The sequence below is a fragment of the Somniosus microcephalus genome, chromosome 15, assembly GCF_052327205.1.
Source record: "Somniosus microcephalus isolate GS21.2 chromosome 15, FLI_Smic_1.0, whole genome shotgun sequence".
Lineage (NCBI taxonomy): Eukaryota > Metazoa > Chordata > Chondrichthyes > Squaliformes > Somniosidae > Somniosus > Somniosus microcephalus.
In genome coordinates this window covers 35,708,647-35,852,825 of record NC_141001.1, presented here as the reverse complement: position 1 = coordinate 35,852,825, position 144,179 = coordinate 35,708,647, and the positions used below count along the sequence as shown (strand labels likewise).

Genomic DNA, 144,179 nt, shown 5'->3' with positions numbered 1-144,179 from the left:
TCATTGATCACCCTATGGAGAAGTGGAATCACCGATCACCCTATGGAGAAGTGGAATCATCGATCACCCTATGGCGAAGTGGAGTCATTGATCACCCTATGGAGAAGTGGAATCACCGATCACCCTATGGTGAAGTGGAATCACCGATCACCCTATGGAGCAGTGGAATCACTGATCACCCTATGGAGAATTGGAATCATTGATCACTCTATGGAGAACTGGAATCACTGATCAAGCTATGGAGAAGTGGAATCAATGATCACCCTATGGAGAAGTGGAATCACCGATCACACTATGGAGAAGTGGAATCATCGATAACCCTATGGAGAAGTGGAATCTTTGATCACCCTGTGGAGAAGTGGAATCACCGATCACCCTATGAAGAAGTGGAATCACCTTTCACCCTATGGAGAAGTGGAATCACTGATCATCATATGGAGGAGAGGAATCACTGATCACCCTATGCAGATGTGGAATCATTGATCACCCTGTGGAGAGTGGAATCACCGATCACCCTATGGAGAAGTGGAATCACTGACCACCCTATGGAGAAGTGGAATCACTGATCATCATATGGAGGAGAGGAATCACTGATCACCCTATGGAGAAGTGGAATCATTGATCACCCTATGGAGAAGTGAAATCACAGATCACTCTATGGAGAAGTGGAATCACTGACCACCCTATGGAGAAGTGGAATCACCGATCACCCTATGGAGAAGTGGAATCATTGATCACTCTTTGGAGAAGTGGAATCATTGATCAACCTATGGAGAAGTGGAATCACCGATCACCCTATGGAGAAGTGGAATCACGGATCACCTCTGGAGAAGTTGATTCATCGATCACCCTATGGAGAAGTGTAATCACTGATCACCCTATGGAGAACGGGAATCACCGATCACCCTATATAGAGATGGAATCATGGATCACCCTATGGAGAAGTGAAATCACAGATCACTCTATGGAGAAGTGGAATCACTGACCACCCTATGGAGAAGTGAAATCACCGATCACCCTATGGAGAAGTGGAATCTATGATCACCCTTTGGAGAAATTGAATCACTGATCACCCTATGGAGAATTGGAATCATCGATCACCCTCTGGAGAAATTAAATCATTGTTCACCCTATGGAGAAGTGGAATCATCGATCACCCTATGCAGAAATTGAATCATTGATCACCCTATGGAGAAGTGGAATCATTGATCACCCTTTGGAGAAGTGGAATCATTGATCAACCTATGGAGAAGTGGAATCACCGATCACCCTATGGAGAAGTGGAATCATTGATCACCCTTTGGAGAAGTGGAATCATTGATCAACCTATGGAGAAGTGGAATCACCGATCACCCTATGGAGAAGTGGAATCATCGATCACCCTATGGCGAAGTGGAGTCATTGATCACCCTATGGAGAAGTGGAATCACCGATCACCCTATGGTGAAGTGGAATCACCGATCACCCTATGGAGCAGTGGAATCACTGATCATACTATGGAGAATTGAAATCATTGATCACCCTATGGAGAACTGGAATCACTGATCAAGCTATGGAGAAGTGGAATCAATGATCACCCTATGGAGAAGTGGAATCACCGATCACACTATGGAGAAGTGGAATCATTGATAACCCTATGGAGAAGTGGAATCTTTGATCACCCTGTGGAGAAATGGAATCACCGATCACCCTATGGAGAAGTGGAATCACCTTTCACCCTATGGAGAAGTGGAATCACTGATCATCATATGGAGGAGAGGAATCACTGATCACCCTATGCAGATGTGGAATCATTGATCACCCTGTGGAGAGTGGAATCACCGATCACCCTATGGAGAAGTGGAATCACTGATCACCCTATGGAGAAGTGGAATCACTGATCATCATATGGAGGAGAGGAATCACTGATCACCCTATGGAGAAGTGGAATCATTGATCACCCTATGGAGAAGTGGATTCACTTATCACCCTTTGGAGAAGTGGAATCACTGATCATCCCATGGAGAAGTGGAATCACTGTTCACCCTATGGAGAAATGGAATCACCGATAACCCTATGGAGAAGTGGAATCATCGATCACCCTATGGAAAAGTGGAATCACTGATCACCCTATGGAGAAGTAGAATCACGGATCACCTATGGAGAAGTTGATTCATCGATCACCCTATGGAGAAGTGTAATCACTGATCACCCTATGGAGAACGGGAATCACCGATCACCCTACAGAGAAGTGGAATCATGGATCACCCTATGGAGAAGTGAAATCACCGATCACCCTATGGATAAGTGGAATCTATGATCACCCTTTGGAGAAAATGAATCACTGATCACCCTATGGAGAATTGGAATCATCGATCACCCTATGGAGAAATTGAATCATTGATCACCCTATGGAGAAGTGGAATCATCGATCACCCTATGGAGAAATTGAATCATTGATCACCCTATGGAGAAGTGGAATCATTGATCAACCTATGGAGAAGTGGAATCACCGATCACCCTATGGAGAAGTGGAATCATTGATCACCCTATGGAGACGTGGAAGCACCGATCACCCTATGGAGCAATGGAATCATTGATCACCCAATGGAGAAGTGGAATCACCAATCAACCCATTGAGAAGTGTAATCAATGATCACACTATGGAGAAGTAGCATCACTGATCACCCTATGGAGAAGTGGAATCACTAATCACCCTATGGAGAACTGAAGACATTGATCACCCGATGGAAAAGTGGAATCACCGATCACCCTATGGAGAAGTGGAATCACCAATCACCTTTGGAGAAGTGGAATCACCGACCACCCTATGGAGAAGTGGAATCACTGATCACCCTATAGAGAAGTGGAATCACTGATCAACCTATGGAGAAGTGGAATCACCGATCACCCTATGGAGAAGTGGAATCACTGAGCACCCTATGGAGAAGTGGAATCACCCGTCACCCTATGCAGAAGTGGAATCACCGATCACCCTATGGAGAAGTGGAATCACTGATCACGCTATGCAGAAGTGTAATCACCGATCACCCTATGGAGAAGTTGATTCACCGATCACCCTATGGAGAAGTGGAATCACCGATCACCCTGTGGAAAAGTGAAATCACAGATCACCCTATGGAGAAGTGGAATCACTGATCACCCTATGGAGAAGTGGAATCACCGGACACCCTATGGAGAAGTGGAATGACTGACCATCCTATGGAGAAGTGGAATCACTGACCATCCTATGGAGAAGTGGAATCACCGATCACCCTATGAAGAAGTGGAATCACCGATCACCCTATGGAGAATTGGAATCATTGATCACCCTATGGAGAAGTGGAATCACCAATCAGCCAATGCAGAAGTGGAATCATTGATCACCCTACGGAGAAGTAGAATCATTGACCACCCAATGGCGAAGTGGAATCAACAGTCACCCTATGGAGAAGTGTAATCATCGATCACCCTATGGAGAAGTGGTATCATCGATCAGCCAATGCAGAAGTGGAATCACAGATCACCCTATGGAGAAGTGGAATCACTGATCACCCTATGGAGAAGTGGATTCACCGATCGCCCTATGGAGAAGTGGAATCATCGATCACCCTATGGATAATTTGAATCACTGATCACCCTATGGAGAAGTGGAATCATCGATCACCCTATGGGGAAGTGGAATCACTGATCACCCTATGGAGAAGTGGAATCACCGGTCACCCTATGGAGAAGTGGAATCACTGACCATCCTATGGAGAAGTGGAATCATTGACCATACTATGGAGAAGTGGAATCACTTATCACCCTATGGAGAAGTGGAATCACTGAACACCCTATGGAGAAGTGGAATCATTGATCACCCTATGGAGAAGTGGAATCATTGACCACCCTGTGCAGAAGTGAAATCACCAATCACCCTTTGGAGAAGTGGAATCATTGATCACCCTATGAAGAAGTGGAATCACTGATCACCCAATGTAGAAGTGGAATCATCGACCACCCTATGGAGAAGTGGAATCATTGATCATCCTATGGAGAAGTGCAATCACCAATCACCCTATGGAGAAGTGGAATCACTGATCACACTATGGAGAAGTGGAATCATCGATCACCCTGTGGAGAAGTGGATTCACCCTTCACCCTATGGAGAATTGGAATAGTTGATCACCCTATGGAGAAGTTGAATCACTGATCACCATATGGAGAAGTGGAATCACTGACCACCCTATGGAGAAGTGGAATCATTGACCACCCTATGGAGAAGTGGAATCACCGATCACCCTATGGAGAGGTGGAATCACTGATCACCCTAAGGAGATGTGGAATCACTGATAACCCTATGGAGAAGTGGAATCAATGATCACCCTATGGAGAACTGGAATCACTGATCACCCTAGGGAGAATTGGAATCACCGATCACCCTATGGAGAATGGGCATCACCGATCACCCTATGGAGAATTGGAACCATCAATCACCCTATGGAGAAGTGGAATCACCGATCACCCTATGGAGAAGTGGAATCACTGACCATCGTATGGAGATGTGGAATCACTGACCATCCTATGGAGAGGTGGAATCACTGATCACCCTATGGAGAAGTGGAATCACCGATCACCCTATGGAGAAGTGGAATCAACGATCACCCTATGGAGATGTGGAATCATTGATCACCCTATGGAGAAGTGGAATCACCGATCACCCTATGCAGAAGTGGAATCATTGATCACCCTTTGGAGAAGTGGAATCATTGATCACCCTACGGAGAAGTAGAATGATTGACCACCCTATGGAGAAGTGGAATCAACAATCACCCTATGGAGAAGTGGAATCATCGATCAACCTATGGAGAAGTGGTATCATCGACCACCCTATGGAGAAGTGGAATCACAGATCACCCTATGGAGAAGTGGAATCACTGATCACCCTTTGGAGAAGTGGATTCACCGATCACCCTATGTAGAAGTGGAATCATCGATCACCCTATGGATAATTGGAATCACTGATCATGGAGAAATGGAACCACCGATCACCCTATGGAGAAGTGGAATCATTGATCACCTTATGGAGAAGTTAATTCACTGATCACTCGATGGAGAAGTGGAATCATCGATCACCGGATGGAGAAAATGAATCATTGATCACCCTATGCAGAAGTGGAATCATCGATCACCCTACGGAGAAGTAGAATCATTGACCACCCTATGGAGAAGTGGAATCAACAATCACCCTATGGAGAAGTGGAATCACGGATCACCCTATGGAGAAGTGGAATCACTGATCACCCTATGGAGAGGTGGAATCATCGATCACCCTATGGAGAAATTGAATCATTGATCACCCTATGGAGAAGTGGAATCATTGATCACCCTGTGTAGAAGTGGAATCATTAATCACCCTAAGCAGAAGTGGAATCATCGATCACGCTAAGGAGAAATTGAATCATTGATCACCGTATGGAGAAGTGCAATCGTTGATCGCCCTGTGGAGCAGTGGATCTTAGCTCACCCTATGGAGAAGTGGAATCACCGATCATCCTATGGAGAAGTGGAATCATCGATCACCCTCTGGAGAAGTGGAATCATTGATCACCCTATGGAGAAGTGAAAGCACCGATCACCCTATGGAGAAGTGGAATCATCGATCACCCTATGGAGAAATTGAATCCTTGATCACCCAATGGAGAAGTGGAATCATTGATCACCCTATGGAGAAGTGGAATCACTGATCATACTATGGAGAAGTGGAATCATCGATCACCCTATGGAGAAGTGGAATCATTGACCAACCTATGGAGAATTTAATAGCACCGATCGCCCTATGGAGAAATTGAATCATTGATCACCCTATGGAGAAGAGGAATCATTGATCACCCTGTGTAGAAGTGGAATCATTAATCACCCTATGGAGAAGTGGAATCACCGATCACCCTATGGAGAAGTGGAATCGTCGATCACCCTATGGAGAAGTGGAATCATTGATCACCCTATGGAGACGTGGAAGCACCGATCAACCTATGGAGGTGTAATCATTAATCACGCTATGGAGAAGTGGAATCATTGTTCACCCTATGGAGAAGTGGAATCACCGATCACCCGATGGAAAAGTGGAATCATTGATCACCCTATGGAAAAGTGGAATCACTGATCACCCTATGGAGAAGTGAAATCATTGATCACCCTATGGAGAAGTGGAATCGCTGATCATCCTATGGAGAAGTGGAATCACCGATCACCCTATGGAGATGTGAAATCACCGATCACCCTATGGAGAAGTGGAATCACTGATCACCCTTTGCAGAAGTGGAATCATCGATCACGCTAAGGAGAAATTGAATCATTGATCACCCTATGGAGAAGTGCAATCGTTGATCGCCCTGTGGAGCAGTGGAATCACCGATCACCCTATGGAGAAGTGGAATCACTGATCACCCTATGGAGAAGTGGAGTCATTGATCACCCGATGGAGAAGTGGAATCACTGATCACCCTATGGAGAAGTGGAATCACTGATCATCATATGGGGAAGTGGAATCACTGATCACCTTATGGAAAAGTGGAATCATCGATGAACCTATGGAGAAGTAGAATCACTGATCACCCGATGGAGAAATGGAATCATCGATCACCCTATGGAGAAGTGGAATCACCGAACACACTATGGAGAAGTAGAATCACCGATCAGCCTATGGAGAAGTGAAATCATTGAGCACCCTATGGAGACGTGCAATCATTGATCACCCTATGCAGAAGTGGAATCACCGATCACCCTATGGAGAAGTGGAATCATCGATCACCCTGTGGAGAAGTAGAATCACCGATCACACTATGGAGAAGTGGAATCACTGATCACCCTATGGAGAAGTGGTATCACTGATCACCCTACGGAGAATTGGAATCACCGATCACCCTATGGAGAACCGGAATCACTGATCACCCTAAGGAGAAGTGGAATCATCGATCACCCTATGGAGAGGTGGAATCATTGATCACCCTATGGAGAAGTGGAATCATCGATCACCCTATGGAGAAGTGAAATCAACGATCACCCCATGCAGAAGTAGAATCATTGATTACCCTATTGAGAAGTGGGATCACCAATCACCCTATGGAGAAGTGGAATCACCAATCACCTATGGAGAAGTGGAATCATCGATCACCCTCTGGAGAAGTGGAATCATTGATCACCCGATGGAGAAGTGGAATCATCGATCACCCTATGGAGAACTGGAATCATTGATCACCCTATGGAGAAGTGGATTCATCGGTCACCCTGTACAGAAGTGAAATCACCGATCATCCTATGGAGAAGTTGTATCATTGATCACCCTATGGAGAAGTGGAATCACTGATCACCCAATGGAGAAGTGGAATCATCGATCACACTATGGAGAAGTGGAATCATTGATCATTCTATGGAGAAGTGCAATCACCGATCACCCTATGGAGAACTGGATTCACCGATCACACTATGTAGAAGTGGAATCATCGATCACCCTATTGAGTAGTGGAATCACTGATCACCCTATGGAGAAGTGGAATCACTGATCGCCCTATGGAGAAGTGGAATCACCGATCACCCTATGGAGAAGCAGAATCACTGATGACTCTATGGAGAAGTGGAATCATCGATCACCCTATGGAGAAGTGGAATCATTGATCACCCTATGGAGAAGTGGAATCATCGATCACCCGATGGAGAAGTGAAATCAACGATCACCCTATACAGAAGTGGAATCATTGATCACCCGATTGAGAAGTGGGATCACAAATCACCCTATGGAGAAGTGGAATCACCAATCACCTATGGAGAAGTGGAATCATCGATCACCTATGGAGAAGTGGAATCATCGATCACCCTCTGGAGAAGTGGAATCATTGATCACCCGATGGAGAAGTGGAATCATCGATCACCCTATGGAGAACTGGAATCATTGATCACCCTATGGAGAAGTGGATTCATCGGTCACCCTGTACAGAAGTGAAATCACCGATCATCCTATGGAGAAGTTGTATCATTGATCACCCTATGGAGAAGTGGAATCACTGATCACCCAATGGAGAAGTGGAATCATCGATCACACTATGGAGAAGTGGAATCATTGATCATTCTATGGAGAAGTGCAATCACCGATCACCCTATGGAGAACTGGATTCACTGATCACACTATGTAGAAGTGGAATCATCGATCACCCTATTGAGTAGTGGAATCACTGATCACCCTATGGAGAAGTGGAATCACTGATCGCCCTATGGAGAGGTGGAATCACCGATCACCCTATGGAGAAGCAGAATCACTGATGACTCGATGGAGAAGTGGAATCATCGATCACCCTATGGAGAAGAGGAATCATTGATCACCCTATGGAGAAGTGGAATCATCGATCACCCGATGGAGAAGTGAAATCAACGATCACCCTATACAGAAGTGGAATCATTGATCACCCGATTGAGAAGTGGGATCACAAATCACCCTATGGAGAAGTGGAATCACCAATCACCTATGGAGAAGTGGAATCATCGATCACCCTCTGGAGAAGTGGAATCATTGATCACCCTATGGAGAAGTGGAATCATCGATCACCCTATGGAGAAGTGGAATCATCGATCACCCTATGGAGAAGTGGAATCATCGATCACCCTATGGAGAAGTGGATTCATTGATCACCCTGTGCAGAAGTGAAATCACCGATCACCCTATGGAGAAGTGGAATCATTGATCATCCTTTGGAGAAGTGCAATCACCAATCACCCTAAGGAGAAGTGGAATCACTGATCACACTATGGAGAAGTGGAATCATCGATCACCCTATCGAGAACTGGATTCACACGTCACCCTATGGAGAATTGGAATCGTTGATCACCCTATGGAGAAGTTGAATAACTGATCACCATATGGAGAAGTGGAATCACTGACCACCCTATGGAGAAGTGGACTCATTGACCACCCTATGGAGAAGTGGAATCACCGATCACCCTTTGGGGAAGTGGAATCACTGATCACCCTATGGAGAAGTGGAATCACCGATATCCCTATCGAGAAGTGGAATCAATGATCACCCTATGGAGAACTGGAATCACTGATCACCCTAGGGAGAATTGGAATCACCGATCACCCTATGGAGAATGGGCATCTACGATCACCCTATGGAGAAGTGGAATCATCAATCACCCTATGGAGAAGTGGAATCACCGATCACCCTATGGAGAGGTGGAATCACCGATCACCCTATGGAGAATTGGAATCATTGATCACCCTATGGAGAAGTGGAATCATTGATCACCCTATGGAGAAGTAGAATCAATGATCACCCTACGGAGAAGTAGAATCATTGATCACCCTATGGAGAAGTGGAATCACCGATCACCCTATGGAGAAGTGGAATCACCGATCACCCTATGGAGAACTGGAATCATCGATCACCCTATGGCGAAGTGGAATCACCGATCACCCTATGAAAAAGTGGAATCTTCGATCACCCTATGGAAAAGTGGAATCATCGATCACCCTATCGAGAAGTGGAATCATTGATCCCCCTGTGGAAAAGTGAAATCACCGATCACCCTTTGGAGAAGTGGAATCATCGATCACCCTATGGAGAAGTGGAATCACCGATCACCCTATGGAGAAATAAGTTCACCGATCACCCTAAGGAGAACTGGAATCACAGACCATGCTATGGAGAAGTGGAATCACTGATCACCCGAGGAGATGTGGAATCACCGATCACCCTATTGAGAAGCGGAATCACTGATCATCCTATGGAGAAGTGGAATCACTGATCACCCTATGTAGAAGTGGAATCACCGATCACACTTTGGAGAAGTGGAATCACTGATCACCCTATGGAGAAGTGGAATCACCGATCACACTATTGAGAATTGGAATCACCGATCACCCTATGGAGAAGTGGAATCACTAATCACCCTATGGAGAAGTGGAATCATTGATCACCCTTTGGAGAAGTGGAATCATTGATCAACCTATGGAGAAGTGGAATCACCGATCACCCTATGGAGAAGTGGAATCATTGATCACCCTTTGGAGAAGTGGAATCATTGATCAACCTATGGAGAAGTGGAATCACCGATCACCCTATGGAGAAGTGGAATCATCGATCACCCTATGGCGAAGTGGAGTCATTGATCACCCTATGGAGAAGTGGAATCACCGATCACCCTATGGTGAAGTGGAATCACCGATCACCCTATGGAGCAGTGGAATCACTGATCATACTATGGAGAATTGGAATCATTGATCACCCTATGGAGAACTGGAATCACTGATCAAGCTATGGAGAAGTGGAATCAATGATCACCCGATGGAGAAGTGGAATCACCGATCACACTATGGAGAAGTGGAATCATTGATAACCCTATGGAGAAGTGGAACCTTTGATCACCCTGTGGAGAAATGGAATCACCGATCACCCTATGGAGAAGTGGAATCACCTTTCACCCTATGGAGAAGTGGAATCACTGATCATCATATGGAGGAGAGGAATCACTGATCACCCTATGCAGATGTGGAATCATTGATCACCCTGTGGAGAGTGGAATCACCGATCACCCTATGGAGAAGTGGAATCACTGATCACCCTATGGAGAAGTGGAATCACTGATCATCATATGGAGGAGAGGAATCACTGATCACCCTATGGAGAAGTGGAATCATTGATCACCCTATGGAGAAGTGGATTCACTTATCACCCTATGGAGAAGTGGAATCACTGATCATCCTATGGAGAAGTGGAATCACTGTTCACCCTATGGAGAAATGGAATCACCGATAACCCTATGGAGAAGTGGAATCATCGATCACCCTATGGAAAAGTGGAATCACTGATCACCCTATGGAGAAGTAGAATCACGGATCACCTATGGAGAAGTTGATTCATCGATCACCCTATGGAGAAGTGTAATCACTGATCACCCTATGGAGAACGGGAATCACCGATCACCCTATAGAGAAGTGGAATCATGGATCACCCTATGGAGAAGTGAAATCACCGATCACCCTATGGATAAGTGGAATCTATGATCACCCTTTGGAGAAAATGAATCACTGATCACCCTATGGAGAATTGGAATCATCGATCACCCTATGGAGAAATTGAATCATTGATCACCCTATGGAGAAGTGGAATCATCGATCACCCTATGGAGAAATTGAATCATTGATCACCCTATGGAGAAGTGGAATCATTGATCACCCTTTGGAGAAGTGGAATCATTGATCAACCTATGGAGAAGTGGAATCACCGATCACCCTATGGAGAAGTGGAATCATTGATCACCCTATGGAGACGTGGAAGCACCGATCACCCTATGGAGCAGTGGAATCATTGATCACCCAATGGAGAAGTGGAATCACCAATCAACCCATTGAGACGTGTAATCAATGATCACACTATGGAGAAGTAGCATCACTGATCTCCCTATGGAGAAGTGGAATCACTAATCACCCTATGGAGAACTGAAGACATTGATCACCCTATGGAAAAGTGGAATCACCGATCACCCTATGGAGAAGTGGAATCACCAATCACCTTTGGAGAAGTGGAATCACCGACCACCCTATGGAGAAGTGGAATCACTGATCACCCTATAGAGAAGTGGAATCACTGATCAACCTATGGAGAAGTGGAATCACCGATCACCCTATGGAGAAGTGGAATCACTGAGCACCCTATGGAGAAGTGGAATCACCCGTCACCCTATGCAGAAGTGGAATCACCGATCACCCTATGGAGAAGTGGAATCACTGATCACGCTATGGAGAAATGGAATCACCGATCACCCTATGGAGAAGTTGATTCACCGATCACCCTATGGAGAAGTGGAATCACCGATCACCCTGTGGAAAAGTGAAATCACAGATCACCCTATGGAGAAGTGGAATCACTGATCACCCAATGGAGAAGTGGAATCACCGGACACCCTATGGAGAAGTGGAATGACTGACCATCCTATGGAGAAGTGGAATCACTGACCATCCTATGGAGAAGTGGAATCACTGATCACCCTATGGAGAAGTGGAATCACCGATCACCCTATGAAGAAGTGGAATCACCGATCACCCTATGGAGAAATTGAATCCTTGATCACCCTATGGATAAGTGGAATCATTGATCACCCTATGGAGAAGTGGAATCACCGATCATACTATGGAGAAGTGGAATCATCGATCACCCTATGGAGAAGTGGAATCATTGACCAACCTATGGGGAATTTAATAGCACCGATCACCCTATGGAGAAATTGAATCATTGATCACCCTATGGAGAAGTGGAATCATTGATCACCCTGTGTAGAAGTGGAATCATTAATCAGCCTATGGAGAAGTGGAATCACCGATCACCCTATGGAGAAGTGGAATCATCGATCACCCTATGGAGAAGTGGAATCATTGATCACCCTATGGAGATGTGGAAGCACCGATCAACCTATGGAGGTGTAATCATTAATCACGCTATGGAGAAGTGGAATCATTGTTCACCCTATGGAGAAGTGGAATCACCGATCACCCGATGGAAAAGTGGAATCATTGATCACCCTATGGAAAAGTGGAATCACTGATCACCCTATGGAGAAGTGAAATCATTGATCACCCTATGGAGAAGTGGAATCGCTGATCATCCTTTGGAGAAGTGGAATCACCGATCACCCTATGGAGATGTGAAATCACCGATCACCCTATGGAGAAGTGGAATCACTGATCACCCTTTGCAGAAGTGGAATCATCGATCACGCTAAGGAGAAATTGAATCATTGATCACCCTATGGAGAAGTGCAATCGTTGATCGCCCTGTGGAGCAGTGGAATCACCGATCACCCTATGGAGAAGTGGAATCACTGATCACCCTATGGAGAAGTGGAATCACTGATCATCATATGGGGAAGTGGAATCACTGATCACCTTATGGAAAAGTGGAATCATCGATGAACCTATGGAGAAGTAGAATCACTGATCACCCTATGGAGAAATGGAATCATCGATCACCCTATGGAGAAGTGGAATCACCGAACACACTATGGAGAAGTAGAATCACCGATCAGCCTATGGAGAAGTGAAATCATTGAGCACCCTATGGAGACGTGCAATCATTGATCACCCTATGCAGAAGTGGAATCACCGATCACCCTATGGAGAAGTGGAATCATCGATCACCCTGTGGAGAAGTAGAATCACCGATCACACTATGGAGAAGTGGAATCACTGATCACCCTATGGAGAAGTGGAATCACTGATCACCCTACGGAGAATTGGAATCACCGATCACCCTATGGAGAACCGGAATCACTGATCACCCTAAGGAGAAGTTCAATCATCGATCACCCTATGGAGAAGTGGAATCATTGATCACCCTATGGAGAAGTGGAATCATCGATCACCCTATGGAGAAGTGAAATCAACGATCACCCCATGCAGAAGTAGAATCATTGATCACCCTATTGAGAAGTGGGATCACCAATCACCCTATGGAGAAGTGGAATCACCAATCACCTATGGAGAAGTGGAATCATCGATCACCCTCTGGAGAAGTGGAATCATTGATCACCCGATGGAGAAGTGGAATCATCGATCACCCTATGGAGAACTGGAATCATTGATCACCCTATGGAGAAGTGGATTCATCGGTCACCCTGTACCGAAGTGAAATCACCGATCATCCTATGGAGAAGTTGTATCATTGATCACCCTATGGAGAAGTGGAATCACTGATCACCCAATGGAGAAGTGGAATCATCAATCACACTATGGAGAAGTGGAATCATTGATCATTCTATGGAGAAGTGCAATCACCGATCACCCTATGGAGAACTGGATTCACTGATCACACTATGTAGAAGTGGAATCATCGATCACCCTATTGAGTAGTGGAATCACTGATCACCCTATGGAGAAGTGGAATCACTGATCGCCCTATGGAGAAGTGGAATCGCCGATCACCCTATGGAGAAGCAGAATCACTGATCACTCTATGGAGAAGTGGAATCATCGATCACCCTATGGAGAAGTGGAATCATTGATCACCCTATGGAGAAGTGGAATCATCGATCACCCTATGGAGAAGTGAAATCAACGATCACCCCATACAGAAGTGGAATCATTGATCACCCTATTGAGAAGTGGGATCACAAATCACCCTATGGAGAAGTGGAATCACCAATCACCTATGGAGAAGTGGAATCATCGATCAACCTCTGGAGAAGTGGAATCATTGATCACCCTATGGAGAAGTGGAATCATCGATCACCCTATGGAGAAGTGGAATCATCGATCACCCTATGGAGAAGTGGATTCATTGATCACCCTGTGCAGAAGTGAAATCACCGATCACCCTATGGAGAAGTGGAATCATTGATCATCCTATGGAGAAGTGCAATCACCAATCACCCTATGGAGAAGTGGAATCACTGATCACACTATGGAGAAGTGGAATCATCGATCACCCTATCGAGAACTGGATTCACACGTCACCCTATGGAGAATTGGAATCGTTGATCACCCTATGGAGAAGTTGAATAACTGATCACCATATGGAGAAGTGGAATCACTGACCACCCTATGGAGAAGTGGAATCATTGACCACCCTATGGAGAAGTGGAATCACCGATCACCCTTTGGGGAAGTGGAATCACTGATCACCCTATGGAGAAGTGGAATCACCGATAACCCTATCGAGAAGTGGAATCAATGATCACCCTATGGAGAACTGGAATCACTGATCACCCTAGGGAGAATTGGAATCACCGATCACCCTATGGAGAATGGGCATCTACGATCACCCTATGGAGAAGTGGAATCATCAATCACCCTATGGAGAAGTGGAATCACCGATCACCCTATGGAGAGGTGGAATCACCGATCACCCTATGGAGAATTGGAATCATTGATCACCCTATGGAGAAGTGGAATCATTGATCACCCTATGGAGAAGTAGAATCAATGATCACCCTACGGAGAATTAGAATCATTGATCACCCTATGGAGAAGTGGAATCACCGATCACCCTATGGAGAAGTGGAATCACCGATCACCCTATGGAGAACTGGAATCATCGATCACCCTATGGCGAAGTGGAATCACCGATCACCCGATGAAAAAGTGGAATCTTCGATCACCCTATGGAAAAGTGGAATCATCGATCACCCTATCGAGAAGTGGAATCATTGATCCCCCTGTGGAAAAGTGAAATCACCGATCACCCTTTGGAGAAGTGGAATCATCGATCACCCTATGGAGAAGTGGAATCACCGATCACCCTATGGAGAAATAAGTTCACCGATCACCCTAAGGAGAACTGGAATCACAGACCATGCTATGGAGAAGTGGAATCACTGATCACCCTAGGAGATGTGGAATCACCGATCACCCTATTGAGAAGTGGAATCACTGATCATCCTATGGAGAAGTGGAATCACTGATCACCCTAAGTAGAAGTGGAATCACCGATCACCCTTTGGAGAAGTGGAATCACCGATCACCCTATGGAGAAGTGGAATCATCGATCACCCTATGGAGAAGTGGAATCACTGATCACCCTATGGAGAAGTGGAATCACCGATCACACTATTGAGAATTGGAATCACCGATCACCCTATGGAGAAGTGGAATCACTAATCACCATATGTAGATGTGGAATCATTGATCACCCTTTGGAGAAGTGGAATCATTGATCACCTTATGTAGAAGTGGAATCATTGATCACCCTATGGAGAATTGGAATCACTGATCACCCTATGGAGAAGGGGAATCACCATTCACCCTATGGAGAAGTGGAATCATCGATCACCCTATGGAGAAGTGGAATCATTGTTCACTATACGGAAAAGTGGAATCATTGATCACCCTATGGAGAAGTGGAATCACCGATCACCCTATGGAGAAGTGGAATCATTGATCACCCTATGGAGAAGTAGAATCATTGATCACCCGATGGAGAAGTGGAATCACCGATCACCCTAAGGAGAAGTGTAATCATCGCTCACCCTATGGAAAAGCGGAATCATCGATCACCCTATGGAGAAGTGGAATCATTGATCGCCCTGTGGAAACGTGAAATCACCGATCACCCTTTGAGAAGTGGAATCACCGATCACCCTATAAAGAAGTGGAATCACCGATCACCCCATGGAGAAATAAAATCACCGATCACCCTATGGAGAAGTGGAATCACTGACCATCCTATGGAGAAGTGGAATCACTGACCATCCTATGGAGAAGTGCAATTGCTGATCATTCTATGGAGAAGTGGAATCACTGATCACCCTGTGGAGAAGTGGAATCACTGATCATCATATGGAGAAGTGGAATCACTGATAATCCTATGGAGATGTGGAATCATTGATCCCCCTATGGAGAAGTGGAATCACTGATCACCCTATGGAGAAGTGGAATCACCGATCACCCTATGGAGTAGTGGAATCATCGATCACCCTATGGAAAAGTGGAATCACCGATCACCCTATGCAGCAGTGGAATCACTGATCACCCTATGGAGAAGTGGAATCATCGATCACCCTGTGGAGAAGTGGAATCACCGATCACACTATGGAGAAGTGGTATCACTGATCACCCTATGGAGAAGTGGAATCACTGATCACCCTACGGAGAATTGGAATCACCGATCACCCTATGGAGAACCAGAATCACTGATCACCCTAAGGAGAAGTGGAATCATCGATCACCCTATGGAGAAGTGGAATCATTGATCACCCTATGGAGAAGTGGAATCATCGATCACCCTATGGAGAAGTGAAATCAACGATCACCACATGCAGAAGTAGAATCATTGACCAGCCTATTGAGAAGTGGGATCACCAATCACCCTATGGAGAAGTGGAATCACCAATCACCTATGTAGAAGTGGAATCATCGATCACCCTCTGGAGAAGTGGAATCATTGATCACCCGATGGAGAAGTGGAATCATCGATCACCCTGTGGAGAACTGGAATCATTGATCACCCTATGGAGAAGTGGATTCATCGGTCACCCTGTACAGAAGTGAAATCACCGATCATCCTATGGAGAAGTGGAATCATTGATCACCCTATGGAGAAGTGGAATCACTGATCACCCAATGGAGAAGTGGTATCATCAATCACACTATGGAGAAGTGGAATCATTGATCATTCTGTGGAGAAGTGCAATCACCGATCACCCTATGGAGTAGTGGATTCACTGATCACACTATGTAGAAGTGGAATTATCGATCACCCTATGGATAAGTGGAATCATCGATCATCCTATGGAGAAGTGGAATCACCGATCACCCTATGCAGAAGTGGAATCATCGATCACCCTATGGTGAAGTGGAATCATCGATCACCCTATGGAGAAGTGGAATCATTGATCACCCTATGGAGAAGTGGAATCATCGATCACCCTATGGAGAAGTGAAATCAACGATCACCCTTTGCAGAAGTGGAATCATTGATCACCCTATTGAGAAGTGGGATCACAAATCACCCTATGGAGAAGTGGAATCACCAATCACCTATGGAGAAGTGGAATCATCGATCACCCTCTGGTGAAGTGGAATCATTGATCACCCTATGGAGAAGTGGAATCATCGATCAGCCTATGGAGAAGTGGAGTCATTGATAACCCTATGGAGAAGTGGATTCATTGATCACCCTGTGCAGAAGTGAAATCACCGATCACCCTATGGAGAAGTGGAATCATTGATCATCCTATGGAGAAGTGCAATCACCAATCACCCTATGGAGAAGTGGAATCACTGATCACACTATGGAGAAGTGGAATCATCGATCACCCTATCGAGAACTGGATTCACACGTCACCCTATGGAGAATTGGAATCGTTGATCACCCTATGGAGAAGTTGAATAACTGATCACCATATGGAGAAGTGGAATCACTGACCACCCTATGGAGAAGTGGAATCATTGACCACCCTATGGAGAAGTGGAATCACCGATCACCCTTTGGGGAAGTGGAATCACTGATCACCCTATGGAGAAGTGGAATCACCGATAACCCTATCGAGAAGTGGAATCAATGATCACCCTATGGAGAACTGGAATCACTGATCACCCTAGGGAGAATTGGAATCACCGATCACCCTATGGAGAATGGGCATCTACGATCACCCTATGGAGAAGTGGAATCATCAATCACCCTATGGAGAAGTGGAATCACCGATCACCCTATGGAGAGGTGGAATCACCGATCACCCTATGGAGAATTGGAATCATTGATCACCCTATGGAGAAGTGGAATCATTGATCACCCTATGGAGAAGTAGAATCAATGATCACCCTACGGAGAATTAGAATCATTGATCACCCTATGGAGAAGTGGAATCACCGATCACCCTATGGAGAAGTGGAATCACCGATCACCCTATGGAGAACTGGAATCATCGATCACCCTATGGCGAAGTGGAATCACCGATCACCCGATGAAAAAGTGGAATCTTCGATCACCCTATGGAAAAGTGGAATCATCGATCACCCTATCGAGAAGTGGAATCATTGATCCCCCTGTGGAAAAGTGAAATCACCGATCACCCTTTGGAGAAGTGGAATCATCGATCACCCTATGGAGAAGTGGAATCACCGATCACCCTATGGAGAAATAAGTTCACCGATCACCCTAAGGAGAACTGGAATCACAGACCATGCTATGGAGAAGTGGAATCACTGATCACCCTAGGAGATGTGGAATCACCGATCACCCTATTGAGAAGTGGAATCACTGATCATCCTATGGAGAAGTGGAATCACTGATCACCCTAAGTAGAAGTGGAATCACCGATCACCCTTTGGAGAAGTGGAATCACCGATCACCCTATGGAGAAGTGGAATCATCGATCACCCTATGGAGAAGTGGAATCACTGATCACCCTATGGAGAAGTGGAATCACCGATCACACTATTGAGAATTGGAATCACCGATCACCCTATGGAGAAGTGGAATCACTAATCACCATATGTAGATGTGGAATCATTGATCACCCTTTGGAGAAGTGGAATCATTGATCACCTTATGTAGAAGTGGAATCATTGATCACCCTATGGAGAATTGGAATCACTGATCACCCTATGGAGAAGGGGAATCACCATTCACCCTATGGAGAAGTGGAATCATCGATCACCCTATGGAGAAGTGGAATCATTGTTCACTATACGGAAAAGTGGAATCATTGATCACCCTATGGAGAAGTGGAATCACCGATCACCCTATGGAGAAGTGGAATCATTGATCACCCTATGGAGAAGTAGAATCATTGATCACCCGATGGAGAAGTGGAATCACCGATCACCCTAAGGAGAAGTGTAATCATCGCTCACCCTATGGAAAAGCGGAATCATCGATCACCCTATGGAGAAGTGGAATCATTGATCGCCCTGTGGAAACGTGAAATCACCGATCACCCTTTGAGAAGTGGAATCACCGATCACCCTATAAAGAAGTGGAATCACCGATCACCCCATGGAGAAATAAAATCACCGATCACCCTATGGAGAAGTGGAATCACTGACCATCCTATGGAGAAGTGGAATCACTGACCATCCTATGGAGAAGTGCAATTGCTGATCATTCTATGGAGAAGTGGAATCACTGATCACCCTGTGGAGAAGTGGAATCACTGATCATCATATGGAGAAGTGGAATCACTGATAATCCTATGGAGATGTGGAATCATTGATCCCCCTATGGAGAAGTGGAATCACTGATCACCCTATGGAGAAGTGGAATCACTGATCACCCTATGGAGTAGTGGAATCATCGATCACCCTATGGAAAAGTGGAATCACCGATCACCCTATGCAGCAGTGGAATCACTGATCACCCTATGGAGAAGTGGAATCATCGATCACCCTGTGGAGAAGTGGAATCACCGATCACACTATGGAGAAGTGGTATCACTGATCACCCTATGGAGAAGTGGAATCACTGATCACCCTACGGAGAATTGGAATCACCGATCACCCTATGGAGAACCAGAATCACTGATCACCCTAAGGAGAAGTGGAATCATCGATCACCCTATGGAGAAGTGGAATCATTGATCACCCTATGGAGAAGTGGAATCATCGATCACCCTATGGAGAAGTGAAATCAACGATCACCACATGCAGAAGTAGAATCATTGACCAGCCTATTGAGAAGTGGGATCACCAATCACCCTATGGAGAAGTGGAATCACCAATCACCTATGTAGAAGTGGAATCATCGATCACCCTCTGGAGAAGTGGAATCATTGATCACCCGATGGAGAAGTGGAATCATCGATCACCCTGTGGAGAACTGGAATCATTGATCACCCTATGGAGAAGTGGATTCATCGGTCACCCTGTACAGAAGTGAAATCACCGATCATCCTATGGAGAAGTGGAATCATTGATCACCCTATGGAGAAGTGGAATCACTGATCACCCAATGGAGAAGTGGTATCATCAATCACACTATGGAGAAGTGGAATCATTGATCATTCTGTGGAGAAGTGCAATCACCGATCACCCTATGGAGTAGTGGATTCACTGATCACACTATGTAGAAGTGGAATTATCGATCACCCTATGGATAAGTGGAATCATCGATCATCCTATGGAGAAGTGGAATCACCGATCACCCTATGCAGAAGTGGAATCATCGATCACCCTATGGTGAAGTGGAATCATCGATCACCCTATGGAGAAGTGGAATCATTGATCACCCTATGGAGAAGTGGAATCATCGATCACCCTATGGAGAAGTGAAATCAACGATCACCCTTTGCAGAAGTGGAATCATTGATCACCCTATTGAGAAGTGGGATCACAAATCACCCTATGGAGAAGTGGAATCACCAATCACCTATGGAGAAGTGGAATCATCGATCACCCTCTGGTGAAGTGGAATCATTGATCACCCTATGGAGAAGTGGAATCATCGATCAGCCTATGGAGAAGTGGAGTCATTGATAACCCTATGGAGAAGTGGATTCATTGATCACCCTGTGCAGAAGTGAAATCACCGATCACCCTATGGAGAAGTGGAATCATTGATCATCCTATGGAGAAGTGCAATCACCAATCACCCTATGGAGAAGTGGAATCACTGATCACACTATGGAGAAGTGGAATCATCGATCACCCTATCGAGAACTGGATTCACGCGTCACCCTATGGAGAATTGGAATCGTTGATCACCCTATGGAGGAGTTGAGTAACTGATCACCATATGGAGAAGTGCAATCACTGACCACCCTATGGAGAAGTGGAATCATTGACCACCCTATGGAGAAGTGGAATCACCGATCACCCTTTGGGGAAGTGGAATCACTGATCACCCTATGGAGAAGTGGAATCACCGATAACCTTATCGAGAAGTGGAATCAATCATCACCCTATGGAGAACTGGAATCACTGATCACCCTAGGGAGAATTGGAATCACCGATCACCCTATGGAGAATGGGCATCAACGATCACCCTATGGAGAAGTGGAATCACCGATCACCCTATGGAGAGGTGGAACCACCGATCACCCTATGGAGAATTGGAATCATTGATCACCCTATGGAGAAGTGGAATCAATGATCACCCTACGGAGAAGTAGAATCATTGATCACCCTATGGAGAAGTGGAATCACCGATCACCCTATGGAGAAGTGGAATCACCGATCACCCTATGGAGAAGTGGAATCATCGATCACCCTATGGCGAAGTGGAATCACCAATCACCCTATGAAAAAGTGGAATCATCGATCACCCTATGGAAAAGTGGAATCATCGATCACCCTATGGAGAAGTGGAATCATTGATCCCCCTGTGTAAAATTGAAATCACCGATCACCCTTTGGAGAAGTGGAATCATCGATCACCCTATGGAGAAGTGGAATCACCGATCACCCTATGGAGAAATAAGTTCACCGATCACCCTAAGGAGAACTGGAATCACAGACCATGCTATGGAGAAGTGGAATCACTGATCACCCTATGGAGAAGTGGAATCATTGATCATCCTATGGAGAAGTGCAATCACCAATCACCCTATGGAGAAGTGGAATCACTGATCACACTATGGAGAAGTGGAATCATCGATCACCCTATCGAGAACTGTATTCACGCGTCACCCTATGGAGAATTGGAATCATTGATCACCCTATGGAGAAGTTGAATAACTGATCACCATATGGAGAAGTGGAATCACTGACCACCCTATGGAGAAGTGGACTCATTGACCACCCTATGGAGAAGTGGAATCACCGATCACCCTTTGGGGAAGTGGAATCACTGATCACCCTATGGAGAAGTGGAATCACCGATAACCCTATCGAGAAGTGGAATCAATGATCACCCTATGGAGAACTGGAATCACTGATCACCCTAGGGAGAATTGGAATCACCGATCACCCTATGTAGAATGGGCATCAACGATCACCCTATGGAGAAGTGGAATCATCAATCACCCTATGGAGAAGTGGAATCACCGATCACCCTATGGAGAGGTGGAATCACCGCTCACCCTATGGAGAATTGGAATCATTGATCACCCTATGCAGAAGTGGAATCATTGATCACCCTATGGAGAAGTAGAATCAATGATCACCCTATGGAGAAGTGGAATCACCGATCACCCTATGGAGAAGTGGAATTACCGATCACCCTATGGAAAAGTGGAATCACCGATCATCCTATGGAGAAGTGGAATCATTGACCCCCTGTGGAAAATTGAAATCACCGATCACCCTTTGGAGAAGTGAAATCGTCGATCACCCTATGGAGAAATGGAATCACCGATCACCCTATGGAGAAATAAGTTCACCGATCACCCTAAGGAGAACTGGAATCACAGACTATGCTATGGAGAAGTGGAATGACTGATCACCCTAGGAGAAGTGGAATCACCGATCACCCTATTGAGAAGTGGAATCACTGATCATCCTATGGAGAAGTGGAATCACTGTTCACCCTATGTAGAAGTGGAATCACCGATCACCCTTTGGAGAAGTGGAATCACCGATCACCCTATGGAGAGGTGGAATCATCGATCACCCTATGGAGAAGTGGAATCACTGATCACCCTATGGAGAAGTGGAATCACCGATCACACTATTGAGAATTGGAATCACCGATCACCCTATGGAGAAGTGGAATCACTAATCACCATATGTAGATGTGGAATCATTGATCACCCTTTGGAGAAGTGGAATCACTGATCACCTTATGTAGAAGTGGAATCATTGATCTCCCTGTGGAGAATTGGAATCACTGGTCACCCTATGGAGAAGGGGAATCACCGTTCACCCTATGGAGAAGTGGAATCATCGATCACCCTATGGAGAAGTGGAATCATTGATCACTATACGGAAAAGTGGAATCATTCATCACCCTATGGAGAAGTGGAATCACCGATCACCCTATGGAGAAGTGGAATCATTGATCACCCTATGGAGAAGTAGAATCATTGATCACCCGATGGAGAAGTGGAATCACCGATCACCCTATGGAGAAGTGTAATCATCGCTCACCCTATGGAAAAGTGGAATCATCGATCACCCTATGGAGAAGTGGAATCATTGATCCCCCTGTGGAAACGTGAAATCACCGATCACCCTTTGGAGAAGTGGAATCACCGATCACCCTATAAAGAAGTGGAATCACCGATCACCCCATGGAGAAATAAAATCACCGATCACCCTATGGAGAAGTGGAATCACTGACCATCCTATGGAGAAGTGGAATCACTGATCACCCTTTGGAGAAGTGGAATCACCGATCACCCTATGGAGAAGTGGAATCACAGATCACCCTATGGGGAAGTGGAATCACCGATCACCCTATGGAGAAGTGGAATCAATGACCATCCTACGGAGAAGAGGAATCGCTGATCACCCTATGGAGAAGTGGAGTCACTGACCATCCTATGGAGAAGTGGAATTGCTGATCATTATATGGAGAAGTGGAATCACTGATCACCCTGTGGAGAAGTGGAATCACTGATCATCATATGGAGAAGTGGAATCACCGATCACCCTATGGAGAAGTGGAATCATCGATCACTCTATGGAAAAGTGGAATCACCGATCACCCTATGCAGCAGGGGAATCACTGATCACCCTATGGAGAAGTGGAATCATCGATCACCCTATGGAGAAGTGGAATCACCGATCACACTATGGAGACGTGGAATCACCGCTCACCCTATGGAGAAGTGGAATCACGGATCACCCTATGGAGAAGTGGGATCACGGATCACCCTATGGAGAATTGGAATCATCGATCACCCTATGGAGAATTGAATCATTGATCACCCTGTGTAGAAGTGGAATCATTAATCACCCTATGCAGAAGTGGAATCATCGATCACGCTAAGGAGAATTTGAATCATTGATCACCCTATGGAGAAGTGCAATCGTTGATCGCCCTGTGGAGCAGTGGAATCTTTGCTCACCCTATGGAGAAGTGGAATCACCGATCATCCTATGGAGAAGTGGAATCATCGATCACCCTATGGAGAAGTGGAATGATTGATCACCCTATGGAGAAGTGAAAGCACCGATCACCCTATGGAGAAGTGGAATCATCGATCATCCTATGGAGAAATTCAATCATTGATCACCCTATGGAGAAGTGGAATCATTGATCACCCTATGGAGAAGTGGAATCACCGATCATCCTATGGAGAAGTGGAATCATCGATCACCCTATGGAGAAGTGGAATCATTGATCACCCTATGGAGAAGTGAAAGCACCGATCACCCTATGGAGAAGTGGAATCATCGATCGCCCTATGGAGAAATTGAGTCGTTGATCACCCTATGGAGAAGTGGAATCATTGATCACCCTGTGTAGAAGTGGAATCATTAATCACCCTATGGAGAAGTGGAATCACCGAACACCCTATGGAGAAGTGGAATCATCGATCACCCTATGGAAAAGTGGAGTCACTGATCACCCTATGGAGAAGTGAAATCATTGATCACCCTATGGAGAAGTGGAATCACTGATCACCCTATGGAGAAGTGGAATCACCGATCACCCTATGGAGATGTGGAATCACCGCTCAACCTATGGAGAAGTGGAATCATTGATCACCCTATGGAGAAGTTGAATCACTGATCACCCTATGGAGAAGTGGAATCACTGATCACCATATGGGGAAGTGGAATCACTGATGACCTTATGGAAAATTGGAATCATCGATGACCCTATGGAGAAGTTGAATCACTGATCACCCTATGGAGAAGTGGAATCATCGATCACCCTACGGAGAAGTGGAATCACCGAACACACTATGGAGAAGTAGAATCACTGATCAGCCTATGGAGAAGTGAAATCATTGAGCACCATATGGAGACATGTAATCATTCATCACCCTATGCAGAAGTGGAATCACCGATCACACTATGGAGAAGTGGAATCATCGATCACCCTGTGGAGAAGTGGAATCACCGATCACACTATAGAGAAGTGGAATCACTGATCACCCTATGGAGAAGTGGAATCACTGATCACCCTACGGAGAAGTGGAATCACCGATCACCCTATGGAAAAGCGGAATCACTGATCACCCTAAGGAGAAGTGGAATCATCGATCACCCTATGGAGAAGTGGAATCATTGATCACCCTATGGAGAAGTGGAATCATCGATCACCCTATGGAGACGTGAAATCAATGATCACCCCATGCAGAAGTGGAATCATTGATCACCCAATTGAGAAGTGGGATCACCAATCACCCTATGGAGAAGTGAAATCACCAATCACCTATGGAGAAGTGGAATCATCGATCACCATCTGGAGAAGTGGAAGCTTTGATCACCCGATGGAGAAGTGGAATCATCAATCACCCTATGGAGAACTGGAATCATTGATCACCCTATGGAGAAGTGGATTCATCGGTCACCCTGTACAGAAGTGAAATCACCGATCATCCTATGGAGAAGTGGAATCATTGACCACCCTATGGAGAAGTGTAATCACTGATCACCCAATGGAGAAGTGGAATCATCGATCACACTATGGAGAAGTGGAATCATTGACCATCCTATGGAGAAGTGCAATCACCGATCACCCTATGGAGAAGTGGAATCACTGATCACACTATGTAGAAGTGGAATCATCGATCACCCTATGCAGAAGTGGAATCATCGATCACCCTATGGAGAAGTGGAATCTTTGATCACCCTATTGATAAGTGGAATCACTGATCACCCTACGGAGAAGTGGAATCACTGATCACCCTATGGAGAAGGGGAATTACCGATCACCCTATGGAGAAGCAGAATCACTGATCACTCTATGGAGAAGTGGAATCATCGATCACCCTATGGAGAAGTGGAATCATTGATCACCCTATGTAGAAGTGGAATCATCGATCACCCTATGGAGAAGTGAAATCAACGATCACCCTATGCAGAAGTGGAATCATTGATCACCCTATTGAGAAGTGGGATCACCAATCACCCTATGGAGAAGTGGAATCACCTATGGGGAAGTGGAATTATCGATCACCCTCTGGAGAAGTGGAATCATTGATCACCCTAAGGAGAAGTGGAATCATCGATCACCCTATGGAGAAGTGGAATCATTGAAAACCCTATGGAGAAGTGGAATCATTGATCACCCTGTGCAGAAGTGAAATCAACGATCACCCTATGGAGAAGTGGAATCATTGATCATCCTATGGAGAAGTGCAATCACCAATCACCCTATGGAGAAGTGGAATCACTGATCACACTATGGAGAAGTGGAATCACTGACCATCCTATGGAGAAGTGGAATCACTGATCACCCTTTGGAGAAGTGGAATCACCGATCACCCTCTGGAGAAGTGGAATCACAGATCACCCTATGGGGAAGTGGAATCACCGATCACCCTATGGAGAAGTGGAATCACTGACCATCCTACGGAGAAGAGGAATCACTGATCACCCTATGGAGAAGTGGAGTCACTGACCATCCTATGGAGAAGTGGAATTGCTGATCATTATATGGAGAAGTGGAATCACTGATCACCCTGTGGAGAAGTGGAATCACTGATCATCATATGGAGAAGTGGTATCACTGATAATCCTATGGAGATGTGGAATCACTGATCACCCTATGGAGAAGTGGAATCATCGATCACCCTATGGAGAAGTGGAATCACCGATCACACTATGGAGACGTGGAATCACCGATCACCCTATGGAGAAGTGGAATCACGGATCACCCTATGGAGAAGTGGGATCACGGATCACCCTATGGAGAAGTGGAATCATCGATCACCCTATGGAGAAATTGAATCATTGATCACCCTATGGATAATTGAATCATTGATCACCCTGTGTAGAAGTGGAATCATTAATCACCCTATGCAGAAGTGGAATCATCGATCACGCTAAGGAGAATTTGAATCATTGATCACCCTATGGAGAAGTGCAATCGTTGATCGCCCTGTGGAGCAGTGGAATCTTTGCTCACCCTATGGAGAAGTGGAATCACCGATCATCCTATGGAGAAGTGGAATCATCGATCACCCTATGGAGAAGTGGAATGATTGATCACCCTATGGAGAAGTGAAAGCACCGATCACCCTATGGAGAAGTGGAATCATCGATCACCCTATGGAGAAATTCAATCATTGATCACCCTATGGAGAAGTGGAATCATTGATCACCCTATGGAGAAGTGGAATCACCGATCATCCTATGGAGAAGTGGAATCATCGATCACCCTATGGAGAAGTGGAATCATTGATCACCCTATGGAGAAGTGAAAGCACCGATCACCCTATGGAGAAGTGGAATCATCGATCGCCCTATGGAGAAATTGAGTCATTGATCACCCTATGGAGAAGTGGAATCATTGATCACCCTGTGTAGAAGTGGAATCATTAATCACCCTATGGAGAAGTGGAATCACCGAACACCCTATGGAGAAGTGGAATCATCGATCACCCTATGGAGAAGTGGAATCATTGATCACCCTATTGAGATGTGGAAGCACCGATCAACCTATGGAGAAGTGGAATCATTAATCACGCTATGGAGAAGTGGAATCATTGTTCACCCTATGGAGAAGTGGAATCACCGATCACCCTATGGAAAAGTGGAATCATTGATCACTCTATGGAAAAGTGGAGTCACTGATCACCCTATGGAGAAGTGAAATCATTGATCACCCTATGGAGAAGTGGAATCACTGATCACCCTATGGAGAAGTGGAATCACCGATCACCCGATGGAGAATTGGAATTGTTGATCACCCTATGGAGAAGTTGAATCACTGATCACCATATGGAGAAGTGGAATCACTGACCACCCTAAGGAGAAGTGGAATCATTGACCACCCTATGGAGAAGTGGAATCACCGATCACCCTTTGGGGAAGGGGAATCACTGATCACCCTATGGAGAAGTGGAATCACCGATAACCCTATCGAGAAGTGGAATCAATGATCACCCTATGGAGAACTGGAATCACTTATTACCCTAGGGAGAATTGGAATCACCGATCACCCTATGGAGAATGGGCATCACCGATCACCCTATGGAGAAGTGGAATCATCAATCACCCTATGGAGAAGTGGAATCAGCGATCACCCTATGGAGAGGTGGAATCACCGAGCACCCTATGGAGAAGTGGAATCATTGATCATCCTATGGAGAAGTGGAATCATTGATCAACCGATGGAGAAGTGGAATCACCGATCACCCTATGGAGAAGTGAAATCATTGATCACCCTATGGAGAAGTAGAATCAATGATCACCCTACGGAGAAGTAGAATCATTGATCACCCTATGGAGAAGTGGAATCACCGATCACCCTATGGAGAAGTGGAATCACCGATCACCCTAAGGAGAAGTGGAATCATCGATCACCCTGTGGCAAAATGGAATCACCGATCACCCTATGGAGAAGTGGAATCACCGATCACCCTATGGAGAAGTGGAATCATCGATCACCCTATGGCGAAATGGAATCACCGATCACCCTATGAAAAAGTGGAATCATCGATCACCCTATGGAAGAGTGGAATCATCGATCACCCTATGGAGAAGTGGAATCATTGATCCCCCTGTGGAAAAGTGAAATCACCGATCACCCTTTGGAGAAGTGGAATCACCGAACACCCTATAGAGAAGTGGAATCACCGATCACCCTATGGAGAAATTAGATCACCGATCACCCGAAGGAGAAATAAGATCACCGATCACACTATGGAGAAGTGGAATCACAGACCATGCTATGGAGAAGTGGAATCACTGATCACCCCAGGAGAAGTGGAATCACCGATCACCCTATGGAGTAGTGGAATCACTGATCGTCCTATGGGGATGTGGAATCACTGATCACCCTATGTAGAAGTGGAATCACGGATCACCCTATGGAGAAGTGGAATCACCGATCACCCTATGGAGAAGTGCAATCACTGATCACCCTTAGGCGAAGTGGAATCACCGATCACACTGTTGAGAATTTAAATCACCGATCACCCTATGGAGAAGTGGAATCACTAATTACCATATGTAGAAGTGGAATCATTGATCACCCTTTGGAGAAGTGGAATCACTGATCACCTTATGTAGAAGAGGAATCATTGATCACACAATGGAGAATTGGAATCACTGATCACCCTATGGAGAAGGGGAATCACCGTTCACCCTATAGAGAAGTGGAATCATCGATCACCCTATGGAGAAGTGGAATCATTGATCACTATACGGAAAAGTGGAATCATTGATCACCCTATGGAGAAGTGGAATCACCGATCACCCTATGGAGAAGTGGAATCATTGATCACCCTATGGAGAATCGGAATCAATGATCACCCTACGGAGAAGTAGAATCATTGATCACCCTATGGAGAAGTGGAATCACCGATCACCCTATGGAGAAGTGGAATCATCGCTCACCCTATGGAAAAGTGGGATCATCGATCACACTATGGAGAAGTGGAATCATTGATCCCCCTGTGGAAAAGTGAAATCACCAATCACCCTGTGGAGAGGTGGAATCACCGATCACCCTATAAAGAAGTGGAATCACCGATCACCCCATGGAGAAATAAAATCACCAATCACCCTATGGAGAAGTGGAATCACTGACCATCCTATGGAGAAGAGGAATCACTGATCACCCTTAGGAGAAGTGGAATCACCGATCACCCTATGGAGAAGTGGAATCACAGATCACCCTATGGGGAAGTGGAATCACTGATCACCCTATGGAGAAGTGGAATCACTGACCATCCTATGGAGAAGAGGAATCACTGATCACCCTATGGAGGAGTGGACTCACTGACCATCCTATGGATAAGTGGAATTGCTGATCATTCTATGGAGAAGTGGAATCACTGATCACCCTATGGAGAAGTGGAATCACTGATCATCATATGGAGAAGTGGAATCACTGATAATCCTATGGAGATGTGGAATCATTGATCACCCTATGGAGAAGTGGAATCACTGATCACCCTATGGAGAAGTGGAATCACCGATCACCCTATGGAGAAGTGGAATCATCGATCACCCTATGGAGAAGTGGAATCATCGATCACACAATGGAGAAGTGGAATCACCGATCACCCTATGGAGAAGTGGAATCACGGATCACCCTATGGAGGAGTGGAATCACGGATCACCCTATGGAGAAGTGGAATCATCGATCACCCTGTGGAGAAATTGAATCATTGATCACCCTATGGAGAAGTGGAATCATTGATCACCCTGTGTAGAAGTGGAATCATTAATCACCCTATGCAGAAGTGGAATCATCGATCCCGCTAAGGAGAATTTGAATCATTGATCACCCTATGGAAAAGTGCAATCGTTGATCGCCCTGTGGAGCAGTGTAATCTTTGCTCACCCTATGGAGAAGTGGAATCACCGATCATCCTATGGAGAAGTGGAATCATCGATCACCCTATGCAGTAGTGGAATCATCGATCACCCTATGGAGAAATTGAATCATTGATCACCCTATGGAGAAGTGTAATCATTGATCACCCTATGGAGAAGTGGAATCACCGATTATCCTATGGAGAAGTGGAATCATCGATCACCCTATGGAGAAGTGGAATCATTGATCACCCTATGGAGAAGTGAAAGAACCGAGCACCCTATGGGGAAGTGGAATCATCGATCACCCTATGGAGAAATTGAATCATTGGTCACCCTATGGAGAAGTGGAATCATTGATCGCCCTGTGTAGAAGTGGAATCATTAATCACCCTATGGAGAAGTGGAATCATCAATCACGCTATGGAGAAGTGGAATCATTGTTCACCCTATGGAGAAGTGGAATCACCGATCACCCTATGGAAAAGTGGAATCATTAATCGCCCTATGGAGAAGTGGAATCACGGATCACCCTATCGAGAAGTGGAATCACTGATCACCCTATGGAGAAGTAGAATCACCGATCACCCTGTGGAGAAGTGGAATCACTGATCACCCTATGGAGAAGTGAAATCATTGATCACTCTATGGAGAAGTGGAATCACTAATCACCCTATGGAGAGGTGGAATCACCGATCACCCTATGCAGAAGTGGAATCACCGATCACCCTATGGAGAAGTGGAATCACTGATCACCCTATGGAGAAGTGGAATCACCGATCACGCTATGGAGAAGTAGAATCATTGATCACCCTACGGAGAAGTGGAATCACTGATCACCCTATGGAGAAGTGGATTCATCGCTCACCATATGGAGAAAATGAATCATTGATCACCCTATGCAGAAGTGGAATCATCGATCACCCTACGGAGAAGTAGAATCATTGACCACCCTGTGGAGAAGTGGAATCAACAATCACCCTATGGAGAAGTGGAATCACGGATCACCCTATGGAGAAGTGGAATCACCGATCACCCTATGGAGAAGTGGAATCATCGATCACCCTATGGAGAAATTGAATTATTGATCACCCTATGGAGAAGTGGAATCGTTGATCACCCTGTGTAGAAATGGAATCATTAATCACCCTTTGCAGAAGTGGAATCATCGATCACGCTAAGGAGAAATTGAATCATTGATCACCCTATGGAGAAGTGCAATCGTTGATCGCCCTGTGGAGCAGTGGAATCTTTGCTCACCCTATGGAGAAGTGGAATCACCGATCATCCTATGGAGAAATGGAATCATCGATCACCCTCTGGAGAAGTGGAATCATTGATCACCCTATGGGGAAGTGAAAGCACCGATCACCCTATGGAGAAGTGGATTCATCGATAACCCTATGGAGAAATTGAATCCTTGATCACCCTATGGAGAAGTGGAATCATTGATCACCCTATGGAGAAGTGGAATCACCGATCGTACTATGGAGAAGTGGAATCATCGATCACACTATGGAGAAGAGGAATCGTTAATCACCCTATGGAGAAGTGGAATCACCGATCACCCTATGGAGAAGTGGAATCATCGGTCACTCTATGGAGAAGTGGAATCATTGATCACCTATGGAGATGTGGAAGCATCGATCAATTTATGCAGCAGTGGAGTCACTGATCACCCTATGGAGAAGTGGAATCACTGATCACCCTATGGAGATGTGGAATCACCGATCACCCTATGGAGAAGTGGAATCACTGATCACCCTTTGCAGAAGTGGAATCATCGATCACGCTAAGGAGAAATTGAATCATTGATCACCCTGTGGAGAAGTGCAATAGTTGATCACCCTGTGGAGCAGTGGAATCACCGATCGCCCTATGGTGAAGTGGAATCACTGATCACCCTATGGAGAAGTGGAATCATTGATCACCCTAAGGAGAAGTGGAATCACTGATCACCCTATGGAGAAGTGGAATCACTGATCACCATATGTGGAAGTGGAATCATCGATGACCCTATGGAGAAGTAGAATCTCTGATCACCCTATGGAGAAGTGGAATCATCGATCACCCTATGGAGAAGTGCAATCACCGAACACACTATGGAGAAGTAGAATCATCAATCAGCCTATGGAGAAGTGAAATCATTGAGCACCCTATGGAGACGTGTAATCATTGACCACCCTATGGAGAAGTGGAATCACCGATCACACTATGGAGAAGTGGAATCACCGATCACCCTATGGAGAAGCAGAATCACTGATCACTCTATGGAGAAGTGGAATCACTGATCAGCCTATGGAGAAGTGCAATTACTGATCATCATATGGAGAAGTGGAATCACTGATCACCCTATGGAGAAGTGGAATCATTGATCACCCTATGGTGAAGTGGAATCACTGATCACCCTATGGAGAAGTGGAATCACCGATCACCCTATGGAGAATTGGAATCACTGATCATCCTATGGAGAAGAGGAATCACTGATCAGCCTATGGAGAAGTGGAATCACTGACCATCATATGGAGAAGTGGAATCACTGATCACCCTATGGAGAAGTGGAATCATTGATCACGCTATGGAGAAGTGGCATCACCGATCTCCCTATGGAGAAGTGGAATCATCAATCACCCTATGGAGAAGTGGAATCACTGATCACCCTATGGAAAAGTGAAATCATCGATCACCCTATGGAGAAGTGGAATCATTGATCCCCCTGTGGAAAAGTGAAATCACCGATCACCCTGTGGAGAAGTGGAATCACCGATCACCCTATAAAGAAGTGGAATCACCGATCACCCTATGGAGAAATAAAATCACCGATCACCCTATGGAGAAGTGGAATCACTGACCATCCTATGGAGAAGTGGAATCACTGATCACCCTATGGAGAAGTGGAATCACCGATCACCCTATGGAGAAGTGGAATCACTGAACTCCCTCTGGAGAAGTGGAATCATTGATCACCCTACGGAGAAGTGGAATCACTGATCACCCTACGGAGAAGTGGAATCACCAATCACCCTATGGAGAATTGGAATCACTGATCATCTTATGGAGAAGTAGAATCACTGATCACCCTGTGGAGAAGTGGTATCACCGATCGCCCCATGGAGGAGTGGAATCACCGATCACCCTATGGAGAATTGCAATCATCGATCACCCTATGGAGAAGTGCAATCACTGAGCACCCTATTGAGAAATGGAATCACCGATCACCCTATCGAGAATTGGAATCACTGATCACCCTATGGAGAAGTGGAATCACTGATCACGCAATGGAGAAGTGGAATCATTAATCACCCTATGGAGAAGTGGAATCTTTGATCACCCTATGGAGAATTGGAATCACCGATCACCCTATGGAGACGTGGAATCACCGATCACCCTATGGAGAAGTGAAGTCATTGATCACGCTGCGGAGACGTGAAATTATTGATCACCCTATGGAGAAGTGGAATCACCGATCACACTATGGAGAAGTGGAATCATCGATCACCCTATGGAGAAGTGGAATCACCGATCACCCTATGGAGAAGTGGTATCAACGATCACCCTATGGAGAAGTGCAATCATCGATCACCCGATGGAGACGTGGAATCACCGATCACCCTATGGAGAAGTGGAATCACCGGTCACCCTATGGAGAATTGGAATCATCGATCACCCTATGGAGAATTGGAATCACTGATCACCCTATGGACAAATGGAATCACCGACCACCCTATGGTGAAGTGGAATCATTGATCACCCTATGGAGAAGTGAAATCACTGATCACTCTGTGAAGAAGTGGAATCACTGATCACCCTATGGAGAAGTGAAATCACCGATCACCCTATGAAGAAGTGGAATCTATGATCACCCTTTTGAGAAATAGAATCACTGATCAACCTATTGAGAAATTGAATCTTTGATCACCCTATGCAGAAGTGGAATCATCGATCACGCTATGGAGAAATTGAATCATTGATCACCCTATGGAGAAGTGGAATCATTGATCACCCTGTGGAGAAGTGGAATCATTGATCACCCTATGGAGAAGTGGAATCAGCGATCACCCTATGGAGAAGTGAAATCACTGATCACCCTATGGAGAAGTAGAATCACTGATCACCCTATTGAGAAGTGAAATCATTGATCACCCTATGGAGAAGTGGAATCACCGATCACCCTATGAAGAAGTGGTATCACCGATCACCCTATGGAGAAGTGGAATCACCGATCACCCTATGGAGAAGTGGAATCACTGATCACCCAGTGGAGAAGTGGAATCACTGATCACCCTATGGAGAAGTGGAATCACTGATCACCCTGTGGAGAAGTGAAGTCACTGATCACCCTATGGAGAAGTGGAATCTATGATCACCCTATGGAGAAATTGTATCATTGATCACCCTATGCAGAAGTGGAATCATCGTTCACCCTATGGAGAAATTGAATCATTGATCACCCTTTGGAGAAGTGGAATCATTGATCACCCTGTGGGGAAGTGCAATCATCGATCACCCTATGGAGAAGTGGAATCATTGATCACCCTATGGAGAAGTGGAAGCACCGATCACCCTATGGAAAAGTGGAATCATTGATCTCCCTATGGAGATGTGGAATCACCAATCACCCTATGGAGAAGTGAAATCACTGATCACCCTATGGAGAAGTAGAATCACTGATCACCCTATTGTAAAGTGAAATCATTGATCACCCTATGGGGAAGTGGAATCACCGATCACCCTCTGAAGAAGTGGTATCACCGATCACCATATGGAGAAGTGGAATCACCGATCACCCTATGGAGAAGTGGAATCACTGATCACCCAGTGGAGAAGTGGAATCACTGATCACCCTATGGAGAAGTGGAATCACCGATCACCCTATGGAGAATTGGAATTACTGATCACCCTGTGGAGAAATGGGATCACCGACCACCCTATGGTGAAGTGGAATCATTGATCACCCTATGGAGAAGTGAAATCACTGATCACTCTATGAAGAAGTGGAATCACTGATCACCCTATGGAGAAGTGAAATCACTGATCATCCTATGGAGAAGTGGAATCTATGATCACCCTATGGAGAAATTGTATCATTGATCACCCTATGCAGAAGTGGAATCATCGTTCACCCTATGGAGAAATTGAATCATTGATCACCCTATGGAGAAGTGGAATCATTGATCACCCTGTGGAGAAGTGGAATCATCGATCACCCTATGGAGAAGTGGAATCAGCTATCACCCTATGGAGAAGTGGAATCATCGATCACCCTATGGAGAAATGGAATCATTGATCACCCTTTGGAGAAGTGGAAGCACCGATCACCTGATGGAAAAGTGGAATCATTGATCACCCTATGGAGAAATGGAATCACCAATCACCCTATGGAGAAGTGGAATCACCGATCACCTATGGAGAAGTCGAATCACCGATCACCCTATGGAGAAGTGGAATCACTGATCACCCTATGGAGAAGTGGAATCGCCGATCACCCTATGGATAAGTAGAATCAATGATCACCCTATGGAGAAGTGGAATCGCTCATCACCCTATGGAGAAGTGGAATCACCGATCACCCTATGGAGAAGTGGAATCACTGATCACCCGATGGAGAATTGGAATCATTGATCACCCTATGGAGAAGTGGAATCACTGATCACCCTATGGAGAAGTGGAATCACTGATCACCCTATGGGGAAGTGGAATCACCGATCACCCTATGGAGAAGTGGAATCACTGACCACCCTTTGGAGAAGTGGAATCATTCCTCACCCTATGGAGAAGTGGAATCATCGATGACCCTATGGAGAAGTGGAATCATTGATCACCCTGTGGAGAATTGGAATCACCGATCACCCTATGGAGAAGTAGAATCACTGATCACCCTATGGAGAAGTGGAATCACCGATCACCCGATGGAGAAGTGGAATCACTGATCACCCTATGGAGAAGTGGAATCACTGATCACCCTATGGCGAAGTGGAATCACCGATCACCCTATGGAGAAGTGGAATCACCGATCACCCTATGGAGAAGTGGAATCACTGATCACCCTTTGGCGAAGTGGAATCACCGATCACCCTATGGAGAAGTGGAATCACCGATCACCCTATGGAGAAATGCAATCACCGATCACCCTATGGAGAAGTGGTATCACCGATCACCCTATGGAGAAGTGGAATCATTGATCACCCTGTGAAGAAGTGGAATCATTGATCATCCTATGGAGAAGTGGAATCACCGATCACCCTATGGAGAAGTGGAATCGCCGATCACCCTATGGAGAAGTGGAATCGCCGATCACCCTATGGAGAAGTGGAATCGCCAATCACCCTATGGAGAAGTGGAATCGCCGATCACCCTATGGAGAAGTGGAATCGCCGATCACCTATGGAGAATTGGACTCACTGATCACCCTATGGAGTTGTAGAATCATCGATCACTCTATGGAGAAGTGGAATCATTGATCACACCATGGAGAAATGGAATCAATCCCTGATAATATTGTCCCGTGTACTCTACACAGTTCTTCCTGTTTCCTTCATGGTTTTCTGGTATTTATTTCCTGTAATTCAAAAGGTGTGTCAGCACCAAAAAAATGATGTATCAACTCCTAGCATTGGGGAGGGCAGTGCACGAGATCTAACTGTCTAACAGATGGGGTGAATTTTGATGGGCCTGAAGATCACCTCTCGCTTTTTGATACTTTACTGCACAGCAAAGATGTGCATCACCGATTCACAAATGCCACTTCCAGAGTGGGGGCCTACCCGTGTGACTCTGCTATCATCCCAACCCCTTTGGCCAACTCACTGGGGAACAATTGAAACCTGTGAAGCCGTACTCTAGCACGAGTCTGTGCCTTTTAGAGAGGATGGCAGAAAATGTTGGGGAAGATTATATACAAACACTGCTCTACTTTCCAAAGGTAACATTAAATATGTCTTAGGCGGTAGCGCAAAATGGGTGATAGCGAGTTGGCAGCCCGTCTTACACTCAGCACGGTTTTCTTTTGCACAATTTCACCGCCAAGATTTTTCCGAGTGTAACAGTAGCCTCTTATGATGGGCCGCATGCTTTTTTGGAGGGTGTTCACATTATCGGTTTAAAATTACCCCTAGAGTCAATAGGTTACTGAACCAGGTGATGGTGCCGTTCACCCATGAGAATAAAGCAGCAAAGAGTGTCTGTGTGCTCATGGGGTTATGGGTGTTTCATGCTTGGTGGTGACACACTGACAGGAACTGCCATGGAATTAATTCCTTTGTGTGTGTAGCTGTCACAGTGGGCTACAATGTCACATCGAAAACTGCAATTAGTTGTCATGGAATTAATTCTTCTTTTTTTTTAACACCTCACTGGGTCTCCCAGTCATGCAGAACACTGTAATTAACCATTAGGCACCATTATGGAATTGCAATGTGTGTCACAATGGACGTCTGCTCCATGAAACACGGTCATTAGCCACGCTGGAAAGCGGTTTCAATGAATGATCTCTGCCATGTTAAAAAGAATAAGTGAGCTGCCTGTGAAGGGATAATTACAGTCCTAGCCCTTTCGGACTACCCCAGATCAGGCGTGCTCCCCAGACGTTCACCCTCAACCAAAGTTAGAGACAGCCAAACTCCAGAAGATGCTTAAATGGGTCTAAAGGTTCAGGCTATCTCTTCCTAAAGGAAAGGAACGACCTGAAGATATTACCGTCCTCCGGATAGCATTTTTAATAAGTTTAACTAGACTGTAACCTTCCAGATATTATGAGGGTCCAGAATACCCCCCCAGAACTCTGCAACTCTTCACCAGAGAATATACAGAGATTTGAGTTTGCGAGGTTGATACAGAAATTACTCTGTGAGACAATTCTAAAAATATATACATTTATTAAAGAACCGACATGTAGTTAACAGCTGATGTATCCATCGCAACATTACAGTTCAAAAACAATTAGCTTTCATTTCTTATTTCTCAGAGATCCTTATTCTCAAATCTTAACTTCATTACATTTCTACTTTTCTTACTTATTTCTAAATCCAGAACATCCACCAAAATCAAATAATAGTACCTCTTTGATCACCCGAGACTCAAAGACTTACAGAGATGCCTCTAAAGAGTTGAGAAACGCTTTGCCCGTTCAGCGAGCTCTGCCTTTCTGTTGAAAAGGTCTATTTTTATACTCTTTTGGCAGTGGTTTCTTCTTTGATGTTCTCTGCTGATGTCAGCTAATTTTCTTTATTGATAACTCTGTTTGAATGCTTTCTATCTTACTATCAATTCAACTATTGCATGCATAATTATGTCTCTACCTTTAGGTGTTCCAAAAACCATCATAAAAACAATGACAGCAATGGTTTCTGTTTGATGCCATTCTTATCAAAAATTCTTCATTCAATTCTTAATATTGGCTTTACTGGTTTTTAGCAGACGTTGTGACTCTTCCATGCTACTTGACATTGAGCGCAAGCTTTCTGGTAGGCTTCCCAATGCACCAAGCATTTGGGTGTGTACACCCATCAGCCTTCTTCTGTAGTTTGGACCATCGAAGTCATCATCTGAGTCCTCTGCAGCAAAACTACTGTGCGACCTCACCCTCCGAAGAGCTAGCACCTGCCCTATCCTTTCCATCTGCCCTGTGCCTGGTGTCTCATAACATGCAGATCCCGCCTCTATCCTATCCTCTAAATTATGCGCCGTGTCAGTATCTGAACTGGTGGCTGCGATGGTGAAAACGAGAAATGGTGTGGCTTCATCTTCACTGCCTGGGCAGGTTGCAGTCCTTGGGAATCTGAAAGGAAAAAGGGACAAGGATAGGGCTGTTATGGGGGGAGAGTAGAAAGTAAGAGGTGCATGCTTACACCATTCACAGCTTGTAAATCAGAAGAGAGTGGGATAAGGGGGAAGTGTGATGTGGGAAGGAGGATTAGGTATGAGGATACCATCATCTTCAATGGCTTCAGCCCCACCAGAGGCCACGGCCTCAGCAATGTCCCTTCCCATAATGGCCAGCACCCTCTCCTCCATGGGGGTTAAAATATGCAGGCATGCCTCTCCCCCTCCGGTTAGTTCCTGCTGACTCTGGTTGTGCGCCACCTTCTCCTGCAAGAGAGAAAGTGAAGTCTGTCAGTGAGTGTTTTGCAATCTGTTTGGGTGATGTGTCTGTCATGGTTGAATAGCTGCAAGTGTGTGCAATCTGTGAGATGTGGGTTTGAGGCTTGCAACAGTGTGTGAGGGTGAGGTGAAGCATATGAATGTTAGGTATGAGTGCTGATTGATAGAGATTGTTGGTAGGTGAGTGATGGGGATGTGGTGCATTGAGCAGTGGCTGAGGCTCACGGTGCAGTTGGTAGGATATGGCATTTGAAGACGCATTCATGGACCTTTACCACCCGTGCGAGATCATTAAACTTCTTCATGCACTGCATCCAGATCTTTAGGGCTATACTCCTGGCACTGACCTCTGCGTCTATCTGTTCCCACTCATCGTATGTTTGGAGTGCCCCCCCTGAAGATACAGGACATCTCCTTCTTTCCACCACCTCCACCAAGACCTGCAGTGCAGCGTCTGAAAACCTGGGGGCCCTCTCTCTCCCGTGGTCAGCCATGAGTCTCACTGCCAATTTTGCACTGATACCTTTTTTTCTGTAAGGTGAGAGAGAAAAAGATACATTGAATGAGGAGCTATTCTGCGCTGTGTATTTTAAGCTGCAGGAGAGTTTTGCGGCTTTATGCACAGCCTACCTGAATGTAAAGTACTTTTCTCTAAGAACGTTTGGGGGGCTTCTGTGTGTATCGTAACTGTCAGCTGTATTATTCAACAAATAAAGTCAGTTCTCAACCTTTCTCAGCTGCATCTTACTAGCGTCCCTCCCTTTTTTCAATCCGGCTTTACTACTTCAAAATGCAGTCCTGGCGATGGGTCCGCACCTGAAAGGTCTGGGGGCGGAGGGAGAGTGGGGGTGATTTTCGTCTCTCAATCGGCCCCAGTTTCAGGAGCTAAGGAGAAGGAAGAGGAACAACAATCCGGCAGTAATCAGCTATGGCCCTGCTCGATATTCAAGTTGGGCCTGGGGGCGGTGGGCATTTGAAGTTCCCACCCGAAGCTGACAGGACCTTCATTAGCGGAATCTGCCATTTTTGGCTCCAAGAGCATTCTGGATGCTGAGTCCCCAGCTCACCAGTGAAACGTGGCAGAGGACAAGGCCTCAAGCAGACCTTGAGGTTTCGTGGGTGGTGGAGGGTGACGGAGGGGGGCTTTAAAAGTCCCACACACTTTCAAAGTAAGTGCATTAGGCCTTTTAAAGGCCCTTCTTATAGTTTTTTTGCTTCCAGCTAGCACTTGGGCATTCATGAGCCTCAGAGCCAGGCACAGTTATTTATTTCTTCGGCCCCTATTACATTTTTACATATATTTTTTATCCACACCTTTGTTTTGGCCCTTCCCCCTTTTTGTTTTCTCTCCCACATGGCAGCTGCCTCTCATTCTGCCAGCGCATTTCACACCTAATCTAGAGCCGTCTTTTGTCTCCACTAGTCCTATCACCATCTCGTCTCATTTTGAATACCTCTTCACTTCTCTTTTCTCTCATCCCCATTTCCCAGCCCCCAAACTGGCCTTTTAATCTGTTTCATTTCCTGTGCTTTTTCAGTCCTGACGAAGGGTTTTGACCTGAAACGTTGACTCTATTTCTTTCTCCACAGATGTTGCCTGGCCTGCTGAGTTTTTCCACCATTTTCTGTTGTTATTACAGTTATTTATTTATTTATTTTACCCCAAGCTCCCCGTATTGACACCTGGAAATTTGCCATCGGGGTTCCTTCAAATGACGTGTTTGAAGTAAAAGAAGGCCGGCGGAAGGATGCCAGGCAGGTCAAGCTGCTCAAGAGGAGCTCTGGACCTTCCCGCCCGCAGCCACACCCCAACATCTTCAGAGAGAGGTAGCAAACCCCATTTCCCCATCTTGGCAGACGTTGTTGGTGGAGGCTCCTCTTCCCAATGACGGCTATCCCAGCATAACCCTAGTAACATCACAATGAGTTGTGAATGCCTGCCTAACTCTTACGCTGGATGCTTCTTCAGAGGCCTGCCAATCACAGCGTATAAAAAGAGAAAAGAAAGACTTGCATTTATATAGCGCCTTTCATGCCCACCGGATGTCCCAATGCGCTTTACAGCCAATTAAGTACTTTATTGAAGTGTAGTCACTGTTGTAATGTAGGAAAGCAAGCCTCTGATGCGGCACCACCTCGGCTTCAGCAGCCTTCAAAGAGGAGGCTTAGTGTTGGCTGTACTGACTAATGCCTGCACCTTTGGGTCCCTTTTCCTTCATTCTGGCCTGCCACATCTTGATCCCATGGCCATTCAACCCTAGCAAAAACTGCTGATGGATTGAGATGCCTTCTAAGTTTTTGTCCCCCTCCTTGTGACATTCCCTTTTAATTGTCCCCATCCTTTCAAAAATGACTTGCACGCACATTTTGTCTCCTAGCAGTGGTGCAATCATTAGAACCAGCAGGATTTGCACCTGGAATTGTGAAACATTGTGCAAATAAAGTTAGAGATAAAAATTGTGCGCTGATAGCACTTGGGGTTCTGGCTGGTCTTCAATCAGTGCAAACAAGAGTAGAACTGTTTTATACCTAAAGATAAACATTGCCCCCATCAAGTCACGGATGCTGACTGACCTGCTGAGTGTTTCCTACTTTTACAGTTCTATCTTCAATACTTCCTTTCGATGTTGCAGTTTTAACAGGTTACTGAATCGATTTAGGTCAAATATATTCAAGTACTCAACCAAACAGGTCCGCCACCAGTAAGCCACTCACTTTGATTTGCATCAATGGCTGTATATACATTTCACATATGACACCCTTCAAGTCGGCCCAATGATAGTGGCTGAAGGCTTTGCAATTACTGTGCTGGTTGTTGTGTCTGTTTGGACAACCATTGCTTAGTTACAGCAATCCCTTTCCCCCTGACCCCACTGTGGAACTTGTTCTGATTTCACCTCGCAAACCAGTTCTCTTGTCCCTACCCCCTCCTCTTATGCAGATGGGACACATCAGGTTACCTTGTGAATGAGATAGCATTAACCTGTTACTGTGTTGCATGGTGTGAACCAATGCTGAACCAATATCCTGTCCTCATGATAGAAGGACCCTGTGGACGTAGAATCTTACAGAACAGAAGGCGGTCATTCGGCCCATCATACCTGTACCAGCTCTTTAATATAGCTATCCAAGTAGTTCCACTGCCCTGTTCTTTCCCCATAGCACTGCAAATTTTTCCTTTTCAAGAATATAATCCCATTTCCTTTTGAATGTTACTTTTATATTTGGGTTGGACTGTACTGCAAGATCAGTGTGCTCTGCCTGCCTCCAAGCAGTCTCCAGTGCTAGAACTGGGTAGGTAACATTCTTAAGAGATGTATGCATAAAATAAATACATTTAACAGGACACAAAATTATATTTTCTTCACAGACCTCACCAGTGGTTATTATATAAAATAGAATAGAAACAACATGAAATTCAACTGTCTAAATCCAAAGATCTCTTTAGCAATTCCCTCCATAACTTAAGTGGTCTCCTGGAACCATTCATCCCTATCAATCTTCTTCTTTCTAGTAAGAATAATCCAAATATTCTAATCCTACCTTCATAATAAATGCAGGATAATGACTAGTCTGGAGGACTGTAATTAATCATGGGCTTTGTTGATAATCATAATTCATAACTCATGACAGCTAGTTCAGGCAGTTTATGAATATCAGCATGGCTGCAAGATTGAATCGCAGCCTCATTAACCCCTTCACCGTTTATTTTAGTCTACAATTTAAAAGTACCTCAGCTACCTTAGGGCAGCGCAGACTTAGAGGCGACCTGATAGGGGCCTACAAAATAATTAAAGGGCTGGATAGCGTGCCTATTGATAGAATATTCCAGTATAACAGATTGGGGAGGACCTGGGACGTGAGTTTAAACTATGTAAGAGTAGGAATAGACTGGATGTTAAGCGGTTCTTCATTACCCAGAGAGTAGTGAACCTCTGGAATACACTGCCGGCTGGTGTGGCATGTAATGACTCTCTGCCTGCCTTCAAGAGGGAGCTGGACCGGTTCCTGACTGGGGCAGAGATCGCATCATATAGAAGGTAAGTGTCTTTATAGATAATATTTGGTCCATGTGATCCCCTGGACTGATTGCCTGAGAGGGTCAGAGAGAAATTTTCCAGAGTATTTTTACTTTTATTCACCGTGGAGTTTTCTGTGGTTTCTTTGACTCACCCAGAAGATTACATGGTGGGGTAGGAGGTGTCTAGTTTAGTCAAAACTCCTCCAAAATGTGGTTCTGCTCTTTAGAATCAGAAGGAGTCTGCCTTAATCTAGATACATGTAGTGCATAGATTGCGTGCTGGTGGATTCTGGGAGTTAAGTCTAGCATGCTACTGGTGTGCATGATGTTAAAAACCTTTTTTTTAATTCATTCTCAAGATGTGGGCGTCGCTGGCAAGGCCAGCATTTATGGCCCATCCCTAGTTGCCCTTGAGAAGGAACCACTGTAGTCCATGTGGTGAAGCTACTCCCACAGTGCTGTTGGGTAGGGAGTTCCAGGATTTAGACCCAGCGATGATGAGACATAATTATTAGTTTTAATACATCTATATTAGTGCTTAGTTTGTAGTTATTGTTCCTATTTTTTAGTACATTCTCTAGCTGCTCAGTTGTGATTGGTTCCTGCTTTATGAATATGAAATGTGAGCCAAAAATATGTGTATCACAGAAATTTGCATGAAGGACAAGTGTGCCAGACACAGGGGATTAAATTGAGCCTAGTAGTGCCCATTTTTAGGCACTATGCAGCCGCCTAAGGCACCAAATTGCCAGGCAGGAAGCTTCCGGAATTGTGCCACCCGCCATATTGGGTAAGGACAAACAAAAGGAGTCCTTTACGCATACCTGAAGCAGGCATTAGCCATTTGCATATGCAAATACGGGGCCTGACGCCTGCTTCAGGTCACTGCTACAACTTTGGTTTGCCCTGAGGCAGCCAGCGCCAGGAAAACCAACTCTAAACATCGCATAAGTAAAAATCCTACCACAATCGCCACCGCCCAAAATGGGTGCTACTGAATGTAACCCCCCACAACGTACAATAGAGCAAAAACATCTAGATATACACATATATAATATGTACACAATTTAATTGCATTATCTGGTATGGATTAAAATTTAATCAGGTTGGTTCACACAACTAGTGAATAAATCTTGGAAATTCTTCAAAATTAAAGAGCAATGCTATTAGATTTTGCCATAATCTAATTCAAGTGCACAGAGTACACTGCTCATAAAAGCAGCACAGTTGTACAACCTTTACCTTGTAAACATTTCTGATAAATAGCATAGATCCCACAGCTTTTAATCACTTTTAATGTTTCTTGAACTGCATAAGCCCAGCCGAGCTCTAGAACTATACCCGTTCAAGGGAATCAATTTTTTTCCCCAAGGGCAACATCAGTTAGTGCAAACTTGCTTTTAAGTGCACTAAAAATGGCATTTCTTTTTTTTCATTACATGGTTCATACAGGTTCAATCACTGGTCTGTATTGACCTCAGCAAGATGGTCACGGGTGTTAAATCCGTGTATCTTGATGTTGTGTGTTCTTCAATAACTAGACAGAGACTGCAGGGGAACAATCAACAGGTGTTTACTGGATGAGGGTTACTCTAAAACTAACTATACAGATCCCTACTCAGGGTTATATACATGTGTGGTCACTGCCGGTACTACAGTATACAGGAGCTGTAAAAAATAGTTCTCCCCTTAAAGGTACATACACTACAATTCCTCCCCTTTTAGATTAACAGTACCATAACATTCATTTAACAATTAAATATCAACTAATTACAATTAACACTTTTAACATGCAACATTAACTGAAAATAGTCTATTTATAAATTCAGTCTTTGGGGAGGCTTCCTGATCCTTTCTGGATAGCGCCTTTCCTGAGTGTCTTGCTCTTGGTGCGGAGGCGATTCTGGCCCCCTGTCGTCGGTTGGTTCATCAGCTTCCGATGCTACTGTTTCTGGGGTAGATGCTACCTGTATGTCGGGTTCATCACCAGATACGCGAGACATGGGGTTGACTCGTTCCTGTGACTCTAGGATCTGGTCAACATGGCGCCTCACAATGTTCTCCCCAACATCCACTGTGTACATTAGTGGCCCCTGCCGTGTGCATATCGTTCCTGGTTGCCATTTCTCTGTTCGGTAGTCGCAGGCCAAGGCTGGTTGCCCTACATTGAAGCTCATTGTCGGCTTCTCATTGATGTGCTGGAATTGCTTATTCTCAACATCTCTTCGTACATTTGGTCTGAGCAAATCCAGATGAGATCTCAACCTTCGGTGAAAGAACATCATGGCCGGGGTCTGGTTGGTGACTGCATGTGTCGCATTTCTGTAGGCTAACAGGAAATTGTCCACCTTATGCTGCAGTGGAATGTCGTCATCGCACATGGCCCTTATTGCTTTTTTAAAGGTTTGTATGAACCTCTCAGCCAATCCATTTGTGGCTGGATGATACGGGGCGGATGTGTAATGCCTTACCCCATTCCTTTTCATAAATCTTTGAAACTCTTCGGACACAAACTGTGGTCCGTTATCAGAGCAAATCTGCTCTGGCAAGCCGTTCCTGGCAAATATGGTCCGTAGGACTGCAATAGTTTTCTCCCGTGGTGGTGGAGGACATTTTGATCACCTCAGGCCATTTTGAGTGCGCATCCATGGCTATTTAAAACATTGAGTCCATGAATGGACCAGCAAAATCAATATGCACCCGTTGCCATGGAGATGAGGGCCACTCCCATGGGTGTAGAGGGGCATGTGGTGGTGCATTCTGGACCTTCTGGCATCCTGAGCAGCTCTTTGTCAGGCCCTCGATTTGCTGATCGATCCCCGGCCACCACACATAAGCCCTAGCAAGGCTTTTCATTTTCAGCCCTCCCAGATGACCTTCGTGAAGCTCATTGAGCACTCTCTCCCTTAACTTGGGTGGAATTACCACTCGGGATCCACACATCAAGGTCCCCTGGCATACTGACAGCTGTTCTCTTCTGGATGAGAATGCTGGCAACAGTGAGTCGCCATATGTTGGCCATCCCTTCACCGTCAAGTCATATACCCGAGACAGTGTTGGGTCATTTCGGGTCTCCTTCTCTATATCAGCGTTAGTTACTGGCAAGCGTTCAATTATAGTCGAATAAAATATTTCGACAGGGTCCACTGCTGGTGCTTCCTCCGCAGTAGACAGTGGCAGGCGTGATAGCCCATCAGCGTTTCCATGCTGTTTCATGCCCTTATACTCTATTTCATATTGGTTCACCCCTAGATAGCGAGGCAAAAATATCTTCAATCCGCGGAAGCGGATATTGTACAGTGTGAAGGACTGGGTTCACTGTCACCTTAAAGTCCCCACAGATGCGAACCTTCTTTGGTTCCCCAGGCATATTACTCAACGACCACTTCATTACAGGAACGATGGGTGTAGCCCACTCGCTCCAGTCCACTTTGGACAGTACTCCTGAACGTTCCAAACCTTCCAGCTCTGCTTCGACGGCTGGGCGGATCGCATAAGGTACCGGTATGGCCTTAAAAAACTTTGGGCTTGCATTTTCCTCTATTTTGATCGTCGCTGTTATGCCTTTTAGTGTTCCGAGTCCCTCCTGGAACACTTCTTGTGCGTCAGTTAGCATTTTTGACAGTCGTCCAGGTGTGACGTCGTCATCCTTTTTGGCATCTACAGTCAGTGCTTGTATGGAATGCCAATCTAGCTGTATCTTCCGGATCCATTCACGTCCTAGTAGTGGTGGTCCTCCATCTGGCAATACATATAGGTCCATTTTTGGTGTTTCCTTGCCGTTATATATAACGTTCACCCTTATTTTTCCTTTGGGGTAGATTTTTGCCCCGTGTACGTCTTCAAGACAATCTCTGTATCTCTCAAGGGTATATGTGAGAATAGCCGCTTGTAGTCCCTTCGGTTTATGACTGTTCGGGCTGATCCTGTGTCCAATTCCATTTTCACTTGGACTCCTGCTATCTTGAGCGTGACCCAAATAGTTTGGTGATCCTCCGTTTTGATCACATTATGTAGTTTCAGACAACCCAGCTCCTTGCTTCCAGAGTCTGTATCACTTTTCTGTTCGTCTGCACTACTCTCCGTCACCTTATGTACCTTCTTGTACTTCTCCTGTGGGGATTTCTTGCTGTTGGTTTTCTTTTGCGACCTGCAGACTCTTGCTATGTGTCCTACTTTTCCACACTGTCTACACACTTGGTCCTTGAACCAGCAATCCTTATGGTCGTGTGTTGTTCTGCCGCAGCGATAGCACTTCACTGTTCCGTATGGCATTTCATTTGTGCCATATTCTTGCGGTCTCCGTTGTATCTCTGCCGTGCCCCGTGCTGCTGCTTCGTGTGATACTGCCATGCTGAAAGCCTTGTCCAGCGTAAGATCCTTTTCTGATAGAAGCCGTTTCTGGGTTCCTTCACTTTGAAGCCCACACACAAACTTGTCCCTTAAAGTATCTGCTAGTCCTGTTCCAAACTGGCAGTGTTTCGATAGCTTGCGCAGTTCCATTAAAAACTCAGCATTACTTTCATCTTTATGCTGGTTCCTTTTGTGAAACTTAAATCTTTCCACTATCAGCAGCGGTGTGGGGTCTAAGTGGTCCTGTAGGATTGACACTATGTTTTCAAAATCCTTTTCCACTGGCTTCTCTGGGGTTACTAGGTTTTGCAGTAAGCCATACGTTTTTGCACCCATTGAATTCAACAATACCAGCGCTTTCCTGTCATCTGGCACTTCATTCGCTTTGCAGTACACTTCTATGCGTTCGACATATGTCGTCCAATCTTCGACTTCATTGTCGAACGCTGTGACACTGCCACTCTTCGGCATCCCTGGGTGTGGTTAGACTGGCTCAAAATGGCATCTCCCGCTCTCTCCCTTCTTCTCCGCTGAGGCTCAAAATGGCGTCTCCCGCGCTCTCCCTTCTTCTCCGCTGCGGCTCAAAATGGCGTCTCCCATGCTTTCCTTTCTTCCCCGCTGACGCTGCTCGCCCCCTGAACACCACCTCTCTCTCTCGTTGACACCGCTCGGTCCTGAACAGCGGCTGCACCCTTTGCGCTCTACCCTCTCTCTTCTCGCGTCGACGCCGCTCGGTCCTGAACAGCGGCTGCGCCCTGTGCGCTCTACCCTCTCTCTTTTCCCGTCGACGCCGCTCGGTCCTGAACACCGGCTGTGCCCTGTGCGCTCTACCCTCTCTCTGCTCCCGTCGACGCTGCTCGGCCTTTTCCTGTGCCGTCGGTCGGCTCTAGCCGCCGCTGTGCGGGAAGGGTCTGCGCCGTACCTGTTGCCAGCCCGTTTCACTGGAGTCTCCGTTGGACGTTCGATGCCCGTGCTTCTGGAATCGGCCTTCTTCTGCAGAGTTGCAGGTAGGTTCGAATCTGCTCGTCGCCAATGTTAAATCCGTGTATCTTGATGTTGTGTGTCCTTCAATAACTAGACAGAGACTGCAGGGGAACAATCAACAGGTGTTTACTGGATGAGGGTTACTCTAAAACTAACTATACAGATCCCTACTCAGGGTTATATACAGGTGTGGTCACTGCCGGTACTACAGTATACAGGAGCTGTAAAAAATAGTTCTCCCCTTAAAGGTACATACACTACAACGGGCATCTTTTTTAAAAATTCATTCTCGGGATTGTGGGCATCTCTGGCAAGGCCAGCATTTATTGCCCATCCCTAGTAGCCCTGGAGAAGTGGTGGTGGGCCGCCTTCTTGAACCGCTGTAATGGTTTAACTAAATGGCTTGCCAGGCCACTTTAGAGGGCAGTTAAGTGTCAAACATGTTGGTGTGGGACTGGAGTCGCATATAGGTCAGGCTGGATAAGTATGACACGTTAGTGAACCAGTTGGGTTTTTTTCCGAAAGATTCATGCATACTAGCTTTTTTATTCCAGATTTTTTAAACTGAATTCAAATTCATGGCAAGATTTGAACTCACGTTCTCTGGATCACTAGTTCAGGTCTCTGGGTTACTAATCCAGTAAAATAACCACTATACTACTGCACCTGTATCGAAAAAAAATAAAAGCAATTCCTGGCACATACTATTGAAGACCAGTCTTGCTGTCAATAATGATAAAAATAATTTGGGTTCGCATTTTCCCCTCCAGCTCCAAAATGTGGTGCCGCTCATTATACTCAGAAAGAAGTCAGCCTTAATCTACATTCTTGGAATTGTAGTCCACAGATTGCATACACAGAATGACGCTGGTGAATTCTGGCAGTTTTGTCGACTGGTATGTATGATGTTAGAAACCATAGTTCCAGTGCTACATTCTCAGCTTAGTGAGGAAGCAGGTTGGCCGTCAGAAAGAATTCCAAAAGATACTTTGAGCAGCTTCACTCCATTTTCCTCCTTACTATTGTGTAATTGGTAGCTTACTGGCGTTCTTGATTGGTATTTTCCATGAGTACTAACTGTCAGTTTACATACATCTTTAGTAGTGCTTGGCTTGTAGTTTTTGATCCTACATTCCCAAACTGTTATGATTTGCTGCTGTTTTATGAATATGAAATTTAAGCCAAACAGATGCACAATTGAGTTCTAAGATCCTGGTCCAGTGAAGGGGAAATCAGCTATTCCCATTCCTGTTTGTTTTCCAATAACCCTTGCTGTAGGGTACGCACGTATGGACATCATTGCGGAGAGTATTGGGCTGGGCTGGGCTGGGCTGTGATGCCCTCCCCATAGGCACTTGGGTGAAGTTAAAGAAAAATTTACTTTTTTTATTTTTCTCTCTGATTTTCTCTCCACCTTCCTAAATATTCCCTCACTGGGGCACAGTTCCACGGACAGCATCGCACTCAACCAACTGACCATTATTCACATTCAAGCCTTGAATGAAAGAAAGACATGCATTTATATAGCGCCTTTCACGACCTCAGGATGCCCCAAAGTGTTTTACAGCCAATGAAGTACTTTTGATGTGCAGTCACTGTTGTAATATAGAAAACGTGGCAGCTAATTTGTGTGCAGCATGTGATAATGACCAGATAATCTGTTCTAGTGATGTTGATTGAGGGATAAATATTGGCCAGGACACTGGGGAAAACACCCCTGCTCTTCTTCGAAATAGTGTCATGGGATCTTTTGCATCCACCTTAGAGAGCAGACTGGGCCTCGGTTTAACATTTCATCCAAAAGACAGAAGCTCCGACAGTGCAGCACTCCCTCAGTACTGCATTGGAGTGTCAGGCCTAGATTTTTGTGCTCAAGTCTCTGGGGTGGGACGTGGAACCCACAACCTTCTGACTCAGAGGCAAGAGTGCTACCAACTAAACTATGGCAAGTGCCAGCAGACTATCAGACATAAAGGTCCTGTCCTCACTCAACGCCCACATGAACACTTCCACTGGGCATCACTGTGTGTCAGGAGTCCTGGCCCATTTTTCCTCTGCCTAACCCAGGGGGGCAGTATGGCCTATAGTAGAGTCCCTTACCACTGCGCCCACCTGAGATTGACTGACGGAGCACTGACCAGGAATTAAACCAAGGGGACCTTCCAGATCTGTATAGCTCAGAGACAGAAGGGTGAATTTTCACTTTTACCACCAGGCGATAGTGGATCAGCCTCTCGTTTTACATTCTGCCCCATATTGGTTTCCGTTGAAGTCAATGGAAAGGAAAATCAAGCGGACGGTGTAAAATGGGAGGTTGATCCGCTATCGCATGGGGGTGAAGTGAAAATTCAACCCAGAGCCTTCGCCTAGTAACCACCTTGACAGCTACTATAAACTGGTCTAATTCCACCTCATCTATCTATGTCAAAGACAGAAACAAACATAAGGACAAACTTTTGCCAAACAAAATGGAAATTTTAACAGTGGTCAATGCACCAGTTTTCAAATGAGCAGGATTGGACTTTTTTATTATTATTATTATTCCATAAATATTTGTGGTGCCTTTAAAAAATGTGACCGCATACAAAAAAAATCTGAAACATTAACAGATCTTTATACTGCTCTGGGACAGAAGTCAACATCGAGTGTTTTCAGAAACACAATTATGTGTTGGACTTGTTTCTAAGTAAAGCCTTGAAATAACTACAGTACAAGGCATTCATAAAGAATGTTTAGTAGTTTTAATGTGGGAAAGCCCTTTTGCGTTAATTTCAAGGATCACGGTTCATATTACTAACTGGAAAATCCGTGACATCACGTATAGTAACATTTTCAGTTGAAAAGCAATAGTATTTTTTTGTAACCACCAAATTAACTCAGTGTTTCCTGGCACAATCGGTGTAGTGTTTCTTCCGAATCAATGAGTTACTCGAGCTGGCTGCTTTTTGCGCCCCCGAAAGCCAATAGGTCTTTCACCAGCTGGATGAAGTAAAGAAAACAATTATGTAACTGCACTCGGAGAAGGAAATAAAACAAAGCATAGTGGCCTGCTTTCAGCTCCTGTCGGTGCGGTAGGAAAAGCAGGTTACCGAGAGTGCTCTCCAGTAAGACTCATTCTTCCAGTAACCGGCATTCCAAAACAGCAATGTCATCATCTCCACAGCTGTGTGTGTGTGTATGAAGTGAAAAATTTGTTAGCACCGAACAGGGATTTCCATTTGGATATTAGAGTCTATTGAAGAGCTAAACGTGTAGTGGCAAATCCGTGGCAATCATTAATGGCCGTCCTTTCATAGGTTCTGTTGGGAGAGGGATAGAAAAAATAAAGCATCGCAGCCTCGGGGCTAAAGCTATGAAAATTTAGTGGACCAGTACGTGTGAAGGAGCAAGGCCTCTGTTCAAAACAGTTAGACAAAGCTTAAACTGTGTAGAATTCAATAAATGATTTCCCATAAAAGAGGTTTTCTGAGTACAGACCATCGACACAGGATTCTCTTAAGAGACTGAACATGAGCACCAACAGAAATTCTCATGGTTTTTATTATGATTGCACAATCTAATTGTTTTATGATTATATTAAAAGGATTTTTATTAGAAGTTCCAAAATATTTGTGCTATAAATTCATTCAGTCCCTCTCCTATATCAAGAGGGTAAAGTGTATAGAACAACACCATGTGGTATTGTATGGTGTGGTGTGTGGTACGGGTGTGTTGTAATGTACTGTGGTCAGAGCTGGTGCAGTGTGTCCTGTGCTGCAGTACTGTGATGTCTGTTGTGGTATAGTGTGATGTATTTTGACATTGTATAGTGTAGTGTTGTTCAATACAACACAGTGTCACGTGGTACAATACAATGTGTTGCATCATTTGGTACAGTTCACCATGTACCATGGATTATGTAGAGTATGATATGGTGGGATACATATGGTGACATTGTGTTGCACATTTTTGCATGTTATTTTTATATTATTCATTTTTGGGATGCGGGTGTCGCTGGCAAGGCAGGTATGGTAAGGTGAAGTATGATGTTGTAGGAGTCTACGTACTCCTAACAAAATATACTGAACTCGGAGAGGTTCAACAGAAAAGGTTTAATTGTTGAGACCACATGTTGAACACAAAAATGGCGTCAGAGACTACACCAAGTCCGACTGTCTTTCATCAGTCCACAGCTTAGGCTGCCCCTCCCCTGCTCTGGGCTTAACTATGTTGCAGATCGAGTTTCTTAAAGGTGTGATCCTTCTTAAAGGCATGACGCCTGATTTATAGTCTACGGACCGAAAAGCGGATTGTGTCCTTTCTGTGATCGGTACGCCACACAGCTCCCCCCAGAATCCGCTAGAAGGGAGTGTACAAACCGGCGTGGCGGCTTGATGGCACGGCCGGAACGGCTCTTGGCGGTTGGTGTTGGGAGCGGGGCGGTCGGATGCGTTGGGCTCTTAGGCGGTCTGCCCCGCGGTGGGGGTTGGCCCACTTGAACGGGTTCGTCGGGCTCTAGGTGCGCCAGCTTGAGCCGGTCGACCGACACCTTGTCAGTTCTGCCGCCCACTTGGAGGAGGAAGAACTTGTTCCCCGTCTGGAGTACCTTGTAGGGTCCGTCGTATGGGGGCTGTAGAGGTCCTCGGTGGGCGTCATGGCGCACGAAAACAAATTTGGCCATGTGCAGGCTAGGTGGTACACGGGTTGCTGGTTCGCCGTGCCAGCCGGTGGGTACTGGAGTGAACTGTTGTGCTCGGTTGGCGAAAGCGCGGCGTTGCTGGTCAGCCGACCAGGGGGTCGTGGCGGTGGGCAGGAACTCTCCGGGTACGCGCAGCGGCTGGCCGTACACGAGTTCTGCCGCCGAGGCTTGCAGGTCTTCCTTGACCGCGGAGCGTAGGCCAAGTAGCACCCACGGGAGGCGGTCGATCCAAGCCTCGTCCTCGAGGCTGACGCGGAGGGACGCCTTCATGGACCTGTGGATTCGCTCGCACAGTCCGTTGGCTTGGGGGTGGTAAGCCGTGGTGCGGTGAACGGCCACCCCGAGGTTTCGGGCGATGGCGGCCCACAGATCAGAGGTGAACTGCAGGCCTCTATCCGACGTCATGTCGGAGGGGACGCCGAACCGAGCGACCCAGGTCCCGATGAACGCCCTCGCGATGTCGGCGGTGGTAGTGGGCGTCAGTGGAATGGCCTCGGGCCAGCGAGTGGTACGGTCCACGAGTGTCAGCAGGTGCGTGTGACCTTGTGATGGCAGCAGGGGGCCGACGAGGTCAATGTGGACATGGTCAAACCTTCTTTCTGGCACGGTGAACTCCTCGAGTGGGGCTTTGACGTGCTGGTGGATTTTGGCATGCTGGCAAGCTATGCAGGATCTGGACCAGACGCGCACATCTTTACGCAGGCCGCGCCAGACGAATCGGTTGGCCACCAGTCTAATGGACGCGCGGGTGCCGGGGTGTGAGAGGCCGTGGACAGTGTCGAACACCCGTTTTCGCCAGGACGCCGGGTCTACGGGGCGGGGTTGCGCCAAGGAGGTGTCGCATTTGACTGTGACGGCGGACGGGCCGCAGGCGACGTCGGTCAGTCGCAGCCCTGGGAGGGTTGTGGGCGCGGAGAGCAGATCGGGGTCGGTGCGTTGCTCCGCTGCCAGTTGAGCATAGTCCACTGCCAGGTGGGCGCCGTGGACGGCGGGGCGGGATAGGCCGTCGGCCACCACGTTGTCTCGACCGGAGACTTGCCGGATGTCCGTGGTGAATTCGGACACCGCGGCGAGCTGGCATTGTTGCCTGGCTGACCATGGGTCCGCAGATTTTGCCATCGCGAATGTCAGGGGTTTGTGGTCGACAAACGCGGTGAAGGGGCGGCCCTCCAGAAGAAATCTAAAATGGCGGACTGCCAGGTACAGTGCGAGGAGCTCGCGGTCAAAGGCGCTGTATTTGGCCTCCGGGGAGCGCAGTTGGCGGCTGAAAAAGGCCAGCGGTTGCCAGGCCCCGTCGACCCACTGTTCGTACATGGCGCCGACCGCGTGGTCGAAGGCGTCCGTGGTGAGGGCCACCCTGGCGTTGGGCTGTGGGTGAGCGAGCATGGTGGTGTCGGCAAGCGCCTTTTTGGTCGAGTCGAAAGTGGTCAACATGTCCGCCGACCACTCGATCGCCATTCTGTCTTTCTTACCCCGGAGGGCTTTGTATAGGGGCCGCATGAGGGAGGCCGCTCCGGGAATGAAGCGGTTGTAAAAGTTGATCATCCCCAAGAACTCCTGGAGGCCTTTGATGGTGGTAGGCCGGGGGAACTGTTGGACGGCTTGCACCTTGGCGGGCAGGGGAATGGCTCCATCCTGCGTGATGTGGTGGCCGAGGAATTCGATCCTGCTGAGGCCGAATTGGCACTTGGCTGGGCTGATGATGAGCCCGTGCTCACTGAGCCGCTGGAACAGGGTGCGGAGGTGCTCGATGTGTTCCTGCTTGGAGGAACTAGCTACCAGGATGTCATCCAGGTAGACAAAGAGGAACTTCAGGTCCCAGAGGACCGAGTCCATGAGCCGCTGGAAGGCCTGGGCCGCGTTTTTGAGGCTGAAGGGCATTCGGAGGAACTCGAATAGCCCAAAAGGGGTGATTATGGCCGTCTTGGGGACGTCCGTGGGGTGGACTGGCACCTGATGGTAACCGTGCACCAGGTCGACTTTGGAGAAGACTGAGCGGCCGGCCAGTCTAGCCGAGAAGTCTTGAATGTGTGGTATGGGGTACCGATCCGGCGTGGTGGCGTTGTTTAGGCGCCGGTAGTCCCCGCAGGGGCGCCATCCCCCGTCAGGTTTGGTGACGATGTGGAGCGGTGAGGCCCAGGGGCTGTTGGAGCGGCGGATGATGCCGAGCTGTTCCATTGTGGCGAACTCGGCCCACGCGATCTCCAGCTTGGCCGGGGCCAGCCTGCGGGCGTGGGCATACACCGGTGGGCCTGTGGTGGGGATGAAGTGTTCTACCCCGTGCTTAGCAACTTTCGCGGAGAAGGTCGGGTTGGTGAGGGCTGGGAACTCAGCCATGAGTGCTGAGTAGTCGTCCGTTGAGCGGGCGCGGCACTGCCACACCATTTCGGCGGGTTGGGGGGGGCCATGGCGCCCGGGATAGGTGACATGGTGTTCATGTCCACGAGTTGGCGCCGAGGCATGTCGACCAACAGGCCGTGGGCGCACAGGAAATCCGCACCGAGGAGCGGGGAGAGCACCTTGGCGGTGATAAACTCCCAGTGGTAGCGGCGGCCTGCGAGGTCGATGGTGACGGTGCGGGTGCCGTACGTCCGGATGTCGGTGCCGTTGGCAGCAGCCAGCGCAGGGCCGTGGCCGCCTCGCTGGATCTCGAGGGCGGACGCGGGGATGATGCTGCGCTGCGCGCCCATGTCAAATAGGAAACGGCGTCCGGAGGCGCTGTCCATAACGTACAGCAGCGCGCCTGCTTGCCCCACAGCCATCGTGTAGGCCGGTGTGGGGGCGGTTGGAAACGTGCAGGGATGGCTGCAGCGGCGTGCCCATGCGCTGAACCGGGTATGAAAGTAGCAGTAGCCCTGGGTCGGAGGGCTTGGGGGACGTGGGGGCCTGGGGGGCCTCGTGGCCGAGCTGTGTGGCTGCGCGATAGAGGGTGGAGCGCGCGCTGACGCTGCGGAGGCCAGGTCGAGGGTGACGGCATGGTTGGAGCCGGCGGACAGGAGCTTATCGGCTTCGTCGGCCAGGTCCTCGAGGTCCGTGAGGCTGGTAGTTGGCGGATAAAGATCGTGCAGAAGAGGGAGCCGGGCGGTTTCTCGTCGGTCAGAGCAAGCATGTGTGAGAGCAAGTCTGACGGCGTGGAGTCACCGAGGCCCGGGAGGTCGAGGAGGTGGTAGTTGCGCACAAATTGGGAGGCTGTGAATTTTTTAAGGAGCGCGGCTTTGAGATGTGCGTACTTGCCTTCCTCCGAAGGGTTATGTAGTGTTGTCCAGACTTTCGTGATTGTGGAGCTGCCCAGGGAGGCGAGGAGGTAGTCGTACATCGTTGCGTCGGAGGTGATGCCGCGGAGTCGGAATTGCTATTCGGCTTGAAGGAACCAGGCGGTGGCTAGGTTCTCCCAGAACTCCGGCAGCTTCACAGAAACTGCGTTTGTGTCAGCCATGGTTACGCTTAGGAGTCGTCCTGAGCGTCGGGGTCACCAATGTAGGAGTCTACGTACTCCTAACAAAATATACTGAACTCGGAGAGGTTCAACAGAAAAGGTTTAATTGTTGAGACCACATGTTGAACACAAAAATGGCGTCAGAGACTACACCAAGTCCGACTGTCTTTCATCAGTCCACAGCGTAGACTGCCCCTCCCCCGCTCTGGGCTTAACTATGTTGCAGATCGAGTTTCTTAAAGGTGTGATCCTTCTTAAAGGCATGACGCCTGATTTATAGTCTACGGACCGAAAAGCGGATTGTGTCCTTTCTGTGATCGGTACGCCACAATGTAATGTAATATTGTGTGGTATAGTACAGTGTGGTCAAAATCATCAGATACTTGATGTCTTCTAGCTTCTCAAGGAGCTCCACTGTACAAACCATTGGGTAGGCACCAGCTTCTGTCAGGTCTTTTAGTTTTCAATAATCGACACAGAATCACACGATCAGGCCCTTTTTAGGCCAACATTACCGGCAATGCCCATGGGCTCTGAGACACCTGTATTAGTCCCGAGTCCTGCATCTCCTGCACTTTCTCTAGCTATTTGAAGAACATAATAAATGCTGCACAATATCAGATTGGAAGAACATATATAGTTCCATAGGTCCCATTAGCCTTCTAACACAGAATTGTTCTATATTGCTAAAAGCAACCTTAATGTCCGTCTTGTCTTGAACCACTTTACTTGCAGTCAAGAGGGCTTTCTCTCCCTCCACCAGGCCAACCATGATATATAGCACTTCCTTGCAGGTAAGGTAAGGTTTAACACATTTACACGGTAAGCCCAGCACTTATATGGTTGGTGTGGGTACCTCATCTTTGATATAATTAATATTCTTACGTAGGTGTTCTTTTTCTTTTCCCACTGTCTCGGGAAGCTACCTGATCTGATTACTTCTCTTTGAAGACTACAGACAGACTCACTGGTTTGAAAGAGACAGGCTAAGAAATAACTTCAAAAGAAGGGATTGCTACCAAGCTAATTTAAACAGTGAAAACATAAGTCTAGCCAGAGGAAAAGGAGAGACAGCACCATCCTGAAAATCATGGGCCTACCAACTTAACAGCTATAGAGTTAGGAAAACTCGTTGCATCTAGCAAATGCAAATGTAAAACAAATCCAGGATCTACATGGGTTTGGGAAAAGGAAGGTTATGTCAAACATTCACAGGGACCCTTTGATGTAATATAGTTAGCTGATGAAAGTAATGTGGTTTATATTATGGCCTGAAATTCCATGGTGCCTCCACCAGTCTCCAGCCATAACTAAAGCAGGACTATGTCTGTTTCCGCAGCTTCCTGGGGATCTGCTGGTCTTTTGCTACGGTTATAGCAGGACACACCTCAGATAATGAAGCAGCCCATGCCCGCATGCAACAAGACCTGGACGACGTTCAGGCTTGGGCTGATAAGTGGCAGGTAATATTCGCGCCACACAAGTGCCAGGCAATGACTATCTTCAACAAGCGAGAGTCTAACCATTGCCCCTTGACATTCAACGGCATTACCATCGCCGAATCGCCCTGGGGGAGTCACCATTGTCCAGAAACTTAACTGGACCACCCACATAAATACTGTGGCAACAAGAGCAGGTCAGAGGCTAGGTATTCTGCGGTGTGTCTCACCTCCTGACTCCCCAAAGCCTTTCCACCATCTACAAGGCACAAGTCAGGAGTGTGATGGAATACTCTCCACTTGCCTGGATGAGTGCAACACTCAAGAAGCTCAACACTATCCAGGACAAAGCAGCCTGCTTGATTGGCACCTTAAACATTCACTCCCTCCACCACCGGTGTACCGTGGCTGCAGTGTGTACCATCTATAAGATGCACCGCAGCAACTCGCCAAGGCTTCTTCAGCAGCACCTCCCAAACCCACGACCTCTTCCACCTAGAAGGACAAGGGCAGCAGGTGCACGGGAGCACCACCACCTCCAAGTTCCCCTCCAAGTCACACACCATCCTGACTTGGAACTGTATTGCCGATCCTTCATCGTCACTGGGTAAAAATCCTAGAACTCTCTCCCTAACAGCACTGTGGGAGTACCTTCACCACATGGACTGCAGCGGTTGAAGAAGGCGGCTCACCACCACCTTCTCAAGGGCAACTAGGGATGGGCAATAAATGCTGGCCTTGCCAGCGATGCCCACATCCCATTTAACGAATTTTTAAAAACACCAGTAGAACTCTCGCAGAATATCAGTGTCTACATATCTTGACTTTGGTAATTTATTTGATAAGATCCCTTTACAGGAGACTTACGGCTGAAGTAAAAGTTCTCGGGCTGAAGGAGGAAACTATAAAACAGATAATGAATGTTAATGAGACCGTAACTTGATAGTTATCTATAGTGGCCGGTCTAATTGGACTGCTGTAGGTAATGGAAGCACTCCGCTTGATGAATTTGCTTCTGCTCTTAATATTAATATTTATAAATGACCTCAATGAGGGCAAGTGTAAGTAGAATATCGAAGTTTTAAAATGACTGCAAATTGTGAAAGAAAACAGGGTAGAGCCGAATTTAACGCGGCGCACCCGGCATAAACTGGGCAGGTGGGCAGTTAAAATGGCCGCAACACCTTAGCTCCACGGATCCCGCTGCCTTCCTGTGAGTTGCAATTTAACCTGCCCGACAGGCAATAGGGTCCATCTTTAAATATGCAGATTGGCTCCAATGACGTCAAAGACTTCAATTTTAACCCGAGGCCTGCTCGGGGAGGTGGGGGAGTGCACAAAGGGCATCACAAGGAAACCTTAGGCCTCCCCTGCCCGAACTTTACTCCCGCTCCCACAAAGCCCTCCTATCTTCCCAACCCCGCCCCCCCCCCCCTCCGCTTCCCCAACCACTTAACTGATGTTACTGGGAACTGTTTTTTCAGATCCACAGTGGTGAAATCCTGCTCCTGCCTGTCGGCCAGCTAGTGCTTCCCACCAGACTCAGGCAAGAGAACAACAGGCCCTATGCAGGTGGGGCCCAGGAGTAATACACTGGTACTGGCTGAAATCTGAATTGCTTGTTGTTTAAAAGCATGGTGATGTATAATTGGACTTCTACAGATCCAATATCTTCAAATGGAAGATTGTAACCTTCTTCTAAGTCACAAGTAGCGGCTGTTTGTGTTTTTTCCCGGTTTCTAGCCCTTGGACACTTGGCTGAGAAATTGTTTTTTACATGCATTAAACATCCAAGCCCAATTAGGAGAGGCATCTTTCTTCCTGACATGACATTGCCCACACTACTTACAGTCTATTTCATCAGCTTTCCAAAATTTCTTAGCTTTTACATCTGGCGATATGTTTTCCTTCTCGGCTAAGTGTTTAGACTCTAGCTTTACACATGTCAGCGCAAACTTTCAATGTCAGCATTGATTCTTGTAAAAGTCTTGTTTTATTACCATTGCTCTGTATTCCAAAAACGATCCTGTCTCTGATTCGGCTTTCTTCTAGAGCCCAATGTTCTAGGTAAAGTGTGCAGATATCTGACTGGATTTTTTCATCAGGATCCTTTTCCCAATTGTTCAATATATATAGTTACATAGGTCCCACTAGCCTTCTAACACAGAATTGTTCTATATTGCTTAAAAGCCTCAATGTCTGTCTTGGCTTCATCTGTCTCAAACTAAAGACGATCAATTATTTGATGAAAGGTCAACGAATTGAAACGTTAACTTTGTTTTTCTCTCTCCACAGATGCTGCCTGGCCTGCTGAGTGCTTCCAGCATTTGCTGTTTTTGTTTCAGATTTCCAGCATCTGCAGTATTTTGCTTCTGAATTATTTTCAGTGCCTCTTTGGCCATAATTGTGGTTAGTGTAGCAATTCTGGCATCTTTTCGCTGCTTTCATGAGGTGCAATGCAATCTCAGAATTGTTTTTCCAGTTGTTTACCAGATCACCTGCCATTTCTAGCCTTGCTGGCAATGGTATGTTCTGAATAATAGATTTTCAGAACTATACCGTGGCTGTATTCCCAGTGATTAATGTTTTAACTGCCTTCTGGACTGACCGTCACACAGCGCAGGATACTTTCAAGCAAAACAGTACAGGGTCTGCATTTGATTAATTTGAAGTAAGTTTAGAGTATGTAGCTGAAATGCACAGCGAGTAATAGGAAACGGGATTCTCTGGCTTCAAGTATTTTTTTTCCCCATCTGTACCTGCCTTTGAAATATTCTGGCATATTTTAGCATTACCTTTCATCAAATAATTGATCATCTTTAGTTTGAGACAGATGAAGACAAGATGGACATTGAGGCTTTTAGCAATATAAAACAATTCTGTGTTAGAAGGCTATTTGGAGCTATATATGGTCTTCCAATCTGATACTGTGCAGTATTTATTATGTTCACTTGTTTAAGCTAGAAAAGACTTCAGAGTTTACAAGTGTATTTTTTGATTGCTCAGCCATCTTAACTACATGGAAATGTCATTCGTAGATTTCCAAGTCAGAGTGGACAGTACTTGACTGTGGATACAAGGTAGTGGGAGTTCCTCAGAGCTTTTATTGAAGCGCCTCATTGGCTGTAAAGTGCTTTGGGTCGTCCAAAGTTGTGAAAGGCGCTAGCTAAATGCAAGTCTTTCTTTCACCATTTGCCTGCTGGTTCAGGTGGATATTAAAGATCCCCTGGCACTATTCGAAGAGCAGGGAGTTCTCCGAGTGCCCTCAATTAACACCACCAAAAAAAGATTAAATGGTCATTCATCTCACTGCTGGGACATAATGATGGAGTGTTTGATCCCTACCAGCAGTCACTGGCCTTTCGTATCGTAGTTCATATTTTCTGAGAGGTGTGATAAGCTGCCTGTTACAAATTTCAGGTCTGAACTACCGTTAATGGTGACTCCCGTAAGCATGTACATTTGTTTGGGAGGCCCAAATAGGGAATTACCAAACCTGGATGGACTGTGATGCTCTGGTGATAACATCCTTCAAGTGTCAGCATCGGCTCAGTGGTAGCATTCTTGCTTCTGAGCAAACGTTTGTGGGTTCAAGCCCCACTCAAGGCCTTGAGCTAGCTCATAATCTAGACTAACACTTCAGTGGGACTACTGAATTGTCAGAGGTGTCAACTTACAGACGAGATGTTAAACTGAGATCCATCCCTTTTGCCTCTCCGGAGGTAAACCATACATGGCACTATTTGTAGTGCAGGGGAATTCACTTGGGGTCCTGGCCAACATATATTCTCAACCAACACCACCAAAAAACAGATGAACTGTGGGACCTTGCTGTGCACAAATTGGTTGCCACATTTGCTAGCACTTTGGGATGTCTTGAGTACATGAAAGGTGCTATGTAAATGCAAATTACTTATTTTATTCAGCATCAAGTTTAGGTCGCACTGGGAAAAAAGCACATTTAGCTGTTACAATGTATATACATTCTTAGGAGCAAAAACCAAAGGGCAACAATGAGTGCATTCCCGAGGCATCGTAATAGAGATCTACGATTTGAGGACTGGCCCTAGTCATCTATGTGACGTCTTTAATTACCAAGTGACTGTTTACAGGAAATGTTGCACAATATTAGACAGCGGTGAACTCGGCCATATTACTTCATAGTCCCTTCACAATAACCAATAGTATAACAGATTACTTCATGGTTCGGATTTGAATACAGCGTTACATTTTAAAGCATTTGGCTCCAATGCATTAGACATCAGGACATTAGAATGTAGTCTCAAGGCCAACATACACAGATCATGAACTTTGTCCACAGGAATAGCACAACTTAAAAAGGAACAAGTTGGCTAGTTCAGTAGAATTACACATTATTCTTTTCAAACTCAGTTTACAACTGGTGGTTGGAATCACATTTACTATAGAATCAGAAATGAAGTCACTGTTTTCAACGGTTAACACAGTTAATCTTGGTGACATAATTGTTACAAGTGTCTATGTCATGATATTCAACTTGTTTGTGTAAAGTGAAGACTAATCTTTCCATATAAAATGTACTTCTCGTAAAACATAAGGGCAGGAAAATAAAATGTCATTATTTGTTTAGTGAATAAACCTAGTCATTTATTTTTCTGGCATTACAAACAATTTTGGCTAAAACATGTTCATCACACATCCAAGTCAATGTGAAGAAAATATATTTTTTTTCAAAAACAAGTTACACAGTGCTTGGCAAACTTGACTTTTTCTTTACAAAGCTCACCTAAGTGAACTTTTCACTCACAAAAATTGTTACTATAACAAACCAGAGGGGGTAAAATAATTCTTAGAGGAAAAGAAATACAGTTTGGTACTAAAGAATGTGTTCCTGAGGTATGGAAGAACTGCAACAATAGAAAAGAATCAATGACAGACTAAAATACTGGAAGTTGTAATTTTAATCAATTGTCTGCCCTTTGCGAAGTTCCATGACCCAAGGGTTAACAGTTCGATACTTGCAGTGATCTGCTTCCTGGACTAAACGGGGGTAATTTTAACTTAACTTGTCGGGCGGGAAAGCCACGGGATCGTGTGGAACACTGGTTTTACAACCTGCCAAATATTACTCCCTATTGACTTCAATAGAAAATAAAATCGGGCGGGGAGTAAAACTAGCTTTGCACCCGTTCCCACCACTTTCCCAAGGGGCAGGTTAGGTTAAAATTGCCCCCCAGTCTCATGCTTACTTCGAATTGGCACATACTAAACATAAACTATAACAGCTCACATTTACAATTAAATAAAAAATATGCGGCACAAACCATTTAGCAAATTAATAACAAATAATAAAACATAAATACAGTAAGAAAAGTCTGTAATAGGTGAATTGCCCTTTGTAAACAACATTCACAGAAATCACAGAAACCACACAGTGCAGATAGAGGCCATTTCGGCCCATCGAGCCTGCACCGACACATATCCCACCCTATCCCCGTAACCCCACGTATTTAATCCCGCTAACACTAAGGGTCAATTTATCATAGCCAATCAACCTAACCCGCACATCTTTGGACTGTGGGAGGAAACCGGAGCACCCGGAGTAAACCCACGCAAACACGGGGAGAATGTGCAAACTCCACAAAGTCGCACCGAGGCCAGATTCGAACCCGGGTCCCTGGCGCTGTGAGGCAACAGTGCTAACCACTATGCCACCGTGCTTGTCAGATACAAACTCATTTTATAAAGCCAAAGTCCTGGATAGTGACAAAGCAAGCTCACTTATTTCAGTTTCTTACACCATTTTTGGTTTATCAGTGTCCCTTATTGTGCCTTATCCCTCAAGTTTGGGAATCCAACTTGGGACTCCATCTGAATCAATATCTTGGTTTAAAGTAGACGATTCTCTTGAAGTCCGACTCCCACACAACTTAACTAAAAAAAGACTTGCCTTTCCTGACCTCAGGATGTCCCAAAGCGCTTTACAGCCAATGAAGTACTTTTGAAGAGAAGTCACTGTTGTACTGTAGGAAACAGGACAGCCAATTTGCACACAGCAAGGTTCCACAAACAACAATGTGATAATGACCAGATAATGTTTTTAGATATATATTTTTTATCCACACTTTTTGTTTGTTTTCTTTTCTTCTCTCCCACAGGGCAGCTGTCTTTCATTCTGCCAGCGCAATTTACACTTCATCTAGAGCCATCCTTTGTTTCTTAACCTGTCCCATTACCATCTCCTCTCGCCTTGAATATCTCTCAATGTCTCTTAACCTCTCCTGCCTTCTATCCTATCACAGACCTTCCCTTCTGTTCTTTCATCCCTTCCCCCCTTTCCCAGCCCCTACACTTGCTTAAAAATCTGTTCCATTTCCTGCTTTTTTCCAGTTCTGACAAAAGGTCATTGACCTGAAACATTAACTCTGTTTCTCTCTTCACAGATGCTGCCTGACCTGCTGAGTATCTCCAGCATTTTCTGTTTTTATTTCAGATTTCCAGCATCTGCAGTATTTTCTTTTTGAATCTGTTTTTAGATATTGGCTGAGGGATAAATAATAGCCAGGACAACGGGGAGAACTCCCCAACTCTTCTCAGAAATAGTGTCTTGGGATCTTTTGTGTCAATCTGGTCCTTAAACATTGCATCGGTAGACTTTCCAACAGAGGTACAACTGGGAACCCAGGCTCATTTCCCTTGCCTTTAGGCCAAGGACACTGAGATCAACCATCGCGTTCCCACAACCACCCAGCTAAGGTCAGCTAATGCAACACAAAGCAGGGTTTTATCTGGGGCCTTTTTTTGGTAATGTATGGCTCAGCACCACAATACCTGGTCCATTTATACACTGAACAATTGGGGAGGTCAGTTGCTTGAAACTCTTTTGAATATGGGAAAAACTCCTCATTGGGCAGCTGAATGGTCTGTTACAGTCAGTCATTAAATTAGCAGATCAGGCTAGTCATGAGCCAGCATCTCTCCATTCTAAAGCATCTCGCCATGTTGCAGTAGGAAAAAGGGAAAACTGGAGTGACTCTGGCACCAATGGCTTCTCTGTAGTCATGTGAAGCTTACATTGATCTCTTGCTGTGATTTTTTAAGACTTTGTTCTGTTACAAGGCACAGACTAGTCATTGTACAGACTCCCAATTAAGTCACTCTAATAAGGTTTTATGAAATTTCTGACCATATAAATACCTCATGTTTTATACGAAGGATGATGTGTTGAGCTGGAATGTAACAGCGAAGAAATTAAACATTTGCCCAGAACCTACAAAATGAAATTCTACACTCAGGGAGGCTTAACACCTAAACAAAGTTATCCAGATCTTTATTTTAAGTAAATTAGACTTCCGTGATATTTGACTAATCTCGTGTTTACCAATTTTTTTTTCCCAAGATGTGTATGTCATCCCAGTTCTGAGTAGACACAAGCCCAAACACAAGCATAAGGGCCGCACTCACAATTCACTGTGTTTAGAACCTTTCTCACCGGTAACTGAAACAGTCCTGGCAGTGTTCTGAATCACTTCCTCTCCTTTTTCTATCAGACAGAGCATCAGCCTGGCTAAGTATTATGCACCAGCAGGGAAGCACTGCAGTTAAGCTAACTAAGGACCGAGTGCTTCTGAATCATTCTATTTATTATGTGCAAGCACAATGAACACTTCAGCACAGCAATTTCCACATTTTGCTTTCATACTGCTCGCAAAGAACAATTAAAGAAGAATTTGCATTTATATAGCGCCTTTCATGACCTCAGGACGCCCCAAAATGCTTTACAGCCAATGAAGTACTTTTGAAGTGTAGTCACTGCTATAACGTAGGAATAAGAAAATGACCAGATAATTGTTTTTGTGTGATATTGGTTGAGGGATTAATATTGGCCAGGCCACCAGGGAGAACTCCCCTGCTCTTCAAATAGTGCCATGGGATCTTTTACGTCCACCTGAGAGTGCAGACAGGACCTTGGTTTAATGTCTCATCTAAAAGACGGCATCTCTGACAGAGCAGCACTCCCTCGGTACTGCACTGGAGTGTCAGCCTGGATTGTGTTCACGTCTCTGGAATGTGACTTGATTCCACAACCTTCTGACTCAGAGGCGAGACTGCTACTAACTGAGCCACAGCGGACACCTGCCGTGTCAATTAAAAACATGTCCAGTCATAAAAGATACTCTGGAGTTTCTCTTTAATATGGTCCGCTTTACAATGTGAAGATTTTCATCCCATTTCCCTGCACACATCACACTTGCTGTTTGTGATCTACATAAATGATTTGGAGGAGAATGTAAAAGGTATGATCAGTAAGTTCGCAGATGACACGAAAATTGGTGGGGTGGTAAATTGCGAGGAGGAAAGCCTCAGGCTACAGGACGATATAAACGGGTTGGTCAGATGGGCGGAAAAGTGGCAAATGGAATTTAACCCTGAAAAGTGCGAGGTGATGCATTTTGGACGGACAAATAAGGCAAGGGAATACACAATGAGTGGTAGGACCCTAGGAAGTACAGAGTGTCAGAGGGACCTTGGTGTACATGTACATAGATCCCTGAAGGCAGCGGAACAGGTAGATAAGGTGGTTAAAAAGGCATATGGGATACTTGCCTTCATTAGCCGAGGCATAGAGTATAAGAGCAGGGAGGTTATGATGGAGCTGTACAAAACGCTGGTAAGACCACAGCTGGTGTACTGTGTGCAGTTCTGGTCGCCTCACTATAGGAAGGATGTGATTGCTTTGGAGGGGGTGCAGAGAAGATTCACCAGGATGTTACCTGGGATGGAGCGCCTCAGCTATGAAGAAAGACTGAACAGGCTGGGGTTGTTTTCCTTGGAGCAAAGAAGGCTGAGGGGGGACCTGATTGAGGTGTACAAAATGATGAGGGGCATAGATAGGGTAGATAAAGAGGAACTTTTCCCCTTAGTAGGGGGGTCAATAACAAGGGGGCATAGATTCAAGGTAAGGGGCAGTAGGTTTAGAGGGGATTTGAGGAGGAACTTTTTCACCCAGAGGGTGGTTGGAGTCTGGAACTCACTGCCTAAAAGGGTGGTAGAGGCAGGAACCCTCACAACATTCAAGAAGCATTTGGATGAGCACTTGAAATGCCATTGCATACAAGGCTATGGACCAAATGCTGGAAAATGGGATTAGATTGGACAGGGCTTGATGGACGGCGCAGACACGATGGGCCGATGGGCCTCTTTTTGTGCTGTATGACTCTATGACTCTATGATGCAAGTAGGGAATGCTCTTGGTTGGAGTTAAGACACATTTTGGGGACAGATTGGAAAGAACTTTACCTGTAACATCCAACTGATGCTATGCCTGCGTATGAAACGCTTGTTAAATGGGAATGGCAGAATCATCAACAGCTGCCATGTGAAAAAATAGGGGCAGAGGTTATGGTCTGAAATTGTTGAACTCAATGTTGAGTCCAGAAGGCTGTAAAGTGCCTAATCGAAAGATCACAGAATCCCCACAATGCAGATAGAGGCCATTTCGGCCCATCGAGCCTGCACCGACACATATCCCACCCTACCCCTGTAACCCCACGTATTTAATCCCCTAACACTAAGGGTCAATTTATCATAGCCAAATCAACCTAACCCGCACATCTTTGGACTGTGGGAGGAAACCGGAGCACCCGGAGGAAACCCACGCAGACACAGGGAGAATGTGCAAACTCCACACAGACAGTCGCCCGAGGCCGGATTTGAACCCGGATCCTTGGCGCTATGAGGCGCTGTGAGGCAACAGTGCTAACCACTATGCCACGATGAGGTGCTATTCCTCGAGCTTACATTGAGCTTCGTTGGAACAGTGTAAGAGGTCGAGGACGGAGAGGTCAGAGTGGGAGTGGAGCGGAGAATTAAAGTGGCAGGCGACCGGAAGCTCGGGGTCACGCTTACAGACTGAACGGAGGTGTTCCACAAAGCGGTCACCCAATCTGTGTTTGGTCTCCCCATTGTACAGGAGATCGCATCGTGAGCAGCGAATACAGTATACCAAATTGCAAGAACTACAAGTAAATCGCTGTTTCACCTGGAAAGAATGTTTGGGGCCCTGGACAGTGGTAAAAGGAAGAGGTAAAAGGGCAGGTGTTGCATCTCTGAGGATTATAGGAGACTAGAAATATGGTGGGTGCCTACTAGAAGGAGGGAGGGAGGGAGGGATGATGAGTGGATAGATAGAGTGTAAAACACTTCAGCAGAAGCAGACAGTTAAGGATTCTAGCTTCATTTATCATATTCAATTCTTACTCTGATCTCTGCTATTAACCAGAGCAAACCTACAGTATAACTATGTGGAGTACACAACCACATCATTTATAACACTGGCACCTCAAGTTACAGCACAGCACATCGCTTGTTCATATGGAGTTTCCTTGTCCTTATTAATAGCTGCTATAATTTAATTCCATATCCTACTGGTCTCCTATAATCCTCAGATTTCTCTGTCTGATCTGCAGAGATTCATCTAATTACAACACAAATAGTTAGACATTTCCCAGATTCTGACAGTGAAATAAAGCTTCAACTAATTTCAATCCGATGCACAGTTTACTAGCTCAGGTATCTCCCAACCTTCCAAATTTATTTTCCTAGAAAGCATTTTGATTCATCATAACAAAAATAACATGGGGCTGTCATTCAAGGCAATGGCACATCTCAAGGTTAAGATGACATTTATCAAACACTGTGAAACTGGTGACAACACTTCAAAAAAGGACTTAATTGGCTGTAAAGCGCTTTGGGACAGCCTGAAAGGCGCTATATAAATGCAAATTTTTCTTTCTGTTATTTTCTTATGACTTCTTCAAAGTTTGTAGCTATATTAACACATTGTGACACGCTCCTTCGCGTGCAATCCGACGGATCAAGTCTTAGAACCACGAGATATTCCACTTTTGCAAAACCAACCCTGCGCAATACAGAAACTGCCTTAGAAAAATTGCGACTGTTTTACATTCCGCAGCACTGACATCCCTCACCTCGATGGCCACAAAAACTCTGGCAAAACAAAGAAGCAATAGTAATGCTCAATAACATCCTTAGTGCTGCTCTACGGCTTAAAACCCAGCATTGCAGAAGCAACAGGAAACCCTCCATTAGCATCAAAGAAAACCAATAGGAAGTGTGCTTCCAGGAGACAAGCATGTGGTTTGCAAGGATTCATTTGAGAAGAGATTGCAGTCTTCACAGAATCACAGAAACCTCACAGTACAGATAGAGGCTATTTCGGCCCATCGAGCCTGCACCGACACATATCCCACCTGATCCCCGTAACCCCTACACCAACACATATCCCACCCTATCCCCGTAACCCCACGTATTTAATCCCCCTAACACTAAGGGTCAATTTTTTATCATAGCCAATCAACCTAACCCGCACATCTTTGGACTGTGGGAGGAAACCGGAGCACCCGGAGAAAACCCACGCAAACACGGGGAGAATGTGCAAACTCCACACAGTCACCCGAGGCCGGATTCGAACCCGGGTCCCTGGCGCTGCGAGGCAACAGTGCTAACCACCCCCTCAGGTCCTGCATGCAAATCTGGGCATTTCATTGAGTGCTCTGCTTCCTCGTGCTATAAAAGTCGTTTCATTCTGTGCAGAGTGAGGGGGGAAAGAGCGGCTACATGTTAGGCTGGGCAAGGTGCTGCTCTCTAAACTGGAATAATAAGCTGAGGGAGTTGGCAGAACAGAAGCAGTTTGAGCCCCTTGTACAAGAGCCGGCACCTTGTCTTGAGCTGGGACTGGAATAGCTGAGGTGCGCAGTCTAAGTCTTACCAGCACACTGTCTACTTCTGATCATTTCAAGTTGGGGTTTTTTTGCAGTAAAAAAATGAATTATTCAATCATTTGAATTAAGCAATATAAATAACATGGCACAGTGGGAAGTTAGTGGTAAAGAAATTGAATTATTAAATAATTTGAATTAAGAGACTTTAAATTAAGGGGAGCAGACTTTATACTCAATGGGGGCGATTTTCTGACATCCAAGGAGGCGGGTTTGGAGGCGGGAAAGGCGGCAAAATCGGAAACAATGAGGGCGGGTTTGGAACCCGCCTCCAAGGGATTTTGCCGGCGCCGGTTTTGCAGGGCGGGAAACGGTCCCGCCTCCAGCTGGCCAGAGAGTTTGTTAAGAGGATGAAATGCTCGTTAAGGGCTCCTCTAAGCCTATTTTGAGAGGCCCTCGTGATTTTTCGACCATTTTGGCGTGTTCCATGACCCTCCTAAACCACGCCAGCTAAACCTGGTGGGTTGACTCGTGAGTGGTCTGCTCACAGCTGCAGGTCCAACATTAAATCGTTCATTTCATCAGGGATTAGTTGCAGGTGGCAGATCTTTGCTTTAAAAGGTCTCTGAGCACTTTTAGAAGGCCTTTCAAAGTTGGAGGTGGTGCAGCTTTAATCTATCAACTGTGGGACCTCCTTGGAAGACCCTCTCCCCACTTGCAATGAGCGCTTCCCCAAAGGACCCATCTGCAAGCAGCATGGGAATCATTCATTTTCTTTCACCATGGACCTTAGATTCGGATGAGGAGCATCCACGGCAGCAGCAGAACCAGACAGTTCAGCAGCAACAGCGGCAGGAGCCCCAATCTCCTGCTCAGCCACCTGATGCTGCACAGGGCAGAAGGCACCAGCGCATCGAGGCACCTCACCGCAGGAGATACCCCCGACAGCGGGTTTACAGAGGATGAGCTACCTCAACATGAGTGAGCAGCAGTGCCAAAGGAGGCCAAGACTTTCGCGAGAGGTTTTCCGAGAGATCTGCGGACTGCTGCAGCAAGACCTGGTGCCCAGAGGAATGGATGGACACCCCTTACAAGTGGCTGTCAAAGTCACCACCGCACTCAACCTCTTCACCTCAAGCTCCTTCCAGGGATCATCAGAAGACATCAGCGGCATCTCCCAGTCGGCCACCCACAGTTGTATCACGCAGGTTACCGATGCCCTTTTTGCTAAGGCCCACAATTACATCCAATTCTCAAGGGATCAAGCAAGTATAACCGCCTGTTCGGTTGGCTTTGCAAATATGGCAGGCATGCCATTGGTGCAGGGCATCATAGACTGCATACATGTGGCCCTTAGGGCACCCCATCACAACCCAGCTATCTTTGTCAACCGAAAGGGCTTCCACTCCCTCAACGTACAGCTGGTGTGTAACCACAAGAAGGAGTTCTTGCAGGTTTGCGCCAAGTTCTGTGGTAGTTGCCATGACTCTTTCATCCTGCGGAACTGTAGTGTTCCTCCGCTTTTCAATCCACCAAACCAACTTAACGGATGGTAACGGTGACAAAGGCTACCCCCTGAGGAAGTGACTAATGACGCCAATCAGGAGGCCAGCTAACGAGGCTGAAAAGCGCTACAACACCAGCCACACTTCGGCCAGGTCCGTCATCAAGCAAATCATTGGGTTGTTGAAGATACATTTCCGTTGCCTTGACCGATCAGGTGGAGCCCTGCAGTACACACCATACAGGGTCTCCAGAATGGTCATGGTTTGCTGTGCACTGCACAACATCGCACAGCTTCCTGATGAGCAAGTGGCTCAGTTCCAGCCCTCCTCAGATGAGGAGGAAGGGGAGGAGGAGGATCTGGCAAAGGAGCAGGAGGTCAGAGCGCCGGTGTATCGACCAGCAGCAGTGGCAGCACGCAAGCACATGGCTGCCCGGGATGAACTTATCCTGGCCAGATTTGCATAGGTTGCCCAAGTTGGCATACGTCCTTGGCTCCATCCTAAGACATCATTGACAATGGACATGACTCTCTGGCCTCCTTTCACTCAGGCCACCAACCTGACAATGCAAGTGTGGCGTTGCCCGCAATGTGGAGCTGCTTAAGGCGAAAGAACAGATGCCATAACGCCAACATTTTGGCATCAAATCATTTTAATGCTTTCCAACAGAAACATTCACCCAATCAGCACACAGATCTGGAGGTTATATCGCTTGCCAGCTGTACCCACACAGCCTTGGTTTCTTTGGGAGGCCTCTTCCTCCCAGATGAGTGGAAGAGCACTTCCCCGCTAGCTGTCACCCCCTCAAACAACATTTGCAGCACCTCATCCGAGAGCCTCGGGGAGGCCCTTGCCTTGGAATTGGACATAGTGGTTTCTCAGAATATGTTGCAGGTGGTGCAGCATAGGCAGAAATCCTGTGGAATGATCCAAGGCAGCAAGAAGCCATAAAATCAGGCTGGAAAAGTGATGTTAGCAGAGGCGAGTTTCAGTCCCAAAACACTAATTGACCAAGGGCATCTCACACCTCTGAAATCAAGTGGCCAAACAGGAGAAAATCACAATTTTTTGAAAACTATCAGTGGAGGCGGGTTTCAAACCCACCCAAACCAAAACCCAACTCCAGTGGGAAAATCGCCACATGTGTTGTGGGGGGAAGGGCAGGAGGAAGGTGACAGCAGGAAAAGGAGCTAGAAGAAAAAAAGTCAGGACATTTTGTATCCCACTTGAAACAGTGTTGGGAGTGGGACCCAGTACTGCCTCACGTAAAACAGACCCCCATCATATGAAACACTGTAAATCATAAAAACCTTCAACCAATGGTGTAAGCAGTGCTGTCGAAAGTGGGGAAATGCTGGATGTGAGATTTATGATCAGAAAATGAGACCAACTGCAAACACAGTGAAGATTTACTATTCAGACTAATTCGAAAATGTCACCAACATAGGTGCCATTTTAAATCAGAAGTGTTTTGCGCTCTAAATGAATGAGCCTTGGTAGGTGTGTATGAGCCATGTACCAGAAAATACTGTCTGCCAAGATAAAGACATTCAGATTCCCTACATTACAGTAGCTACACTTCAAAAGTACTTTATTGGCTGTGAAGCATGTTGTGATATCCCAAAGACGTCAAAGGTGCTATATAAATGCAAGTTCTTCCTTAATCTTACATCCATGGTTTGACTGACAGTTATAAGGCCTCCAGGCAGTTATTGGGCAGCACTGTTACTCAAGATATCTCCTCACTTACGGCCATTGTACACTTGCCGTACAATACGTCCTTCTGCAGTACACTAAGCTGCTTGCTTTGAGAGTTTCTGTTTCACCAGTCCTAGACTGGACTCATCAAAAGGGGGAGCATCATCAAATTTCAGAGTTGTAGAATTGTCCATCACCCATTTCAAGGAGCATGGTTAGAAACTGTACTGAAACACAAGTAGCAATGAAAGAACCAATGAGGATTGTATCCTACACTGGATTAAGTGTTGTCATTGGAGGGCTAGAAGCCAATGTTGTTCTGTGGGGAAGACAACAACATGAAGAACTGGGCTCATTAGGGTTAAAGCGGTAGGGGAAGCCATAGCTGGGGGTTGAATTGAATGTAAAGTCAATTTGTATGGTGTGATGGTTGTGGCCTGTGGTGTTGGTTTTGGTTTCGGGGGGAGTATTGTTTGGCAGAAGCATGTTAAATTTTGATTTTAGAAAATAATTCCTCTAGTAGAAAAGAATCCATTTAAGTTTCCATATAAACAGCCGTAACCTTACATTAAATATGCAGTATAGAATCATAGAATAGTACAGCACAGAAGGAGGCCATTCGGCCCGTCAAACTGCGCCAGTTCTTTCGAATAGCAATCCAGTTAGTCCCACTCCCCCGCCCTTGCCCATGCTGCGAGACAACACAGGGAGGGATTCACAGATCTCATTGCTGCTCACAGGCTAGACAACATGCTGAGGGAGTGTTTAGCAGCAGGGGCATGTCTAGTTAGAATGGATAAGACAGCTGTCTTTCAAGGCAATGCTGCATCTGGTCCATCAAGCATCTATGTGCGTGATAATAGATGTGTTCGAAAGCAAACAGAGCCAGCCAGGCACAACAATATCAGGCATTGCTAGGGGGCATCATGCTGACAACATTCACATACCAAACAATGGATAAAATGAATGCATTGGACTTGATTTGAACACTGATCTTGTTTGTAGATCTTCGTTCAGAAGATGGCACAGCCCTAGCACTATATACACTGTATACACCTCTTTACACCTTTTCCCTGTATTTTAAAACCTCTTTACCCATTAAACCCATGTATTGCCTTTGTGAAAGTAGTTACCAAATCCCTGCTGCTCAGCTCCACCTGTTCTTCCTTCATTTGGCTGTGTGCTATATGAGGGGCTTCTCCAGCCTGACTGTGTGCCGGTTCTGATGAAGGGCGATACCTGAAATATTAATCTGTCTTCCTCTTCCAGACAACATCTTGTATTTATATAGCACCTTTAATGTAGTAAAACATCCTTCACAGGAGCGTTATCAAACAAAATTTGACACCAAGTCACATAAGGAAATATTAGGAAAGATGACCAAAAGCTTGGTCAGAGGTAGGTTTTAAGGAGCGTCTTAAAGGAGGAGAGTAAGGTAGAGAGGCAGAGAGGATTAGGGAGGGAATTCCTGAGCTTAGGGCCTAGGCAGCTGAAGGCACAGCCGCCAATGATGGGGTGATTAAATTCAGGGATGTGCAAGAGGCCAGAATTGGAGAAACGCAGAGATCTCGGAGGGTTGTAAGGCTGGAGGAGGTTACAGAGATAGGGAGGAACAAGGCCACGGAGGGATTTGAAAACAAGGATGAGAATTTTTAAATTGTAGCATTGCCGGACCAGGAGCCAATGTAGGTCAGGGAGCACAGGGGTGATGGGTGTATAGGGCTTGGTGCCAGTTAGGATAGAGTTTTGGATGAGCTCAAGGTTATGGACAGTGAAAATAGGAGACTGGCCAGAGAGGGTTGAAATAGTCAAGTCTAGACATAACAAAGACATGGATGAGGGTTTCAGCAGCAGATGAGCTGGGGCAGGGTTGAAGTCGAGTGATGTTACAGAGGTGGGAGTAGGCAGTCTTGGCGATGGAGCAGATATGTGATCGGAAGCTCATCTCACGGTCAAATACAACACCAAGGTTGCAAACAGTCTGGTTCAGCCTCGGACAGTAGCCAGGGAGAGGGATGGAGTCAGTGGCTAGGGAACCGAAGACACTGCCTGATCCGCTGTATATCTTCAGAATTTTCTGTTGTTATTTAAAATGGATGCCGGTGGGGAAGGAAGAAACGGAGCTTTTGTGGGGCAAATTTTGCTGTCTGTTTAGAGAAGTGGACAGCACTGGAATTTCTGTCTGGAAACCGGCAAGTTCGCTACGAATGATATCGTTTGACTTGTGGTAACACTCTTCTGTCCCTTTTTAAAATTTAAAAATAATATAAGAGCAAATGCAAAACTCTGGCAAAATTTAAATCCCCCCCTTCCCACAAACAAAAACTGGAAGAAATATTAATGGAGTGTGATTCAGCATTTTCGTGTACTGATTACATAACACTTACACAGCCCTTTAGTGTTGTGTCACAAACTGATCTAGATACAATCACTGTGAAAGCATCACATTGTTCTCCACATTTCTGAATCAATGGCTGAAAAAACCTCCCTCGAGTCATTTGAGGACAGCGGTCCCATCTCCTGTGATCAGTTGGGTCAAGTCAATGAGACATGTTTATGTTGCAGTCTGGAAATGGTCTTAAATATTAACACATCAGCATATCGAAGGTATGGATAGGATGTTAACAATTATTTCTCAGCGTAGGGTGCGCTGGCTCCAGCAAGTGTCCTAATGAGAGGCAGAAACAGCTCGATTAAAGACTCTTGACTTTATTTCCAAGTCTGGAAAAAAATACTAAATGCTGCTGTAACCGATCGGTTGCATACCTGAGCATTTCTGTCAGAGGATGGGGCTGGGGGAAGGACTGCAGCAATATGATTAATTAAGGCTACACTGTGGCAGCCTCGAGTTACCAATGGTGATACCATATTTACACGAGTGGCCCGACCGAGACACATTGACAACAAAGCTATCGAGTGTGTTTTGTCCAGTCGGATCCATGAGTCGTGCACCCGGTAGCCATGGGTTATTTTAGTTATGTCACATCAGAGTGCAGCGGAGAATTCTACCACAGTTTAATTACTGTTTGTGTGGTAAAAGTTACTCACAGAAGATTTAACAAAAAACAGTACGTGCTTGTTCTGCAGTCAGGAAGTACAAGACTTGTAGATTTAAGATGATTCGGCCCCTCTGGAATCTTGGTAGCGGATAGTCATCAGTTGGCATTAAGGCACATAGCTCCACAGTCTGCTGTAAGATTCAAATGTTCTGACTCACTCATTCGGTGTTGATGGGTCGTCCGAGGCATAACTCTCAGGATCTCTGGTTGGAGCAACATACCATTTATTTTTGCCTTCTTTAAATTATTTTCCTGGCAAAGGTTAAAACTACTCTATCTTGCAAAATCGGTGAAATATTAGCTCCTGTAGGGATGAAAAAAATAAAATCTGCAAATCTAAAATAAAAACAGAAAATTCAGGAATTGCACAGCCAGTCCGTCACCATCTGAAAGAGAAAGACAGGTTAACATTTCAGAATCCTGATGACGGGGCCTATCTAAAATGTTAACTCACTCTCTCTTTCAAATGCTGAAAAATAATTTGCCTCTGGTTGGGTGTAATTTTCAACTTACTGCCAGGGTGTAAAACTGGCGTCGCGGGTTGGGCGCCCGTTATAGCAACCACCCGTTTTCAAATCAATGGAAAGGAACAATTGGGCGGTTTCTATAACTAGCGCCCAACCTGCACCGCCGGCTTTACAGGCCAGCGGTTAGTCGAACATTGCCCCCTTAGTGTTTGCTGTCTGTTATGAGCTTCATTGATTCACAACTAAGTCGGAAACATACGGTCTATGCTGGAGGGCAGGAGTTTCCTCGAGGCTGCGCTGGTATAGCGCAATTCGCCCAAATTGGCCAAACCAGCACAAAGATCGAAGAATTTCAAGCGTAAATTACGTCCAGCGCAAATCGAGTTTCCGCGATCTTTTGCGCTAGTTGAAAAAACATCGCGCTAGAAGCCGGCCCCGCCCGCAAAACTGTCCAAACCCCCAGATCGAATTAATCTCCGTTGCGAGTTTCAGCTAATTGCACCAGTTCGCGGGCCTATGATGAGGCTCTTAAAATTAAGCTTTTTTTAATTAAGCGCAAGGACCCTAATAGGCACGTTTTAAAAGCTTTAAAATTTTTAATTTAAGAAACTGTCTACTGTACACCAATGTGACTAGTTAATGGTTCCACATAGTTTTTTTAAAGACATTTTCAGTTATTTAAAATCAAGTTACTCACAGGTGGTGGACCAGACACTCTGATTAAAAATGCTTATTTTTTTTGTGATTAAGCCCATTTTCATCTGCATTACTAAAAAGGTTATCACTCTTAAATATATCAAGGAAATATTTTTTAATGCAAAATGTTTTAATTTATTTTTAATGGCATTCTAAAACGCTGCCTGATAGCACTGGTTCATGGCAGGTTTTACATTCAGCAACATGCAAATGAGTTTGAGCGGAAACTTGAACAAAAAAAAACACTTCTTAAAACTAGTGCAATTTGCACCCAGATTGCTGATTGTGCCCAAAGTGGAAACTCTTGGCCAGAGTGTTGAACGAGCAATAAATTCGATCATAAAAAATAAACTGATCATTACGGGTTGACACCACTGTGACTAACGCAGTGTGTTTTATAAGTTGCAGATTTATGTCTCAAAGGGCAGGGCAGCTGTAACGTGCTGTCCCACAGATCCCGCCCGTCACTTCACACTGGAGTGCCTGATCTCAAGCAGTGACACTATAGGGTAGTGCTGAGCAGAGGCCAACTGCTTACCCACAGGAAGCAGGGGGGCGGGGGGTGGGGGGGGAGCGGTGCAAAATCAAAGGCAGTGACACTACAGGCTTCTTTTGTATCCCTCTTAGCAGCTGGTTTCAAAGTAGCGCCGGCATAGATCTGGGAGCAGATCACCTACTCACACTCTCAACAAGAATGGGTGTGCAACATGGGGAAATAGGAAGAAGGGCGAGGAGAATGTAAATACTTTAAAGAGTCATCTCACTATCAAAAATTTTTTTTAAAGGAATTTATGTCTCAAGTTAAAGATACTGCAACCAATAATTGAAACATAAATAACTGCAATGATCTTTCCAGCAATTTTATGCCCAGTAGCCCCACCGAGTGAGTACCGTTTATCGGATGGGACGTTAGATCGGAGCCACTCCTGCCTGTTCAGGTGAATGTAAAAGACCCCGTGATACTATTCGAAGACAAGTTGGGAAGATCTCCAGTCAAAATTTACCCCTTAGCCAACGCCACCAAAACCGATCATTTATCTTCTTGCTGTTTGTGGGACCTTGCTGTGTGCAAATTGGCTGCCATATTTGCCTACATAAACAACAGTGACTCCTCTTCAAAAGTAATTAATTGGCTATGAAGTGCGTTGGGACATCTTGAGGACATGAACGGTGCCATATAGATGCAAGTTCTGCCTTTACCACTGAATTCTCTTACTATTGAAAAATTACCACTTTAAGGCAGAGCATCTTTAAATTCTGATTTGTATTGTTAAGTATTGTCTTTTTCAATTTCTCCCGAAGTGTAGCTTGCTTGACTGGCACTGTGTTTTTGTAAAGTAAGCCCTCCATATTAAAAGCACTTTACTTTATTTTCCATCATTTTCTGTTCACAAGTTACACTGAAACCCCACTTACAATGAAGTTCTAACCATAACTAATACATTTAATTCTAGATGCGGTAAGATAATGGACATGACACACACTGGCTCTGCTTTGTCAGACTGCTTGTCCAACATCCATGCCTACTGAGCCATATTTTCCTCCAGTTAAACATAGGGAAGACCGAAGCCACTGTCTTCGGTTCCTCCCCCCACACTAACTCCATACCCTTGCCAACAATTCTATCCCAACCCAGGCCACTATCTCAGGCTGAACCAGACTGTTCGCAACCTTGGTGTCCCACTTGACCCCAAGCTGAGTTTCCAACCCCAAATCCTCTCATCACATAAGCTGCCTACTTCCATCTCTAGAACATCGCTCGTCTCCATCCCTGCCTCAGCCCATCTGCTGCTGTAATCTTCATCCGTACTTTGGTTACCTCCAGACTCCTGGCCAGCCTCTCATCCTCCACCCTCCATCAAACTGAGCTCATTAAAAGCTCTGTTGCCTGTAGCCTAACGCATATCAAGTCCTGCTCACCGATCAACCCTGTCCACCAATGCTTCAAATTTTAAATTCACATCCTCATGTTCATGTCCCTCTAATGACTCTCTCTATAACCTCCTCTAGTCCTACAACTCTCAGAGAACTCTGCATTCCTCCAACTCTGGCCTGTTATGCATCCCCCACTTCCTTCATTGGTAGCTGTGCCTTCAGCCGTCTAGGCCCTAAACTCTGGAAATCCCTCCCTAAACCTCTCCGCCTCTCTTTTCTCCTTGAAGATCCGCCTTAAAATCCAGCTCTTTGACCAAGCTTTTAGGTACCTCATCGAATAGCTCCTTCTTTGGCTCAGTGTACTTTTTGGTCCAATAACGCTCTCGTGAAGCGCCTACATTAGTGGCCATATAAATACAAGCTGTCATTGCTGTTGCTGAGATAGATTGCTTTAGTGCAGATCTTTCTACCTCTGATGTGAACAAGGAAAATAAATTACAGACTTACATGAGATTGCCATGATGTCTGAAGAAGCACACAGCAGGTGAACCTGACTTAGCTGCCGAACGACATAGCTCAGCTAGGAACACACAAAAATAAATCAAAGAATACACTGTCTGAAAGATACATATGTTTAACAAATCCTGCGGCATAGGGTTTATAGTGCGTGGAGTTGCTGTGTGGTTCTTTTCATGTGCTTCTCTACTCTTTTGGGTCTCAATGGCGTCTGGTCTTGTTTTAGCTGCTTCCAAAACGTTATGGTAATTAAACATAGTCCCATGAGTATGGTGTCACACTGTTCCAATGCCTGCAAATACAATACAGTTTTTTCCCTTAGCTGTAAAGGACCTCTTGATTTTGTAGCAAGACAAAGGCTAATGGGCAAATTCCTCAAAACAGCCCAACACTAAAAAACAAACTTCCAACTAATGTTATTAATAAAATCACTCGGAATTCATCTGTCCTTTTTAACCAAATTAGATTCCAGTCTTAACTGGTTTTTGCCAAATTGTGATTTGGCCTCAGTTTTCAAACCCTGGATGTACTGCATATTAATATTAAAACAAACCCTCATCTTTTATCAGTACTTAAAAGGGGCATCGTCACCACTTCATAATTATTGGCAAAGCTAATAAACTTGCTTGTAAGCACATGCAGCAATGAAAATTATAGTTTTATACTGAAGTTAGTGCAAATTTTTTTTTTTAAAGTTAGCATCAAAAACTGAAGTTCTGTGGTTCCCTCACTAGAATTTTCATCTAGTTGCATTTACTGTCTTGTCGCATTTATGCTGTGGGTGAACTCCCTTGTTTCTTCTGTCATATTTCCGTTGCTTAGTTGAGGTAATTAACCTTGCGGCAGGAAGGCAAAAGCCGTTTCCACCCGATTTCCGCTACCAAGTCCCTCCCCCAAATTCCCTCATGGTTTCTGGCCCTTCCTATGACCCGCCTGGCAAGTCCAAGTGCCCTCATTTAAATATGATAATGAGGGCCAGTGGCATTGCGACCTCGAGTTTCCTGCTGGTACACTTGCAATGCACTCCGAGTAACTTAGGCCGAGAATTGTACAATGCGAACACTGCCAGCATCAGCGGAAACAGGTGGAAATGAGGGCTTTCTACGCCTGAACAGTGTGGAGAACTTCTGCAGCTGGGAGAAACTTTGGGCAGCAATTTTTGTTTGGCCATTCTGCCAACACAGACCAGGACTTGCTTCTCACTGCATCTGACAGCCTGAGACTACCGGCAGGCTTTCACCTCAAACAGTGAAGGCTTCTTGGGAACCCTTGTATGCCATGATCATGGAGGAGCAGCAGCAGAAACTTGGAGTAAAGGAGAGTCAGGCAGCACTGAAGGAGGATGCAGCCCACTGGATATTACCCATGAAATATACAGGCAACGCACCTCATATGATGGCCTTAATGAGATGTGCACAAGAGCGCGCTTCACCAAACAAGGCAATAGGGCAGCTCTAGCACCATCTGCAGGAGGACCCGCTGCCAAACTCACCTGCCTGCACAGCTCTCTCTGTGGCGACCAAGGTGACCGTCGCACTCCATATGGCACAGGCTCATCTCGGGGTATAATATGAGCCAGGCTGTAGTATGGGCATGCACTCATCAGGCACCTGATGTACTCTGCAACAGAGCTGGGGAATCCATCACCTTTGGCCCCACAGCAAGGCCGCAGCGAGATAGGAAAGTCCAGTTTTAGTGTTGCTGGCTTTCCCCCACCACCCCACCCTCCCCGAGATCCAGGGTACAATCGATAGCGCCCACGTTGCTTTGCAGGCTTGCACAGAAAACTCCCTCAACTACCTCTATAGAAGGCCTTTCATCCCCTCATTGTGCAACCAAATGTGAATCCTACACATCAACGTCAGACCGGCTGGAATAGAATTTAAATAGATGGGAGAAAACTTGAGTAAAGGCTGGATGGCATTCAATGACCGGCGCAGATGTCATGCGTCATATCTGAAAATGGGGAGTTAAAAAAAAAAATCAGCAGAGACTGGAAATTGAACCTCGGACCATCCAGGCGTGCACGGCTCTGTACTTCACTAGGCAGTGCATTTACCCACTGACCATCAGGGGAATTCTCCATCTTATTTCTTCTGCAAAATATCAAATGTTAGCAATGCATTTATCAAACTCAAGATCGGATGTGATGGGATAATATAGGAACAGGAATAGGCCATTCAGCCCCTCGAGCCTGCTAAACCATTCGATTAGACCATGGCTGCTCCATGTATCTTAACTCCATCTACCCGTTTTGGTTCCATATCCCTTAATACCCTTACCTAACAAAAAATCTATCAATCCCCGTTTTTCAATTAAACCCAGCCTCAACAGCTTTTTGGGGGAGAGTGTACCAGATTTCCACCACCCTTTGTGTAAAGGAGTGCTTCCCGACATCACCCCTGAATGATTTAGCTCTAATTTTAAGGTTATGCCCCTGGTTCTGGAATCTTCCACCAAAGGAAATAGTTTCTATCAACTTTAATCATCTTAACACTTTAATTAGATCACCCCTTAATCTAATATACTCAGGAAATACAAGCCTAGTCTATGCAACAAGTCTATAACAACCCATGGCATGTGCCCATTCAAGCTTACAGGTGGCGACTGACTTGCACACTTCTTTTTAGTGGCTGCAGTCTCTGTCCCAATAGTTGCTAGTTATGTTTAGCATAAAATAAATAATGGAGTGGTACATGGAAACTAATCCAAGCGATGTCAAAAGACCAGCACTGAAGGATGAATGAGTTGACTAATCTAGCACACAAGTAGGTTTTTCTCCATAGTCCATGATACAAAGTTTCCCTATTTGATTGATATTAGGAGGAATGCTATTAAGCAATGGCTTCAAACAGATTTTTTTGTAAATGTCATGTAGCACACAATTTAACTGAATCACCTCAGCTGATCTTTCATCATGCACACGTTTTAACACACACTTTCTCCAAGTATCAAATTAATTTCCTATCACACCTGCCTTTCATGCTTAAACACACTTACGCATTACTTCTAAATGAATCCCCACAGTGCCACCGGCCTCAGGTCTATTAAAATTGTCCTGTTGCCAAATGCCTCCCCCTGCTGTTGTAAGCAGTCCTTTCTTTCCCCACCCCACCCCCATTTTCCAAGGTGGTCTTTCCCACTTCTGACCTTCGACCTGATCTTTTCCTCCCAGCTCGGAATAGGCTTTAAGCTTTTTACTCGCTTTCTGTGCTTTCACAATCATACTAAACATGCAGGAAGTGCTTAAACATAAAGCCTGTTGCTGGCCAGGAATATGTATGTTCATTGGGTGAGGTAAGAGTTCAGCTACACGTCAGGGCCCTGGATATAAATGCAAGTCCTTCTTCTTGGATGCTTTTTTTTTTTAACGTTGTTGATAAAGTCAGTCAGAAATTAGAATTTCTGGTTCAAATATTAATTAAGGTATTTTTAATTGCGGCAATGCCGTATTTGTTCAGAGTCCATTTATGCAAGCTCGTTCCTTCTTTATGTATTCATTTGGTTGCTTTTCCACGTTAGTCCAAAGGGATCAAATCCAAAGACTGCCCCCTCCCACCCAGAGTGCTGTCAACTCCAGGAATACTTTCCCAATGCCATCAAATATCAAATTCAAGGATTCTTCCCACTCGACCATTTCCATCCCCACCCCCCCAATGCTACTAATCTCCAAGATCACCCCATTCCAAATGTTGCCAAACCTCAGGATCTTCACCCTAGTTCTTTCAAACACCAGGCTCCACTGTAACAGTGCCAACTCAGGACCCCTTTACTCAGAGTGCTGCCAGAACTCAGGAACCATAACCACACCGCCCCCCCCCCCCCCCCGGTGCTCAAAACCTCAGGGCTCCCACTACAATATTGCTTTATCCAGCACTCGCACCTCAATTTTACCAAATCGGAGGATGCCCGCTCACCTGCAGGTTTGGTTAAATGTCACTCGCCTATCTTCACCCAGTGCATCATACCCACCATCTCGCTGTGTAAAATGGACCTTAAAAAAGCAAGAGTGAAAAAATTGATTGTAATATTCAAAAGCACTCATTTACAATTTTCATGAAAAAAATCAGCAGCATTTTGATATTCAATCCCCAAATCATTGGTTAAAAATCCCAGAACACTGCAATAAAAATGCTATTTGATATATTCACAATAAATCAGTGCTCTAATGTATTGTGCATTACATGGCATAACATCCAGTTATAAAACAATGTACAGGAAACTTTGTGCTATCCGGCACCGACGGTACCGAGCTGTTGCCGTCCCATCAAAACTGCCGGACAAACCAGCGCTAATGTTGAAACATACGGAGATTTTGAGCTCCCTATCTGGCAACAAACCCTGTTGCTTTACAGCTTCTAAACAGTCGGCCATACCTTGCAAGCGTCTCTGTAGCTTAGCAACAGCGTCAGCGAGACCTTGCAGAGCCTGACTGGTTGAAAAAAAAGCAACGAAAAGAAAAAAAACCTAACGAAACGGCTCCTAATTTTTGCCGGTGGCTCGAGCATTCCGGACAGTTAACCTTTGGATAAACCAAAGTTTCCTGTATCCTGGCACACCTTGAGCATGATGCCAGAACGCACAGGCAATACACTTTATTAAGATCAAGAACAACTTTCAGTGCTTCTCAGCTACAGCCTGAAACAATGATTTTCTAGCCTTAAAGGGATAGGCCAGCTTAAACACGGGCTTGTACCTATTATTCTTCTGTGCAATTAGCAAGCTGGCTCCAGGTGCCTCCTCACCCCATTTGGAGGGGGTGAGGGGGTGTGGGGGGGCGTGAATCATAGGGAAAACATCCAAAGCCAATCTCAAGCCCTGGTGGTTGGCTACAGTGTAAATACAGGAACCCCTCAATCTAGTTCTCTGCCAGGGATGGTGTGTGTGATATGGAGATCTACAGACGAGAAAATTAATACTTTAATAGGAAATAGCCCAGTTGACCTTCCACCTTAAGTGGCAAAATATCCCATCATGACAGCGTCAGCTTTGCAACAAACTGCAACAGAGAACGGTACAAAGATTTTTTTTTTTAAAAAGCAATGTTTTCCCTGATAACTGTTTTGCAAAGTAAAACTTGACATGACTTTGACTTCATTAACCAATCAAAAAAGGCCAGCATTCATTTAATGATCTAATGACACCATTTACAGATCATTAGTCAATTTGCTTTTCGCAGTGATCGCAAGCACAAGCCAGGTTCTGTGATCATTACTTGTGAAGTCAAGCTGTTCCCAAAACTCGAGGGGTTATCATCCGAGACTGTCTGGTGTCAGACTGCACGTCAAAATCCCCTGAACGCTCAGCCCTATAACATAATCCATATGGTCAACTTTGGTAGCTGCCGCGGTGGTCGGAACATAGAGAACTGATAAGAGGGAATCCTTTGTAATGAGAGAAGGCGGTCACCATGATCTATTATAGTGCATGTTTGTGTATTCCCATGGCAACGCACCATATCAATCACTTCACAATTACTCCTAGGTCCTTCATTCCTAATTATGAGTGTTTGGGAATTCTAGCAGTCGTGGACGATGCAGCCAGCAAGCATGTCAACCATGTAAAAAATGTCTGGGAATCTTTGATATGCCATTGGAAGATTGCATGAGTCATTAACTATATTCAGAGCTCTATGTAGTCAAAATAATTCTTTTTCAAAAAACAAGGAAGATTTTTGAGTTTATAATCGGAGATGCGGGTTCTCGTGTCATGTTTAAATTCTCTTTGAATGATTCAGATCTGGTTCTTTAAACTATATAAAAATTGTATTTTCAATAAGCAGTTGAACATGATACTAAAAATTAATCTTTACTGTAAAAACTCTCGTGATCCAGTCTTGGGTTATCTTCTACATTTAGTATCTGATTACACATTACGTCCCACAGACTGAACTTCTGCCATGATTTAATAGTTTTTTTTTGAAGGACTTAGCCGGACAAGTATTTGTGCTGCATCAATGCAAGACACACAGTAGAACCTTGAAAACACACTTCGATGGAGTCAGGCACACCACACTGTGAGCATCAGCTGCAGAATAATTGCAAAGCCACATTTTTAAATTGCTGAACTACCTTCAAGTTTTTATTGATAGGAGCCATCCATCTTGTTAGCACTGCTCTAACCAGAAATTTCACTCGCAGGCTGTCAACAGTGAGCAGAACATGATGTAAAGGAGAGGTGGTCTGTGAGAGAGGGGAATATTTGCATTTATATAGCGCCTTTCACAACCTCAGGATGTCCCAAAGCCCTTTAGACCATGAAGTACTTTTGAAGTGTAGTCACTGTTGTAATGTAGGAAACGCGGCAACCAATCTGCGCACAGCAAGCTCCCACAAACAGCAATGAGATAATGACCAGATAATCTGTTTTAATGATGATGGAAGAACGCCCCTGCTCTTCTTCAAAATAGTGCCATGGGATCTTTGACGTCCACCTGAGAGGGTAGATGGGGCCTTGGTTTAGTGCCTCATCTCAAAGATGGCACCACTGACAGTGCAGCCGTCAGTACTGCACTGAAGTGTTAGCCTAGATTGCAGTTAAGTAAGCATAAAGATCTGCTGGAGAGCAGTTTGAACAGGCAGTACAGATCTGCTCTGTCTGCTGACATTGGGCCAAAGCGGCACTACTGAGAATTCAAGGTGCCCCCTTCTTTTAAATGCATCAATTTGCAGAAAAGTAATTACACTAATTAAAGTGAGTGCAATGGGGTTACTACGAGTCCTAACATTTTTCTCATTTCTTAACTGGGAGAATGAAGAAAAATCAATTTTGTATCAGTTCAATGAATTAAATAAATCTTTATACGGAAATAACACTTCTATAGAAAAGGTAGCAAAAGATACAGCAGTATCATCGTAGGTCGGTAGATCACAATTACAGAATTTTCACAAAGACGCTGCAGTTGACTTTTTTGGGTGGGGGGGGGGGGGGGAAACCACAAACTACAAAATTACTATTTAATTTTTCTTCTGAAAGCCCAGTACAATTGTTAGAAATGGAATAGGCCACGTCATATAATAAATATCATTCGTGCCCGTCACTCCAGAGTTATCCCATCACCCTCATTTGTGGAATATGTGCCATATGCTGGGCTGGCGTCATTTAAGTTGCAACTCAGTAAAACCCACCCTCCTCTGCCCAAAGTGTGTCTCCTCTGACAATGAAAGGCCCACTTTCTTCACTGTTCTCTCATCCAAGAGCTATATAAACATGTTGCAGTGAGCACATACAACCTCACACCTACTACTGACCTTTAATTCCCCAGCAACCACCATAGCAACCATCAACAGTGCACTTTAGAAATGCACCACAACCACCAAGAAGCTCAGCCAAGAGGAACCCCAAAAAGCACAACGTAACTTGCTTGTAAATAAAATGCAGGAAACAGCAGACATATTTTGAGACCGAATTTCACTGAGAGGCCCCGAGTTTCCACAGATGAAAGTATAATGCACTGTCGCTCAGGAAATAAGTGAAAGTGCAATTAGGTCCTGTTCTCTAGAACAAAGTCAAGTGAAAACTGGAATCCTGCCCAGCAATGAAACACCAGTCTTCAGCCTCTCGAGCCATCCTAGCTTGCAACTGTCACGACAGGTTCACAGACCAGATCAACTTTTTCTCCCGCCATTTAACGGCACTATATAAAACGCCACTGATGGCAGTCTGCCCTGCATTAGAGCAAGCAACAACAAAGCAAACAGACATGCTCTAAAAACAGTGCATCAACGTTCATTATATACAGAAATTATTTAACTAGATGGCACCTACCTAATCCACCATGACTTTTAACAAACACCTAACCCCATCACTTTTTATACATACCTAATGCACAATTTTAATCTCATTGATAATAACAGCACCTAAAATTTTCCACGGGTTAAGTGCTCTAATCAAAAATAAAAATGGTAACTCTGTACGTAACTACTTATTAAAGCAAGCAAAAGAACATAAGATGATAAGAAATAGGAGTAGGAGTAGGCCATTTGGCTCCTCAAGCCTGCTCCGCCATTCAAGATCATGGCTGATCGTCTACCTCAACTCCACTTTCCTGCACTATCCCCATATCCCTTGATTCCCTTAATATTCAAAAAGCTATGTCTTGAATATACTTAACGACTGAGCCTCCACAGCCCTCTGGGTTAGAGAATTCCAAAGATTCACCACCCTCTCTGAGTGAAGAAATTGCTCATCTGTCCTAAATGATCAACCCCTTATTCTGAGACTGTGACCCCTGGTTCTAGACTCCCCAGCCAGGGGAAACATCCTCCCTGCATCTACCCTGTCAAGCCCTGTAAGAATTGTGTATGTTTCAATGAGATCATCTCTCATTCTTCTAAACTCCAGAGAATATAGGCCTAGTCTACTCAATCTCTCATCATAGGTCAATCTCCCTATCTCAGGAACCAGTCTGGTGAACCTTCATTGCACTCCCTCTATGGCAAATATATCCTTCCTTAGGTAAGGAGACCAAAACTGTACACAATACTCCAGGTGTGGTCTCACCAGGGCCCTATATAATTGCAGTAAGACCTCTTTACTCTTATACTCAAATCCTCTTGTAATAAAGGCCAACATACCATTTGCTTTCCTAATTGCTTGCTGTACCTGCATGTTAACTTTCAGTGATTCGTGTACAAGGACACCCGGGTCCCTCTGAACACCAACATTTCCCAATCTCTCACCATTTAAAAATACTCTGCTTTTCTATTTTTCCTACCAAAGTGGATAACTTCACATTTCTCCACATTATATTCCATTTGCCATGTTCTTGCCCACTCACTTAGCCTGTCTATATCCCCTTCAAGCATCCTCCTCACAACTTACATTCCCACCCAGCTTTGTATCATCAGCAAACTTGAATAGATTACATTTGGTCCCCTTGATCAAATCATTGATGTAGATTGTTAATAGCTGAGGCCCAAGCACTGATCCTTGCGGCACCCCACTAGTTACAGCCTGCCAACCTGAAAATGACCCGTTTGTTCCAACAATCTGTTTTCCGTCCGTTAACCAATCCTCAATCATTGCTAGTATATTACCCCCAATCCCATGAGGCCTAATTTTGTTTAATAACCTCTTGTGTGGCACCTTATCGAATGCCTTCTGAAAATCCAAATACATCACATCCACTGGTTCCCCCTTATCTATTCTGCTAGTTACAAACACAAAACTCTTAACAGGTTTGTCAAACATGATTTCCCTTTCATAAATCCGTGTTGACTCTGCCCAACCCTATTATTATTTTCCTAAGTGCCCTGTTACCACGTCCTTAATAAATAGATTCTAGCATTTTCCCTACTACTGATGTCAGGCTACCTGGTCTGTAGTACCCCGTTTTCACTCTCCCTCCTTTCTTAAATAGTGGGGTTACATTTGCTACCTTCCAATCTGTGGGAACCATTCTAGAATCTAAGGAATTTTGGAAAATGACAACCAATGCATCCACTATCTCTACAGCCAACTCTTTCAAAACCCAACTCTTTCAAAACCCTAGGATGTAGGCCACCAGGTCCAGGGGATTTATTGGTTTTCAGTCGCATTAATTTCTCCAGTACTACTTTTTTACTAATATCTTTCAGTTCCTCATTCCTTGGTTGTCCACTATTTCCGGGAAGTTTTTTTGCGTCTTCTTCCGTGAAGACAGACACAAAGTATTTGTTTAATTTCTCTGCCATTTCCTTATTCCCCATTATAATTTCTCCTGTCTCAGCCTGTAAGGGACCCACATTTACTTTCGCTAATCTTTTCCTTTTTACATAAGTGTTGCAAGCTATCTTAATAATGTTTGTAAAAGACTGGCACATGAAAATAATGGCCCGGAATATGCAGTCAGCGAAGCTGGCCCTGAAGTAAACTTCGCACAAAGATCGCGCGATCTCTGTGTCGAGAAGTTCGGGTTTTCTGACATTCAATTCGAATCAATGCAGTTTAGTGGGGATCCCCTTGTGCGAGCTGCTGTGACGTCAACAAGCTGTCTAAGCAGTTAATCAAAATGCAGAATGTTCACAGACCGGAAACCAGGTACTCTTAAAATTCAAGCGTTTTAAAAATGTTGAGAGAGAGCAATACAAAGATTGGGGCTTTCGAATGGTTGAAAAGCAAATCTGTAATAAAAATGAACAAACTTTTATTAAAATGGATAAATTTCACACTCTCAAAATTAAAATTCATTTTTCAGGCCCATTACCTTTGTTTAGCAGTCAATACACTTAAAATCCCAGTTACACGTAATCCCTTTGGGTCTAAATTTTAATGGGAAATTTAATAGTGTAATTACTGCGGAAGAGCTGAAGTTTCCGATTTGAGTGATTACACTGATTGTCGGCTCTGTGGGGTGGGGGGGAGCAGGGGCACAGCACAGCCTGTGTCAGAGCAGTGAATGACAAACCGCAACTTCAGGATTTCCGCATGCGTTTGCTGTCATCCGGACCGTAAACTCCGGGCCAGTGAAGCCACTATGAATGCAAGCAACTATATTTAACAGGACAGGAAAGTCACATCAGCCAAAACTCTTCTGGAACTTTAAATTTTGAGTTAATAAAAGTGAAGCTTTGCATTATAAGTTCACACTGCACCACACTCCCCACCCCCCCCATTCCCCAACTGTTACTGCCCGCAACTGCACCTTGATCCCAAGCTGAGAACTCAGAACAATCTTCTTCTAATGACCACCATTAATAGACTATATGATGGTCGGTCAGGAGATGCACTTCTGGTGCTGGTGGTACTGCTCATGCTAGCTTTCCACTCACCATCCCCTCTCCCTACAAGCAGTGTGTTCTGTTCCTATAACTGCTCACTTACTCTAACAAACAAGTGGCGAACCGACTGCTGCTCCTGTTTCCGATTCGCCAGTTGTCAGCTTTGTTAGAGGGAAGAGGTTTCTCAAACTTTTCATGTAGTGCCTGATCAAAGCGGAATGCTTTGCAATATTCATCCATAGAATTGATGCACGCAGAGAACTGAAACATCAGGACATCATCTTATCATGTAGGGTTTTTCTTAAATAGCAAGATTTATGTGCGATTCGAAGTGGTTTGCTCCTGCTCCAACCCGCGCTAGAGTGTAAGTTGTACGGGGTACTAATGTCACACACCGTGACTTTTGGGTAACCTGCACTTTTAGTCTAATCACCCACCTTCACAAATAACAGGCAAGTCTGAAAACACAATGTTGGCTGTAACCAGCACCATTGAGAGATTGGTACACATCAAATGTGTCTTTTATCACAACTTGCGCTGGGAGGTCATGAAATATTTCAGTTCTTTATGGTTTTTGGATGTAGTACAAACCTGCTAATGCAATAATTCTTTCAAATTTTATTCAAATATCACATAATATATTAGACTGCTGCTTGAAAAAAATGAACAGTTACAATTTACAATTTTGATTCTTTGTCAAAAATAGTGTACAGAGTAACCCAATAAATTCCTTGGCAGACGTGATCTTTTAACATGACAGTTGGCCTTAGAATAATTTCATTCCCCCCGCCCCCCCACCAACATCAAATTTAACTTAACAAATTAACTTAAGCTGCCGGAGTGCCCTCACATGGGTTTACATACACATTCACACTTTGGCAGCTCCCAGAGCATTCTGCGCTCTCAGTCGCAGATGAACAATGCCCAGCAGCTTGCGCCAGTTACTGGGAGCCAGGTTTCCGATCAGCCTACGTCAAAACTCACTCAAAAGTTCACCTTAGAACAGAGCACTGCACCGCTGCGTTACATGAATCTACTCGGGTCAGTTGCTGAAGAACAGCTGTTGCTCAGCAAACATTACACAAGATGTACAAATGTCCACAGGGGGTGGCCCTCACAATGAACAATATGAAGCATCTGAAACCTGCCGAGCGGACACTTTTTCAAAACAAAACATTTGATCATGCTTGGTCAGCAAGATATCTGGAAAATAATATTTTCTTTTTTAAAAAAAATATGCAAGTCCAACTTTTAAAAAGTTGATTCTCTTAAAGTCCAAACCAGTCAGTGACACCGCCACGCCGAGGGTCTGCTTTCTGCTTCTGTTTCTCATCTTCCATAAACTTATTTTGGATATCTTCCATAGAGCCGGGTTCGGGAGTTTGATCTTTCTGAGGAAAAATGTCTGGAAATTTGAAAGTCTGACCTTGGGCCTAAATGAAACAAAAAAAAACATTTTTATGCATTAAAAATGTTAAACGGTTGTGTGGAGGCAATCATCCAACACATTTAACTTTTAGATTGCTGACAGTTTATAGATACGAAGCAAATTAGACGTAATTAATTCTGTATAATTAACAAAGGGATTGACATTCGGGTGGAGCAGTGCTGCAGAGCTTTCGAAGGTGCAGCTGCACCTGCAGTTCTTACCATGTCAAGTTCCCTATCTCAACAGTACTGCTGCCAGGAGGTACCAATTCATTTTTTCTTGTAATTTTTCCACTCCTTCCCCCCCCCCCTTTTCCTTTTGTTTCTCTCTCACACCTGGCAGCTATCTCTTGCCCTGCCAGTACACTTTACACCTAATCTCAGCCTATTACCATCTCGTCTAGCTTCTAATACCTTTTATTGTCTCTTTTACTTCTTTTGTTTCTTTTATTCTTTTGTCCGATCGCAGCCCTGCCTCCGATCTATCTTCTTTTCTTTCCAGTTTTGAAGAAGGGTTTGACCCGAAACGTCAACTCAAATTTCTCTCCACGGATGTTGCCTGACCTGCTGAGTTTTTCCAGCATTTTCTGTTGTTATTTCGGATTTCCAACATCCGCAGTATTTTGCTATCGTTCCAGTACATGCCATTTTTTTTTTTTTGAGAGATTGGGTGGGGGCAAACAGAATTTTTTTTTTTTTTTTTAAACAAAGTAATTTCTGCAAGCCTTATACAGTGCAGGAAAGCCGAGGCAATGGCAATGAGGTGCTACTAGATGGTGCAACAAACCAGAGTAACCAATACAGGTAACTCACTGACAGAGACAGTGTAAAGTTCAACTGCATAATAACTGGGGAATGGACCGAATTAAGATGACATATGGCGAGTAATATCCAACCCCCTACCAAGTGACTGGAATAGTTTGCACCTCCAAAAGCGTCCGGCAGTCACAATGAATCAAAGTGGTTTCTTTTTCCTGTTTTGGATGGTGTTTCGATGATTTGCAATACGTCTCTGTGGTATTTAGAACAAAATTATTTATGGTGGTTGTGATCTGGTGATCACGTGACTGGACCTAAAAGATGTTCAGCTGAAAATTAATCACCTGCAGATAACTCCCAGGGTAAACCAGCGGATGTGCAATGCAATGTGAAATACTGTAGCACTTAGTTATTCTTTCTGCCAATCGTGTTTCTATTCATTAGTAATTGATGGCATGTCACTGCTCCAAATCGGTTTCAGGAAATTTGCATAATCTGATGCATTCAAGAGGAAGGGATGTTTCAGTGGAACAGGAAAGAGCGGAACCCACCCATCAAATGTTATAGTCAGATGGGTTTCTCTCTTTCAGGTAAACTACAGATAGCCTTCAGCAACAGCTATAAATCAACAGCAGTTTATACTGCTACAATACATATATTAAAATGGGTTTAACTTCAATACATAAGTTCCATTTATGCCACTGCCCTGTTACTTACAGTGCTGTTTTATTATTAATGCTGTATTACACAATAGATCCTATACTTGTGAAATGGTTTCCATTTTACCCAAGTTAATTTTCCTTTTTCCAGTCAAGCAAGTAATAGGGAATTCTTGTGTGTGTGATAAGTGCGCTTTGTTAGAAGCTATAGAAGCAGACCAGTGTGCAAGAGAGTTGCCTTATTCAAACATAAAGTGGCAACTGAGAATGTTTAAAACAAAACAGCAGAGTTATGGTCAAATTTACCATTAATGACAAGGTTTCAGGAAGGTTCTTATCAATTGGAACCAACAATTCTACTTAAAGTTTCAGAAACTCCAAGGGAGTTATATTAATTATCCAACATATTTAATTGACCTTTATGATGGTCAGAAAGCAAAAATTCATTGATGTCTGGTATCCGATTTTAAAAGTGAAGGCTTCCAAAAGCCAACATTGGGACTTTGAATTCCAGATTCCGTACTGCAGATTCCAAACTGCCCTCTCCTCTTCCAAGGCTGGCTATATAATGCACTGCAACTAGTAGAGAGAGATTGTCCTTGGAGATCAAATTGCATTTTTTATCCTCATATTTTAGCACAACATCTAGGCTCTCCTCGAGATCTCAGAGAAGGTGATGCGGAGTCTGCTGAGCTGAAGCAACACTCTTTGCAAGAGAAGAAAAGATCAACTGTACCATTAATTATTTTCAAGGGTGTGGTAGAGTAGTGGATGTGTTACTGGACTAGCAATCCAGAGAATGAGAGTTCAAATCTCACCATGGCAGTAAGCCCGAGAATTTGATTTCTAGAAATTTTAAAAAAACTGGTACCAGCAAAAGTGACCATTAAACTGTTGCACTGTTGTAAAAAAACAACTCGTTCATTAATGTCCTTTAGGGAAGGAAACTTGTCGTCATTACCCTTATATGTGATTCCAGCCCCACACCAAGGTGGTAGATCCTTTACTGCCCTATTAAGTGGCCTAGTAAACCAGTCAGTTGTTTGGGATGAGCAATAAATGCTGGCCTTGCCTGCAACGCCCACATCCCCAGAATGAATTTTTTAAAAGCTGCTTAGAGGAGTTGGTTTAGTAGCAGACAGAAAAGATATTTGAATCAGCGCAATGAACCAGATGGCAGACTTCTTGTGATCAGAAGGACAACTGATGCCCATTAAATGATACTTTCCCTTGTAATACCATTGCTGATTTAGCACTGATAGTTACATGATTTGAATGTCACGCTGCTGCGACTTTCGTCACAGTTTGGTTTAATTACGATCTCGATGATCGCATCGACAATAGTACGTTGTAAGACTCCTTCCCCCACCCCACTTTTCCGATTCTCTCTCATCTGTGCTGAAGGTTTCGACTTCTTATTTCAATGGGCACACTCCAGTATCGCACACAAGTGATCATTATTCACGTCTGAGTCTTGGTGAACACTGGCAGGCTCTTTGACCACAGTGTGGCATCACAGCCAAGCCTGATCCTGCCCTCACCCAATATTGACATGGGACACTGAATCAGCAGCAGGAATTCTGGCCAACTTTCACCTCCCTAGAATGCCAATAAATGAGCTTTGTTTACCAGTTATAGCGTTTGGCGTCAGGTCCTTGACGTCTCTGCAATTAGCTGTAGGTGAAGTGGAAATTCTAATCCGGCGACAGAAAGCTTTAGTTAGCGTTTGCTGTGGTCTTCTCTTGTATTTCAATAGTTTTCATGACAGGGTAGCTCAGAGCCAAAATTTAGCAGAAAACAATCATTCTGGATGTAAACTCTAAAACAATCTTTCCTGCACGCATTAATGCTTCCGTACGAACAGGTGTCAAGGGGACCCGCTCACCCTACATCACGCCAGTGTCTGTTCCACCTTGTCCTAAAACAAATATTTTGTTTGCAAGGCTCTGCAGAGCAGCACAATAAATAAAGATATTTTAAAGCCTTTGCAAGACCAGAAAGTTGCTCTCTAGTTCTTCACACAATGGGTGGTGGAAATCTGGAACTCACTCCCTCTATCTCTCTCTCAACAAACTGTTGAGGCTAGGTTAATTAATCAACTATGATATAATTAAATTACGGAACAGGTTCGAGGGACTGAATGGCCTATAGTCCTATCAGCTCCGATGGACGGGTCACATTGTCTGCATGCCCGATACGAGACTCCCGAAACAAGCGCTCTACTCGGAGCTCCAGCACAGCAAGAGAGCCCCAGGTGGACAGAGGAAACGCTTCAAGGACACCCACAAAACCTCCTTGAAAAAGTGTAACATCCCCACCGACACCTGGGAATCCCTAGCCCAAGTATGGAGAAGCATCTGGGAAGGCGCCGAACACCTCGAGTCTCTTCGCCGGGAGCAAGCGGAAGCCAAGCGCAGGCAGCGCACGTCAACCCAAGCACCCCACCCACCCGCCCCTTCAACCACCGTCTGCCCCACCTGTGACAGAGACTGTAGGTCCCGCATTGGACTCATCAGTCACCTGAGAACTCATTTTTAATGTGGAAGCAAGTCATCCTCGGTTCCAAGGGACTGCCTAAGAAGAAGAATAATTCCAACGGGCACGTAGTTAACAGTGATGGTACTGTTTAAATCAAGTTTCTGTAAACTTTTACACGTCGAACACAAAGGTCAGCTCCCACAGGCAAGCCTACACCACTTAGGGACTGAAGTGTGACTTTATGTGCAGAAGTTACCAGTAATAGTGTGCTCTGAACGAATGTTTATTGTCTCTGAATTGCATGCAGAATTTCGATTATGTGCCATCACTTCAGAAAGCGAATATCCCTTGCTCCACATTTAACAGATTAAACTACCAAACAACTTTATGCAGAAACAAGCAGCAATAGCAAGTTGCTGAAGTCGGTCCAAATAACACAGCAGCTTGAATCACTTCTTGACATGGTTAAACAGACGAACCCATTGGTTGAGTTCTTCACAGATCTTTCAAACAAATGATAAACACTTCTCAAAAAGGGAGTAGCCACCTGATCCATCTTGGTTAGTCTTTCTTGTGGATACGCAAGGACAGCTACCTACAGAGGTACATAGTGCTTCCACAATTGTTGAAGCTCAGTCAAAAGGGTAACTAACTCGTATATTAAAAGTCTGATTCTTAAATCCCAAAACCCTCTGAAATACAGCATCACCTTTAAGAAGTCAGTCTGCAAGACCGAGGCACTTTACTCAAGCTGGACAGCAAGTTCCATAACATGCACACAAAGCATGCTGATGTTTATCTTTCATGTTAGACAAGTGCTGTCTTTGTATATATCCTGATTAGATCAACAACATAGCTCAGTGATGCATATTAATATTTTCTATCATTTGATGATTACTAACCGACTAAAGCATCTGGGTAAACAATTAACTCTACTTACTGGGCTGGCTTTTTTTTTTTTTAAACATATTTCTTGCAGAGCCAAAGAATAGAAGTCATTCTCCAAGGATAGTTGCAGAAGCTATTTTTAAATGATTCCATATTTTTTAAGCTAAGAAATCCAGTAAGAGAAACTCAAATATTTATGAAACAACAGCAACAACTTACATTTATATAGTGCCTTTAATCTAGTAAATTGTCCTACGGTGCATCACAAAAGCGTTATTGAACAAAATCTGACACCGAGCCACATAGGGAGATACAAGGTCAGGCGACCAAAAGCGTGGTCAAAGAGCTAGGTTTGAAGGAGAGTCTTAAAGGAGAGGGGTTTGGAGGCACAGAGGTTTATGGAGGGAATGCCAGAGTTTAGGGCCTTGGCAGCTGAAGGCACGACTGCCAATGGTGCTGTGATGGAAATCGGGGATGCTCAAGAGGCCAGAATTGGAGGAGCGCAGAGTTCTTGGAGGGTTGCAGGGCTGGAGCAGGTTACAGAGATAGGGAGGGGCGAGGCCATGGAGGGATTTGAAAACAAGAATGAGAATTTTAGAATCGAGGCATTGCCGGACCGGGAGTCAATGTAGGTCAGCGAGTACCGGGGTGATGGGTGAATGGGACTTGGTGTGAGTTAGGATACAGGTTACAGAGTTTTGTGAGCATTGCCTTTTGACTTAAAGCATGACTGATCTCCAAGTACTTACCCTTACAGGTACCACAGTTTCAATTTCTATGGTTAAAAAGTGGACCATTAGGGGGGAGGAGGGCAGGGGAGAGAGAAAACTATGTCAACCATACAAATCATTTACATCCTGCCTGGTCTTTACTCCATTACTTTGCCCCTCCAGCACCATAACTGCTCTCTCATGCAATCACAATCAGCATCAAAATCTAAAAATTGGCAGCCCCTGAAGAGCTCACTGTCTTGCACCAAGAGGGTGCTATTGCTATATTTGGCAATGAAGGATAATTGAAGTTGCCTCACATTCTTTAGGAACAGGATTAATGTCTACAGATCCATGGTGCAACAAGATCAATGGCTGTCTGCTACATTTCCTAAAGCACTTAACAAAACACATACACAATAAAACTAAAATTATATTTTTGTCACCAGTCTCCTTGAAACACGATCCAAAATTATGAACGGCAGCGGTTGTATTTTTTCAACAGGAAGTGATGCTAGTCTCGCACAGCACAGCGTTTGAATAAAATGAGTCACTCCACGCTACATATTCCAAGATGAACCTGGGCAGTAAAGTTTAAAAAAAAACACACAACAGGTTTCAAAGCTCACAGCTACTTAAGATGGACTTAAGCCAAAGGCCATTATAACCATTATCAAGCCCGGGCCGGCCACGACATGAGGTTCAATGTTATTAAAACTAGGAACATGAAGGGCTGCTTGAAGAGCAGAAACAGCAACAAATGCAAACATGTAGACCACAAACTGGTTACAGTTAAAGATGTGCAGCATTCCCCAAGCCAACTGGTAAGCAACTGTGTATGGTTAGCTACCCAATTTAGCTGTCTAAATGCCACAGAGCAGACTCTGCATTATTTCTGTATAATAAATTGGTAGTTATCAATTCCATATTGTCACCCAATAGACATGCAGGGAAGCTCCACTACTGGTTTAGTGGGTAAATGCATTGCATGCAGCCACAAAGACCAAGCCCCAGATTCAATTCCCAATCTGTGCTGGGTTAGTTCAGGGACAGAAATAGTGGCATCTGCTAGGGAGGGTGGAAAAAAAGCCACAGTTCTTGCTTCTGATGGCTATCTAGCAATGAAGGCTGGAAAGCTTACTTGTGTGGACGTCCAGTGAAGACAGGATTGCATTCATCTGTGACACACCTTCCATAGTCAAATAGCCTGTCAGCCTCAGTGTCTAGGTCACAATAGCCACTTTAAGCAAGGAACTGGAGGGCTGCAAGTGTTTGTGGAAACATACCCAAGGAAGATTCAGTACCTAACTTGGGGGAGGCAGAAAACAGAGAGCAAGGGCAGAAAAATTGCAAGGATCTTATAATATCTCATTTTTTGGCTGGGCGTCTTATTTTTCCCAACTATTGATATTATCAATTATCCTGCATATACCCATATGGAGAACAGTGCATTATTCCTTGTAAACCCTAATTTCCAGTCACATATTACTAGTGTCAGTAGTGTTTTGGCATAACCAATGTCTGTTTGTTTTTTTAGAAACGTTCTTTCCGTCACATGGGAATCTGAGCATTGGATAAAATGACCTTGTTTGCACACGTCTTTGAATGTATAATGGCTCAACTCAAGAGCACCAAGAGGAAAAAAGAGTCATACAGCAAGATATTCTAAACTTTACCAATAAAACAACCAGTCAGGTGGAAATTAATACAAGCACAACAATGGGGCTCAGCAAAATAAACCACAGACACACTCTACAAATAATAGTCACAAGGGGTCAGCAGTGGCTCAGTGGGTAACACTCTCACCTGAGTCAGTAGGTTGTGGGTTCAAGTCCCACTCCAAGACTGGAACGCAACATATCAGCTGAGGGAGTGCTGCACGGTCAGAGGTGCCATCTTTCAAATGAGACGCTAAACTGAGGTCCTGTCTTCCCTCTCAGGTGGATGTGAAAGATCCCACAGCACTATTTTTGAGGAAGTGTTCTGGCCAATATTTATCCCTGAACAAACATCACTAAAACAGATGATCTAGTCAAGATCTCATTGCTGTTTGTGGGGCTTGCTGAGTGCAAATTGGCTGCTGTGTTTCCTCCATTACAACAAGTGACTACACTTCAAAAGTACTTCATTGTAAAGCGCTTTGGGACATCCTGAGGTTGTGAAAGGCACTATATAAATGCAACTCTTTCTACATGGTGTTTTTTTTCTATAAACAGAGTTCCGTAAATAATGTCGAATTAGGTATATTCCACCGGAGCAGGTTGTGTGTTTAAGACTTAATATCAGAGAAGTGATCCTAAAGTAATCAGCAACGTTCAAATGCACTCTCTCAATAAGAAGAATGGGAGACCACAGAAGAGCGGGAGTAGGTCAGTGAGAGAGGCTGAGAGAAAAATGAGGGCAAATGGAAGCAAGAGGCAGAGACTGTAGAACGAATGACATCAACACAGGAGAACGAGAGAAAAATTGACCCAAAGAGAGGAATATAGCACACACAAAAGAGGGGTAAATAGAGAAAAATGAAATGTAAGAGGATTATTTTTTCTTTTACTGGGATTAAAGATTTATTTAGTTTTAATCTAAAGTGTTGGTACGGAGTACTATTGGGAATATGTTGTCTGCTGCTCCTTTCCCTCATTAATGTCAACACTTCAACCATCAGGAGCCAAAAGTGGGCTTGACCGTCATAACTGGCTGTTTGAAGGCTGATAAAGTAGTCCCAGGAGAATAATAAACTACTGCATAAACACCATTGCTTTCCAGTCACACATGTAGCCTAGCATGGAAAAAGATATACAGAAGTGTGCTGTGGTCTGTAATGCAGCGTTCCAGTCATCATTTAAGCCCACAGGAGCAGGTGTCACTGAAAACCATGTAACACTCTCTCGCACACCTTCTATGCATTCTATATATTTAGACAACTGAAAATGGGTTTCCAATTACGTTTCAAGGACACGGAGCAAAAACCAGGGGACAAGACATAGGTTCCAATGACATTTACTGAAAACATGGTCTGCTACTATAAACAGTCACTACAGTGAAAGGACCTGCTGCCGGGTTCGGTCACTTGACAACCTTACAACAATTTTAAACCAATTCACAGCTGCCATGTTTCAAAAAACTGCTCTGAGCTTCTCTTTGCCAAGAAGACGTTTTATCGTAACAAGGAATGCTCTTTAAAAAAAAGGATCAATACTGTTGCCCTGATTCCACTAAGTACTGAAGCCTTTCTTTTATTTTAATCATTTAGTTTCTACTTGAATATTTACAATAGAGGCTCATTAAATTCAAAAATCGAGATCGTTCACATACCAAACATTTATTGCACTAACAGTATGCAGCTCCTGAGGGTTGATGGTCCTCTCTGGCAATAGGAGAACTGCTTTCCCCCCCAAGTTTTACAACACAGCTATTGTAGTTGTGGAAGACTAAACTATTACTGTATTTTTAATAAGACAAATTTATATACGATTTAAAAATCAAAGCTGAATCAAATACTTGTGCTGATACAGTATTTATATATAATATATATGAAGACTTGAATTTGGGCAAGATACTGCCCACAGAAAAAAAAATGTTTAAACCAAAAATTGCAAGATACAGAGAATAATTGCATTTAATCACAAAGGTTCAGTGCTTGAAAGGGAAATATAAAGAACCAGAGAGTAGAAACAGCTGTAATATCTGTGAGTTGGTTGACTTAGTAACTCATAAGCAAAGTTATGATTCAGATCCAAACTTACATCTCTCGTCCTTCGTGTATGCTATGTTTATACCCTACATTAACACAAAGCCAGTGAAGAATTAGGTAAGAGTGCATCTTAAAAGGATAGGGTTGATGGTGCATTATGTTGCCTTTGTGCTTTGGTTCCAGCTCAACTGAAGACAATGCAATTGCTAATTAAGCTACTGCGGTGTGGGTTTAGAATGATTATACGGTGATTATTCTTTTTAAACGAACATTCAAAAGGAAAATAATTCCAGTGATTAGAACGCGATGCGTCAGTCAGTCAGCCAGCCCAGTCGGGCAATGGCTTGGTGAGGGCACCGAGAGAGAAGTTTGTGGAGGTGGCACGTGTTATGCGTCCCATTCACATGGAACTGGTATAATTTCTGTTTTGTTGGTTTACCACAATGAGTCGGAAGGATAGAATGTAAAACTGATATTTGCACTGTATGTGTCACACGTTTGAATAAGAACCTTTCTTTCACACTCTGTTCAGTGAGGCCCACTGAAAGTTCCAAGCACATAACTGGATTAGAGTCAATTATTCACACAGGAACAGATAATCAGCTTCTAGACAAAGTATAAAAACAACTAGAAACTGGCAAGTTCAGCACCATTTTTTTTAAGTGCATTTGTTTTCCTTTAAACTTATTAATTAAAGGATGTCAAACTAATGAGGAGCTATATCCTTGTATCTGAGTGGGGTGGGGAGGAGGACAGAATCTAGTTACTAAACGTTTTTCTTGGGGAGAGATGGGTAAGACACAGTTCCTTGGCACTGCTATTATCCAGCAATACAGATGCACAGTCCTCACCCGAAGAAACACAGCAGTATCCTAATGCTGACACCCAGTGTTAAGACTGACCACAAAGTCTCTTCAGGTCAGACTTAAACTTCCTAACGAGGAGTCAAAATAGCAGCCATTTGTCCACCTCACATAGACGACCACACACAAGCAGGGTAAGCACAACACCATTTGCACTGAGCAATGGTCAACAGGTTCAAGTGAATGCCACTCCCAATGGAGCAGCTGTACACACTGAAGCTGGAGCTTACATGAATCTGATTCAGAGGTAACAGCACGAATAGTAGATACCTATAAGTGACTTATTCCACCAGCAGCAATGGGTATTGACAGTGCAAGGTGATTTAAGGTAAGATTACACACTACAGTATATAAATATGGAAAGATGGTGTGCTGCCATCTACCGTAGTGAGAGAAACAGTCTGCTTTGTGAAAAGCAGAATTTGTTTAAGACAACACTGCCATCTAGAGGATAACAGTCACATCAGCAATTCAATTCGCAGTCACCAAAATATTCAATTATTAAAAATGCATCTGAAAATAAATCAATGTGCACTGAAAGTTCATTGATATTTTCAGAAATGTCATTTTTTCTTTTTATAAATGAATAAAAATTGATTTGAAAATGAACTATAATCAACAATAAGAAACCTTCCACAATAAGCAGACATCCAAGCTGACAGGTAAAACATCAACATTACATAATGTGGTACAAATAATCTATGAACCATCACTATAACCCTACATCACCTTTCTTATTAACCCCAAAAAAGAAACAGCAAAGAAACAAAAAATGAGACTGAATGCAGGCTTTGAGAATCTGAATCTGGAGAGCCTGGCATTTTATAATGTGGGTATGATAGAACTGTACCACCAGAACTGGAAAGGGATGAGGGCCCTTGGAGAACAAGATTAGGATGTGGCAATATGACACTGTAGAAGACTTCCTCCTGTATAGCTGTCTAGGACACAACTTGTCTCTGGGGTCAGGGAACACGAGGAGGCTATGAGGGATGCAGGGCCTATCCTGGAATGGAGCAGAGCACCTACTTCTTCACAAGATCCATCGTAAGCTGGTATTTCCCCTTCAGACTCCTATCCCATTCTAAGGATAACTGGCCCAGTCACCGTGAGAAGTATTAAGCAACCAATGAATGTGGTACAAAGCTTGTGCACTCAAATCCTACTCACGAGGAACAGACCATCTCAATGAATGGAGTTGTAACAGTTCAGCTCTTTCACTGAAACAATGCTCTAGGCCCGTGTTGCGAACATGGAACAGAGCAGCAACAGCAGTAAACGACTTGCTTCCACAATTCCAGTCAGAACTCTCACAAGTGTGAAGAGAACAGTTTCTTAATTGTAGAAATTTAAAGAGAATTTTAATGTGCAGCTAAGTACATACCATTCTGAGTACTTAAGAGTGAAAAAAACATTTAAAAACTGTCAAGAGTGGTTACACATGTCGAGAAATAGGCTTGACTTCTCCATCTCCATTTCTGGCGATAGGCTTTCAACAAACATCCACTACAAGCCCACTGACTCCCACAGCTACCTGGACTACACTTCCTCCCACCCCGCTTCCTGTAAGGACTCTATTCCATTCTCCCAGTTTCTCCGTCTCCGCCGCGTCTGTTCTGACGATGCCACCTTCCGTACTAGTGCTTCTGACATGTCTTCCTTTTTCCTCAACCGAGGATTCCCCTCTACTGTGGTTGACACGGCCCTTGACCGTGTCCGTTCTATTTCCCGCACTTCTGCTCTCACCCCTGCCCCTCCCTCCCAGAACCACGATAGGGTTCCCCTTGTCCTCACCTTTCACCCCACCAGCCTCCACATTCAACGGATCATCCTTCGCCATTTCCGCCACCTCCAACGTGATCCCACCACCAAACACATCTTCCCCTCACCTCCCCTTTCAGCATTCCGAAGGGACCGCTCCCTCGGCAACTCCCTGGTCCACTCCTCAATCACCCCCAACAGCCCTGCTCCTTCACCTGGCACCTTCCCGTGCAAGCGCAGGAGATGCAACACATGCCCTTTTACCTCCTCCCTTCCCACTGTCCAGGGCCCCAAACACCCCTTCCAGGTGAAACAGCGATTTACTTGTACTTCTTGCAATTTAATATACTGTAATCGCTGCTCACGATGTGGTCTCCTCTACATTGGGGAGACCAAACGCAGATTGGGCGACCGCTTTGCGGAACACCTCCGTTCAGTCCGTACGGGTGACCCTGAGCTTCTGGTCGCCTGTCACTTTAATTCACCGCTTCACTCCCACTCTGATCTCTCTGTCCTCGGCCTATTTCATTGTTCCAATGAAGCTCAACGTAAGCTCGAGGAACAGCACCTCATCTTTCGATTGGGCACTTTGCAGTCTGCCGGACTCAACATTGAGTTCAACAATTTCAGATAATTATCCCTGCCCCCATTTTTCATGCAGTATGATTTTTGCCATTCCCATTTGCAATATTTTATCTTTCCTGCCTCTTACAATAGTACAGGATGTTCTTTCTATTTCTTCCTCCCCTCCTAACCACCCCCCCACGTCTCTGCACCTGCTTAATATCTGTTACATCTCCAGCTTTTTCCAGTTCTGATGAAGGGTCCCAGACCTGAAACGTTAACTCTGTTTCTCTCTCCACGGATGCTTCCTGGCCTGCTGAGTATTTCCAGCATTTTCTGTTGTTATATTAGAGAAATAGGCTCCCGTCTTGTAAATGGCCTCCAAATGCCCCAAGAGAAACCAGAACAAAAACAAAGTACATGAGTGCCTTAAAATGACTGCTCCAAATCACCCACCAGTAAAAATTGTCCCAAGAATTGTCCATCAATGCACCATTCCTCATAATTGCACGTGCACCCTTTACTTCACTCATGCCTTCGAGTCAGAAGGTTGTAGGTTCAAGGCTCGAGACTTGAGCACATGATCGAGACTGACTCTCCAGCACAGTACCATGGGAATACTATGTGATTGGAGGTGCTGTCTTTTGAATGAGACATTAAACTAAGGCTCTGTCTGCCTAATCAGGAGAACACTTCAGTTACATGGAGACTAGGGAAGGTGGGGTTGTTCTCCTTAGAGCAGAGAAGAGTGTGCGTTCAAAATCATGAAGGGTTTTGATAGAGTAAATAAGGAGAAACGGTTTCCAGTGGCAGAAAGGTTGGTAATCAGAAGACATGGATTTAAGATAACTGCAAAGAATCAGAGGAGAATTTTTTTTTAATGTTGTGAGTTATGATGATCTGGAATACACTGCCTGAAAGGGTGGTACAAGCAGATTCAATAATAACTTTCAAAAGAAAATTGGGTAATAGTTGAAGGGGCGAGATTTGCAGGGTTCTAGGGAAAGGGCGGGGTAGTGGGACTAATTGGCCAGCTCTTTCAAAGATCAGGCACAGGCACAGGCACAATGGGCCAATGGCCTCCTTCGGTGCCGTATCATTCTATAATTCATTTTACTGCTATTTGTGGGTCTGTCCTGTGTGCATTCCAACAGTGACCACACATCAAATATAACTTATTGGCTATAAAGCACTTTTGCAACATCCTGAGGATGTGAAGTATGCTATCTAAATGTATGTTTTCTTTTACTACATATACTAACACTAACGTTCTTGTATGATTCTGAACACTGCCGTATGTAACGAATACATATTCCAGGCATCAGTGTAAGAGTAAAATCTCATTCATTTTAACATGGGTCAAAACAGACTTCAGGGATATTTTGTTCAGACTATTGTACAGCCTGAAATTATAATATTCAGCTGCAACACCAATATATTGAAATGCTTTAAGTGTTTTGACTACAATATTTTTCATAAGACCCAGTCCATTTTGGACCTGTTAAAATGAATGGTAATATACCTACCAAACAGGACTACATGACTGATGAGGAACAATGCGACATCACAAAAAGGTCAGCATTTGTGGCTGTATCCACATTCTTCTCCACTGGGATACAAGCTACAGATGACTGTAAAACAACATATATTATGCCAAAATGGTTCTTAATAGGTGAAATGCAATCTAACTACAGGGGACCAGAGGCTGGTAAACTTCTGACTAAATTTGTTCTTTCAAAGAAAAATCTTTACAAAGAGAAGCAAATGATATTGCTACATATGTTTCAGGAAGTCATTACGTACATCTCCATTTCGAATGCTCAGTAGATGTTTGGCATAGTGCGGGGTCATGCATTGGGCATACTGGAACCTTGGATTTGTTGGTGTGCCTATCCAAACATTAGGGGCAGAGCATGCATTAATAATAGAGGCATTTTGTTTGGTCACTTCGCCTGAGGTACTGTTAGGCTGAGGAAGAGGCAGGTTCAGGGTGCCACCTAATAGGTCATTGTCCTGTACCAGGCTTTCGGGAATGCGCTAACATTGATTTATATCCTCCTCCCACACTAAACTAACCTTCTCCTGGGAGCTGGTCAGGGTGTTCAAGGGATGGGTTTGCATGTTGCCTTAAGATATGAAATTGAACAGGGTAAGCAAATTAGAGTGAAAGACTTTAAGTGTCAGCTTAGCTCAGTGGGAACACTCTTGCCTCCGAGTCAGCTCATGGGTTCAAGCCCCACTCCAGGGTCTTAAGCACATAAGCTAGTATTGAGGGAATATGCTGCATTGTTAGAGATGTCATCTTTCAGACAAGACGTTAAACCAAGGCCCCATTTTGCTCTTTCAGGATGACATAAAAGATCCATGGAACTATTTGAAGAGTAGGGCAGTTCTTCCCATGTCCTGGCCAACATTTATGCCTCACCCAACACCAAAAAAGATTAACTGGTCATTTACCTCACTGCCGTCTGTGAGAACTCGCTAAGCACAAATTGAATGCCATGTGTCCTTACGTAACAACAGTGACTACTCGTCAAAATAATTCATTAACTGTGGAGCACTTTGCGATATTCTGAGGCACTTTGCAACATCAGGATAGACATTATAAGGCACTACAAAAAATTCAAGTTCTTTTATTTTCCCCCAACTATCTAAACGTCTAACCATGCAGTTCCATAGGTTCCCCCCACCACATCATGCACCATTCCACAGCCAAAAAGTGGCTCATTCCCTGCCCACTGGGGTCAACTTACCCTCTGATTTTCCTTCCCTCAGAACAATCTAGGTGACCAAATCAGGAAGTCAGCAGTCAGGAGTTATGAGAAACCTTGTACCCTAACACATGCTCAGTGACAACTTATGCCTCACCAGGCTTAATTAATTCTTGAAAAATCTTTTCCCCCTCTTTCCCGTTTTACTGCCATTTAGCGGTCTCTGAAACTGTCCCGCTCCATCATTTGTCAGCTTGTAAACAAGTGAACGAGCACAACACTTACTGACCTGACCCAACTAGCTCATCGCGAGGTTTAAAAAAATATTGCTGAAATAAAAATAATAATGTTTCCTGTTTACCAAGAACAAGCTGCTCCAGGGAAGCCTTAACCCTCCCCTCCCCCCAGCCACTCATTTACATCTGAATCATCTGCCAGACATTTTTACCACTGCCCTGTGTCCGGCAAAACAGCTTTCAGCACTGCTCACCACATTCTTTGGACATTTGCTCTCTTATTCAATTGTTGTTCGTTTGAAATACAAAATTTTCAAACCACCCAACACCAACGCCCCCCCCCCCCCCCCCCCCCCCATGTTCAGCTCTCTTTAGCTGTGCTTGTACAGAGGGCAACGATCTTCCAGGACATGGGAGAACTAGAACCTCAGTGGGTAAATGCATCTTTAGGTGTTACATTCAACTAGATGGGTTGGGGGTATCGCACGTTTTGTTGGAATAAGTCAGTCATCATAGATTCTAATTTAATGGCCCACAAATTAGGTTCGGGGGCTTGCCGCGCATGCAAGCCCCCGATGTGCACTTACCCGGCGCGCTGACATTTCAATCCTGGCCCGCATTGCATTTCCTGTCACTGGCCCGCTTCTGGTCCTGCCGCACTGTGCGTGTGTGACCCAGCGGCGTACTTAGTGCGATGAGCCGGATGGGATCACGTGAGCACTGGGCAACCAATGGGAGGTTGCAAAAGTTCATTCATGAGTTTGATAGTAAGAACTGTCAAACTCATGAAAACTCCTGGCCCCAAAACACTACTTAAACTTGAAAGAAAATTTAAAAACATTGCACTACTTAAATGAATTATAAATAACTGTTAAAAACTATTTTAAACAATAATTTTAAATTTTGAAAAATTATTATATAAAAAAATCGGGGCTAAAAATACACTTACCTTACTGTAAAGTCTTCAAAAATAATGAACCTGTGGAAAATTTTTCTAATTTTACTTAATAGACCACTTACCTGTTAAAAGTAAGTACTTACGGCTGCTTTTTTCACGCGTAAAAACTGGAGTCTTTTCCCCACGGGCAACTCTTCAAAAAAAAAAGGAAGTTCAGCGCGCACGCGCTACCTGAAACCTCGCACGCGTTCCGCCTCTTAACCCCTTGGGTCAGAGGAGAGGAAATGCTGGTTTTCCCCGCATGCGCTGTGCATGCTGAAAACCGGCAATTCCTCCGGGCCCACGCGCGAGTACCCCGTCCGTACTCACGCGTTGGGACAGGAATTACTGGTCCAATCTGTACATAGGCAAGGGGATCATAACATAGGTTAAAAGATGAAGAGGAGCCAATTCTGGACAGTACTTGAGCTGTAGCAAATAAGATGGAAAGAAGCTGGCCTGCACTTACCAGCTGAGCATAGGCGACTTTATAATCAGGCTGCTTCACCCTCTGATTCTTATGATTTCTCTTCTTGTTAGTACCTACGAAACAGTTTTGAGAGACCATGAGCAATATATAATCGGAGGCTGTGTCCCGGTACAGTACGTCTGAAGAGAAGTTACTGGTATTATACGGTATGTTTTCGAACAACACGTTGATCAGATCAACTGCTCCTTTGTCTCTGCCATATTAAATATGCTGCTCTCGTCAGATTTCTGATCCCACTAACTCATCACTGAGTCGCTCAGCCATCTGTTCTTTCAGACTTCCCAGCTTTCAAAACTTCACTTGCCTAATGATGCCAAACACTTGGTTGCCCATCACAATCTGTTTGTCTTATACCTCCCTTTTATTCCTCAGGCCTCTTCTCTCAGCAACAGGCTTCCTGACTTCTCTGGACTTCCTTTCCTTATAGTACCCAATCTCTACAATATTCTTTAACACCCTCCCAACATCCTCCAGTCCTCTGCAGTCCAAGCAAGGTGCTCTCTCTTCAGTCTCACTTTTATTCCAACGTTGAAACCTCCATTATGCTTGTTTCTCTTCACCATTTCCCTGTCACCATAATTAGTTATACGGCACTAAAATGCAGACTGAACTGTGCTGTGAAGTCCTCAAACAGTGCTACTCTACACACGAGAACCTGCACGAACTTCTACAGGGACACAGGCTAACCACTGAGAGGCACCCTTCACAAGAAACCTTTAGCATCCGATAGGCAAAATTGTGTAAAAATTATTTTCAAATACCTTCAAGCATATTTGTTCAGATTGAGCACCCAGTTTATTCCATATAATGTTCAGAAATTACCATCCTACTAAAATCAGCATTTAAACTACTGCAGAGTATTCTCAATACAGACCGAGGAGAAAAAATAACTCATAACAGCTCATTTAGCTAATTCACTGCCCAGTGCGGAACCAAAGTATACAGAGCAGAAAGGTCTCAGATTCAATCTCTAACCCTTGCTGAGTTAGCTGGCCTTAGCAGCAGGCGAGCTAAAATTGACTTCGGTACCCTGGCTTAGGTAGGGGGTAAAAAACATGAAGAGTTCTCACTCTTGATTCCTATCCAATGACTCCGACTGAAAAAGCATTTGAGGACCCCAGATGAAGAGTGGATTGGGTCTTGTTGTAATGTCCCTTCCCTACTGCCCTCTTCCTCCTAAACACAGTCTGTCTGCACTAGCTGTCACGGCTCACGCATGAGGAATCGTCACCTGGGCCAAGTACTAGAGACGGCTGGTTCCCATGGAATTGTACCTCAGCAAGGAATCAGCATCTTCGAGAGAGGTGGGGAGAAAAGGGGAAAGACAAAGATACAAGACACCTGGCAAAAGTTGTTCACTCATCAAGAAATGGCATGACGTGCAGCCAATGTTAAAGCGAGGTTCATCGTGACAGCATGCGGGCTGTGCTTTTAACCAGCATTGGCTGTTACTTACAGTATTGTATTCTGGTCCTCACTGCAGCCACTGGGACACTGTAGATGCTCTGTAGGTAATTTTGCACGTCGAATTTTGTCATCCTGTAAAACACAGGTTAGAAATGCAAGAGATAGAAGAATATTAAAATGTTAATGTGTGGAAAAAGAAATCAGTCAAATGCTTCGGCACGCCTAGGAGTCACAGTCTAACTATTATGCAACTTCAAAACAGGTTTAAGAGTTTCACAGCTTTGACTAGTAGTGGCCAGCTAGGCATTATGTTTGGCAAGCTATTGGTTGATTAACAGCAAACTAGTGGCACAATACATTGGTGTGTCATAGAATGATGGTGAAAAGCTTATATCCAAGATCTTCCACAGTGGCTCCCAGTATCAGATCCCATGAACTGAAGCTTAGATTTTTCTATTTTTAAATACAGAAAGGTCTACTGTACTTGCACAGCTCACTCGGGGCCTCTAGTGGCAGAAACCTAGTACTGTAGAGTAATAATGGGAGAATATTAAAGAATATCTGAAGACCTGTACGTTTTAGCTATCAGGTCCTGGATCAGGACATATACCTTTTGCACAGGCCTCTCAGGAACTCCCCAAAATTTCAGGTGTGGTCAGAACACACCGATCCAGCAATAGTCCTCACAATAAATCAGAACAGCAGCCAACCTGGGCCAGTGTCACATTCCTTAGCAGCTAACGCAGAGCAGCACTGGTAGAGGTCGCGGACTGGTCCACCCTCTCAGTACAGGAGTTGTAAGGCCCAGGGAACCAGAGAGAATATTGAGGCCTTCAAACCGGGACAAAGCACATCAGGCCCACTTGATTTCACTCAAAGATTTAATAGCCCTCAGTTTTGCCGAGTTCAGTTCTATCCCCTCCTACTTACTCCATGGGAATCCGGAACTGGGCTGTATTCTCCGGCTGCTCCTTTCCAGGTCTCACTAGGGTCATAAAAAAGTTGGTTCGAAATATCCTAAGCTGAGGGTTTCCATATTGATATATTGGATAGCTGTAGGAAAATAAAAGATGAAATTTAAATATATATACTGAGCAATGTTGCCATTGAGTTTATACGATATTAAAAAAAACTTGTGTGTGCACTCCTAGGTCAAAAATCTTTCTTCCATTTCTACATTAATAGTTAACACTGAAATTCCCCACCTAACTTTCCGATGAGACGTTAAACCGTGGCCCCGTCCGCCTTCCCACCAAGGGAGTTCTCCCGCTGTCCTGGCCAACACTTATCGCACAACTGACACCACAAACACAGGCTGTCTGGTCATTTATCTCATCACTGTTTGTGGGGCCTCATTGTGCGCAAATCCGCTGTCGCATTTCTCTACATTACAACAGCGGCTACATTTCAAAAATACTTCATTGACTGTGAAGCGTTTTGGGATGCCCCAAGGACGTGAAACACGCTTGTTCATTCTTTAAGTGAATTGCCCTGTGTAAGCAGTATCCTGCAATGATGTAGTTGCAGGTTGCAGCCTGTGGTCATCAGGGGGCACTGTGGAGCAAGTTTCAATTTCTGAAAACTCTCCCGACGCAGTCCACCATTTTGGTTTTTTCCTATTTCCCAATTCAGGCAAGTTAATCAAGTTTTAAATTTAACATCCTGCTTAATTTTGTATACAATCTCTTCCCTCCTCCCGGCATTTCTACCCCTCTTCTCTTCTCCCAGGGACCACACCTGCTTTGCCCCCTTCCGTGACAATTTTGCTCCCCCCTTTTCTCTATTTTATTGATCCACTCAGGGCCCCACGCATGTTTGCACCCGAAAAATGTTCTGCCACTGGGCCCCACGGTGCCATTCCCACACTACGGCCTGAGCTATCCACCATTGTGCTACAGTGCCCCCGAGTTAGCAGCCTGGCCCGCTCCTGTAAGTTGTCAATTTTTTGTTACTCAGCTCCCTTTGGCCCCCCCAATACGGTCGGTCCCCCTCCCCCAGTCACTTACTCCATTCCACTGGCCTTCACCTCCCAGTTCGTGGATTGTATTGGTACCACAATCCTAGTGACAACACCAGCTGTCACTTTGTCTCAGCCTGGTCTTGTCGAACTCCTTCCATTCAGCTGGTAATTTCCTAATTGACCTCAGCCCGCCCCTCACCTTCATCCTGATTCTACTCCCTCCTGCTGCTGCCAACTGCCCCACTTCGCTCCTGCTCATAATTTTTTTAAACATTTTAAAATTATATCATTTATCTACCCAACCATTATAAATTTTCTGGAAAATGGAGCTGAAGGAGAGAGTTTACAGGGTGAGCAGGAGCAGTGATAGAAGGAATAGGGCATCAGATAGCTTGATGCAAGGGAGTGCAACTGGCTTAGAGGGCAGGCTATGGGCTTGTGAGAGGAGAGCAAGCACGAGACAGGAGATGAAAGACTTTTTTTTTAATTCATTGATGGGATGTGGGCGTCGCTGGCTAGGCCTGCATTTAGTGCCCATCTCTAATTGCCCTTGAGAAGATGGTGGTGAGCCGCCTTCTTGAACCGTTGCAGTCCATATGGTGTAGGTACACCCACAATGCTGTTAGGAAGGGAGTTCCAGGATTTTGGCCCAGCGACAGTGAAGGAACGGCGATACAGGTCCAAGTCAGGATGGTGTGTGGCTTGGAGGGGAACTTGTAGGTGGTGATGTTCCCATGCGTCTGCTGCCCTTGTCCTTCTAAGTGGTAGAGGTCGCGGGTTTGGAAGGTGCTGTTGAAGGAGCTTTGGCAAGTTGCTGCAGTGCATCTTGTAGATGGTACACACTGCAGCCACAGTGCGCCGGTGGTGGAGGGAGTGAATGTTGAAGGTGGTGGATGGAGTGCCAATCAAGCGGGCTGCTTTATCCTGAATGGTGTCGAGCTTCTTGAGTGTTGTTGGAGTTGCACTCATCCAGGCAAGTGGAGAGTATTCCATCACAATCCTGACTTGTGCCTTGTAGATGGTGGAAAGGCTTTGGGGAGTCAGGAGGTGAGACACTCGCCGCAGAATTCCCAGCCTCTGGCCTGCTCTTGTAGCCACAGTATTTATATGGCTGGTCCAGTTCAGTTTCTGATCAATGGTAACCCCCAGGATGTTGATAGTGGGGGACTCAGCGATGGTAATGCCATTGAATGTCAAGGGGAGATGGTTAGAGTCTCGCTTGTTGGAGATGGTCATTGCCTGGCACTTGTGTGGTGCGAATGTTACTTGCCACTTGTCAGCCCAAGTCTGAATGTTGTCCAGGTCTTGCTGCATATGGACACAGACTGCGTCAGTATCTGACGAGTCTCGAATGGTGCTGAACAGTGTGCAATCATCAGCGAACATCCCCACTTCTGACCTTATGATGGAGGGAAGGTCATTGATGAAACAGCTGAAGATGGTTGAGCCTAGGACACTGCCCTGAGGAACTCCTGCAGTGATGTCATGTGATTGAGATGAATGACCTCCAACAACCACAGCCAACTTCCTTTGTGCTAGGTATGATTCCAACCAATGGAGAGTTTTCCCCTCGATTCCCATTGACTTCAGTTTTGCTAGGGCTCCTTGATGCCACACTCGATCAAATGCTGCCTTGATGTCAAGGGCAGTCACTCTCATCTCACCTCTTGAGTTCAGCTCTTTTGTCCATGTTTGGACCAAGGCTGTAATGAAGTCAGGAGCTGAGTGGCCCTGGCGGAACCCAAACTGGGCGTCAGTTAGCAGGTTATTGCTGAGTAAGTGCCACTTGATAGCACTGTCGACGACACCTTCCATCACTTTGCTGATGATTGAGAGTAGACTGATGGGACGGTAATTGGCCGGGTCGGATTTGTCCTGCTTTTTGTAGACAGGACATACTTGGGCAATTTTCCACATTGTCGGGTAGATGCCAGTGTTGTAGCTGGACTGGAACAGCTTGGCTAGGGGCGCAGCTAGTTCTGGAGCACAAGTCTTCAGTACTATTGCCGGAATGTTGTCAGGGCCCATAGCCTTTGCAGTATCCAGTGTCTTCAGCCGTTTCTTGACATCACGTGGAGTGAATTGCACGTATATAGCGCCTTTCACGACCACAAGACGTCCGAAAGCACTTTACAGCCAATTAAGTACTTTTGAAGTGCAGTCACTGTTACATAGAAGATAGGAGCAGGAGTAGGCCATTCGGCCCCTCTAGCCTGCTCCGCCGTTCAATGAGGTCATGGCTGATCATCCAAGTTCAGTACCCGGTCCCTGCTTTCTTCCCATACCCCTTGATCCCTTTAGCCTTAAGAAGTATATCCAACTCCTTCTTGAATATATTTAATGAATTGGCCTCTACTGCGTTCTGTATTCCACAGGTTCACCACTCTCTGGGTGAAGAAATTCCTCCTCATTTCTGTCCTAAAAGGCCTACCCCTTATCCTTAGACTGTGACCCCCTGGTTCTGGATTCCCCGACCATCGGCAACATCCTTCCTGCATCCAGTCAGTCCAGTCCTGCCAGAATTTTATAAGTTTCAATGAGATCCCCTCTCATTCTTCTAAACTCCAGCGAGTATAAGCCCAATCGACCCAATCTCTCCTCATACGTCATTCCTGCCATCCCAGGTATCAGCCTGGTGAATCTTCGCTGAACTCCTTCCATGGCAAGAACATCCTTCCACAGATAAGGCGACCAAAACTGCACACAATACTCAAGAAATATCTAGTGCGTCTATTATAGGGTCTAACACAGTTCAGAGACTATATTATGTAAGACCAAAGATTTTCTTCACTGTAGCTGTTCCTAAGGAACCATTGAGAATCTTAAATGAAGATCTTTTACATTGATTTGCAAACACTGTTTCAAATAACAGACATATAGAAGAATATGAACAGTGGGGGTTTTCTGACTGTGCACCGAACATCCCATGATTTCATGTACATTCAAATTAAAAGCGGGGTCGGGGGAAATTGCAGGCCTGGGAAAAGAGAGGCAGAAAACCCCAGCAATCATGTTTCATTGTTTCATACAACAACATTGCCAATATATCACTTTTCCTGGTACAATAATAAGTGACTGTGTTCTTTCTATCATACAATAATATAGATTATTGTATTCCATTGAAATGGTTGCCCAACTCTTTATTTGTCAAATCTAATTTCAACTTTTGTTCCCTCTAAATTACCAGCATCGACTCCCACTGGTAAGTTCATTAATGCTTGTTGTGTTTTCAACTCAATCTATCCAGCACTGTGCTGGTTCTTTATAGACTTCTCTAAGTTCAGAATGTGAATCGTTCCTCCGTTACATTTCGTTCAAGGTGTCCTTATTAGGTTATCTTATCTCCCTGATTTCTTAACCTGATTCTGCAGAAAGAATCTCTTCACATGTATCAAACGGATTCCCTTCCTCACTTTCAAATCAATCATCTCCACATCTAGCTTTCATTTTACTCGCTGCCTTCCCCTTCTCCACACTTGTTGATTTAACACCCAAGATTTAGTTGTGCTGCAATTTTTCATACACCAGTTTATTGTGCAAGAGAGAGGTGGTGGAGGATGGGGGGTAAATCAAGGAGTGGTTGTTAGGTGGCTTGGCTATTAATGGTCTGTAGACTTCAGGAGGAAGGGAATAGCCATAGTTTTCGGATCCATGGAAAGAGTGCGCTAGAGAAGAAGGCAGTGCTGTCACTCTGGAGTTCAACTGAGTGATGATGAAGGGAGAAGAATGATGAGCAAAGAAAAAATGTAACCTCATCAAAACTTTGTAGATCATCAGTAAAATCTAAGCTGAACTAACTCATGTCATCACATCCCTTATCCAAGTCACCAACCACAGAGATCAATGGACTGCGAGATTTGCTAGAATCTATAGGGTAGATTCTTCGTACAGGTGGTTTGGATATGTACATAGACTACTAGAATCATGGAAATTAGACCCGAAACAAAGTCCATTCATCCCATCAGTTATGCAGCAGTGCTCGCTCTTTGAATGGAGTGATGTACTTTAATCATATTTCCTTTGTAATATAGGAAAGGTGGCAGCCAATTTGCACACAGCAAGCTCCCACAAACAGCAATGTGATAATAAGATAACCTATTTTTGGTGATGTTGGTTGAGGGACCAACATTAGTCAAGACAGCTGGGAGAACTCCCCCTGCGCTTCTTCAAAATAGTGCCATGGGATCTTTTACATCCACCCGAGAGCAGACACGGTCTCGGTTTAATGTCTCATTCGAAAGACAGCAGCCTCCGACAGTGCAGCACTCCCTCAGCACTGCACTGCACTGGGAGTGTCAGCCTAGATTTCTGTGCTCAAGTCTCTGGAGTGGGACTTGATTCCGCAACCTTCTGACTCTGAGGCGAGAGTGCTACCCACTGAGCCACAGGTGACCCTATTAAATGAGAGTTAGGCTGACATGTCACTAAATTGCAAGGTACCAGAGAGGCAGCACACAGTAAGTTAAAGTGAAGTATACACAGCTTCAGACATTACTACAAACATGAAGATCAAAATAAAACAATGGGCATGAGCGCATAGATCGGACAAGAGCAGCCAGTGGGAATGGTAATACAGTGGGAATAGGCACCTGATGGGTGCAGCATCACAATGAATGGTGTGAATGGGCCGCACTGAATCAGGGGAGCGCGGGGCACTAACAAGCCACATTTATCCCGTGTCTCGTAATGGGAAATTCAGCGGCCCTCTGAGGTTTCTTTCCCTGGCACACCGTGCCACCCAACAGCTCGCAGCTAAATTGAAAAATAAAAGCACAAAGGAAGATGCAGAAGACCACAGAGAAGCAGAATACAATTAAAAGATAGAGACAGAGAGAGATATACACAACAAAGATTAGCGGTAAGGAACACTGCATTTCCTTTGACAAGCTGTGATTAAGACCTCGGGAGATAGACCAGATTACATAATTGTAACAATACACAGTTTGGGGACGGGGGGGGGGGGGGGGGGGGGGACCACTCTCATACATTCAGGCTGTATTTACATAACAAGTTCAGGGTTGAAGTGACGAAGTGTCAGTTTGGCCGAGACTGAACTTGTGTAGTGTAAACCGGGTGCCAAAGCTGAGCCGACTCTGAAGCAAACCGGAGTGGGACTCCCTCTACACCACCTGCCCCTCCCAGCAAGATTTTGCCTTTACCTCTCTCCTTCCCCCCCCCCACCCCGAGGAAGATTTCAGCCCAGAGCAAATGTTTCAGCCACCTCATTCCGTCCCCCTCACTGAGCAAGATTTCGACTCCCTCCTTCCCCCGACTGGCTTTCTCATTCCAACCCAATCAATTCAAATCGCTTTATTGGCATGATGATAAGGTACATCTTATGTTGCCAAAGCATCGAAAAACATTTATGGTTGAACACATAAACGCAGATCTATTCATACAGTGTATAAACAGATATATCCGAGTGTATAAATATACCACTAGTTGTCAATTCCTTCCCACCCCACCCTCTGTCAGCAGTTCCTGCTAACAGTTTCCCCTACCCTCCTTCATTATCCCTTTTACACTAACAGCCACCACCCCCCCATCCCACCCCAAATATATGATTAATCTACAGCACAAACTCCTTCCCCCTCCCAGTGGCTGTACTCCTCCTCCCAAGATGCTGGTTGTTCTATGCCTCAAGCTCTTACCCCCACTGGAAATCAACTAGTGCTTTACTAAAATCCTAACTACACTGTAGTGTATTGGTACAGGAAACTCTTTTTTATCCGGCACCGACGGGACCGGCGTGGTGCCGGTTTATCAAAAAGTCCAGATTACAGAGAGGTATAGTTAAAAGGTACGAGAGCTCCGTACCCAGCAACAAATCCAGGCTTCCCTGTTGCTTAGCAACATGTGCAGGAACTCCGGCCACAGGCCATGCGTCCCTGTTGCTTAGCAACAAGTGCAGGAACACCCGATTTTAAAAAAAAATAATTCATTGATGGGATGTGGGCGTCGCTGGCTAGGCCTGCATTTAGTGCCCATCCCTAATTGCCCTTGAGAAGATGGTGGTGAGCCGCCTTCTTGAACCGCTGCAGTCCATATGGTGTAGGTACACCCACAATGCTGTTAGGAAGGGAGTTCCAGGATTTTGGCCCAGCGACAGTGAAGGAACGGCGATACAGGTCCAAGTCAGGATGGTGTGTGGCTTGGAGGGGAACTTGTAGGTGGTGATGTTCCCATGCGTCAGCTGCCCGTGTCCTTCTAAGTGGTAGAGGTCGCGGGTTTGGAAGGTGCTGTTGAAGGAGCTTTGGTGAGTTGCTGCAGTGCATCTTGTAGATGGTACACACTGCAGCCACAGTGCGCCGGTGGTGGAGGGAGTGAATGTTGAAGGTGGTAGATGGAGTGCCAATCAAGGGGGCTGCTTTATCCTGAATGGTGTCGAGCTTCTTGAGTGTTGTTGGAGCTACACAGCCAAGAATCAAGAAACGGCCACTAATATGAAGAGAAACTTAACTGAACCTACTCCTGAATTTTGCCAGTTAACCGAGATTTCTGGTTGTTTGGGTGCTGGTAAATCGAGTTTCCTGTACCACAATACTAAATAACCCAAGTGACAACACAGACTTGCTTCACTGCCATGCAGTGTCAGAATATTTCCCATGTATTAGGAGCCATTTATCAGTTACTTTATTTTGCAATTAACATGCATTAAATTCAAATCTACAGACCATCTTGGTTGAACATAAATAAGAACATAAGACGTAGGAGCAGGAGCAGGCCATTCGGCCCCTCGAGCCTGCTCTGCCATTCAATAAGATCATGGCTGATCTGATCTTGGCCTCAACTCCACTTTCCTGCCCGCTCCCCATAACCCTTGACTCCCCTGTAGTTCAAAAATCTGTCTATGTCAGCCTTGAATATATTCAATGACTCAGCCTCCACAGCTCTCTGGGGTAGAGAATTCCAAAGATTCACGACCCTCAGAGAAGAAATTCCTCATCTCCATTTTAAATGGGCGACCCCTTATCCTGAAACTATGACCCTAGTTCTCGATTCCCCCACGAGAGGAAACATCCTCTCAGCATCTACCCTGTCAAGCCCCCTCAGAATCTTATATGTTTCAATAAGATCACCTCTCATTCTTCTAAACTCCAATGAGTATAGACCCAACCTGCTCAACCTTTCTTCACAAGACAACCCCCTTCATCTCAGGAATCAACCTAGTGAACCTTCGCTGAACTGCCTCCAATGCAGAGTATATCCTTCCTTAAATAAGACGACCAAAACTGTACGCAGAGCTCCAGGTGTGGTCTCACCTGTACAGTTGTAGCAAGACTTCCCTACTTTTATACTCCATCCCCCTTGCAATAAAGGCCAAGGAAGGTGGTAGAACCAAGGAACACTGGCTTTGTCTGCTCCTAGTCAAGGTGCAGCTGCAGGATTAAGTCAGTCAATCTCTGGAAGATGCAAGGTGCACTGTTTAAATTAGGAAACACTTTGAAAACAAATTTTGGGTCAGGACTATTATCCTTATTCTAACATACAATATAACATATACAGGTTAGCCAATTCCACCAACTATTTACAGGAAACTTTCGTTTAACTGGAGGTTAAAAGTCCAGAAAGCTCTATCTACCGGCAAAATTCAGGAGCCGTTTCCTATAAGTTTTTTTACATCTCGTTGCTTTTTTTTCCCCAGTCAGGCTCTGCAAGGTCTGTAGCTAAGCAACAGCTTCAGCTAGAGACGCTTGCAGCTGCAGCCGACTGTTTTGAATCTGTTGCTAAGCAACAGGGTTTGTTGATTCACACGGAGCTGAAAAGCTCTGTATGTTTTAACATTAGGGCTGGTTTATACGGCAGTTTTGATGGGACGGCACCAACTCGGTCCCGTCAGTGCCGGATACCAGAAAGTTTCCTGTATAGGTAAAGCACAGAATACTGGATTAGTTAAGAGCAAGGGAGTTCTCCTGGCCAATATTTATCCTTCAATCAACATCACTAAAACAGATTATCTGGTCATTATCTCATTGCTGTTTGTGCGACCTTGCTGTGCACAAATTGGTAGCTGCGTTTCCTACATTATAACAGTGACTACACTTCAGAAGTACTTAATTGGCTGTAAAGTGCTTTGGGATATCCTAAGCTCATGAAAGGATATATAAATGCAAGTTCTTTCTTTCTTGGGACAGGAGTGATTTTACCCCCCTGGTGTTTAGCACACTATTGGCTAATCCATTGGCAGGATAGGCACACCAACGTCAGTGTTCTCGCTCAGACCAACATCCCCAGCATCGAAGCTTTGACCACACTCGATCAGCTCCGATGGACGGGTCACATCGTCCACATGCCCGATACAAGACTCCCAAAACAAGCGCTCTACTCGGAGCTCCGACACGGCAAGAGAGCCCCAGGTGGGCAGAGGAAACGCTTCAACGACACCCTCAAAGCCTCCTTGAAAAAGTGCAACAACCCCAACGACACCTGGGAATCCCTGGCCCAAGACCGCACAAAGTGGAGGAGCAGCATCCGGGAAGGCGCCGAACACCTCGAGTCCATTCGCCGGGAGCAAGCGGAAGCCAAGCGCAAACAACGGAAGGAGTGCACGTCAACCCAAGCACCCCACCCCTTCAACCACCGTCTGCCCCACCTATGACAGAGACTGTAGGTCCCGCATTGGACTCATCAGTCACCTGAGAACTCATTTTTAATGTGGAAGCAAGTCATCCTTGGTTCCGAGGGACTGCCTAAGATGATGATGATTGCAGCCTTTTCTCAATGCCTGCAGTTTAATATCAAGATGTTCCAATTAAAGCAGGACTGTTTAAACCCAGTATCATTACACTTCAATTTAAATCAAGTAGTACAATTACAGGAGTGTGCCATTCACCTGCTGGAAATGAAAACTGTCCCACATACTCCTGTATTATGACAATATTGAACGGGGCTTCAAGCACGCAACACATCTCAGGTTTCAAATGACATTGCTAAAATTGATCAATCTCTCAACGTGTTCCTGCCGAGCATAGCATACCCCATACCATCCTACGGAGGATATAATTTATAGCTTTATACACCATGTCCTCCTGTTCAACAATCTTGGCAGAAGTAGACAAGCTGCTTAGAGAAGGAATAATGTAAATTTGTGTCTGAGGCACAGATCTGTCTGGTTCTATGGGAACATTCTCGTGGAAATTAACTTATTCATGGAAGGTTTATAGGAAGCATTTAAACTGGACGCAGCTCTTGGTTTTTGTTTAAAGTATGGACTTGTTGACCAAGTCAAAATTTCAGTAACAAAAACAGCAAATGTTGGAAATACTTTCAGCATTCAGAGAAAGATGGTAACACTGCAGGTAGCGAGCCTTTGTAAGAACGCAGGGAAATCTACAAAGGAAGACAATTACCTATCTGTTTCCTTTCCAGATCCTGGCAAACCTGCTGTGTCATTTACTCAGTTTATTTCAGATCTTGCAGCATTTAGATATCTTCGCCACATCGTGCCTGTGCCAGCTCTTTGAAAGGAGCTATCCAATTAGTCCCACTCCCGGCTCTTTCCTCAGAACCCTGCAAATTTTTCCTTGTTCAAGTATATATTCAATTCCCTTTGAAAAATTCTATTTAATCTGCTTCCTCCGTCATTTCAGGCAGCGCGTTCCAGATCATAATGTTTGTACTTTATAAACTTATTTTATCTTTATTGACAGTTGTGCAGATGGCAGCTACCCATCTACTATGACTCAAGAAGAGCACAGATTAGGTATACCATTTAAAGAGAGCACAACCCAATGCTAGTTATAGGACATGATGAGGCCAGTTGGGGTTCAGTTCACACGTATAATCGGAACGTGGTTACACACAGTTTAATTCGGAACAGTTGGCAGACAAACAGCTTTTGTTGGCAATGTTCCACTTACAGCAATGGCCTCTCACCATCTGGACGCTAAAAAAAAATCAACCCTTTGTTTAATTATTAACTTCAGCATCCATTTTTCACCTAAAAGAGGGGAACATTGGGGGGGGGGGGGGGGGAGGGGGGGGGAGAAAGACAGAATAGCTAGAAAAGTTACTGAGGGCACTAAATGAACTTGCATTCATAAAATATCGACTGATGTTAAAGAGGTATCATAACTACTGAAATTGTTTGGCAAGCTTTTCAGAGGCACTCGTACAGGGTAATCTTAATTCAGCTAGTTCTGAATTAGGGGAAAGACTTCAGATAATCAGTGCAATATACTTGTGTCATCAATCATGCTGACGCAGAAAAAATATCTTCAAAACTAAAACCTCACAAAAAGCATACCATAAAGGTTCAAATTCATAGCTACTCCTCCAGAAGTGGTTCGAAATCTCTAAATACGTCAGCGCTGCTTTAATCTAATTCCTTCATACCATCAGCTTTCACAATAAAGCCAGTTAGTTCATGGAGTCACGACAGGGATTAAGTGAGAGAACTACATAAACCCCCATCCACATACAGGAAACTTTCTTTTATCCGGCCCCTAAATAACCGGAAATGTCGGTTAACCGGCAAAATTCAGGAGTAGGTTCAGGTAACTTTTATTACTTTTTTTTACTCCATTTGTTGCTGTGCAAGGGTGTGGCTGCAGCTGTTGCTAAGCTACAGAGACGCTTGCAACTTGTGCCGATTGTCCTGAAGCTGTTGCTAAGCAACAGGGTTTGTTGCTTTATACAGAGCTCTGAGCTCCGTATCTTTTACTACAGCGTTCGGTTATCCGGAATTGTTGATGAACCGGCACCACGTCGGTCCCGTCCGTGCCGGATAACAGAAAGTTTCCTGTATGTATGTATATCGTGAGCCCTGTGTATGTGTGTCACACTTTGTGACAGATAAAAATTAATCTTCAAACAAAAAGGCGTTACATCCTGGGCTCTTCTGACATAAGGAGCCCCCATTCCCCAACTACACACCCCTTGCTGACACCATCCATAGGCATGTGGTCAACTGCCCTGCGTGTGCCCACATCAGCCATCAGCATATGCGAACTGAGCCCAACTGGCCTCAACGTGCCCTGTAACTAGACTTGGGTTAGTGCTCTCTTCAGGGGAAATCTGATCTGCGCTTCCTCTCTACACTTCCCTCAACCCACACCTACCACCTCTGCCCTGTCAGGCCGCACGTCTGACATCAAGTCTTGGATCAGCCAGAAGGCCTTCTACTTCAATATCGGGGTAGCTATTATTTTCATCCCCCACCAAATCCTCGGCTCTTCACCACTGCCTCCACTCCCCTCCCCTCCCTGGTTGCTCACTCAATTTTTTTTTTATTCGTTTATGGGATGTGGGCTTCGATGGCGAGGCCAGCATTTAGTGCCCATCCCTAATTGCTCGAGAAGGTGGTGGTGAGCCGCCTTCTTGAACCGCTGCAGTCCGTGTGGTGAAGGTACTCCCACAGTGCTGTTAGGGAGGGAGTTCCAGGATTTTGACCCAGCGACGATGAAGGATCGGCGATATACTTCTAAGTCAGGATGGTGTGTGACTTGGAGGTGGTGGTGTTCCCATGCGCCTATTGCCCTTGTCCTTCTAGGTAGAAGAGGTCGCGGTTTGGGAGGTGCTGCCAAAGCCTTAGCGAGTTGCTGCAGTGCAGCCATGGTACGCCAGTGGTGGAGGGAGTGAATGTTTAAGGTGGTGGATGTGATGCCAATCAAGCGGGCTGCTTTGTCCTGGATGGTGTCGAGCTTCTTGAGTGTTGTTGGAGCTGCACACATCCAGGAAATTGGAGAGTATTCCATCATTATCCTTACTCGTGCCTTGTAGATGGTGGAAAGGCTTTGGGGAGTCAGGAGGTGAGACACTCACCACAGAATACCCAGCCTCTGACCTGCTCTTGTTGCCACAGTATTTATGTGGCTGGTCCAGTTAACTTTCTGGTCAATGGTGACCCCCAGGATGTTGATGGTGGGGGATTCGGCGATGGTAATGCCGTTGAATGTCATGGGGAGGTGGTTAGATTCTCACTTGTTGGAGATAGTCATTACCTCGCACTTCTGTGGCGCAAATGTTACCTGCCACTTATCAGCCCATCGTCCAGGTCTTGTTGCATGCGGGCATGGACTGCTTCATTATCTGAGGAGTTGTGAATGGCACTGAAAACTGTGCAGTCATCAGCGAACATCCCCATTTCTGATCTTATGTTGGAGGGAAGGTCATTGATAAAGCAGCTAAAGATGGTTGGGCCGAGGACACTGCCCTGAAGAACTCCTGCAGCGATGTCCTGGGGCTGCGATGATTGACCTTCAACCACCACAACCATCTTCCTTTGTGCTAGGTATGACTCCAGCCAGTGGAGCGTTTCCCCCCCCCCCCCCCCCCCGATTCTCATTGACTTTAGTTTTACTAGGGCTCCTTGATGCCACACTCGGTCAAATACTGCCTTGATGTCAAGGGCAGTCACTCTCACCTCACCTCTGGACTTCAGCTCCATTGTCCATGTTTGGACCAGGGCTGTAATGAGATTGAGAGCCAAGTGGTTTTAGCGGAACCCAAACTGGGCATCAGTGAGCAGGTTATTGGTGAGTCAGTGCCGCTTGATAGCATTATTGATGACATCTAAAATAGATTGTGCACAACCTTAATGTCCTTGCTAATCTCAACCTATATCCTATCCATCGCCAGGGCCACTTACCTCCACCTTCGCAGCATTGTCCCCACTTCTGACCAATACCCTGACCCACACTTTCATTACCTCTGAACTCTATTTCTCCAACACCTTTCTCGCAAGCCATCCGACGCCATTCTCCGTAAACTCCATCTTGTCAACAGTTAATAAGCCAGCATCCTTACCCAAACTAAATCCACTCACACTCCGACATCCTTGCTGACCTACACTGCCTCTCTGGCCCCTCCACAGCAACCAACAACTTGCATTTATATAGTGCATTTAACGTAGAAAAATGTCCCAAGACGCTTGACAGAAACGTAATAAAACAATATTGGATGCCGAGCTAAAGGAGGCAATATTAGGAAGGATAACTAAAAGTTTGATTAATGAGGTGGATTTTAAGGAGGGTCTTAAAGAGAGCTGGGGGTGGCAGTTGGGTGGGAGTGGGGGATATGGGGGATATGAGGGGGTGGGGAGGGGGTGTTACGGGGGTGGGCGGGAGGGGGTGTTACGGGAGAGGGGCGGGAGGGGGTGTTACGAGGGGGGGGCGGGAGGGGGTGTTACGAGGGGGGGCGGGAGGGGGTGTTACGAGGGGGGGCGGGAGGGGGTGTTACGAGGGGGGGCGGGAGGGGGTGTTACGAGGGGGGGCGGGAGTGGGTGTTACGAGGGGGGGGGCGGGAGGGGGTGTTACGAGGGGGGGCGGGAGGGGGTGTTACGAGGGGGGGCGGGAGGGGGTGTTACGGGGGGGGCGGGAGGGGGTGTTACGAGGGGGGGGCGGGAGGGGGTGTTACGGGGGGGGCGGGAGGGGGTGTTACGGGGGGGGCGGGAGGGGGTGTTACGGGGGGGCGGGAGGGGGTGTTACGGGGGGGCGGGAGGGGGTGTTACGGGGGGGCGGGAGGGGGTGTTACGGGGGGGCGGGAGGGGGTGTTACGGGGGGGCGGGAGGGGGTGTTACGGGGGGGCGGGAGGGGGTGTTACGGGGGGGCGGGAGGGGGTGTTACGGGGGGGGGGGCGGGAGGGGGTGTTACGGGGGGGGGCGGGAAGGGGCGTTACGGGGGGGGGGGCGGGAGGGGGCGTTACGGGGGGGGCGGGAGGGGGTGTTACGGGGGGGGTGTTACGGGGGGGGCGGGAGGGGGTGTTACGGGGGGGCGGGAGGGGGTGTTACGGGGGGGGCGGGAGGGGGTGTTACGGGGGGGGCGGGAGGGGGTGTTACGGGGGGGGCGGGAGGGGGTGTTACGGGGGGGGCGGGAGGGGGTGTTACGGGGGGGGGCGGGAGGGGGTGTTACGGGGGGGGCGGGAGGGGGTGTTACGGGGGGGGCGGGAGGGGGTGTTACGGGGGGGCGGGAGGGGGTGTTACGGGGGGGGCGGGAGGGGGTGTTACGGGGGGGGCGGGAGGGGGTGTTACGGGGGGGCGGGAGGGGGTGTTACGGGGGGGCGGGAGCTGGCGTTACGGGGGGGGCGGGAGGGGGCGTTACGGGGGGGGCGGGAGGGGGCGTTACGGGGGGGCGGGAGGGGGCGTTACGGGGGGGCGGGAGGGGGCGTTACGGGGGGGGGCGGGAGGGGGCGTTACGGGGGGGGGCGGGAGGGGGCGTTACGGGGGGGGGCGGGAGGGGGCGTTACGGGGGGGGGGGCGGGAGGGGGCGTTACGGGGGGGGCGGGAGGGGGCGTTACGGGGGGGGCGGGAGGGGGCGTTACGGGGGGGCGGGAGGGGGCGTTACGGGGGGGGCGGGAGGGGGCGTTACGGGGGGGGCGGGAGGGGGTGTTACGGGGGGGCGGGAGGGGGCGTTACGGGGGGGCGGGAGGGGGCGTTACGGGGGGGGCGGGAGCTGGCGTTACGGGGGGGGCGGGAGGGGGCGTTACGGGGGGGCGGGAGGGGGCGTTACGGGGGGGCGGGAGGGGGCGTTACGGGGGGGCGGGAGGGGGCGTTACGGGGGGGGCGGGAGGGGGCGTTACGGGGGGGGGGCGGGAGGGGGCGTTACGGGGGGGGGGTGGGAGGGGGCGTTACGGGGGGGGGGTGGGAGGGGGCGTTACGGGGGCGTGGCGGGAGGGGGCGGGAGGGGGCGTTACGGGGGGAGGCGGTGAGGGGGCGTTACGGGAGGAGGTGCGGGGGGGGGGAAGGAGGTGCCGCGGGGGGGGTTATGGAGGGGGGTTACGGGGGGACGGGGGTAAGTTTGTGGCCTGGAGCTGGCCGCTGTCTGGAGCCTGGAGAGCGCTGAGCGACCCCGGGCCTGTCTCACGGGGACACGGCGGCCGCTCACTCACACCCGGCCCGGGCCTCACTGACCGTGGGCTGGACAGGCGACCAGTGTCGGGGCCTGCGAGCGGAGCCGCGCGGCCCGCCCGGAACGGCTCTCGGAGTCGCTAAATCACTGATGCCGGGCCCTCACTCACATCACTCTCCGCGCCATCTCCTCGCTCTCTCTGGCCGGCAGCTCAGGCCCGAGCCGCACCGGCACCACAGCGGGCCCTGCCGGCACCAGGCGGCAGCACACCCACAATCTCGCACTGCACCAAAAGAAACTGTAACCGGGTTTTGCTCATTTCTGTTTTCTTTTCACTCAACAGTCTTTACAGACACTGGTAAAGTTGCTGAACAGTTTTGTCCTTTCATGAGAAGGCATGTGCATTGCCTGCTTCCATTCTCATCTATCCAGTGGTAGCCAGAGAATCACCTGCAACAGCTTCTCTTCCCACTCCCACACCGTTACCTCTGCTGTCCCCCAACGATCCCCCTGTAGGAGTCTCTGCACTCCTAACAAAGAATCTATAACTTACTGGAAGTTAACAAACTGAATTTATTGTCTAAGAACTTTACAAAACAAGAAACTACAGGAGAAGCTCAAAACAGGTCTTTTCTCTTGCAATCCAAATGAGGACTGGCTGGTCCCGCCCTCTACCTCAGACGTCATGACGGCATCACGTTTCCCGCCGAAGGGGACGTCACGTGACCCACGTGATGACGTCATTGCGTCAGATCGCGATGTTGTCGATCTAGCTCTGTTTAACCAGAGCCAACTTGAAAGGTAATAACATTGGTTACAGACAATTATGTAAGTCATTTAGTGGTTTTGCCACACCCCTCCTATTTCTCATCTACACAATGACCCTCGGCGACATCTTCCGAAAACGCAGCGTCACTTTCCACATGTACTCTGCGGACACCCAGCTCTACCTCACCACCACTTCTCTCGTCCCCTCCACTGTCTTTAAATCGTCATCCAGTACTGGATGAGCAGAAATTTCCTCCAACTAAATATTGGGAAGACCTCTCCCTGGCAACTGTCTGAGACTGAAACAGACTGTTCGCAACCTTGGTGTCCTTTTTGAGAAGAAAGAAATAATTACATTTATGCAGCGCCTTTCATGACCTCAGGGCTTCCCAAAGTGCTTTATAGCCAATGAAGTACTTTTGAAGTGTAGCCACTGTTGTAATGTAGGAAACACGGCAGCCAGTTTCCACACAGCAAGCTCCCACAAACAGCAATATTGTAGGAGTCTACGTACTCCTAGCAAAAAATACTGAACTCGGAGAGGTTCAACAGAAAAGGTTTAATTGTTGAGGCTGCATGCTGAACACAAAATGGAGTCAGAGACTCCACAAAGTACAACTCTCTTTCATCAGTGCACAGCTTCGACTGCTCCTCCCCCGCTCTGGGCTTAACTATGTTGCAGATCGAGTTTCTTAAAGGTGTGATCCTTCTTAAAGGCATGACGCCTGATTTATAGTCTACGGACCGGAAAGCGGATTGTGTCCATTCTGTGATCGGTACGCCACAATATGATAATTGCCAGATAATCTTTTTATTTTTTTACAGATTTTGATTGAGGGATAAATATTGGTCAGGCCACTCGCAATAACTCCCCTACTCTTCTTTGAAATAATCATGGGATCATTTACATCCATCTTAGAGAGCAGGCAGGGCCTTGGTTTAACATCTCATCGGAAAGAAATCACCTCCGACAGTACTACCTCAGTATTGCACTAGAGTACATAATCCTGCTCCCTGTCAGATACATAATCTCCATTTGAGAGTCTTCCTGCTATCGCGGTTTCTCCAACAGTGCCACTCCCTTCGGCCTCATCTCCACCGCTGACCCTTGCTCCCCGTTTCTTCTCTCTCTGGGACAATGGTGCACCTATATTGCTCCCTCCTGGTGTCTTTGTCTCTCCGCTCCCGTCCTGCTGCCCCTTTAAGGCTCCTGCCTCTTGCACCCTCTCCCTGTCTTGCCCCCTCCTGCTCTCCGAGATGTCCGACTCCCCGTCTTTCTTTGGAGTACTTACATTTACCATGCACCCCACTCCCGACTTCTCTCCCCCCGCGCACACCAGATTCTTTAGGGAGAGCTGAACCGTATTATGGCTTGACTCTGCCCTCAACCTGTGCTGCCCTCTGCTGTCTTTGTCCTTTTCTACTGTACTTGGTGTGTTTTCCACCATCTCCATCCTGTTCGCTGCTCTGCAATTTTCTGCCTCTTCCTGCACTCTTTACTCCTTCCATTCACCAGCTGTGCTCTCCACTTGCTCCACTCCTCCAGCCGCTCCACTCACACCTCCTGCTCCTTCTCCCATCTCGTCATCACTCAAGGGGCTTCCTTCTGCTTGACACTCACAGCTGGTGGGGCCTTTGTGACACCCCCCCATAGCTCTCCGCCTTGCAGCTCCGAGCAATGTGTCCAGAATCGCCGCAATTATAACAGTAAAGGTTGGACAGCTTCTTACAAGATCCAAGGCAATAATAACAAACCTTCACCTGATTATCATGCAGTACCTGGGAGTATTGTACTCCTTCCATTGTCTCAAATTTAATGCTGTACGGCAATGACCTCACCCCCTCTGGGAACTGCACCTTTACGTAATGGGTTCCATCTGCTACCGGTGTTCCTGGATAGTATCTCTTTATTGCCGAGCAAATTTTAATGTCCCATGACTCCAACTTTTTGATCCCTCAATGGCCCATATTTTCAGATGCCTAAGGGTGTGTACGAGGTGTGTAGCACATGCGAAGCACATGCGCTGAAAACCGGTATTTCCGATCTGTCCAGAATTCTCTTGACAGATCGAACGCCTGCCCTGGAGAAGGGCCTCTGCGGGTGGAGAGTTCCGCTTTCTGCAGAACCTCCGCCCACTGAAATCACTTAAAATTCTTACGCCTGGTAAAAGCAGATGTAAGGCCTGCTTTTACCAGCGTAAGAGTTTTAGAAAGTTTTTTAAAAATTTCACTCACATATAATTTTTAAATAAGGTAAGTTTATTTTAGCCCCATAAAAAACTAATTTTTTTCAAAAAATTAAATTTTTGTTTAACTCCTTTTAAAAATGTGATTAAAGAAAAATGATTTAATGTTTTGATGTCTTTTTTCAGTGATCCCCATTCATACTTTTGACAGGCCTATCTTCTAAGTCAGGATGGTGTGTGACTTGGAGGGGAACTTTGAGGTGGTGGTGTTCCCATGCATCTGCTGCCCTTGTCCTTCTAGGTGGAAGAGGTCACGGGTTTGGGAGGTGCTGCCGAAGAAGCCTTGGTGAGTTGCTGCAGTGCACCTTGTAGATGGTACACACTGCAGCCACGGTACGCCGGTGGACTGCTTCATTATCTGAGGAGTTGTGAATGGCGCTGAACACTGTGCAGTCATCAGCGAACATCCCCATTTCTGACCTTATGTTGGAGGGAAGGTCATTGATGAAGCAGCTGAAGATGGTTGGGCCTAGGACACTGCCCTGAGGAACTCCTGCAGCGATGTCCTGGGACTGTGATGATTGACCTTCAATCACCACAACCATCTTTCTTTATGCCAGGTATGACTCCAGCCAGTGGAGCATTTTCCCCTGATTCCCATTGACTTCAGTTTTACTAGGGCTCCTTGATGCCACACTCAGTCAAATGCTGCCTTGATTTACTGGAATTTTTTGAGGATGTAACTAGTAGAATAGATAAGGGAGAACCAGTGGATGTGGTGTATTTGGACTTTCAGAAGGCTTTCGATAAGGTCCCGCATAAGAGATTAGCGTGCAAAGTTAAAGCACATGGGATTGGGGGTAAGGTACTGTCTTGGAGAGAGAACTGGTTGGCAGACAGGAAGCAAAGAGTTGGAATAAATGGGTCCTTTTCCGAGTGGAGGCAGTGACTAGTGGGGTACCGCAGGGATCGGTGCTAGGACCCCAGCTATTCACAATATATATAAATGATCTAGACGAGGGAACTAGATGTAATCTCCAAGTTTGCAGATGACACAAAGCTGGGTGGGCATGTGTGCTGTGAGGAGGATGCAGAGAAACTCCAGTGTTATTTTGACAGGTTGGGTGATTGGGCAGATGCATGGCAAATGCAGTATAATGTGGATAAATGCGAGGTTATCCACTTCGGTGGCAAAAATAGGAAGACAGATTATTATCTGAATGGCAATAGATTGGGAAAAGGGGAAGTGCAACAAGACCTGGGTGTCCTTGTGCACCAGTCACTGAAGGTAAGCATGCAGGTGCAGCAGGCGGTTAAGAAGGCAAATGGTATGTTGGCCTTCATAGCGAGAGGATTCGAGTACAGGAGCAAGGATGTCTTGCTGCTGTTGTACAGGGCCTTGGTGAGACCACACCTTGAGTATTGTGTGCAGTTTTGGTCACCTTATCTGAGGAAGGATGTTCTTGCCATGGAGAGAGTGCAGCGAAGATTCACCAGACTGATACCTGGGATGGCAGGAATGACATATGAGGAGAGATTGGGTCGATTTGGCTTATATTCGCTAGAGTTTAGAAGAATGAGAGGGGATCTCATTGAAACTTATAAAATTCTAACAGGACTAGACAGACTAGATGCAGGAAGGATATTCCCAATGGCGGGGGAGTCCAGAACCAGGGGTCACAGTCTAAGGATAAGGGGTAAGCCATTTAAGACTGAGATGAGGAGGAATTTCTTCACCCAGAGAATGGTGAACCTGTGGAATTCTCTACCATAGAAGGCCGTTGAGGACAATTCATTAAATATATTCAAAAAGGAGTTGGATATATTTCTTAAGGCTAAATGGATCAAGGGATATGGGGAGAAAGCAGGGACAGGGTACTGAATTTGGATGATCAGCCATGATCTCATTAAATGGTGGAACAGGCTCGAGGGGCCGAATGGCCTACTCCTGCTCCTATATTCTATGTATCTATGTATTGATGTCAAGGGCAGTCACTCTCACCTCCCCTCTGGAATTCAGCTCCTTTGTCCATGTTTGGACCAAGGCTGTAATGAGGTTGGGAGCCGAGTGGTCTTGGCAGAACCCAAACGGGGCATCAGTGAGCAGATTATTGGTGAGTAAGTGCCACTTGATAGCACTGTCAATGACACCTTCCATCACTTTGCTGATGATTGAGAGTAGACTGATGGGGCGGTAATTGATCGGGTTGGATTTGTCCTGCTTTTTGTGGACAGGTCATACCTGGGCAGTTTTCCACATTGTCGGATAGATGCCAGTGTTGTAGCTGTACTGGAACAGCTTGGCTAGAGGCGTGGCTAGTTCTTGAGCACATGTCTTCAGCACGATAGCCAGGATGTTGTCGGGGCCCATAGCCTTTGCTGTATCCAGTGCGCTCAGCCATTTCTTGATATCACGTGGAGTGAATCGAATTGGCTGAAGACTGGCTTCTGTGATGGTGGGGACCTCGGGAGTTGGCTGATATAGATCATCCACTCGGCACTTCTGGCTGAAGCTTCAGCCTTGTCCTTTGCACTCATGTGCTGGGCTCCACCATCATTGAGGATGGGTATATTCATGGAGCCTCCTCCTCCCGTTAGTTGTTTAATGGTCCACCACCATTCACGACTGAATGTGGCAGGACTGCAGAGCTTTGATCTGATCCGTTGATTGTGGGATCTCTTAGCCCTGTCTATAGCATGCTGCTTCCACTTTTTAGCATGCATGTAGTCCTGTGTTGCAGCTACCCCAGGTTGGCACCTCGTTTTTAGGTACGCCTGGTGCTGCTCCCAGCATGCTCTTCTACACTCCTTATTGACCAGGGTTGGTCCCCTGGCTTGGGGTTAATGGTAGAGTGAGGGATATGCCGGGCCGTGAGGTTACAGATTGTGGTGGAATGCAATTCTGCCATAAACCAGCAGGTTTAAGAATGAGACCATCACCTCTTCAGAATGTAGCAGAGATACCTCCAAGAACTTATCACCAACCTTCAAACTGAGTAAAAGTCTTTCCACCTCCTCTCAGCCACTGACCGTCACCTCGAACCCAACATTCAGCTTTGGTCGGCAGGCAAAGCATCCACAGTCCTCATGTACCATAGAAACATAGAGGATAGGAGCAGGAGTAGGCCATTCGGCCCTTCAAGCCTGCTCCGCCATTCAATGAGGTCATGGCTGATCATCCAAATTCAGTACCCTGTCCCTGCCTTCTCCCCATATCCCTTGATCCCTTTAGCCTTAAGAAATATATCCAACTCTTTCTTGAATATATTTAATGAACTGGCCTCCACTGCCCTCTGTGGCAGAGAATTCCACAGGTTCACCACTCTCTGGGTGAAGAAATTCCTCCTCATTTTAGTCCTAAATGGCTTACCCCTTATCCTTAGACTATGACCTCTGGTTCTGGACTCCCCGGCTATCAGAAACATCCTTCCTGCATCTAGTCTGTCCAGGCCTGACAGAATTTTATAGGTTTCGATGAGATCCCCTCTCAATCATCTAAACTCCAGTGAGTATAAGCCCAATCGACACAATCTCTCCTCATACGTCATTCCTGCCATCCCAGGTATCAGCCTGGTGAATCTTCGCTGCACTCCTTCCATGGCAAGAACGTCCTTCCTCAGGTAAGGCGACCAAAACTGCGCACAATACTCAAGGTGCGGTCTCACCAAGGCCCTGTACAACTGTAGCAAGACATCCTTGTTCCTGTACTCAAACCCTCTTGCTACGAAGGCCAACATACCATTTGCCTTCTTAACCACCTGCTGCACCTGCATGCTTACCTTCAGCGACTGGTGCACAATAACACCCAGGTCTCTTTGCACTTCCCCTTCTCCCAATCTATTGCCATTCAAATAATAATCTGCCTCCCTGTTTTTGCCACCAAAGTGGATAACCTCACATTTATCCACATTATAGTGCATTTGCCATGTTTCTGCCCAGTCATCCAACCTGTCCAAATCGTACTGGAGTTTCACGACATCCTCCTCACAGCACACCCTCCCACCCAGCTTTGTGTCATCCGCAAATTTGGAGATATTACATCCAATTCCCTCGTCCAGATCATTAATATATATTGTGAACAGCTGGGGTCCTAGGACCGATCCTTGCAGTACCCCACTAGTCACTGCCTGCCACTCGGAAAACGACCCGTTTATTCCAACTCTTTGCTTTCTGTCCGCCAACCAGTTCTCTATCTAAGTCAATACCTTGCCGCCAATCCCATGTGCCTTAATTTTGCACGCTAATTTCTTATGCGGGACCTTATCGAAAGCCTTCTGAAAGTCCAAATACACCACATCCACTGGTTCTCCCTTATCTATTTTACCAGTTACATCCTCAAAAAATTCCAGTAGATTAGTCAAGCATGATTTACCTTTTGTAAATCCATGTTGGCTTTGTCCGATCCTGTCACTGCTTTCCAAGTGCTCTGCTATTACATCTTTTATAATGGACTCTAGCATTTTCCCCACTACCGATGTCAGGCTTATAATTCCCCGCTTTTTCTCTACCACCTTTTTTGAATAGTGGGGTAACATTAGCTACCCTCCAATCCATGGGTACTGTTCCAGAGTCTATCGAGTTCTGGAAGGTGACCAGCAATGCATCTACTATTTCTAGGGCCACTTCCTTAAGTACCCTGGGATGTAGATTATCGGGCCCTGGGGATTTATCGGCCTTCAGTCCCATCAATTTTCCTAACACCATTTCCCTACAAATACTGATTTCTTTCAGTTCCACCCTTTCATCAGACCCTATGTTCCCCGGCATCTCTGGGAAGTTATTTGTGTCCTCCTTTGTGAAGACAGAACCAAAATATGTATTTAGTTGGTCTTCCATTTCTTTGTTCCCCATTATAAATTCCCCTGATTCTGACTGCAAGGGACCTACGCTTGACTTCACCTATCTTTTTCTCTTCACATATCTATAAAAGCTTTTACAGTCAGTTTTTATGTTCCCTGAAAGCTTACTCTCATATTCTATTTTCCCTTTCTTAATTAATCCCTTTGTCCTCCTTTGTTGAATCCTAAACTGCTCCCAATCCTCAGGTTTATTGCTTTTTCTGGCCAATTTATATGTCCTCTCCTTGGATCTTATGCTATCCCTAATTTCCCTTGTTAGCCACGGTTGAGTCACCTTTTTTGTTTTATTTTTATGCCAAACTGGGATGAACAAATTCTGTAGCTCATCCATTCGGTCTTTGAATGTTTGCCATTGCCTATCCAACGTCAACCCTTTGAGTGCCATTCCCCAATCAATCCTACCCAACTCGCTCCTCAGACCATCATAGTTTCCTTTATTTAAATTGAGGACCCTAGTCTCTGAGTCAACTACTTCATTCTCCATCTTAATGAAGAATTCGATCATATTATGATCGCTCCGACCCAAGGGGCCTCGTACAACAAGATTGCTAATTAATCCTTTCTCATTACATAATACCCAGTCTAAGATGGCCTGATCTCTGGTTGGTTCCTCAACATATTGGTCCAGGAAACCATCCCGTAAACACTCCAGGAATTCCTCCTCCACAGTATTGTTACTAATTTGGTTGGCCCAATCTATATGTAGATTAAAGTCACCCATGATGACTGCTGTGCCCTTATTGCACGCTTCTTTAATTTCCCTTTTAATGCCATCCCCAACCTCCACCTTACTGTTTGGAGGTCTATATACCACTCCCACGAACGTTTTTTTCCCCTTAGTATTTCTCAATTCTACCCATACAGATTCCACCTCATCAGAGCTAATATCCTTCATTACAATTGTGTTAATCCCTTCTTTAACCAGTAATGCTACCCCACCTCCCTTTCCTTTTTGCCTATCTTTCCTGAATATCGAATACCCCTGGATGTTGAGTTCCCAGTCTTGGCCATCCTTGAGCCACGTTTCCGTAATCCCAACCAAATCGTATTCGTTTACCTCTATTTGCACAGCCAATTCATCCACCTTATTACAAATGCTCCTCGCATTAAGACACAAAGCCTTCAGGCTTGTTTTTTTAACACTCTTAGACCTATTAGAATTATTATTTACTGTGGCCATGTTTGATTTAAACCGTTGATTTCTCTGACTGCCACTTTTGTTTTTCTCCTTCCTATCTTTTGCTTTTATCCTTGTTTCCCTTTTCTCTGTCTCCCTGCTCAGGTTCCCAACCCCCTGCCATTTTAGTTTAAACCCTCCCCCACAGCACTAGCAAACACTCCCCCTAGGACATCGGTTCCAGCCCTGCCCAGGTGCAAACCGTCCGGTTTGAACTGGTCCCACCTCCCCCAGAACCGGTTCCAATGTCCCAGGAACTTGAATCCCTCCCCCTGGCACCATTCCTCTAGCCACGTATTCATCTGAAGTATCCTTCTATTTCTACTCTGACTAGCACGTGGCACTGGTAGCAATCCTGAGATTACTACCTTTGAGGTCCTGTTTTTAAATTTATCTCCTAACTCCCTATATTCTGCTTTTAGGACCTCATCCCGCTTCTTACCTATACCGTTGGTGCCTATATGCACCACGACAACTGGCTGTTCACCCTCCCCTTCCAAGATGTTCTGCAGCCACTCGGAGACATCCTTGACCCTTGCACCAGGGAGGCAACACACCATCCTGGAGTCTCGTTTGCGGCCGCAGAAACGCCTGTCTATTCCCCTTACAATTGAATCCCCTATTACTATAGCTCTACCCCTCTTTTTCCTCCCATTCTGTGCAGCAGAGCCACCCCTGGTGCCAGGAAGTTGGCTGCTGCTGCCTTCCTCTGATAAGCCATCCCCCCCAACAGTACCCAAAGTGGTGTATCTGTTGGAGAGGGGGATGGCCACAGGGGCTCCTGCACTACCTGCCTGCATCTAGTACTCTGCCTGTTGGTCACACATTCCCTTTCTTCCTGTCCAACCTCTACCTGCGGTGTGTCCAACTCCGTAAACGTGCTATTCACGATGCCCTGAGCATCGTGAACACTCCAGTATGCATCTAATCGCAGCTCCAGCGCTGCAATGCGGTCTGTCAGCAGCTGCAGCTGGATGCACTTCCTGCACACGTAGTTGTCAGGGACACAGGAAGTGTCCCTGAGTTCCCACATATCGCAGGAGGAGCATATCACGGGGCCCGGCTGTCCTGCCATGACTTACCCTTTAATTCATTAACCGCCTGGATAATATCCCAGGCTCGTATATCCTTATCCTCGCACTGAACCACCACCATGTTTTCTTTCCCAAACTTCCTCTGGCCTTTTTTTCTCCCCTCCCCCAACATTTTCTCCCCTGATTAAATTTATCCTGGGAACACTGTCCTCTGAGGGGCCCGGCACTCCGGGCTCCTCAGCAGCCATCTGGCTGCTGTTTATGGACTAAAAAGGCCCTAAAACCTGAAAAAAAGCCACCACCAACGTTTTACAAACTCACTCCAACTCACTGCAGTAATCAAGCAACCAGCAGCACCTGCTCACTCCTAGCCCCTGCCACCTAGAGCGTGCTACCAACTGAGCAATGGCTGACCCCGAGATAAGTTTCTGAACACATATCAGCGCCATCACTAAGACCACCCATTTCCACCTCTGTAACATCGCCCGTCTCCGCCCCTGCCTCAGCTCAACTCAGGTCGTGTAATCCACATTTCGTGTTAGCCACCTGATACTAAATCGATGTGGGGACATGATGCCATTTTAACTTAATTGGCCAATTGAGTTCCAACGTGTGGGAACCCATGGCCAATGAATTTTTCCAGTCTGAAAGTCGCCTCCGATGAAGTCATCATTGCTGCTGCATTTAAGGTCTGCAACAAGCCTTGCTTCTTCTGCAGACTGCCAAGCTTTTGCCCTTGCATGTTAGAGGCACCTGCAGGAAGAATGGCCAGCCAGAGACCTAGGTCTGCACTCCGCTTTGATGACGTTGCCCTGCAGGCTTTAGTAGAGGGAGCAAGAGCAAATAAAGAGGTGCTCTTCCCTTCTTCAGGGAGGAAGAAGCCTCCCCAGCAGACCAAGGCTGTGTGGATCCAGGTGGCCCAGGAGGTCAACTCTTTGTCAATAACCCGCAGAACCTGGCTTCAGTGCAGGAAGAGGTTTCATGACCTTCTGCGCACTGGAAAAGTGAGTATGAATTTCCCATCACCCTCAATCTGATCCCCATTGCCTCTCCTCACCAGCACTCAGCTTTAGCAATCTCTTCCTCCACATCCCACTTGACACTGACATCCATGCACCCTTACCCATTCCCTCTCTATGGTCACATTCACCTAACTATTCGACTATGCAGCCCTCTCACTCCCTATTACTGTGATGCAATTACAACTTACAACACACAGGGAGGGCCCTTGGTCTTGCCACCTCACTCCATCTTTGTCTCCTTCTAAGCATCTATGCTATGGATTCTCTACACTCACTCCTTCATTCTCACTCAAACTCCACTTGTCTCCCTCATTGCAGGAAAAGAGAGGTCACAATAAGAGGGAAAGAGCGAGGACAGGAGGAGGGCCACCCTCAGTAGCGCAGCTCACCACCTGGGAGGAGGCGGTCCTGGAGATCGTGGGAGTGGAGGAAGATTCCCAAGTGGGGGATGCCGAAGTCCTGTGTCTTTTGTTGTATCTCTGCAGCTCCTCTTGCTGCTGCTTCGTATGATACAGCCATACTGAAAGCTTTGTCCAATGTTAAATCTTTTTCAGAAAGCAGCCTTTTTTGTGTTCCTTCACTTAAGAGACCGCAAACGAATTTGTCTCAAAGATAATCTGCTAGTCCTGCCCCGAATTGGCAGTACTTTGATAGCTTTCTTAATTCGGTTAGGTAATCAGCGTTACTTTCATTCTTGTGTTGATTTCTCTTGAAGAATTTGAATCGTTCCGCTATCAGCAGCGGTGTTGGGTTTAAGTGCTCCTGCAGGGTATCAACAATTTCTTTAAAATTCTTGTCCTTTGGTTTGGCTGGAGTGATTAAATTTTGTAACAGCCCGTATGCCTTTGCGCCCATTAGGTTCAGCAGTACGAAAGCTTTTTTTTCATCTTCTATTCCATTTGCAGTGCAATATACCTCTAATCTTTCCACGTATGTGGTCCAATCCTCTATTTCGCTATCAAAAGCATCAATATTGCCAGACTTAGGCATTTCAGAAAAGATATGGCGCTTCCCGCGCTTTTCTTTCTTTTCAGCAGCAAAGATATGGCGCTTCCCGTGCTTTCCCGCCGCTGCTGCCGATGACAACGCTGTTTCCCGCGGTTTCCGAAAACAAGAGACTAAGCTGTCTCAAATTACATAATGTACTTGCCAAAGATGATTACCAAACCATTTGGGTTACCCTCACGATAGCAGGGTCCCCTGTTAAAATGGAGCTAGATACAGGATCAGCTCTAACCGTAATAAATCGACGGGATTACAAGAGGCTATTTTCGCATATACCTCTAAAAGACACATCCATTATCTTAAAAACATATACGGGGCAGAAAGTATACCCCAAAGGAAAAATAAGGGTGCCTGTTGTATACAACGGCAAAGAAATACAAAAGTTGTATTTATACATTCTACAAGATGGTGGTCCACCGTTGTTGGGACGTGAATGGATCAGAAAGATACGTTTAGACTGGCACTCCATTCAGGTACTGACGGTGACCAGTAAGAAAATAAACAATGATGACATCATACTTGAACGATTAAAAGACATCTTGGCCTACGCCAAAGAAGTGTTTCAAGAGAAACTAGAAACCTTGAAAGGCATCACGGCCTCAATAAAAGTGGAAGATGCAGCAATTCCCAAATTTTTTAAGGCAAGACCGGTGCCATACGCAATTCGTCCAGCAGTCGAGGCAGAGCTGGAGAATTTGGAAAAGGCAGGCGTATTATCCAAAATAGATTGGAGCGAGTGGGCAACACCCATCGTTCCAGTCATGAAAAAAGCATTGAATAATGATAAATCTGAAGAACAGAGAAAAATTCGCATCTGTGGAGACTTCAAGGTGACTGTAAACCCGGTCCTTCACACAGTACAGTATCCTCTTCCGAGGATAGAAGATATTTTCGCCTCACTATCCGGAGGGAAACGTTTCACCAAAATTGACTTGGCACAGGCATATCTACAGATGGAGGTTGAGGAGGCCTCTAAAAAGTATCTCACGATAAACACACACAAAGGCCTGTACCAGTACAATCGACTGGTTTTTGGAGTAGCATCAGCTCCAGCTATTTGGCAAAGAGCTATGGAGCAAGTCCTGCAAGGGATTCCGGGGACTCAATGCTACCTAGACGACATCCTTGTAACAGGAGAAAACGACAACGAGCACCTTGCCAATTTGGAGCAGGTGCTCACTAGGCTGAAAGAACGGGGCCTTACGAGCAAATCGCCCCAAGTGCGAATTTTTCCAAAATCAGATATCATATTGTGGCCACATAATTAATAAGGAAGGGTTGCATAAGTCACCTGAAAAAATTGAAGCGGTCATAAAAGCCCCAGCACCTGAAAATGTTTCACAATTAAGGTCGTTCCTGGGATTAATAAATTACTATCATAAATTTTTACCGAACTTATCAACTCTTCTACACCCTCTTAATGAACTTCTACAAACAGGAGTGATTTGGAAATGGAATGAAGACTGTAAACGTGCCTTCCATAAATGCAAAGACTTAATCACATCCGAAGAAGTTTTGGCTCATTACAACCCATCACTGCCAATCAGACTGGCGTGCGATGCATCCCCTTACGGCATAGGAGCAGTATTGTCCCATAAATTCCTGATGGCTCAGAACGGCCAATAGCTTTTGCGTCAAGCTCATTAAACTCAGCTGAGCGTAACTATGCCCAAATCGACAGGGAAGCAATCAGCCTGGTATGGGGAGTTAAGAAATTCAACCATTACCTACACGGACAAAAATTTACCTTGTTGACTGACCATCAACCCCTCATCTCCATATTCAACCCTAAGAAGGGTGTTCCCATTATGACAGCGCAAAGGCTACAGAGGTGGTCCCTTTTTCTAGGGGCACACCAATACAACATAGAATACAAAGGATCAAAACAGCATGGGAATGCTGACGGTTTATCACGCCTACCGTTGCCAACGGTAGAAGAGGCACCTACAGTAGACCCAGTAGAGATGTTCCACTCTACCATAGTGGAATGTCTACCAATAACAAATTCTGCCATTGAAAGGGAGACGAGAAATGACCCGACTCTCTCACGGGTCTACGATTTAACAGTGAAGGGATGGCCAGCACATGGCGAACCACTGTTGCCAGCATTCTCGCAAAGAAGAGAACAGCTGTCAGTGTGCCGAGGAACCTTGATGTGTGGATCCAGAGTGGTGATTCCACCCAAACTCCAGGATAAAGTGCTAAAGGAGCTTCACGAGGGGCATCTGGGTGGAGTGAAAATGAAGAACCTAGCTAGAGCGTTTGTATGGTGGCCAGGTATCGATGGAGACATCGAAGAAATGACCAAGAGCTGCCTAGGATGCCAGAAGGTCCAAAACGCTCCACCACAAGCCCCTCTACATCCATGGGAGTGGCCCTCATCTCCCTGGCAAAGGGTGCACATCGACTTTGCTGGTCCATTTATGGACTCAATGTTCTTAATCGCGGTTGATGCACACTCCAAGTGGCCGGAGGTAATAAAGATGTCCTCCACCACCACGGAAAAAACCATCACAGTATTAAGGACCATATTTGCCAGGAATGGGCTGCCGGAACAGATATGTTCTGATAATGGCCCACAATTTGTGTCCGAAGAATTCAGAAAGTTCTTAAAAAACAATGGGGTTAAGCACTACACGTCCGCCCCATACCATCCCGCCACCAATGGATTGGCTGAAAGGTTTGTCCAGACCTTCAAGAAGGCCATAAAGGCCATGGGTAATGAAGACATAAAACTTCAGCACAAGGTGGATAACTTCTTATTCACATACAGGAATGCAACACATATGGTTACCAACCAAACTCCTGCCATGATGTTCTTCAATAGAAACCTAAGATGCCGGCTGGATTTGGTCAAGCCGAACATCAGAAGGGACGTGGAGAACCGGCAGTTTCAAGGCATGAATGAAAGGCCAACTAGAACATTCCAGATAGGTCAACAAGTTTTCGCCCGGGACTACCGTACCGAGAAGTGGCAGCCTGGAACTATCTGCACACGATTAGGACCACTGATGTATACCGTGGCCATCGGAGAAAGCATAATAAGGCGCCATGCTGACCAAATCATAAAGTCATCCAAAAAGGGACAACCTACACCACAACTCTATACGTCTAACGATGAAGTAGAGATACCCATATCTACCTCCGATCCAGTGATACTGGAACCCGATGAACCCAACACTGGCATTCAAGCCGAATCAGCCTTGCCAAAAGAACCTACTACCCCACCAGAAACTACTACACCCCCGAGGCATTATCCGGACTGAGTCAGGAAGCCTCCTGAGAGACTGACTTATAATTAATTAACTACAGCAATGTGTATATTATTTTTCTTATAACATGTAATTAATAATTACTTAAAATATGATGTACTGGTTAGCTAAAAGGGGAGGAATTGTAGTGTATGTGCCTTTAAGAGCCCCAGGTGTGCTGTAATGCCGGTAATGGCCACTTGGGCTATATAAGCCTGTATATTGTGTATATCCGTTAGAACCCCCCCCCCCAGACTTTGCTTAGTAAACACCTATGAACCAACTCCTGTCTTCAGTGTCTTTATCAACACACGGACACTACAGGGGACGGACAGACGGGCACATCACAGTAAGCTAGTGACAGAATAGTTTTCCATCTCTCTCAATGATATTGCATGAGTCGCTGATAGTGATTCTGAAGCTCTAACAGATGGACTTATGATCATCTGCAATATACAATGTGCATGTAACCTTGGCCTCACATCTCTGACTCTTTCCTTTACTCCCCCACAGGACCATCGCAAGCAGCCGTCCCCACTATCCAGGAGGATGACCATGAGCCTTAAGACTCCTCAGAGGAAGCTGCAACCTCTGAGGGCGCAGCGTCAGCAGAATTCACCGCACCCAGCACCAGCGCAGACACTCACACCTCGGAGGGAACATCATGAGATAGAGTAGTATTGTCACCTGGTGTATCACAGCTCACAAGTGAGAATCAGCAGATTGTGGAGACAGGGACAGCAGTGGAGAGTCCTAGTCGGAGGGTGCAGGACTCTGCCAGCTCGGCTCAGCTGCATGTCGACCCTCTGCCTCTGGGTCCATCCATAAGATCAGCGGTGCTGGAACTCCAGGAACAGATGCTGGAGTCTCTGGCAGGTTTTGTCTCCAGGGTCGCTGCGAGTGTGGAACGAATGGAGGAGTCCATTGTGAACATGAGCAGAGCCTTTGTGGAGTCATTGGCACATGAACGCATCACCATGGAAAGGATGGCAACCTCCATGGAGGTGATAAGTCGCCAGAGTGCAGAAAACATGGTGAGTGTTCTGAATAGAATGACATCTCTGGAGGAGTGATGGTCATCTATTGAACAGAGAAACCAGACCTTCGTGGAAGTCCTTCTGAGTAGGACTACCAGTGCAGATACGGGGTTGCACATGGCCCCCCTGATGTGCAACAGGGTGCTCTCAAGCCATTTGCAAGTGCTGAGGGGGACCTGACCCATGAGAGGGAAGTTGGTGGCAGACATCAAGGAAGTGGGACTCCTCTCCAAGTGCTCACACTTCCATGCCACTGCAGAACCCTCGGTCAGAACCCCACCAGAGTCCACATCCAACTGAGATCAGCGTCTCAATCCCTGCACAGCCGCAGGAGCAGCAGACTGTTGGCGAGCCCTCACAGGTTCGCAACCCCAGAGGACACCCGCCAAAGGTGTCGAGACAGGAGCAGCAAGAAAGTGAGCAAGGGGCCTCCACATCTGCTGAAGCCACAGGGGAAGCACCGCGTAGGAGCACGCGTAAGAGAAAGATACTGCACAAAT

The 144,179-nt window shown here is 45.7% G+C and overlaps 1 protein-coding gene across 7 annotated transcripts; it reads right to left on the bottom strand.

The window, feature by feature from the left end:
• Positions 1 to 62,685: 62,685 nt before the first annotated feature.
• Positions 62,686 to 127,955, bottom strand: mrpl23 (mitochondrial ribosomal protein L23). Of its 7 annotated transcripts, none has more exons than XR_015080965.1 (7): positions 127,510 to 127,795; positions 111,525 to 111,647; positions 110,644 to 110,726; positions 109,167 to 109,240; positions 84,230 to 84,306; positions 80,304 to 80,604; positions 62,694 to 63,662 (listed from the first exon to the last, which is right to left on the bottom strand). XR_015080965.1 is itself a non-coding variant. In XM_086007649.1 (6 exons), exons 2-6 carry the CDS (start codon positions 111,587 to 111,589, stop codon positions 64,589 to 64,591), a joined length of 489 nt encoding a protein of 162 aa, XP_085863775.1. In that variant the 5' UTR covers positions 111,590 to 111,647; positions 127,894 to 127,955; the 3' UTR covers positions 62,686 to 64,588. The 7 variants fall into 7 exon arrangements, 5 of the variants coding, with proteins under 5 accessions (XP_085863775.1, XP_085863774.1, XP_085863773.1 ...); XR_015080966.1 differs by having other exon boundaries at positions 62,696 to 63,662; positions 80,304 to 80,376; positions 127,510 to 127,785; XM_086007649.1 differs by lacking the exons at positions 80,304 to 80,604; positions 127,510 to 127,795 and adding an exon at positions 127,894 to 127,955 and having other exon boundaries at positions 62,686 to 64,778.
• Positions 127,956 to 144,179: the final 16,224 nt, after the last annotated feature.

Coding starts and splice junctions, on each gene's coding strand:
- mrpl23 (XM_086007647.1), bottom strand. Junction 110,727..111,524: donor CAGTTCCGGATTCCCATGGA/GTAAGTAGGAGG, acceptor TGTGTTTTACAG/GATGACAAAATTCGACGTGC. Junction 64,779..84,229: donor ACATTTAACCAAACCTGCAG/GTGAGCGGGCAT, acceptor TGTTTCCTACAG/TACAACAGTGACTTCTCTTC.